Source organism: Necator americanus, chromosome IV, assembly GCF_031761385.1.
Source record: "Necator americanus strain Aroian chromosome IV, whole genome shotgun sequence".
NCBI classification, from domain to species: Eukaryota; Metazoa; Nematoda; class Chromadorea; order Rhabditida; family Ancylostomatidae; genus Necator; species Necator americanus.
Window position 1 is genome coordinate 22724357 of NC_087374.1, and position 142826 is coordinate 22867182.

Genomic DNA, 142826 nt, shown 5'->3' on the forward strand with positions numbered 1-142826 from the left:
AACCCCGTGTACGAATACTCCACCCGAAACCCGTACCACTCCAGATTCGTGGGGTGATGCCTTTAAGGGGCCGCAGAAAGAGGTGGAGAAAGAGATTGGAACCGAGGTGGGACCATTGCGAACCGCAGAGTTGGGTGGCGGTAGCGAGGATCCCTGCACGACCCTAATCGCTACGCCCCACCGCGTAAGCAGCCGCTTGCGCAGCTGTCCGCGTTCCTTCATGTCGTTTTAGCACGACTGTAAGTACCCTTTCTCTGCATACTTTGCATGCGCGGTCCGAATCTGAGTTGTCATTTACTGCCATGACCACTCTCACTGATAATCTATGGACTAAGTCAACCAATCCAGATCAGATCCAATCTTATTTGATTGAAGTCCTTGTATGCACGTGACAGGAGGCGGATTCCTTGCACTTCGTTTCCTAAATCGGATGAATAGGCTGTGATTTCCGCATCAAACAAATCGAGAAAGCCATGCCCATGTAAGTGTTTCTGTGAAAAAAATGTCGATTGCTAGCGATTGTTTGTGTGACTTGTGTGAAATATTACGATTTTGTTCGATCATCGTTTCGATGCAGATGTTTGATGATTCATCGGATTCTTCGGTCGCTCCACCCACGTGTTTTCCCCTTATCTACAGCACCTATTCCTTCATTCGTTTTTCAATCCCAGAAAAAAGTCTGCCATTGTGTCTTCTAGAGTTTGAGTCTTTTTCTCAATCTCAATCAGGTATTTGTAATGTTTGTTTGATAAATGACGTTATCACTCTGTTGTACTTTCGTCAAATCAGTGTTATTGATCTGAATTGTTATTTTTTGGTTCTTGTGAGGAATGTTTGTTCTGCTATTGTAAAGAAAAGTACAGTGAGAAAGTGAGAGAAAAGGATATCAGTACAATAAGAGGCAAGAATGAAATAAACGATTCTTTTGCGTCATTCGGAGCTGAAAAATATTGTAGAATAGCTTTCGCGAGAATGACCTGAACAACAGTGCGGAAGACGGCAACATGCCCCGCCCACTTGGGTTGCGGTATCCCATTTGGTACGCAGATAGGGTTCGTGAACGTGATTTCTTGGTTCTGACTTTTCATTTCTGGTTCTCGAGTAGTAAGGAGTAGTGACTCGAAAAATACCTTTATCATCCCCTTCTTGGAACGATATTTTCCCACTGTTCATTTTTGTATTCGTAGGAATGGCGTGATCGGAATGTTCGCTCATTTTTTCCCAAAATTTTTTGCTTGGTATAAGCTATAGTAGGGAGATTTCTTCAGTGAGACTGTTCGGATGCATGAAGTCAGCCGAGAATTTTTCACCGTTTCCAATCAATCGGATTGATCGGTGCCAACGTGGTAACGCAATTTGTTATGGATACACAAATAGATGCAGCATGCAACGAATCAATAAATCGGCGACCATTTTATTCAGTCGGAGAAGTCTGTACAAAGAAATAAATTTGCCGTTAAACTAGTTTCCCGTGCTTCTTGGGAAGTCATCTTTAGGGATTTTTTTGAATTTCTAAAGTGATCACTTGGTTTTTGTAGGCACATTTTTCAGAGATTAGCGAGAAGTTCGATAAAGTACGATAATGATTAGCTGTTCCTTCTGAGCTACTCATTATCATTTCATTTCGTTCCTCTACTTTGTTAAAAACTAGTGCACATCTCTTTTTATTAAGCGTATCTCCTCTATATTGCTCGAACTCTCCTTGTTATTCTTTTCCTTTGAACCGAAACATCTGTGCCCTTTTTTTCCTACTTACATAAGAAAAGTTCTACGTGCCTTACAATTTTTGCTCACTGTTTTCTCCTCAAACGGAAGATAATTATCTGAAAAAAAAAACACTCCTGTCGCAAACTAGTTTTAATCGTGCAAGATATCCCGTAGAAAAAGTAGCATTCTCAATAGAAGACGAAATAGGCGGGACCATTTAGCGTGAAATAACCCAATTATCTCATATTTAAGATTGTTTTTCAAACTCATTTAGTGCCACTCAACACATCAAAATCAAGAAATCTACCAGATCTCCGGATGAAAATCCACTACTGTCTTTATTTTGCAGTTGAAGAAAAACGTTGTGCAATCACTTGCTGCTTTGGAATTGGAAGAAAAAAGCAACGTGCTTTGGAAGCGGAGCTCCATTTCCTAGAAAGGATCATGCAGGGATTACAATTCATCAAATATTTTTTCAGCCGCCATTGATGTTTTCGTCGATAAGGGTTAGGTTAGATCCCCTCCACTTCTGAATTACGTGAGGTTTCTTTCTTTTAATGGAGCAGGACTTGTCGTCAGGAGAAGCAAGCAGCAAATTAGCACGAAGTGCAATCAAACCAAATTGATGTCGGTTGTTTTGAACACATGTTTGATCTTTGGAAATTTCATTGCTTTTTACGTGCAAAGTGTTTCTACGTAGTCTCGTCATCTCCTTTCTCCTCTTTCTTCCGGTGGTGCGGGTTTTGGGTGGCTATTGCCTATGCGGGGTCGGGAGGAGGATGATTCCGTCTACTTCTTCCTAATTGCCGTAAAAAACGGCCCAGAAGATGCGGCGCGTGCACAGGGCTGGTGCGCTCCAATCGAACTAGTTGTGGAAAATAGCGCCCCAGAATGCTCGAAGTCGCGTCTTCCAAAGCCGTTTCTCACGGCAGTTAGGAAGAAATGGACGGAGTCACCCTTCTCTCCAAAATCTACGATCCCGTATAGGCATAACCCACCTGAAACCCACACCACCCCAGATTCATGGGTAATGTCTTTAACTTCAGCCATAACGACAAAAATAGAGGAATTCAAATAATGAAGGTGTTACGAGTCTTTCTTAGAGAGATTTCCGAATTTCCAGAGAAGTCGCTCATTCTGATGTCGTATAAGCATTGATTTACCGTTTTGTTTAGATACTGTAAAACCGTTTGTTGTCTGTGCATTTACCAATGATCCACTCAAACAATGTGTTTCTGCTCTGACGCATCACATCAGGTTTAATCTTCCTGTTGTTAATCCTCGTCGGCTCTATTTGCTGTGGTTGACAGGAATAATGACCCATGCTTAGAAGGATTTCCCACTTTCTTATTTTCTTTTTTCTCGAAGGAAAAAGAACAGAAATTATCTTTTTCCCGACCAGTGAAGGCACATTTATAGTCCGCGAAATTCTCGCTCATACACAGTTTTCATTCCGGGATAGTTAGACACTGATCAACACGTATTTTATGTACGTATTTTGTCATAGTCCTAGTTCCCACGATTGTGAGTACGGGATGCTTTATGCAAAGAAACCAGACTTGTGGATTTCAGTGAAGTGCCGGTATCCACAGGCTAACTGATCGATTATCGAGTAACAATGGAGGTTACTGAGGTTGAAGTGCACCGTCGTCCTCAGCACGTTGATGACGACGGCGATGGGGAATCACCGCCAATTGGAATCGGTAGCGGACAAACCAGCCATAATAGAGGTAAGGATCTTTTCACCCTCAAAAAATTCTGCATAAAGCACAGGTTTTTGGTTGGTTTTTGCTGGAAACCTGAGCAGATTGTTAGTTTTTGGTCATTTTCGTAGAACAACTTCACTTGCCATGCTTTTACAAATGCATACTTGCTTTTTTTCACCAATAGAAGATATGGAGAGGGATAAATATACAGTGCACGGCGTTTGTTAACCCCTATCTGGATGCGCCTACGCGTTCGAATTTAATTCAAAATTATTTGAGGTTTACGAAGCAAGCCTTTGTCTAGCCCAGGCAATAAATAGCGGGGGCCAACCGATGTGTAAAGACAGTATTTTTATTCTACCAGACGCGCTTGGCAATTTATCAACTCCGAGGGATGGAAAGTTTGGTTGGTTTTTTGCTCTACATAACATCGACAGCTCTACATATGCTGCTATGTTCCAGTAACTCCACAAAAGTCGGATGAAATTATCCGGTGAAATATATATTAATTTTCGAAGATCGTCCTTAAATGCTCTTCTTCTCTTCCGGCTCTTCAACCAGAACTTTTCTTGATCTCCTTCCAAAATGTTCAAGCGCGATAACTTGACATCTTTTTTTAAAGTAAGATTTTCTTTCTAAAACGACCCCATCTCGGATGAAAATGCGCTTCCAGTTCGCACGGAAATTTTCAGTAGATCCGAATTGAAGTTCGAGTTACAAACGTTGAGCAAATGTTTACTCTATACATTTTGATCTCTAAGTATTTTGACCACCTTTTCAATGATCTGATCTTCTGCACTACTAGCCATTATTGAAACTATCATTGAAAAAATTTGTTGAATTTATTTATTTATTGAAAAAGAACGACGGATGTTTATTTGGAACTAAATCACGGGTTAATGTTTTCTTTGACATGACTGCAGCCATTCTTCTCAACCCATCTTGTGATAACTGTTATCAGCCGTAGTTATCAATCATATTTTTTCAGTTGATCTATGATCTGGAAAGATAGTCTGAGTGTTAAGATATAGCGCTAAGAGCGAATTATTTCTGTGTAATTGGACGTTGTTTTCACAATTTCAATGGTAGCTATGGAAATATATTTTTTAATCGGTGAGAGGACAGAAAGGATGAAAAAAAAATGACTGGATATCAGTTCCCAGTATCGAAGAGGAAACACGTCGGTGTTTTACATTACACTGGTACATTCAACTATGGATGTGATGAGTATAGAATTTAAGTTGACCAAAAGAAAAAGAAAAAGTAAAAGGAGTATGAACGAATGTGTGTTTTTCGAGGTTTCCGTAGAACTCTCTGAACTCTCTTCAATTTTTGTTACTAGTTTTTCGAAGGAAATATTGTGCTGAAATCGGTGCTGCTAGACGTTGTATTGAGTGGTGAGGCGCAGAAAAAAGAGAGCATTGCTTTGCTTGGATTTTCTCAAATGGAGAAGGCCTATTTTTAGTCGTCAGAGAACTTTTAACCTGTAGAACTGCAAATTCTCAATTTCTTTCTATGTTGACGGGCGGTGGCTAACAATTTTTATTGGAAAACAGTAATATTTTACAAGGATAATAATTTTTGTGATGAAAACTTCTGAGCATTTGTTACACAGTAAATAGTAAGTTTCGCCATAATACTTCCAGTTGAGGCATTTTCTGAAGGGGTGGAACATCGGAATATCAAGAAAAAATTCTGGAGAAGTGTGATTGTTCGCAAAAAAAAATTAGTGGGTAGAGCACACCTTGTTTTCATAGAAATTGAGAGTGGTAGAACTTTTTTTCTTCGTTCTAAAATAATCTCCTGAAATAATCAGTTTGAAATACAGTTTGAACATCGAATGAACACGACACAGATAAACTTATCTCAATGATAAAACACTAAATAACGTTCTCTGGATGCTTGAGCATGGCAGCTCCATATCCATATCGTCTATCGTCTAGCTTCCATATCGTCTCTTCAGCTGTATTTATAGCTGATACGCAGTGTTTTTGATTATTATCTTTTCTATTTGTATGTTTATGGCTTATGTCACTGAAGTAACATTTTGCGGGGAGGTGGAACTCGGAATCAGCGCTGATCACGCCCTCTCAGGTTGTTATGAAATATGAATAAAGACTTGGATAAGGCTAGACGCCGTTCATAGAGCGATCGTAACGTAGGCTTAGAATTTCGTCTTTCTAGCTGTGGAGAGATTTGGTCGCCTAAGTAGTAAATAGGTTCGCTCCTTTCAGACTTGGAAAAAGGTGATCTGCCGAAACATCCTCAGGTAATGTCAGTTATAGTAGAGTCAAAACGAGATGAAGCACGGTGCGCAAGCGGTTGCGCTCGAAGCTGTGCGGTGGGCGTAGCGGTAGGGATCGAGTGAGGACCCCTGCTACAACCGTTCATCACTGCAGTTCGCAGTGGTCCTATCTCGATACCAACCGCATCTCCACCGCTCTGCTTCGAGCGTAACTGCTTATGCAGCTGCAACGTACGACGTGGCATTGACCCTACTATAGCAACCTCGTGTGCAGTTCGTCAAAGATAAGTGCAAAACTTAATTCTTCTCTTCGTGGGGAGGACGAATTCTGAGCTCGATAGAAACCTCACTGGTACTTCAGAACTCACGAACGTCTTTAAAGGCATCACCGCACAAATCTGGGGTAGTGCGAATTTCAAGTGGAGAGTTCCTGTACGGGGTTGTAGATTATGGAGAGGAGGGTGATTCCGTCCGTTTCTTCTCCAGTGGAGCTCGCTGTAGAAAATAGCGCCGGAAAGCTCTAACCCGTATCTTCCGGGCCGTTTTTTACGGCAATCAGGAAGAAATAGACAGAATCACCCTTCTCTCCATAATCTACGGACTCCGTATAGGCATAACCCACCTGAACCCCCATCACTGCAGATTCGTGGGGTGATGTCTTTAAATCTTTTCGATCTTCCGTTCCGGCTTTCTCATTTTCTTGCGTGAGAATTTCATTTTTGCCAATTTACTGCCCATCTTTAGTTGTTTATTCTAGTACAGTTACCGCAGTTAATTTCGTTTCATACGCAAATTCGGTGGAAAAATCCTAGAAAATGAATATCGGTGGCGCCTTGCTTGTCACTGTAATGCGTTTATTCGTGATGTCGTTCAACGAACTTGCATTGGTGCAGATCTTTGACCTAGACTGAAGTTCTCCGAATACGGTTCCATCACCTTCTGTCCAACTATTTGGATTTTAGAAAAGTAGCAGTTTTTATGGAAATGATAGTCGTTAGTTTTCTCCTTTACTAATCACTAATTAAAAATGCTACAGATCCTGTTTTTCTCTCCAGAAACAATGTACAGTATTACTGTGTTTTTCAGGAACTACACTACAAGCACAGTTTTTCTCGCATTTCAGAATCCCGTGTTGTAAATCCACTGGCCCCAAATGCAGCATCAGCAAATCCACCTACAAGAAATGATGATGATATCGGTCTGTTTGCTCATTATTTGTCTTTTAACCTCCACTGCGCATGCGTCCCTCGCAATTTTCAAAGTTTTACATTCATGCGTCTGTAGCGATGATTGTTCGACCTGCAAAGTCACTCTCTTTTTTTCATGAGTTGTTCAGTGTATAGGTTCTCACTAAGGGTCAAAGGTTCTCATCCTATGCTGTTTAGAATGTCCGTCTGGCGAGTAATTCATGGACGTCTTTTTAAAATGTGTCTTAAACAAAAGAACTGCAACGGATTGATCAAAGATGAACTTTTCTTTTTTGCCCATCAGTTTCATCCACATTCAACGAGCTTTTCAACGCCTTGTCGATGCCTCGTTTTCCTTGCGGTGTTCTTTAACGGAATCTCCACTCACACAACATAAATCGCTTAGGCTGCTCTAACAGCTCGATTAAATGGAAGAGGCGAATATTGTCGAAAATGCTCTGTTTTGTTCCATCTTAAGAGAAGAGCAAAACAAAAAAGAGAACTTGAAAATGTCATCCTGTACAAAAAATTGCCAAAAACCCTCTTTCAAATGGCACGCAATAGTTTGTCAACGCTTCTTACAAGCTATTTGTGGACATTTTTAAATTCGAAAGTAAGCTAATAAATTATTTCACTACCCAACACGAGCCGTGAACTTGGACAAGCTTCAGATTGTTTTGCTTAACCTATGTAAAAGATCGGAAACGGAGTATTGCTCGAATCGAGAGCATATTTTATGTTTTCCGTCTATCAAAAATCGAAATTCGAGGATGTAATAGTCTGCGTATCGTCAGTATCAAAATGTAAAGGAAAAATATAGTGTACATGTCTAGAAGAACTGTAAAGACGTGTTTTTTTAAAAGAAATCTTTCATTTAACAACGTATTCTACCATAACTGAAATTATAAATAATTTGTTGATCTAAAAATTGTGGATGATTTCACATTTACTGTCCCCTCCGACACCAAGAACAACAACATCTTTTACGGAAGTTTTCAACTTTATTTGAACGCTTTTTTTCGCCAATGCTCATTTCTGGATCAGAATTTATTGCTGAATTTGATGTACAAGAAGACAGTAATAAAAATCTGCTTGTTTCTAGGTGCAGGTCATGCGAATCCAGTATCCGTAGAAGACGAAGAGACAACAGAGCCGCCGCCGCGTTCGAGTCCTGCAACGCGGCAACGCTGTGAAATTGAAATCGAGCCTGGTACGTTCTTTGTGGTTTTTGAGAAGCAACGACTTGTTTACTCTGGTTATTTACCAATGCGATTGTTTTTCAGCGCATGACCTGAATTTTATTTTGAATAGTGCAAAAAACGTGTATACTCTAGTAGAATGTTCATTCACCCGAATATATGTTTTCACATTGAAAATTTCCTTTAGTATATGAATTAGCTGGTTTTAAATCCGAGATGACCGTTCTTCAGAGCGCAAGCGATCTTTTTAACAACAAAAAGTACTTTAGTGACAAACGCTGCTATAATTTCGGAATTACTGGATTTATTTGAGTGGTTCATATTTTAAATATTTGGCACTTAATCTCTTTCTTTTTGTTGATGCTTGAGACTCAAAATTTGATTGATTAGAGATTTGATCACATCAATTTCCAGCACATTGTACATACAAGATATGAATTTAGATGTGATTTGAGATTGCGTGGTTGTACGAGGGGAAGCAGCAGTCGAAAAATGACACAGTTTTTGGAAAGCTAGGAGTTGTGAGCGGGAGAATATTGGAAGCAACATTTTTTTTAAAAAGAAATAATGCTTTATTGAATGTGAGGTCATTTCATTTCATTGAGAAAACTATGTTGTCCGTTCGCCGAAAACAACAAATCATACGATAAAATCCAAGCCAACTATGATCGCGAACGCAGATATTCTTTTCCGGTGGTGTTTATCCGCGCGCGGACCTATGAGGAAGGCCATTCCTCTGTCTTTCATCCTTCTTCCGCCTGATAATCCAAATTTGCTTGCTGTCCTACGTGCTCTGAGCACTCAAGAATGTTCTGACACTTTTTCTCTCCTCGGAAGGCAGAACATGAGTTTCTGGTTAGCTGAAACGGGCCACATGGCTGGAGATGGATTCTGGCGTCCCACTCCCGGTAGTATCAGCCTCCATGCCTCGCGCATCTCCACCAACGATGTGCTGCTACCCGCCACGGCTGCTTCTTTGCGTCTCTCCGATCGACGTGAATCTCCCAGCGCTTTCGGCGATTTGCCAAGAAATTTGCGTGCCCGTGCTCATTCCACATTCACTCATTGGCCCTCGTTTCAATTTGAGCGCAGGATGACATGCATCAGAATTTTGCCTAATCTTTGGTTTTTCATAGATCGTATTCCACTTATTTATTCTTTGCACTTGTCTCTTGGTTTCGCTGCTTGTTGAACGGAAAACGTACTTTTTGGGAACAGCTTTATCGAGAATATGGACGTGTTAGAGGCTAAATTGCAACCCCAGGTTTCATGAACTGCTGCCTTCTCCTGGTTGTTGATTTTCACACACTCTACAATTTTTTCCGCATTCGAATCCCTGAAATAGTTGATAAAATCGCCCCTTTTTCAAGAATATGTCTAACTGGAAAATCATCATCTTCCCCTTCTTTTGTGCGCTTATTTTATAGTGCTCTTTTTTAACGAAGTTTTTTTCCATTTCTTCTTCCTTCAACCTCCTTCCTTCTTCCTCCTTCCTTCCTTTGATATTCTCCCCATTTGTTTTAGGTTTTTGTCTGAGATCTAGACCCTCAATACCGATACTACCTTCCTTCTATCCTTCAAATATCAACTCTTTTCCCCGCACACCTTCTTTTATTCATTCATGTTTTCGCTTCGCTTTTATGCATGTGCGCAGCCGCTGTCGTCGGAGGGTTTCCTCTGTTCTTGACAGATCTGCTTTTGAGGTGATCGAAAATCTCTTAGAGTTGCTTACGGAACGACGTCTTCGCAAGGAATGATAGTTGGTAAAAATATTTCTTGGTTCTTTCTCCTTATTTCCGGAAAACCAATTGTTTTATAATTGTTTTGAGAGTTTTTCTGCTATTTCATTCCTCTGCTCTTGATTTTTTTGTGGGGAACTTTTGCGGAGATTTTTATTTTATTTTTTTTTCTCTGAAATTGGCGATGCCTTTCTTTATACAAGGATTCTGTCACCAGGTGGTCAAAAAAATTGTGTGCTCTTCAAATTTGCTTTGCCGAACACTTGTTTGAAAATCTTTGACTTTAGTTACGACTTTCATGACAACCATTTACACTAGTATTTGTTATTTCCTCGTTATTATCGATCTCGTTGATTTTGCGCTCTAAAAAACCAATAACTGTTACACATATACACATAAAATAATTATTACACGCATAATAATTGCTTGCAGGTAGTCGGTAGGCGGTGCTGGATGCGATATTTCATGTTTCGTCCCCCTACGGAGAATTTTTGGAGGCATGTATTCTCGAGCATAGGTCCCCAAATGTTGTTCAGATAAGGATAAACCACAAATCACTATGCCATTGTCAGGTTACATATTTCGATTCGGTGACCGTGTGTCTGCTTATGAAAGTGTTTTGTTGGAGCAGAGCTGTAGCCATTAGTAATTAGTAGTACAAGTATTTTAATGAAATGCTGTTCTGGTATAGATTTATTTCTCTTCACTTTGATTGGTCTGAAAATAGTTAAAACCTGAATCTCAAAAAATTCTGCAGATTCCTGGGTTCAGTCGAAATTTAGATTCTCATTCTCTGATCTATAATTGCACTATTTGAGCCTTGTTTACTTTTCAGTTTTTATAGCCAAAATTCTGTGTTTAAGATAAACGAAGGGGTGAGAGCCGTGCTTCTTGCGTTTTCTTGTCTTTTCTTTTAGATTGCTGAGGAAAGGATTTTCTTATTTCAAGTCTTTTTCACTCGCACTTCTACGGACAATCTCCGAAAACTCGTTCAAGTTGTCGATCCCTCGGCAGTGCATGTCGTGTCGTGAGCACTCCGAAATTGCCTTCTTCAATGTTTTCCTCATTGACGTGTCGGGATCGCTTACACTTATTTGCGAATCTCCATTCCGCTTATGCGAAGCGAAAAGTGCACAAGTTTTTCGTCGTTGGTTTAGTTATATTAGTTATGTTATGGACGAGTTCCCACTTGATTAATGCAGTGACGGCGAACGAGAAAAAACGGCCGCGAAGAATCTGCCATGCAAAGTGCAGTGCAATTCAGAAATTAGAGGGAGTTGTTCACACTAGATTGACGCTAGCAAGTATAAACAACACTGAAAGATATGTAGGTGAAGAGATTGTTGGGACTCACTTTCTCCGCACTTTTCAAGAAATTTGTGATTTCCGATAATGTGAGTTTCCAAACCTCTAAAAGGAACTCAGTAGGATTTTTATACTCTAAAAAATTTTTTTCTTTCTTAATGAAATAAGTTTTCTGGGTGCTCTTTTCCATCCAACCTTTTTCTAGAATTTTCTCGTAGAATCTACTAGACGGTGTTAAGCAATCTAAAGCCGAGAAGACTCAGAAAGAGTGCGGAAATTGACTCGCCGCATCAGCAGCAGCACAGCAAAGCAAAATCTACATAGTGGATTTTCTGACGACGATTGCACGACTTCATGAGAAGCCTCTGAGATTCAGCTCGCCAGTTGTCGTACCTTTCCCGGCTGGTAAAATCATGTGGAATCTCAACATGTCCGTTTATTTTATTAATGAATTTTAAATCAAATGTTGAGAGAATCTTCCTTCTGCCTATGCTTTCTTTTCCGTTGTTTTTTCAGTATGAGTTTCACTTTTACAAAGCAAATAAAGGGAGATTCTCGAAAACTAAAAACAAATAAGTATGATAAATGAGAAATATCCTCTTTAAGACTTTGAATATTATTCGGAAAGTTGGAATAAGAAGATGTTGACCAAAATCTTGATAATTCGAGGTCTTCCTGGAAACAACAGTCGTTTGATTATTTCTATTTTAATTCCATCTTTATCTGCTAACCATATTAAAAATTGCAAGTTGTGCCTAACCTTTCCTCCCAAAAAGCGTTGTTCCTCCCGAAAATAGTCCTTAAGTGTGGGCCGACCACTTTTATTGCGTCAGCTACGTTGGATGGTTGCCAAATTTATTTGCAGCGGATTTTCTACTTTTCAGCATAATAAGATGTGATTATTCACTTCATCAGCATATAGCTTCATTGCATAGCTACTTCTTCCTCTCATTTGCTCATGCATGGATTAGTGATGATTTTCATTCACTCATACTTTCAGTGAGTCCTGTATTTCTATAAAATGTGATTGTTTTTTTTTAGATTCCAGCTTCCGCTGTTATATTCTTATTTATTCCGCATATCTTTCGAGAATTTTCTCTCATCTATTTGCTTTCTTCTTCTTTCTAAAAGTTGAGTGGGGAATCTTATCCTCTAAATACCCTCCCTCTTTTCAACTCATTTTCTTAAAAAAAATGAAATGTAGGGATGGTTGTCTTATAGAATAAATTTTATGCGCATATAGTCTTTAACTTGGACAATTTTTATCACTGACGGCCAGTTGGAAATTGCTTCCAGAACCGAAAGGCAATGTTAGCGTATCTATAGAATGGTAAACAAATACAGCGAGTGCCGTTTTCTCAAAACTTCGTGGCAGTTTGCAATTGTTGTGGGTTCTTTTCTTCTATTGTTTGCTAGCAGAGAATCTGGACCTCCGCTACCTCAGTGACCTCAGCTTCGGCCTCATGCAGTGACCGCAGCTTTCTAATAGCGCTTTCAGCAGCTGTCAACGGGCGCTGTCTATGAGTTCTTCATGTAAATCGCGGCCGCAATTGTCCAGTTTTTATCTTGAACTTCTGGATGCGCGACTGTTTGTTGCGTGGACACAGCTTTCATAGATCCGTCAGGATTTGTCAAATTTATGGAAACCTTTCTCTGGATTTCTGTTTCTTGAAGATTTCCTATACTGGAATTTCTCTCTATTCTTTTATTCTTCTTTTGCGGCACTGGTTTATTTTCTTCTAGAGTGAGCATTGAATTTACCTTTTCGGTTTATTCATTATTTGTATTTATTCGTTATTATTTGTTATTAAGAGAGCTTCGTAACTTTTTTCGTGAAGAAAAAACGCTTTTCTTGTAACCTTGATGAAATTCAGAATTTCAACTATATTCTACGAATCCGACATCAGTAGGTTGAACAGCGATTCTCTTGAATTTTCCAAGCGCGCATAATTTTTAACAAAGTGGCAATGTGAAAAGAATCAGCAGCACAGACTTTCTTCTGTTTATTGAAACCAAATATTAGTTTACCGAATTTCCATTTATTTCTACTTCCTTGGAGTTCTTCCTTTGCACGAATTCAGTGCCTAAGATGAAGAACGGCGACTTCTCGTTAAATTTTTATGTAATTACTGCAAAACAGTAATCTTTTTTTTATAACCTTGTATTTTTCACAACTTTTTCACAACTTTTTTACACCTCTAACGATTTGATCAATCATCGATAGGCCAAATTTCGACTGATCGTCTTCTTCCACGTTCAATCCCACACACTCAACGAGGCCTTTTCACCCCCTCGACCTTGGCACCATACCTCTTTTTTCTCTGGCATTTTGGGCGCTTCTCTACTTTTCCTGATTTTTTTCCTTTCTCTACACCTTCTTTTTAAGTGAAGTAGTAATAGTAACTTGAATAGTTTTCAAATGGTTGTGTTCTAGCATTTGTATTTGTATGACAACATCAAAATGACTGCACTGGCAATCGATCCGTTGAAGCAAAACTGGATAAAATCAGGTTATCGCTAGTTTTTTTTTCAAATATTGACGTCACAATATTTTATTTCCTTCGATTTTTAATCTTCTCTCTGCATAATATTAATGTTTCAAGTGCATATCATTTTGCTTGGCATTCTTCGAAGCAACTCACTCAGTACAAATTCTCAATAGATCGTCTTGCATTCAGTTTCTTCCTAGAATTTTCTGATATGATAACTTCCAACCTGTGTTCGAATAAATGCTTACATAAAGTCTAGTACGTCATCCAGGGGTGTATCGCGCATCATTGGAAGCAAGAGACCTTGTGGATCACGTTGACAAAATGAAAATCTGGTTTTTCTCCACAAATATGTAGGATATTGTCTATTTTTTCATTCCCACTCTGAAAGACGCCACAACGGTGCAGATTAGCAAGGAACCCCTTCCTTCATCTCTAATATCCTTGTCATCTTTAATCGGTTGTTTTTGACCACCAAAAATATGGCGGGCTGGAAAAAACACCAAAAAACACCAAAAATATGGCTTCCGCTAGCTGGAAGCGTTAAAATCTACTTTTTCGTCAACGCGTTCGCTGAAACCACACGTCAACGGATTCCCCTGAATCCAATTACGTATCGTAATCCTCAGTTGGACAGGGAACGGCGCGTGTTTCCTTTTCGTGTTCTCCGTTTTTCTGCGCCCGTGGCTCAATTACCTAATCGCTTCGCCATTCACGACAACGGCGATCGTTTTCGTTTTCAACGCGATCTCTCCTCACTCACAATCGTGCGTCCCCAGAGGAGCGATGATACGATCGCTGCAGCATGGTATCATGCGTATCAGAAATCGTTACGTATACGACCAATGTTGTTACAATCCCAACTACTGCTTTGCTTTAATTCTTTATTTACTTGTCGTCGCAAACTACGCATTCCATAGGTACACGAGCTATCCTTCGATTGCTAAAACACTTAAATGAACAGATAAACAATTGTACTAATAGTAGCACTAATCGTGTTATTCTAGTATGTGGACCGTGAAGCATTTACTTATTTGATTTTTATTCATTTCATCTTATTTATTCATTTTATTCACTTCCCTCGTTTGAAAAGTGAAACTTTGGGATTAGAAATACAAAATTTATAGAAAAAAGAGTGTGCGAAATAAGAAAGTGAAACCGCGTAACCGTAAAAAGAGGAGGATAAACTTTCTATTGAGGGTTAAAAGTAGGATATAAGATGAGAACTGAATGAGTAATGATTTTAAATGCTGGCTTTTTTTCCTCAGATTTCCTGGAAATTAATTACATTTCTCCGCTGTTTCTAAGAACCTATTCCTTGATCAATTTTTGAAGTTAGGGTTAGGTCTAGAATTATTAGTGAGTATATATTTGCTTTAAAAATCAGAATAGTTTTACGTAAGGTAAGTGTTTCACTTTAGCTTATTCTTTATTCAGAATTTATCTGCACAATTGATTTACTATTATTTCACTGCTTTTCTCATTTTTAATCATTTTAATGTAAGTTTTCTACTTCTTTAATTTGTGAAGGAACTATGGGATGAATTGGAGTTGGCTGTTTTCTGATTCCTCTTAAACAACAAAAACGCATATGTCACCTTCCACGCGAATCTGATCCTACTCTTTCTATTGTGATTAAACTGTTAGTTTCTAACTCTTTGTTCATCCCTGGCTGGGCTATTCTACTTCTACTAACTCTTTGTTCTTTTTATTGAAAATTAATGAAACGGGACATATGAAATACAAAGCACAACATATTTAGTTACTTCATTCCCAGTTCGGAAAACGGAACTGATAACAGCCGTTGAAGTGAAATTCCTGAATAAAATCGGATGAATTAGTCCCCCTGAACGTTCGTCGGAATTCACTAGAAATGATCAACTTGCAAGGTCTCATGTTTGTGGTTTTTCGTGGTTTTTCTGGCTCCGAGGATTACGACCATCATCCCACTTCCGATTCTCAGCATTACGAGCATGTGACAATTTCATGAACGGGCCTCCTTAGAGGCTTCTCTGCACCTTGCGAATAATTCCGACGGTGATCTGCTCAGTTGGTGGCTTCTGATAAGTTATCCGTATCAGTTTATGTCAAATTTTTGTAGTTCTATCTCAGTTTCTTTTTTTGTTCAGTAGAAATTTTCGCGTAGCAAAAATAAGTGGATTAGTAAGCAAGTGAATTATTAAGAGATAAGTAGAAATGCCTCATTTGGAAGCCAATGTAAGTGATGCTGTGGCCAGAATGTGTCACTTCTGTCTTACTGTAGGAAAGTGGAATGGTATGATACCATTGTTTAGTCTTCGTGTATCCTCACGAAGCGAAATCAACACAAACACTATTTCTGAACTTCCACTGATTCTATGGCTTCTAACCTTTATCCAATTTGTAGTGCAGTTTATTTTTTTATTAACTAGCCAAAACACTTTTTATATTTAGTCACTTTTTATATTAACTGTTGTTTCCAGTATGTTTATGAATGTTTTGAGATTTGCGGAGAACTATCACATTGTTCACATCCTGTATACATGGTCTATCAATGTTGTTCATTGAATTCCATCGAGCACCTGACAAGCTTTCGTTGTTCACGCGGACTTTCTAATGTTTCACATCCCTCGTTGTTACAATTTTTTTCGAAGAAGAAAAAACTCCAACTCCATGGGATCTTGCGGTTCCTGCATGTAGCTCTAATCAGAAAAGACACGAAATTCAAACCAAGGATTTTGGGATTTTTCGTGGAGTGCAAATGAGATTGTGTGCAAACCGGAAATTGTCGTATGCGGGTGCTTGTTCTTTGAGTTCATCTATGCCGGAGATTCTTTCGCTGAAAGCACGACCTTTTATCTCCATGAATCTGTTCGAATTCTCGATCCTCACGTAGCTGGAGGAACATTCCTAGCTTGTTTCCGATTTTATGCGGGCAATGGCGTTTTGTTCTGTCATGCTCTGTTACGTGAGCAGAACCTAGTTGTTTATTTGGAGTGGTCGTCACATCTGTCCTTGGTGCATTGTGGAGTGATTGATGAAACTGTGGACAATGAAGAATGAGTCATCCGGTTATTACTCGCTGGAAAATAAAAGACTGCTCTTGCTAGGAAAAAAATTAGAAGGGGATGTTTGCTATTAGTGTTCCTACGAGGTTTTTCAGATGCAGCCTTTATTTGCCTGACGTTTCCGCTTTTTTACCGTCTTCAGAGACGTAAATAGATGTTTATCAGAACAATCTCAAGTTTATTCCGTTTATTCCGTGAAACGCTGTGTAAGACTAAACTTATTGTCAATGTATCTGCGTTCCATTTTCACTACCTTGAACGATTATCGAAACACTGAGCCACGGAAACGGGGATTGATCCAGTCAACCTCTATTCTGAAGACAGCAAAAAGCGGAAACGCCAGGCAAATAAAAGTTCCATCTAAAACCGTCGTAGACAAACTAATAAATAACATGGACAGAAGCATCCTGAGACTCCAAGACACGAGAACATTTAAGAAAAGCAAATACTGGAAATGAAAAAAGTAGCTCAGAAGCGAGTGCTTCACTTTAGTCCTCTTTAGGAGATATTTTGCAGATGCGGTACAGTTGATATGAGCCACAGCCACAACTACAATATCGATCGTTCAAAGCAGCCCCATGCCATCAAAATCCTTCATCCCTCTGAAGTTCATAAGTCGGTGCTGTCTGGAAGCACAAAAACACCGATCTGATAGTTGTAGGTATTGAGGTTGAACACTATGGCGCTCCAAGTGAATTGATTAACGTCAGAACGTCGTTGTCCTTTTTTCCTCTCCAAGAAATGTACCATCTTTTCTGTTTGATTTGTGGGCAGTAGGCGACCAAGCACCTTTAAAATTTAGTACCAACTGCTGTGATTTTTTCTTCCATGAAAAACGCTACGCTAGCTGTATTTTCCTGGTTGTAGTTTTTCTTCCAAAGCACCTCATTCCAATCGATGTTAATTCTACATACAAGTGACATCCAATACTTTTTTAGGCGTATGTCAAATGTCGATTTCTTGAGGTAATCTGTAGCACTTTGAACACTAACCTTAAGCTTTTCACCAGTGGCCGTGGTGATTTCTACGTGTTGATCATTTGTTGCTCATTTACCCATTGTGACTCTTAAATCCGGGCATTGAGAATGGGTAAATCAGCGGATATTATCAGCCTGATTTACGATTAATTTAGTGATGGCCACAGATTCTACGCGAGCTAGCTGAATTACTATTTTGAACGAATCGGGATGAACAAAAGAATCTTTTAAATACAGTACTCCTCTCGGTTTCATTCTTCAGTCGATCTCCTAAAAAAGACGTTACTTTTTTCTCTGATCTACGCGTTCTCACTTATTTAGCAATTCTCATTCGCATGCATGTGACCTGTCGCCTTGATATTGAGTCTAAAACAGAACTCTAACTTCTATCCTTAATGCCCTGCCACGTGTAGATGTTCCCAATAAACCCCTGCAGCTGTTTCCAGCATCAAATAGGGGTGAAAATCTTACTTCTATTCCAACTGTATAACTGAGATCGCTGAGATTCAGGGAGATAGAATCTAAACGTAAGGCTTTTGACGTATCAATCCTCCTGGAATGTGCTGACGCGTTTGTCTTCAAGCCAGAATCGTTTGAGGTTTGAGAACGCGCGTTGGCCTAAACGATGACCAACTTTATGCTTGTATCCTCTCTGACAAATCTGCTATCAATCCATCAGCTCTGCGGGGATGAAAGGCTTGGTTGGTCTGGAGCGGTTTCGAACCATCAACCGTGCTGTCCTCGCACGCTACATTTACCCAATGCAGGACATAAATAATATTACAAATCTCTTGCTATACTACTATGAACGTGACACTTTGCTTCTTCACCAGTTGTGAGGTTGTACTCGTTGTTTTCATGTCCTCTCTATAGAACTACAGTAACTTCTTTTATTTCTCGTATTTTCGATATTCCGGTGTCCTTTTCTGGATACATTATAGTATATGTCTATTTGCTTTGGTTCCATCAGTGTTTTCGCGTATCCAACCATCACGTAACCTTCCCTGTCATCCGTAGTTTTCATCACGTCAACCATCAAAACAACGCCCTTTATTTCATTCTAGAATCGGCTTGCCTGTCTTCTCTCCAAACCTTATGTAGGTGTTATGTTGGGCCAGCAGCTGCAATTTGCATTTCATGATGGGGCCATGTAATTTGAATAGATTGATCAGAGTTATTCCTTTTTCCAGCATTCGTATTTCAGAAGAATGGTCAGCATCACCGTTATATATTTTTTTTTGTAGGAAGCAATCGTGCGACTTGGTGTATGTTTATGCATTTTGGTCCATTTTAATTTTGGTGAGGTATAAATATTATGAAGATTTCAGAAAAGTACCTGTAAATTATTGTAGGCAGAAAGTGTACTACACTACAGTGGATACGGAGCCAATGAGTTCCGTTCACTTAAAGGCATCACCCCACGAATCTGGTGTGGTACGGGCTTCGAGTGGGTCATGTCTATAGAGGGTCGTAGATTGCGTAAAGCCTTGTGCACGGGCCGCATCTTCCGGGTCATTTTTTACGGCAATTAGGAAGAAGTGGACGTCCTCTTCCCCACAATCTACGACCCCATGTAGGCATAACCTACCTGAAACCCGTACCACTCCAGATTCGTGAGAGTAATGCCTTTAAGGGAATTAAGTGTGCGTTATTTATTATGAACCTTCATAGTGAGGAACTAGTGAAGAAAATACTAGTGCTTGTTAGTAAGTGTTAGTGTTAGTTAGTGTTAGTATCGCCTATCGCGTAACTTACTGGTACTCTAAATCTACAGTTTTCAATCCCACTGCACCTATAAATGTCGTTGTTAGTAGATCTGTCCAATGTCCTCGCAATGAGATTGGATGGCTATTATTTGTTTCGGATTGAAATCTTGCGGAATTTTCTCTTCGAAAAAATTTCCTCCCGGATTATCAGAGCGGAATGAGCATTCAACCAGATTTTTTTTCCGGAGAAACTTTCTGGTTTTCTCATGAAATATAGAATAGGAGTTTATGAGGCGGAAAACAATTCCATGCGACTGCAAACGTTCCTCATCTGTCTCTGTTCGCGCTCTGATTCTATTGCGTTTATGCTGCCGTAATCGGATATGGAAACGATTAATTATTGTTCGACCGGGCAAACACCTTCTTACGCTTTAATGATAGCAATGACTTAATCCGGTTATCCAGTGTGAGATACGGATGAGCTATTGTTGATTCTGTGAAGCACACACAATTTGGATGACTCGAACTACGACGTTGGAAATTTCTGCTTCAAGAAAAAGAAGAATTTTGGGAATATTTTTCATCAATTATCATTGTTGTTGTTGCGAAGTCTTCCTAGATCAGGGCACAGTGTTGAAATTTATGAGGGTTTTTTGTTTTTCTTAGTCCAGCTAGAATTCTACCGAACCGGGACCCCTCCTCTATGGAAAATAACTTGTTGAAATGCAGGTTTAATAGTGAGAAATGTATTCTATCCTGTCAGATGGGGTAGAACTGCAACTGCTCTGTGTGATCTCTTGTTCAAGTAATTAAGTAATTAGAGATTTTCTTGAATTCCTCCTTCACAGTCTTTTTTTTTCGTTGATTCTGAGTTTCATCTCCCATTAATTCATCCTTTAAAACTGTGTTTAGTTCCTCTCAGGGAGTAGGGGAATGTACATACACGGAAGTCCAGTAACTTTTCTCACTCACTGATTACCCGGCTGACTGCAGGTGTTTGCTATTAGCACAATGATTAGTTGAGTTCAGAGAACGTGACTCAGAATTGAGTTGTCCCGATCCTTCGACACCTACAACTACTGCTGATACTGCACCTTTTTCCAATGATGAGCTCGAATAACGTTTGCTTACATGGTTACATTTAAACAGCCAATGCAGTACGATAGTCAGAAGTTTCCGTGTATGCAGCTGCACTCGAGTCCGAAACAGCTAAGAAACTGCCACACAAAAACTAACATATTCGGATTTGAGAGTACGAGTTTGGAGAGCTGTACATCCAAAGTTATTGAAGTGGACACTTTTGCGTCGAAGTGGTTTCGGAATGGCGGTGGTGGTTGCAAGAGGACCGACTCTAGTCCTTTTCCTGGATTCTCTGATCTCGGCGTGAAATCTTTTCTTCTAGATGCAATTTGCCAATTTTGGTTTTAATTAGAATTCCTCTTAAAATGCCCTTACTTCTAAGAGTGATATATAACTCCTTGGAGATTTCGACAAAACTGAATTTTAAACAAATTTGTACAACTCATGTTATTATGACGAATCAACTCATATTGTTTATGTAACCAAGAATGAAAAGTATGAATAAGATGTTGCCTTTTGTTACAATCTTTGCTCCTTTGTTTCCAGCTCAACTCACTAACAACTTCTCAAAAAGCTATCATCGAGAGAAAAATTTACAACTCATTTTTCTCCCTTTTGACCCAAATCTGCTTAAAGTCTGTCATATTTCCATTTCCTTTGAAGAGAATGAAGAATTGTCATACAAGCTATGTAGCAGTTACTAATTCTCTCTTCTTGTCATTTTCACTTTCTCTTCCTGTTCCTCATACTTTTTCTTTCCTGCTTTCTTCTTCTTTCTACCTATATAGAGAAATAGCAAGAAGCTCTCGACTGGAATTTAGGATAAAGAACGAAGGTATAGAATTCCTCTTAGGATATGAACTAAGATTTTAATTTATAAATTTTCGAGAACGTTGAAGATTTTTCCATTCGAGGATTCGTTGTGGTCTCATTCGTTCGAATATTCGAAGTTTGAGTCTGTATTCGCTGTATAGGCTCACTTAAACTAACATAACTTAAGAGCGTTGTGCCCGTTCGCACCTTCGTCATTCGAGTCCCGAGTTCCCATAACAACAACGCCAGCATAGTAGCGGTGCTCTTTGCCCGACGTGGGCAGGTGAGAGAATGACGGATCGGCGGTGAAATTCATAGATGAAAGGTTACGGACGTTTTTATTCATGATGTGATCGAATTCACACGAATTAGTGTGCTAATTGTCCCGTGGATCGCATGGAAATAGCAGTTGAATTGTGTTTCGCATGCAAATCCCACCTTTTTCACAAGAATTCGTTTGATTTTATGGATTTGGCGGAAGTTTTGGTTTCGATCTCTTGTCGCTGTGATAGATGGACTTGTAGAGGAGAAAATGTCATAGTCACTGGCAAAAGCTCTTTTGTTTTGAGAGCTGACGCTCTTTTGAAACGAGATGTCAGTCGGTGTGAGATTTTCTGGAATGAGAGGTCTTCTTGCGGATGTGATGTCTTTGTTGTCTTAGCGCTTCAAGTGTGAATGACAGCGTCATAAATGACGTGTCTTCCAGTTCCTGAATATCCTTGAAAATTATTTTTCTCTCGCTCTTTCGCTTTCGTCATCGCTCGTCATTCCACCTGTGAATGGAATCATGCGATTTTGTGAATAACTTGCTCGCTAAATAAAATATTCTGGAAACAAGTGAATGTTGATTTTTTTTTGAAAACTAACTATCATGTTTCGAAAGCTTTCACTTTTTCTATAACTCTCGTTCATTATTAGAATTTTACTGAAGGAGCTCCAGTTCACAGTGAAGAGTTTTCCCTTGTAATTTCGTACAGAAGTGGGTCTTTTTTCTCTTCGTCAAGACCCGAATTGGGCAAAAACGCATTCATTTGAATAACGATTTTACAGCGTCAAAACTGTTGTGCAATCATTTCCAAAACAGATACCTCTGCTAACCACAAAATAGGTTCTAATAAAAATAAAAGCATACGCTTAGTTGAAATTTCCACCAAGATTTTCAGGAAAATACCAGGAGTTCAATAGGAGTGGTAAAATATTATCTACCATATTATTACATTATCTTATAATTTTGAAAGAATACAATAATTAATAACCTCAAAAATAACAAAAACTTAACATAATAAATCCACCAAATCCAAAAACACAAAACTTAAAAACGAGGGTAATAACACTGAAATTTCAACATATTAACTGAGTAAAAAAAAGGGTGGGTCAGATATTTGTAACTGTTTAGGAATTCCAATATTTTAGAAATTAATAATTCTACGTTCTTTTGGAATCAAAATCAGTATATGTATTTAGAGTATGTAGAAGGCTGTTGAAAAGTTCCGAAAATTCCCATTTTTCTTTAGTTAGTGGGAAATTCCAGAAATATTTTGTCTTCTGTCCTTAGAACGCACGCTGAATGATTACCCATTCCTGTGAATTCCATTACTATACCGTTCAGCACCTCAGGGAGTAAAATGGGACTATTTATCACATGTGGGTTTAGTAGCCCTGCCATAGGCTGAGGTGAAAAAGCATGCTACAAAATTGCGTTTACATTAATCTTTGGACTTTTCTTTTCACGAAATGAAATCGTTTTGACACTTCAACGATACGAACGCACAGCATGTCGGCGTCGGCGCGTAGCGCGATTTGTTCCGACGAGCGCGAGAGTTTTTGTTTACGGTGTAAAACTCCCATGGCTCATTGTTGCACTACGTATTAGTGGCTTTTCTCTCGCATTCTTCTTAGTTGTTTTTGGAAAAATGTGCTTTTACTAATAAAGGAAATTCTTTATTAGTAAAAGCTCTTTTCTTCTTTTATTTCTTTTTTTATTCCGACTGCGATACAGTTTCGACAGGGGTTTTTGCAATCTTTTATGGAAAGCTCATAGTGTTTCGTTGTGATCACATATCCCACACATGTGGGGCTACCCACACATATCCATTCACCTGAACGCACTGAAATGTCCCAATCCCACGCTATGACTAATTCTCAGTAGTATAAATAATTACTTATTAGCCGTATTAGCACTTTTCTGATTAACTTGTTTTTTCTTGCCCTGAAACATTCATGCTATTTATATTCATCGCCTGTTAAAAACGTTTAAGTAGAAAAAAACTATGTTAGGGTATCGTTTAAATTTGTTTCACCGAAAAGATTGCATTTTTCCTCTATACCCTTTGCATAAATATTTTGATCTTTCTTGCTTTCTTTTTCGGCATTTTGGAATTTTCTAGATCCTTAGCCTTTTCTATCATCCTCAAACATATTTTATCTAGAATAACGAATAAGTAAAGTTAACATGTACCTAATTAGCAGTGAGGCTAACCAGTAGAATAATTGTTAAAAGGGTGAATATTAAGATAAACTGTAAGCTTTTTCCTACCTGTTGAATTTTAATGAACTTTGAGAAAAAAACAAGTGAGAATTCTTTCTCACATCAAGATTTTTGGCGCTTCTACACGCTCACTCGTTTGGCTTATTTACCTCTTTCTCGCCTATTTTTCTCGAAATGCTCATATCTCCTCCCTGCTAGCCAAGAAGCATTTTTTTCCATGTCCTAGTAGCGCTTTCAGAAACGGGATTATTTATTGTTTTTGTCGGAAGAAGGAATAATTTACATATTTTCATCTTTGCGTGGATACAATATCCTACAAGATATTTATGCCATGGTCTGCCATTGAGATGTCGCGGCACATAATTCACTGAAATTCTCTTTGTCTGGTTAATTCCTGTGCATTCCAATGTGTGATTTCTCTCTGGATCTGGGGCTTTTCAGTCGTTTCTGACACCGCCTTTTCGTTTCCTCCGTCATATTCCGTTATTCTGTTGCGCTTGTAACGTTCGACTACTTCTCATACCTTAAAATTCCAAGGATCGACGTGATTTCTACAGTCTCACTTGTAATGCGCTGCCTTTTTTCGTTCTCGTTACTTTTTCGTGAACACTTCTTTATTTTTCCTTTCGAATCTTCGTAAATTGATAAAATTAGCTCGACTTTTCTTTTTCTCTAGAACAAGAGAACATAAATCAAATACACCTTAGTAGTAATTCCTTCTTTTTTATCCTCGTCTAGCGACACGAAATGTATTTTCGTAGTTTCATAATAATCATAGGTAATAATTGCATGCTCTTTCTTAAATTTCCAGGGGATGTCCAATTTCCTATCGATGCACTTTATTTCGGGATTTTTTTTCAGGAACTCAAGAGTAACGCGTGTTCTATCCCGCTTCTGGCTTACTGCTCTGCATCTCCTAACACATCATCCACTTTCTGTCGGATAAATACCACTTCTGATCAGAAGTGTTCGTGATGACGTAGGAAATGCGTGGCGCCGTGTGATGAAGAATCAGAGTTCTTATGAGGAAATCAAATTCGTGACGAACCTCTTTAGTCGCTCCCAGAATTCAACCGAGCGGAGATGTCTTCATGAGGTGTGTGTAGCTATCCGGCACAAGCTCACTCTCTTGCCGATAAGCTCCCTCTAAGTCCCTTGGGAGCCTCATTTCCACGTCTCATAATGTCACCAGTCACGTTTTCTTCTGCTGTTGTCTTGGTACTTCGTTTTTCGCAACATAACCGAAACCACTTTTTTTCGGAATTGAGCAATAATTCGCGACAATGACATTCTGTGAAAATTCTGCGCTTATTTCTGGAAAAACTCGGTGAAAAAGTAGCCTATTTCGTTCGCCGTAAAGTTCCCAGGTGAGAAGGATTATAGGTGTAGGTTTTATGGTCCACGAGAGAAAATGGCTCCCAACCAACTGGGTAGAATTGCTCTCGCACCATTTGACATAATCATAGCTGTTGGTGTGCGCTAAGTGTTGAGGTAGTGTTTTTGCTGTTACTAAGGCATAATCACCGTTTCCTTTAAAGAATAGACTCAGTTGTTTTTCTTCTTATTCTTTTCATTCCAAGAAACTCTTGGAATTTTCTAAAATGTAGACCATTGTCAGTTGTATTGTGCTCCTGCAGTCTGGTCTTCGGTTTTTTTTTCCAAACTTATTCCACAAAAAGAAAAAGGACTAAGCTGATAGCTTATCCTAGTAACAAAGCTAGGATAATTGCTTACGTAGATCCGTAGATGACGTCTTCGCGCGCATCCATGATCATCCTAATTCGAATTTTTCCCCTGCAATCATGATTCAAGAAGCGCAAAATCCTAAACTTAATTTCGTTTAGAAAAATGGCTGCTATGTTGCACTGCTAGCAGATGCTCGGAACTCCTGACGTAGTTCCCGAAATCTAACTGATAACCTCGAAGTGGATGGATTTATGGTAGAATTTCTGAAAGAATTATCGTCTCCATGACAAATTGGACTGTTTCAGAACTACGTATCCATAGTATGTGATTTGTGGTACTTTCAACCTCTATTTCTATGAGTTCTTCTGGAAATTTCTCTGGCTTTCTTATGCGTAGCGCACTTCCTTCATTCTATAATTGTTTACTACTGGACATTAATAACTCATAGGACTACAATATTAACTTCCATGTGACCATGATAATCCTGAATCAAACTGCGATCACGGCATTCCCTTCTGCTACGTAATGCTTCATCGCGTTCTCTTTGCCCAGGAATCTTGGCCCAATTTTACGGTCCCGCGCACAGCTAACGACCAGTCTCCCGCCGCCTTGTTGTGGAGCTATGCAACCAGCTTTTCTTCAGCGTTGAAGGTTTTTTTAGGTGTCCGAGTTTTTGCACATTCTGCATTTACACGAATAAGTGTATAAATTCGGGAGGGCATCAAATTTCGGTCTTATTGGACCATCAGTGTTGAGCCAAAGAATACGAGCTACCGAACCCACTTGAGCGCATGGCAGTCTCGAGTTTGATAAAACACATCGGAATTCTATTTCGCAAAATCTAGGAGTTCTTGGATGTAGAATAATTGAAGAAAAAGAATTTTCACCAGTCTATTACCTTCTTTCTATCTACTTCCTAAAAACAAAGAACCTTCTGGAAGTGTCATCTCAGCGAAAACGCTTCTCCACAGTTCGTTTTTAGCTGTTCAGCTGAACTTGACATCTTTTACCCTGTCCCTCTGCCCAAAAGCAAAACTTAATCAGAACGTTTGTGTCAGCGCTACGAAATTAGTTTCTCTGGTTGTGGCTCGTCGAGCACTACAAAGTACTCGTGCACTTTTTGAGAATTTTTGCTCGATTGCACAAGGGCCATGGCCATACTGCTGAAATTTCCGTCGCACTATATCAATCCTAGCGATTTTCACCAATCTTTTCGTTCGCCAGGAACTCGAGAAACCTAGTATCAGCTGCAGTATCCACAAATTTCATTCTACACCGTTGGATTCCACTATTCATGTATTCAAGGGACCCGCAACAATTTTATGAGTATTTCTTGGCTGAAAAGCTGCTGTGAATATCCTTATGTTCGGCAAATATCTCAGTGCAGGAGATCCCAATTAGGTACCCCCAATCGCCATTCTATTCTATGAAGCTGCTCCTTTTATGCGTGAACATTACCTGCAGCAAATTCAATGATATCTACTGGCGCCCTTGATTTCAGATTGAGAAATTTGATTGAGAAATTTCTCCCGCAAAATATTACTTTTCAAGGTTGGAGAAATACATTCGTATTCCGTTATTGTTCACATTCCACAGTCTGGAACAGATACCAGATTTTGAAGCATCCTTAGAATAGGAACTTCAACTTTTTGCTTCATCTGTTCTTCTGAACGCTGTTGCAACGTTTGAAACGTTTCTTGTACAAGAAGGAAGAGCGAATTCATAATTTTGTTTTTTTTGTAGTTTTCAAAGAAATTGAAAAGACTTGAAAAAATAAAAAAAGACATTTGAGGAGTAAAAATAGGGCAAAATAAAAGCTACATCTAGCATTTATGAGTTGATGTGTCGGAATATGGGAGCAAATAAAACTTTAGGAGAATCGAAATTTTTCGAAATTTCCATGCTCTTGAAGCATTCATCATCATCATACATTCACCTTCGTAGTGATTTCTTTGACTCTTTTCTATGCACTTTTTTTGAAATGCATGACACCGAAGAAGGACATTTAACTCTTGCCACTCCTTGAAAGCAACATAATTACTCAAAAACACCATTGTCTGTTGAGAGCAGGGGACATTCACGTTAGAAATGCTTTTTAAACGAAGAATTTCGCTTTGATTGGTGAAAGTGAATTCCTTTGCGGAGTTTTTATTTTTTTTTCGTCCACAGTCCAGTTCTCTTGACGTGCATGCACCTTTTAATCATCGTTGGAAATCTCTGCAAATCTATCCATTAATTTGTTGCCGTAAATGTTTTCGAAAAGTGAAAGGATGAAGAGAGTACAACACGACGTGTCAACTTGAAGGTGCATATTTTCACAAATCCGGGAGCCTTTCGTCTGCAACTCTGCAGATGACAAAAAACGTTCAATAAGTAATGGATAATATTTGGTAAACAACCTTTTGAAACTAATCTTCCAAACTTATTTCTGGTAAATATGATCAACTTGTTGTGCGTCGTATGGTTGTTTCAGTTTAGTTTTCCGGTACGTCTCCTTTGTGACCATTTGTTTTGTCAGCATTGGAGATCATTTATTTTTTGAAAACAACTTGCAGATCAGTTATTGTTGCGAGTGGTTTAACGTTTTTCGTGTTTTTCCCGAGCTGTGGAAAACTCCCCACTATGTGCGCGAAAAAGAAAGATCCTCATATTTCATTTCAGGCCGTGGCATCAGCTTCTCCATACATAAACGGTTGTGTTGTGCCGAAATATAATTTTCTGATATCATTCATGAATCAGCCATCTCCTTCTCTCTTTAAACTCCAAATAATGCACCGTCATTTGTTAGAAATTCAATAAAATCGCTGCCAGAGGAAGGAATTTCGCTCTTCCCACTGAGTCACGGGACGTGGTGGCGAAAATTAGCATGTCATGTTGGGAACATTCCGCCTTGCTGATTAGTCTACGAAGAAAATTCATCCAAGGAAATTAAAATAAAAAAATAACGGGAGTTTAGATTCTTCTTTTGCTAATAATTAATTAATTAGTGCTTGTAGATTTACAAATAATTCCTTCTCATCTCGTTATTTTCTGGTGTCGTTGAACTTTCTTCAAGAACTTTTCAGTTCATAATTTTTGCACAAGAAATCTCGAACGACATCCTGAGACACGTTCTTTTTGAGTTTATTGATGACGCTTTTTGTTGTTGGAAATTTCCATAAAGTGTGGAGACTCGTTCCAATTAATTGCTAATGCAATCGTAAAATATTATCAAAAAATCCCTCATTTCTTCGGAGAGCTGAACTGAAGTCTGATCAGAAGTAAATCCTCGCCGCCAACATTCAAGATGACACGTTTCATTTCCCCTAATAATTAGATTAATTCTAAATAATCGACCTCGACTGAATTCGCATAGTCTTGCTCTTAGTCTTCACGACACGTGTTCAACACCGAGGAGTGAGGAAGGTTTGGTGGTGAGGTGGAGCTTTTGTAGCGCTACAACGAAAAGAATATTCGCTATTCTGTCCATCCAAGGGAAATAAAAATCAAACTTGTTATTGTTCCTTTTGAAATCTCTCATGAAGTCAATGCGTGCGCGAAATCGTAGTCTCTTCTCACCCTCTCGTCGACCTTGATTGTTTTTCGAGCCGCCTGGACCAGTTTTACGACATTTGGCCTTCAACCCAGCTTCCCCAACCACCATGTGATCTAATCAAAACGTTACGTTCTCCGAAAGAACCACTGCTACTGATCACTCCTGCGCGATCGCTTATTGACCTACCTAGCCTGCTCACGACTGCCGATCAAGAGATTTCTGCCTGGAACATTCTCAGGTGCGCTCAGGCGACCTTGCAGCCTTGGTGATGTCCAGTTTTCACATATGATCGTTGGTGTGTTTCACGTTTCTGTAGGCCACAGTATAGTGGTGTGTATAATCACAACGTTGTCGTCGTAACCCGCAGACCTACATACACTTTCCACTTTAAATTATGGATTTCCTACAAAACAGGATCTTCTAAATTGGAAATTCAAAAAAAAGTAATTGTTTAGTATTTTAAAGTTGCTGTATTTCACAGTTTAATGATATTCTATTCAATCTTTTAATGCTTAATTGGACTTTCACTACACTGTAAACTGTGCGCCCAGCAATTTTCCCTGACTGACTTCTTTCTAAAAATATTTTTGAGCTATTCTTTCGAGCAAGGATTGTCCTTCAGGCTGTCAATTCATGTGATATGGTTCATACTTTTTGTATTCATGCAGAAATCATGCATATTTATTTATATCATATTATTTGTTCGCAGCATTACTTTTTTCACTTCATTTCCCGTCGTTTTTTACAATTACTTGTGTTGAAACACTTTCTGGCGTTTTTCCTTGACTTTCTTCCTTTTTACAAACTGCTTCTTCCACGCCTCTGTTCTTGGCTGGATTACCTTCGGTATCCTAATTTGTTTTTGTTTTGGCAAAAAAAGGAGCTTCTCAAAAGGATTGTCAGCGCTTTTACCCATTTTGAAGTTAATCAGAATTCCATTGTGAGATGGCAGTAATTTACGCAAGAAAGAATTTCAAAAAGGCAATGGATGAATCGGATAGATATAAAAATTTGGCAAAAAATTTTAAATTTGTTCAAAAATGGGTAGAACTGCTTTCAGCATTTACCACTGACTTCTCCGCCTATTTGAGGTAGATTTCACGTAGAAAATTCTTTTTTTTTTTCTCGTGTCTTATTTTTCCCTTTTCCTTCGTCATTATATAGCAGAAATATAAGATACGAATTTTCCTTGTAATAATATCTGGTTGTCGCACAACTACCTCAAATCCCCGGTATCCGACCCACATTTTGAGTCCTCAAATGGCGTAAAAACTTAGCGACGGGACATCGTTGTGGTGGCTGTAAGATGCTGACGTTTTTCTCCACATCCATGTCACTCATTTAATTCCTCCTTTGCCGCCGCATTATGAAAAGAGAAAAAAACGCGTTCTCTACTGGATACGCGATGTTTTCTGCGAATATGGCCATATGTTATCGGCTTAGTCTTCATTTTTGCTCATTTCCGGCTATGGTCAAATAAGAGTAACATTTTGTTGTAATATAGAGATATTTTTATGCATGTTTGTTGTTTTATAGAACCTGCAACAAGCATTAGTGCTGTTCGATTTCATTTCGTATCGATGAATCTCAAGTTGTCACGGTTTGTGCTATAGAAATACGACGTCAGCTGTTCTCTCTGCTTTTTTAAATAGGGTAGTCGGAGTCTGGTTTTGTCGCTGACACCTTTTCGTATTTGTAAACCACGGTTTTGTGCTAATAAGCCTTTTACAGAGAAAAAAACACGATTGAGCGTTATTGAAAGAGAATTCTCCCTGAGTACAACTGAATCCAGTTTTCAGGCGAAAAAATGGGCTTAATGACTACCGAAGAGTAATCGTAGAAGACCTATGTGGACTGACATTTTCACTCTATTTTTAATTTATGACTTAAATCTCTGGACGGATATCTATTTCAACTCCACGCCCGTTAAACTCCTCATACAAAGAACCAAAACCACGTTTTTATTTTTAATAAGGAGTTGAAAACTTTGTTTTCTACTGTTCATTCCTCTTTCTTTTCCTTCTTCCTTCTATGACTTGAATTCTCTTTAGAAGGGCAGCTCTTTGAAGTTAAAATTTGAGTTAAAGATGGCATGCAGAAGATTGTGAGAATGGTGGTACTCGTCTGTATTTTGTTCGTATACCATCCCTCTTGTATTTTAACTTCTGTAAATATTCATGCTTCCTTTGATATCATTCGTAATAAACTCCTGCTAGGCGCAAATGTGAATGTAATCTGATCCCTGTGTTGCTCGTATGTCTTATAAATAATAAACTGATCCACGTCTCGACAAATGCGTCACCATACGTTGACGTCACAGCCAACAACTCCTTTGTATTGTTCGAAGAACTCTGAGTGCAACCCATTACTTGCCCCTTTATGCCCTTAAGTTCATGTAATAATAACTTCCTGGCCGGGGAGGGCCGGGCACGAAGGTTGAGCACATGTGCGAGTTCTCGGGTTGTTTGTGTAACGATGTGGTCGCCAACTGGACGTTACTGCTGCCTCAGGTAATGCGAGGCGATGCGGTCACTGAAAGAGCACTTCCCGGTTCACTTCCACTGCGTTCATCCGCTACCACGAGGTTCGCTAAGTGTCTGAACGGAAAGCTTTTCTCACGTGGTTAACCTAATTCTAGCTGAAATCTACTGGACCAGTAAACTAAATTCACGATGTCTATCCTTCTCCTTTCTGTCGGTGGACCTGTTTTATAGTTTTCTGAATTTATTTTTAGTTCTTTCCTTCTTGCCTTAAATAATCGTCACTTTTCGTTCTGCACTGAGTCCTTGAAATTCCCCACGTTACATCTATTTACTACGATATCAACTCAATTTTGTGGATATAAGTGAGTCAATTGGGGTAGATTTCCTCCTTACAGGCACTATGTATATCACGATAGAACCACTATTTATCATTGTTTGTTAGGATCCACTTTTAATGTTTGAAAATCTTTGATGTTCTAGAACTCCTCGGGTTTTACCACTTTTCTTCCGTTCATATTTTCCTTTCTCTTGTACTATCTTTTTTATCTTTTTGTTTTAACTTTAAAAAAACCCAAACTAATTCATCACTGCAGAACACTTTATTTCGTCCTTGTTTTACTAGAATTTCCAGCAAAACTTATCTGAGTTAGCTGTAATTGAGCTTAATCCTAAAGAATCTTTTTTGATTGGTCTGGATTTATTTGCTAGCAATTCTTTGTTTTCAATTCATCTCTTGTTGTTCATCGTCTCAGCTTTTCGGAGAAAATTGATTGAATTCGATTCAATTAGAATCATGCCATTTACTTATTTGTTTATTCATTTTTTCACATGCACCAGTGGTACATCAAAAAGTAAACAATATTTTCCCCGAGTCAAAACCAAAAGGGAATATTTATGGGTGAATTGGGAATCCTGGAGTAAAGAGCAGCGGTTGGATTATCGCTGATTTTCCCTGACACATCATTCCTCGAAGTGATATTTCTGAACGTTTTCACTAATAAAGTGCTTATTGTGCGTGTCTGATGCACTTAGGCCCGTGATGATCGATGCGTTACGACATAATCGTCTTTTTCGCATTTGCTTGTGCTTAGGAATGTTTTTCCATAAATTTGCGTTCGTAAAAACTTTAGATACACTCTTTTCGAATCTTGCGTGGTGTTTTGGAGCATACGCCTTCCTACCCCGCGATTATTTTTACGAAATCCGGAACATTTTAAAATTTTCTTTTCAAGTTACTGTTATTCAACTTCCAAAAGACTTTGTCTTATAACTTTTTCTACGTAGCTAATCTGTTAATGCATTTCCACTCGGTGAAACAATTGTTTTCGTCGTTTACCTCCAATCCGAAGGCGTTCATGGTTTTCTGTCAATGTAGACACCTGACGTACATGTGTTTCTGAGGTACCGATAAAACTGGCCTCGATTGTTGCAAGAAATTGTAGGACATCTCGAGAAATGCCTAATTTTTATATTTTTTACCTTTTCTCTTGACAGCGCACCTAACTCTATTTTCCTTTCATTCGCCAACTATGATTACTATGGAGATGTTTTTTTTTTAATAAGAAAGGTATTTTGCTTCCAGATGTGGTTATTTTAAATTTCATGGTTACGACATTTTGTTGACTATTCTTAATTATTTTGAGATGACGTTAGATACTTTTTCGGACGAAAAAATGATTTAGCATGTTCATGTTGTCCGAAATTTATAGGTCCTGTTCTGAGAATATTTTTTAAACTATTATTTTAACGTGGAACAACTAGAGGTTCAATTTGATTCTGGTCAAATTGACCAAGTATGTAGAGAGGTGAAGTTAAAAAAAGTCACTGAAGAAATCATTCCATTAACGTTTTTTAAGTAATGATTGAGTGTTTTTAATAATAATTCAGATCAATGATGTCTGAACTTAAGTCAGGAGAAAGTCAGGAGAGCTGCTTCGTGTAATGGAGTAATGGTACGCGGGAACTGTTTGTTTCTAGACGTTTGATGCAAGTTTCAATCTGTGGTTCATTATTTCCACCACTTTGAAGTATTAGTTTCTGGGAAAACGACTATCCTTTGATATAATAATTGTGTTCTTTGGTCTATATCTATCTTATTCGTAAAGATTCCCACCTAGGAAAGGAATCGTCATTTAGTGGGCACTTGGCGCGTGCCGCTGTCGATTAAAACATCTGCTTCGAGGTGTTTTCTGGAACTCACTCTGTCGGTCTGATCGGCATGGCTGTGAATGAGTGTGTAATATAAGCACTCGGAGACAGTGGTAGTCATCTGATGATTGCCGGTTCTTAGCTAATATTGGCTCCATCACTTGATCTGGATGATCTGAGATCTGAGGCGGAATTAATTCTTTCCATGACATCCTTAGAGATCAACGATTTTTTCCAGGTACTTGTCTAGAAATGATTTGTTTGGAAATCTTGTAAATATTGCTTCACTGCTTGTTTTCGCTGACCCAGCTCGCGTCCATACTTTGACACCAGGAAGCTACATAAATCTTTTTGCAAAAAAAAAAAATGAAGGAATATGCCGAAATCAATGTTTCTTAGCTTCAACACTTACGAAGATGCCTGCGCATGAAAACAAATAAAAATTCTTCTTTATAACCGGTTTTTTTTTTCATTTTGAAGTAGTGGAACTAGTAACTCTGCAATTACACGTTTACTAATGGCTAGATTAACATTTTAATTCTTTTTTGCTTTCCGCGTACATTTCGTTGCATTTCTGAATTCCAATACGTGACGCTGAAGTTTTCCGCAATGGTGGGAATATGAAATAGCATGTGAAATGTGCTATTTGCTAAATGGTTAATAAGGAAATCATGGTGATTAGGAATGGGAAACACCAGACCAGGTGTATCTAGGGTGCGTTCCAATACTTTAGAATTTTTCTCAATTTCAGTTCAATTTTTTCCTGTTTCCTTTCGGAGCAGAGATTCTTAGCTTCTATTTGTTGAATTGTAGAAACCGCCTTGAAAATGAGGAAATTCCTAATCCTTTCTTGACTGTTCTTCTGGAAAAGCGCCTTTTCTCAAGTATCACGCGTGTTACGCATGCTTTAAAAGTACTGTGGTACGGAAAATTGCAATTCGAGTCTATGGAATGCCCCTCTCTCCTAGTTCCTTTGGAAATCTTCCTCAGGAACATTTTCCGCGTCTTTTCCAATGACATCAGTTTCAGCAAGAAATATGTGCGTATTTTCTCTTGTCATCACTTCGGTCGTGTTTTGTGACGTCAAGGCTTTCCGTAGTGCATCCATCCAAATTACCTCATTTATTATTTTCTTTTTTTTTGTTATTATGCGTAATTTATTTATAGGCGAAACCAACGAACCTTACGTATGCTTACAAATTTCTGCTCGTTTTTTTCTACCGTTTCCAGGAATTTTTGTGTTTGATGGTTTACACAATTTTTCTGAAATGATCTTTTTGCTGAAGTTCCACGAACGCAGAGGGTACCAACGAGTTCCGATTATGTGCACATTTTATGTCTTTTCAACGGACGATTAGTCAGAACATTCGAATTCTCGGGAAATTTTTATGAGCTATTGCAAGCATTGGTTATTGTGTTGGCCTGCAATTACACAAAAAGCTTTTGGGTTTTTTTTTCCTCTTTTTTCCTTTTGACATCTCACAGGGAATCTGTCAAAAAAAAAGCTAGCAGAGCTTCTATTGGTCTTTGATTTCATTCTTCATCCTATCGTTTTTCCTTCATTTTCCCCTTTAGCATCCCCTCTTCGTGATGAATTTTTTGCGCTGATCTGGTACAGAAGTTATTTGTTATGATTTCTCAGCAGTTTCCCAATTTTTACTTTTCTATTTTTTTTTTTGAGGGTTCTGCATTTCCGAAGAACTTATCGACCTTTGACGCCCTCTCTCCCTTTCTATGGAGGTATTCTCCCTCTTCCTGTCTCTTCTTCTTATCAGACGGATCAATGCGAGATCGTAGGAATCCGTCCGTCATAGGAACTAATTCACTTCTTAGAACTTTTATGCTATTATAATCTAGTATAACGCTGCATAACTCAATTTCTGGAATTCCTGCTTAATCTTTCAAAGAAATGTTGGATTTGCTGCAATTTCTATACTGTGAATGGTGCATTCGCGAAGCACCAGCGAAATTTGCGTGATGCTAATCGGTGGTGTCATTGGCGATCAGTAAAATCCTCCCAGTTTCACCGGTTCCTTTCTTCGACCCTCTGGATCGTTTCATATCCAGATACGTCACAAACTGGTCGCAGTTTTGCATCTTACTCAATGTATTCAGCTCGTCTTAAAAATGCATACACACATACACGCATCCCGTTGTTGCGATCTTCACGTGTTTTTCTGGATGGGTGGTGGAGAAGTGGGTGGGTATGTAGATGAACGAATCTATCGTCGAAGCGACCACCATCGCACAGCTATGACCGGTTTCGCTTGAGCGATCACATAGTTGTCGTCAAGTCTGTCGCTCACATGAATGATCTGCTCATTGATTGCTTAAGTAGTTTCTGGAAGTAGTCGCCGACGTAAAACTGGCTGTCCCATCGATTTTCCCCATTTTCTCCAATACCTCGAGCGGGTCCCATGGGTCACATTCATAATATTGCGCGTCTGCGCTTTGATTATAGTTCGGCTCGACCTAAATATGATCAAGCCCACTCGATTTCTAACGTCAGCATGGTTTGGTGTCCCATAAAATTTTGCAGTGCACATTTATCTTTTTTACTTTTTTTTACTACCTATTACCAACTTCGTTTTGAACCTTCGGGTAACGAAATTGCATATTTTTTTATCTCGCCTTATCACTCCCTTTGTTCTTCTTTTCGTCTCCGTTCGTCAGATAACAGTGCGTTTGATGCGAGTACTCTTCACATTGCCCCTAGATGTTTCTTCCTTAATTTCCTTGAACTGCTTCCATTATGTCTGTCGATGTTCCCACAGCTCTACTGAATTCTTCTTCTACAGTCCACTGTTTGTAAAATGTTATACATTTTCTTCATTCTGCGTCAAAATTTAGTCTTCTCTTTTGTTTTCTTCACTTTCCGGTCTCTAATTTACTTCAACTCATCTCCTACTCTTTCCCTCTCCTATCTCTTCCTCCATCCACATTTTTTTCTTTCAACATATTTTTTTCGTGCATTTATTGCACCATTTCCGCTATAGTCTTCCTGTCTTTTCCTCTCTTTTCATCTTCATTTATCTTTGTTTGCATGTTTTTTCCTGCTTTTCAATATCCGTTCTCATGAATTTACATAGGCATTTCCTTGTTCATCGCGTCAGAAGACGAAAATTTGCTTTCGACCATTTGAGGTTCATTTCCGGGATGAGAGCGATTGCCCACACCTCTTTCAGCCATCCATATTTGTCAGAGCTTCGCTTACCCATGCCAGTCCTATTCGTGCTGTCGTTGATTTATGGCTTTACACACAGAGCCAAACGGCTGATTTTTCTCCATTTTTTCAACATCCTTCGAAATGTCTCCAGAACCACACCCAGGAGTCTCTCTTGGGACTGTATAGCGGCATTGCCAGTTTTCTTTTCTTCAATTTTGACAAGTGGTAGATGCCGCGCTAGGGCTCAGTTTTCTCCTGGCTACTATTGCAAGACATCGGCGGTTTTTAAGAGGAGCACAGCAGTAGATTTGAGTTGTTAGCATTATTATAGTTGGGAATATACTTGCGAATTCCAGCTCTGGGTTGTGGAATGAATCCAGATTTCCGAGAAAAAATTGATGCTCTGTTTTCCTGAGACTTTTTTTGGAAAGAAAGTTATCGCAAATGTATGACCTCCCCCAGACTTTGGTCAGGCTAATTTGATTAGTCAATTAATTTGTGTATACATTTAAACGTGGAAATGAATCCTTTTTCTTGGAGATTGGTTAATTTAATTAATTATTTGATTTATGTCTTAGACTCGCCAGAGGAAAAATCCCGAGAAACTTCTACATACTTTATTGTCTTTTCATTTTCTTCCTAACTCTCAAAAATCCGCTAAATTAGTCTTTCCAAAATTTCTACTGCTTCAAAATAAATGAGCGAATGAAATCGGAGCAATATAAGCGACGCACTGCCAGCGAAACCTCCGATATGCACCTGAAAACTCCTTTCTAACAAGTTTTCAACGTCTTATACTTATACGTCGACGCTCCAAAACGAAGTCATTTGCAGCTGATTGCATTTTAAAACTCGATCTCTTTTTTAAACGATGTTTTGTGAACCATTCCACTTCTTCGTTTATCGATCTGCGTCGGCCAGGGCCACTTGAATTATGTCGTCCATTTCAACATTTTCCTCTCTGTTTACATATTTATTTGATTAAAAGACGCAGTGATGTCAACCCACTGTCAACAAGAACACATTCGTTTTTCTTCCGTCTGTACATACAGTTGGCGAGTTTTCGTAGTTTGGGTCGAAGATCGCTTTCTCAAATTCAAAGAATCCAGATCCATGAAGGAATCTTGGCTTGATCAACGTGATTTACAGTGGATTTTAGCTGAAATGTAACCAAGGTTGGGCATCAATCTATCTGAACACGACAAAACTGACATATTTCATTTTTAATTCCTGCCCAGCTAACGCCTGGAAAATGTACGAGACAATTTCAAATAATAATCTTCTTTGGGTGTATTTCTAATGTGTAGCGTCCCGATGTTGTTCTCCTGTGCGTTACAACTCATTGTGCGCATATTTTTTATAATAATAAAATGTGTAAGTAGATCTCAAGGTCTCATTATCGAAGATTGGTATAGTAGTTGACTCGTGCAATACTTTCTGAGCAAATGATCAAGATTATTATTGATTTTTTGATTTATTGAGAATTGTACCGTTCAACAACATTACACCACAAGTAGGTATGCCATAAACGAAATCATTAGCGATTCAAGAGGAAATTAAGAAATGAAAAGCGCTCCCCAAAACTGGAATTTCATATTTCTTCAAGCGTGTATTTCCACACTTACAGGCGTAACATTGATGTGCTCTCACGGACACGGACGCAGTTTGTTTTGCAACGATAGCATGTTATTTGTTGTTGCTTGTTGTTCCTTTGCTCAATGAAAAATACGAATGAGACTTGTTTTCAGATGCGGTTATTTCCTTCTGGAAGCAACTTTTCATTTCGTTAGCGCTTATGTTTAGAATATGCACGTTAATGTTATCTTCAACCTGTTCTCCTTCGAATCTGGCAGTGGTTACAGTTCCACCACAGCCGACCACGACTCTTTGTAAGAAAAAGTCCAGCAATAATTTATTCTCACTCTATTCCTTTTCGTTTCCTGTTTTCTCGTCACTGCACGATTTTTGGTCATAATTCAATACTACTAAAAGTTCAATTCGATTACAAGATGTTTTTCATCGATAGCCACCAATTTAGTCGAAATTTTTGTGATGTGAACCGACACCGGAGATTTATTGCTACACATTTTGCAGACATTTTATTAGGAGGAAGGTATAGCATTAATTTGTTTATAAAATACAAATAATTATAACTCAAAATTATATAAGTACCATGGATGTACATTTCTGACTTCTGACTTCACAATACTACTAAGTGAAGTATGAAAAACTATCTTTAGCAGCAAATCTAACCCAATTTAGTTTACATTTGATTGTGAAGGTAGCCCTAAAAATGGCCCTCACCTTGCTTATAGTTTTGTTTGTTTTCCTCCTGATACAGGGATCTAACTTCCCCGTTCGTTTTTAGCATTCGGCAATAGGGGATTCAATAAGAGTTAGAACAATGAATATCGTGTTTTGAGTACTCCTAGCCAATTGCGGTACGATGTTGTGGCTCCTAGCCAATCGCGACTTTTGGAAAGATGGGTGTTGAAGGCATCTGGCCATAATCTGCTATCCAGTGCACGAATACACCACCTGAAATCCGTACCTCCTCAGATCCGTGGGGGGATGCCTTTAACTGGCGGAAGGGAGGCCATTTTGCTACTTTGCGCGTAGTTGTTGCGTGCACTTATGTCTGCAGGCGATCGTGATTGAACGAGGACAATTTTTGGACCTTTTCCACTGCCTTCAATCCGGTAGTTTTCTCTCCTTAATTTCACCGTCATGCTCAAATTTCATTCCGGAGCGAGAAATTCCTTCTAGTCCCTATCATCAGTAGCGTAACTAAGTAAATTAAGTACGAGAGCAAGTATTCCATTTCTGAGAGATTACCCATTTGTCAGTTTCCAAGCTTTATCATCATTTTTGATTAGTTAGTTGTTAACCCATCATAACTTTTGTAATTTCTCGCAGTATTTCTCTTCTTTCCTTTTTTCAGCAAAGTTACAGCATATTCGAACACATCAAACACCTTGACACCAGTTCTTACGACAAGAGAAAAGTTTCTTAAAATACCGTCCAGTTACCATTTCTGTGTTCCTGTTCGGAGAATTATTTCGGAGCTCTGGCCAAGGAGCATAGCTTGGCGGAATTTCTGCCGGCTCTTCTCTCCATCTGAGGAACTTCTTTCGTTCCAAAAAGTGAATTTCACGTTACTTTGGGACTTTGTCTCGTGTTTTTCTAGGTCGCTTCACTCCTCTGGTCTTAAGAACTATTAATTAATGAATTATATGGATGTTGGAAGTATCTTTTACATTGTTTCCGACCGCTCCTCGCTATTTCTTTTCCCTCCCCGTTCTCTCTCCCTCTCCCACTCATCCGGTCCCTCATAATCCTTCCGCCTCTTTATGAGGTGACCTCACCGCACCATTGCCGTTGTTTGTGGGGGCATAGTTGTTAGTCATCGGTACTCCCCCACTACGCCGTATCACTAGCACTGAGAGATCAGTGTCACCGGCGCAGATTGCGATCAATTAGAACGGCTACTAACAACTATCAATGCAGAGTAATCCGAAGAATTACGGCGCATGTGGTGGGTCCTTTAGTGATTCTTTTCAGCTGCGGTTAACTGCTTCCTGGAAACACCTGCGTTCATTTCTCTTATCTGACTCTGTCTTTTTTCTGTTACTTATAGCAAAAAGAGACATGATGTTTCTTAGTCACGGAATTTTTTTTTCCAGATTTTCATATCATTGCTACCCTCTCCACTCTCAGTCTACTTCGGCAAATCTCGGTGAAACGACAGGGAGCTGCTGCTTCCAGCGCTCCCTGCCGTTTCACCGAGATTTGCTTTAATTTTTTCGAGCTCCCTATCGTTTCTGTTTTCCCTGTTCTTTTTCTGATTATCACTGACTACATCAGCTGAGATTCCCGCGAACATATTTCATTTCGATTTTCGATCCATTGTTGCAATGGATATTACGTTGACGCCAACTAGCTTCTGTGAACCTTGTTCACGTTATTTTTTTTTTCGCGTTTCCAGCCTTTCATCCCTCCGGGTCCAGACGTGTCTAGTCTAGTTTCCATGTGTTTTCCTTGTGAGAATGATCGAATAATATCATTGGAGTTAGTCAAACATAGGAAATACACAATATTTTTTTGTTTTCTTCTTTTTGGATGGGAGGAGGCAATAAGGGAGGTTAAGGTTTATTTTCTTAGCAGACTTCTTCAAAGCCTTTATATTGTGTGAGGTGAATAGATGAGTATGCACGATACTATCCTACTACTAATAAGTAGTATCTCTGTTTAGTACTATCCTGAGCGCGGCTAGCCATTAGCTGGGTCTCGCGGAACTGCTAACATTCCTTTTCCCTTTAGATTCCTTATCAATCGCAGTTCTCTCTATTTTGCTGTTCGCCAGGAGCGATAAACCATTGAAGGGCTGGTGTTGTATACTGATTATCGTAGAGGTGAACTTTCAGAAATCGCAGATTTTTTAAAGTGCTATCTGGTACCTGTCAATGTTCTGCCTAGGCATCGTCAACAAGCCGTACCGAAAAATTTTGAAGTTGTTCAGCACAACGCTGACCGCTTCCTGTGAAAAAAAAAACTTTCCTGGGGTGCTAGCGGCCTCTCTTGGTCTTTCGTAAGATCATTTGTAGTTTATTGGTTACATACTTATCTCTAGAACATCTTCTATGCTACGCTTCTAGATGTTTCCTTTTTTCTATTGGAATCCTCACATGTTTTATGTTCTAGACATTTTTCTCCTTACATTTTCTTCCGCAAAAAATATTAGTCGACGAATCATAGCGTGCAACTTTACGAGTCTCTGCTTGTTCTAACCGCATTTAACTGCTCCATTTCAAGAACCCTCAATCATTCAGCCCAGTCCACATTTTCTGCGATTCCGATTTAGACGGGGTTTGTTTTCTTGTCATCATTCGAAGAAAAATTACAGCTATAGATTAGAGGAGCATGAGTGATTGTGCACCTGATAAGGCGAGTAGTGGGCGAACATGATGATCAATATCGATTATCTGTTGTCGCTCTTTTGTTTTCCTTTCTCGTATTCTAGGGCGACGGTAAAAGGGGTAGTCAATTTTCTGGCTAAGTGACTAAGTGGACTGCGTGGGAGGCAGCACTTACCTGAAAGTATATTATTATATTATATTATAATTATTATATATTATATAATGTATATATAATATATATTATATTATATATTGTTATATTATTATATTATTACTATATTATTTTATTTTTCACGCTTGTACTTATTTATTCATTTTTTTTACTTATCTGAAGTTATTCAACATATTCAACGAGTCGTCGTGTCACAATGACCTTCTCTAAAGGATAAAGGATAAAGTTTCAGGCGTTAATCAATCCGCTTAGGATGCGCCCCCACTTTCACTTCAATTCAGAATCGTTTGAGGTGTACGAACGTTTAGCTGGCCCATACAATGACTTGCGGGGGCTAGCCGAAGTGTAAAGTCAGTGTTTTTATCCTCCCAGACAATTCTGGTACCAATTTATCGACCCCGGAGGGATGAAAGGCTTCGTGAGCACTAGGGCGAATTCGAATCTCCGACCAATGCACTACCCCCGCCCTTTTACTGCTGAGCATATACTAAAATTGGAACAATGACCTTTTTGAGGAAATTAAAACACACTTTGTCGACAGCATACCTATTTCGGGAAATTTCGCATCTCCTAATTAATTTTTTTTTTACGAGCAACCGCGAAAAAGGAGAAATGAGAACGGTTCTGTAATAAACTGATCCTAGGTCAACAGATCAATGAAGTTACGTTACTACTTTTTAACAAAATAATAGGATCACCGATTGCATTGTCTAGAAGGAACCAACACATCCACTACAACTTATCGTGAAACCATACGACCATAAATCATAGGACACAACTCCTCTGAAATGTTTTTCTATCAACTCCGTAGCAGTAATTTTGTAGCTTATTCCTTTTTATACTATCTTAAATCTAAACTTTTCTGTTTCTTTTTTATTTTACCTTTCTTCCATGTGATCGAAGCATTTGGTATGCTTTGAAAGCTCCATTTCATTCCCCGTCCGTAACCTCGTAAGTCACCAATCCGATCTTAATACTTTTATGAATGTCGCACCACATCATTTACGGTGTTTTATGTCCGCCGTTCTAGTAAACGCTCGAAACGGCCATCTAAAAGGTCACCAAGACATGACTCAAGGTGAACATCGTTGTCCTTCAATTTTGAGCATGGTTGAGGCAAAATGAGCAAGCTGTTTCACTGATTTTGTTGTGTTAGTCACCTGAGCAAATGGTGAATTGCTTCGTTTCGGCAGCAGTTGGCGTTTGCGTTTCGTACACTGTTGTTCTTATCGTTGGTAAGGAACCCCCTTTCCACCATGGAGGTTTTCACGCGAATGCGAAGTGCTTCCTTTTAAATCCTTTTCAAGTTTTGTTGCGTTGTTCTCGAGATTTTAGATGTTTGGTTGAATGATTTTGGAATGTTTTTCGAAACTTAGTTTTTTCCCTCTAGATCTTGTAAGTAAATGGTTTTCGTGATTAGTTGGTGCCATCGATGCTGTGCTGAAATAGAAGTCGATTTGCTTTGTGATTCGACTCAGTCGCACTTCCCAGGTCCCAGAATCTTCCTTGTCTTCGTTCCTTGTTGATGAAATACCCGGTTGCACTTTTCCAGTTCTCATAAATTACGTGTCCAGATAGTAAAAAGACACTTTCTCGGCAAGTGTTCCCAGAACTTTGCAATGAGCTATACTTATCTGCGCGATGTGCTGATTTACCAGGCCGGTAATGGACTGACGGCATTAACTCCCTGCTTGGATGTTCGTTCTCGTTCTCTAGACGTTTTCGACGAACATCACCTACCTGTTCCTCCAGGAAAAGATTTAAAGGATAAAATGCTCAACGTTCATCAATCCTTTGGGAATGAACATACGTGTTCGACTTTAATTCAGAATCGTTTGGTGTTCACGAACGCATCTGGCCCAAACAATGTCTTGAGCGAGCCGGATCAAGTTATGTTTTTATCCTCCCAAACGGGATGGTGTCAAATTATAGACCACGGAGTGATTGAAAACCTAGATGGGCTAGAAGAGTTTTGAACCACCGACCATCCAGCCGCCGAACGTCTTACCGACTGTGCTACACCCACTCATACTCCTTCGGAATATCCATGTAGCTAATTCGGAATATACTTGAGGTTTAAGCAACGGATCTCCGATCAACTCACACCTTACCTTACTTTCTTATCAAACAAGTGCCCTTTCTAACCATCGATCACTAAGTCCGGCACTGTTCAAGTTTCTCCTTGAACTTTACCTCGATTTAGCTCTCACTTTACTTTGCTTAACCCATCTTTGTATTCCGCACTATTTCTCCACCCACTTTTTGCCTTTTAATACTTCAACAGTAGGTTTCTGAAACAGCCCCATTCACCTTTTTTGAACTGACCAAAGTAATTTTCTTGGCTTTTCAAGATAATTGCAGTGTGCGAAGGGTGTGCCAGTGAAAGTACAAGTAACTTCAGTAAAACGTGGAGGTGGAGCAACTTTGAACACTTATTTGTTCTTCAAGAGCATCGTTTCAAATCAGGCAGTCTTCAACTCGTATTCGTCTCCATCGCTGGTTGCACCTGAAGTGCTCAAGTATTGTCCACTTAAGAGAATTTCTGTGGAAATGCACTTTTTGCTTCCATAATAACATCCATTATTATGATCTGCGACTTGAAATTTTCTTCAAGACTTACACCCTTATTTTTCAAATAAATGTGCCCAATTTTCATAGATAATCCTGAAAATTTTTTAATTGCAAAGATGTATACTGGCATCGCGACGAATATCTCTGGTCATGAGAGCTCGAATTAGAGTGCGTAAAAAACTCGAGGCGGACGAGTCCTGGATAGAAGAATAGAAATCAGCGCCAAGGTGGAATTTCAATTAGAAGAACAAAGAAAAGACTTTCCGGATTTAAGGCTGGCGTTAGCTCGGAGTCCTTCATTCGTTTCCTACAGATTAAACCGTCGTATTCCACGAAACCTACAGCCGCTAGGAAATACTTTTGTTTGTTAGTACTGGTACCAGGAGGATCTGATTTTTGGATGCAAATCTATAGTTTTAGAACTAATTGGCTCTGGATTGACTGAAATTACTGCGTTTTATGGCTACAACATCCGCAACATTTGCAATTAGCAGGGCTACGTGGATGTGTAAACAATCACTGGGGGACGGAACGGATTCATTTAGTATTTGCGAGTATTCTATGAACGCATTTTGTAATTATTTTATTTTTCAACTCAACGGTATTGCTCACGGAGGATTGGTGCTCTCAATGTTTCGCTGGGAGAATTTGCGAACATTCCAGCTGTTTTCTAAGATATCAATTCAATTTCCTCATATTTTTCTGAGAATAAAACAATATAAGTGTAGCAAAGATTGTAGAAGCAGAACCACACCAACAGAGTTACATCTGCATATGTATTCAAGACACGTTTTCGCGAATTTCTTCTGAGTACACCAATACACCCTTTTTGAGCGATAAAAAATCTGCGTTTTCATTATCGCATCCTATCAAACTAGCGAAAACACTAGAAGTAATATTCTGTGGAATTCTCGTTACTTTCACTCAGTAATTGCTCGTTCATTCAAAGAACACAGTATTTTCAATGAGAGTAATTATGGCTGGACAGCGGAACTTCATTTCTGCTTCCTCTTTAGATAAAGTGCTTGAATTAGACAATTCTTAGTGAAATCTTTGTCCAGTTTGTTTGAGTAACATCTGCACATCATTTGATAGCGACATACATTGTTTCTCTGCTATAAATCCAAAATGATGGTCCTTTATTTACTTATCTGCTCACTTCAAACGCTATTTTCTCATCGTTTATCACCTCAATAGCTACATTTGCAGCTTTTAAATCCAAAATAAACCTGAATATACGTCTCTCTTTTTATACTTGGTAATCTATTTGATAAAGGTAAAATGATTGCCATAGATAGAGGAAAATTGAATTAAAATAAGAGAAAGACGGAAAAGAAAGTGTGGATAAATAAAAATTGTTTGAATTTCACTAAATCTCAGCGGTACTGCCCGAAACTAAACTTTTCTTTTTTCTAACAAAAATCCGAGTGTTACTGGTTGTTTTTTGGAAAGAATAATACCACTTCGTTCACTTTCACTCTTCATTTTAGTTTTTCTGTGTTGTACTTGCTAAAATAAGCATCCCATGGTTTTCCACTAGAGCTATAAGCTACGTACTCTTCTCAGGATTCGTCTCTATCAAAAATTCCAAAACCGCCACCGTAAGGTTGTGGAAAGCGGTAGCAGTAGGGAATAAACAGGCGTTTTCATTTATTATTTATTTGTTTTTTTTTTACTAAATTCTTCTCTCCAATCGCTCTTGTTTTGTTAAAATCACTGCTATTTTTTCTTGCTTTTTCTAGCTTTATCTTACATTCTGCAGGTGTTCTCTGATAAGGAAGCAAAAACAACCCTGGGCACATTTTTTTTGTGGAGAAAAAGCCTTAATACGTTTCTTGTCTGCATAAATAATTTCTTCTCGATTCTACTTGCGAGAAATGATGAACTGGGGCTGCTTCGAAGAGTAACCTTATTGTTTTCCAGCTGTGTCCGTCAATTTACGCAAACGCTAAGTAAAATTGTTGAATTGGACTACTTGGTTGAAGATTAATGTGTAGCTTAGATAAAGGCTTCAAGTAGAAAATTACAGAATCGAAAGATCTAAAATCCTCCTATTATTAAAATTGATTGAATTGATAAAACATTTTTATATCACTAGAATTTACCGGGAATCCTTCATTAATGACAAAAACAGAAGATTTGAGAAAAATCATCTAGCTTCTTTTAACTTACAGTATTTTTGCGCCTACGTTCTTCTTTGCGGAAGTAATCAAATTCTTATTCATACTTCATACTCTTAGTCACATGATATGATTCATTTCTATTCTCGCTGATGATCCATGGTCAATTCGTCGTGATCACCACTGACTTGATGACGTAGAATTTGATTTCCGATAATCGACGTTAAAGGCATCACTCCACGAATCTGAGGTGGTATGGATTTCAGGTGGAGTATTCTTATAAGGGATAGTAGATTATGGAGAGGAGGGTAATTCCGTCCATTTTTTCCTGATTGCCGGAAAAAAAACGGCCCAGAAGATATGGCTTCAGGCGTTCTGGCGCATTATTTTCTACAGGGAATTCGACTGGAGCGCGCCAGCCTTGTACGGCGCCGCATCTTCCGGGCCGTTTTTTTACGGCAATTAGGAAGAAATGGACGGAATCACTCTCCTTTCCATAGTCCCTATAAGAGTCCAGTATAAGTCCATTCCCTATAAGAGTACTCCACCTGAAATCTGCATCACCTCAGATTCGTGGGGTGATGCCTTTAAAGTATGGGTATCTTCTAGGACTTCAGTTAATCTTAACACTTGTTCGCGTTTTTGCTTTTATTTTAAAGTAATCTGACAAGCTGGTAACTAATACTTGTTCTGATTGCCACTAGGCGGGTGTGGTGCAGTTGGTTGGAGTTCCTTTGTAGTCTCACTGGTTCGAAACCGCCTTGTGCAAACCAAGCCTTTCATCCCCTCGGGGTCGAAAAATTGGTACCAGACTTGTCTGGGTGGATAAAAACACTGAATTGATCATTGGCTGGGCCAGAAGTCATTGTATAGGCCAATACGCGTCCCAAAACCTCAATGATTACGAATTGCAGTAAAACGCGTTGGCGCATTCCAAACGGATTGATCCGCCAGTGGCTTTATGATTTTATCTACTTTATCTGACTGCCACTGACAATCACTACCAAAAAACCACTCACTACTCAGAAAGGCAGCATAGAAGTGCAAAGAAATTTTTTTTTCGAGTTCTTTTTCTTCTTGGAATAACTTTTCGTGATGTTGTCGTGTCTACATTCAAAGTAAGCGCTTTCTATATGTCGGCAATTTTTCACAATTTCCCAGAATAGATTTCTGGAAAATGTCGCGGTTTAGTAAGCCGACAGATTTGCTTATTCGCCACTTGATTTATGGCCTTGTCATTGATCTTATGACATCATCCTGCCGCAACCTTTGCGAATAGACAGTCTAGCTCCTTCGTATGTTTTTTTTCCTTTTTCGTTTTCTTCCTACATCACATGATTTTCATGACACAATGCCAAAGATTCTTCTTCGACCTATGCTTCTCTTTGATAACGGATTTTTTTTGCAACTTCTTCAACATTCGCTATCTTTCAGCCGCATTTCTGCGCTTCTGCCATTGTCTATGATGGTACGGATTGATTTTCTTTCTCAAAACATCTATTTTTTTAGTACTTTTTTTAGTTCTGTAAAATAGGGCATCAATGTATAGAAAGTTTCTAGTGATTCATCGGAGAAATAGCTCAGCAGACGAAATACAGCGCTCATAATCGAGCCCTGAATGACTTTGACAAATTGCGTTTGAGGCTGTTTCTCATATCAATGGGCTTTTTGATTGATGTTTGCTCGGATTAGGAGATATCGATGTTGAAAGTTCTATTTCAGACCTCAAGGAGAGGCTTTCACTATTCATTTTTGCTCGTCTCTGCTCTGATAATCGTCACACTTCGGAAATAATGAAGTTCTCGATTTCAGTAATGGATGACGAGCCAACGTCGTCATCACGTCGCGGCGGCAGATCGTCGACGACATCGCGACGGATGTGCGGCTCGGCTGACTCGACGGCGAGCGACAGCGACACGGCTGACGATGCGCCATTGCTGCACGATGGCGGTAACGGCGCCGGTGGTAGTGGTGGTGATGTCAGCATGAGCCAACCGGTCCGGATCGAAATGCCACCCGGTGAGAAACCCGCCTCACCGCATGACCGATTCCCGAAGGAACGAGCGAAAGCAGTGGTTTGTGGTTCTTTCTTTTCTGATGGTTTTAAAGTTTTCAACCCTTCCGCCAATTGAAATGAATTGTGCTGACGCGGTATCGAGTTGGAGGCTGTCAAACGTAGGGAGGTTTTCTGCTTCGCCGTAATAATTTGTGCGAAATGCTGAATACTTCCCGTTGATATCCGAATACTGTTGAAATCTTGTCCTGATCTTTTTATATACAATATCATAAGTAGTATATAAATATGAATATTAAATAAAAGTATAACTAATATGAAAACAACATACATATAAAATTATGAAGATATAAAAATATGACTAATGAGTGGTTATTTCTTGTCAGTCCACCTATTTAGTATTCACAGTTTCTTTTTTCAACCTACAACCAAAGGTTTGTGCATCAAAACTTCTGTAGCAAAAAAAGCTATCATTTGGCCTCTTTATTAGCGGCACAAAAATCTGATCACAGATGCGCATTTCTGCAACGTTTGGTTTCATGGTAGTAACTCTAAATTAAAGGCATCACCTCACGAATCTGAAGTGGTGCAGATTTCAGGTGGAGTATTCGTATACGGGATGGGAGACTACGGAGAGGGAGGTGATTCCGTCCATTTCTTCTTAACTGCCGTAAAAAACGGCCCGGAAGATGCGGCGCCGCACAAGACTGGCGCGCTCCAATCGAACCTCTACAAAATAGTGCGCCAAAACGAATGAAGCCGTATCTTCCGGGCCGTTTTTTAGGGCAATTAGGAAGAAATGAACAGAATAACCCCCTCGCCATAGTCTCCCATCCCGTATACGAATAATCCACCTGAAATCTGCACCACCTCAGATTCGTGGGGTGATGCCTTTAACACAATCTTCAAACGTTGTAGCTTTAACTTTCATCGCCGATTTCGTTGTACCAAAGTCGTTGCGAAGAAATCCAGTTTATTTCGGAACGTTAGAAGGAAATCAAAGTGTGTCGCCATAAAAAGAAGCGGAGGATTAAAGCGGTTTTTGCGTACCATTACTCAGTAATACCAACAGGTCACCTTCAGTTCACATGAGAGAATTACAGAGGTTTCGGATGAACGATCCTCTGGTTTTTGGTGATTAATTATCGATAAACCACGCTAAGCGTGTGCCTGAAACCTGACTGCCGACACGACAGCTGGATCCTTTTTTGCCACCGTCGCCGCTGAGTTTCTGGCTAATTTTTGCTGGTTTCAACTAGGAAGTGATTTGTGATTTCGAAGCACTCATCATTGGTGAACTGCAAAACAGCATCTAAATGGTTTACTCTTCAATTGGGTCGTTTGAGAATTGAAGTAAAGCTCACCTTGATCACCTGCACCCCAGGCGTTCTTCGCATTGATGGAGCATTCACCAGTAAATGTACCTAATTTATGCCGATCGCGTGCTTGAGTTACCCAGGAGCTTCCTCTTTCTTTTTCAAGGACACGAAAAACGTCAAACGTTTCTTTGAAGCACTTCGTTTAAGGAATTTCTTTAAACAGTGGTGATTTCGTGTGATTGAAAATATTTAATGAAAACACATAAAACCCATGAGTCGACACAGAATATGAATATGAATTGCAGAGAAACGTTCAGTAAGTAAGTCGTAAGTTTTATGCGGGGATAAACGAAAAATTATTGTATTCAACAATCTTACACAGTATGAGGACGTTTTGATGATGACGTTCTAACATTCTAAACTACTGTTAGTATTTCTTAATGACTGCAAATTATGCTCCTTTTTGGTCACAGGAATTCGTAACGGAAAGATTCTTTTTGGAGATTTATTGTGGCTTAATTGTTCAGACCTTGTTATTTGTTCCTTTTCCAAAGTTTCTTTGTTATTAATGTATTTTTGCGTTCAATTCCACACAAACCAGACAACATCATCGTTTATTTGCTATGGACATATCCTGTGTCAATTCATGGGCTGTGTTTTTGATTGAATATTTTCGGTTAAAAGGAAGAATCCCTACTTCTGAAATCTGCTTCTTTCTGCATACATAGTTAGTGTTAGAGATCCTCAGGACCTGGATTACCAGCACCAAAATCCGGAAGCATAAGAATTTTTTATCTGGTAAAACAAATATGAGAAGACCTACGTTGAGGGAGATGCCCAGATATCAGCTGGATCCTCCCATAAATAATGCGCTTTTTCGGCTGCACTGGAGGAGTTTTTTCTTTGTTGATATTTCAGAAACGGCTAATGAAACTTTGTCAAAAAGATGAGAGAGGATTGTAAAAAATGAGTAGGGTATATTTTGGTGTGAAAGAGTTTATTTACGTTAATTTTGAAAAGTAAGCGAAATATGTATCCAATACCCCATTATTTACGGAATGACTCCATATAATAATTGTTAACTACTATGTATTTTATGTTGCATCAAAATAATGAAGTTACAAATTATGGGAAAAAATCTTGCAGGCTTTTCCGAGGAGTTTGTCTTCATCCAGTATATTTTCTGGAATCCTGAAAAAGTACGGTAGCGCTAGACAATGGATAAGATTGGGGAGTTTCTAAACGCGTTTCAAAAAGGGCTGCAGCCTTTTGCAGGTTCTTCCGGAAAGCTTATCCTCACCCAGCATACTTTTTGGAATCCTGAATGAATCCCAGAAGGTTTTTTCCTGTTCAGCTAATAACAGTTCTCAATAATTCGACCCCATCCATTTACCTGTTTGAGTTTACGCGCTTTCTCTGGACTCGGGTACTTCTCTTTTTCAATGTGAAGTCTGCCTACTGTAAGCTCCCTATGCATTGCCTGAAGAAACTGGAAAAGTGCAGATAAGCACTGATTTCCACTATCCGTTACTTTGCTTAGACCTTTTAACGGCGTTAGAGGAAGCGTTTCCAAAGATGCGCCCACATTTTTATGGAATAGATGATGGCCCCACTAACTGGCAACTGTAACGGATTGTGGAAATCCACTTTTGCGCTATTCACAACTTTTGTTGATAGTGTTGGATTTTTTTTCTTTCACGTTTGTGAAGTGCCTTAATGAACTCTATAGCGAGTTTTATGTTTGAAATTTGATTAATTGGGTTAGTGAAAAATTGGGCTAGTTTCTTAGCTTGAGAATGTTTCGAGAGAACGAGAGAAAAACCTTTGATGATTCCCTTCACAGTTTATTGGAAGTACTTTTTTTTGTTGCTCCAGTAAGCGCCTACTTGGCAGCACCACTTCATCAGATCTGCTGAACAGTTGACCTCTTCAGCTAACATTTCTTGCTCATAGTGAAAGGTAGCGTCTCATTACAGCTGTTTACGGATGCACTACCTCCTGAATGTGGGCACTTATTGGCGATGTGCATCTGATTGTGACTTATTTAGTATCGCAAAGACGTAAATGAGTAGAATGTACGACGAAGGTCATGAATTTTTCATTACACAAAAAGCGACAATCATCAAAGTGTACCAGACGACAGAAATAATTCGTCACTTCGTCATTGCGTTTCAAAACGTATTGCGCCATTATGGTTCTCGAAAAACTCAAAATTCCAAATTACTCATCTAAAAGAGGCACCTGCACGTAAAAATTATCTGTAAATAAAAAATAATATGCATATATTAGTTCTACCGGGAAGTTCTGTCCGGTTTCGGAATGAAACAAAATACAAATTTTTCTTACTGTCAGTAAACTTTATTGAGTAATATAATTGCCATTATTATTAGTGACCTGTTACCTGCGTGAGGACAATTCGTATATCCCATTTTTGAAAAATTTTCATCTTTCGATATGATGAAACCAGGAAATGTGGAAAAAGAAAACCACTGCTTGTTTGACATCTTCCTCATTTTTTTTATTTCTTGCAATTCAAAAAATTTTGTAAGGACAAAAGCAAGTGATAGTCGGAGGTCCGGAAATTATGGTGGGTGCGACGGAATTCCCCGGCCTACTTCTGCAACATTTTGACGAGACCCCAAAGCAGCATTTGGCTCGGCACTACCAGAACGCACTCTCATGTCCTTTCTATTAATCATCGCGGCCTCTTTTCTTGGACTGCTGTCTTTCAATTATCCAGTTGCTGACACTTCTCCAAATTGAGCTTTTCGTTCGGTTTTGAAAGCTCATAATGTATTGATCCTCGAATGTCCCACCATATACACAACATTCTCTTATTCAGGGAGAAATTTCGTTCAGAGGTGGAAGGGCTAGATTCCGGATTCACAATATGCCCTTTTCCTTACGGTGTTTTCGTAGGTAATCCAATTTTCATCCCCAGTTATCATCCGGTTTAGAGGGGTTCGATTTTGTTCCGGGCAAGGAGAGATGTCCACATAACGACTCGATCATGAAAATTCTTCTGACTTGACTGATTTTGTGGCACCCATATTGAACATTTCCACACCAATCCTATTTCCCGAATATGGTCCGAAATGGCTTGCTGAGGTGAAACAAGTCTTTCTGCGATCTCCAACGATGTCAAAAAAAGAATCCTGCTCCAACGTGGTCTTAACTTTATCATCGTCGATCAGAGATGGTCGCCCAGAATGTGGCTGATCAAAAAGGTCGACATCAGCTCTTTCAAATTTTTCGAACCATCTCCTGCTTGTCCTATCAGAAACTTTACCTTCACCAAACACTTTCAATGAACTTCTGCATGCATCTGTAGAATTTCCTCCTTGTTGAAATTGAATTGAAATGAACTTTATCAGTAGCCGTGGGTACACTATCACCTCACACTTAGGACTAGCGTGAATCAGCTGTTTTACTTAATTTGCTACGTCGGTATGTATACATTAAGCGATAACGACGGACAGCCAAACATGCGCCAAATAAACATGTGCTCACGTATCGAAACTTGTTGCAACAGAAGTCTACCGGAAACAACTTTCCGGTAGACCCGATATAAATAAATAAATATATGTGTATCAGGTCTACCGGAAAGTTTTACAAACAATTAAACATATATATATATATATATATATATATATATATGCATTCAATTGTTTGCAAAAATGGTATATGAAATGTTTGAAAATATCTCTAAAAAATCTCAGCTTATACTGTCTTGTTCTCTTAATTAAGTGAAAACTAGCCACAAAAGGATTAAGTCAAAACTTGCAGCAACGAAGTTAACAGCTCCTCAGAAATACATTCACTTGCGCCCACCGAAAGGCAGTCTAGTATAGACGCCATGCGCAACTACTAAATTAATTAAATTATCGGAATTCAGAAACTATTTTCCCCATTTTATTTCCATATATTGGGGTAAACTGCTATTTTTTTTGACCTTGTCGGAATACGTTTTTTTCTTCTCATATCCTTCATTGACTCGTCAGTTAACTTTTTGTAGAGGTATTCGCAGTGTTTTCGCCGGCTTCGCCACTTTTGCACTCGAAAAAGACATAATATCCATACAAATAAGTTCTTATGCCAACAATTATAATATCACTAGATAAAAATGTCAGATACACTGTAAATGTGCCATGATTATAGCAGATCTTTGGCCTATAGGAAGTCTCGTGTACCACTCGTTTTCTGATTGCGGTGTAAAAGTGGGATTAAATCTTCACAATTCTATAATTTTGGATTTCTTGGGAATTACTCCAAAAGATGCTTTAGTACCATGAAAAGTTGATTGTAAAACGTAGGAGTGGCACCAGTGATCAGCTAATCGCCACTGATTTGGCGCTGTCGATAGCTTGGGTTCTTCTTCGTCGCGTCCGCCGTTCTTGACCGCCATTATCGTGTGCTGGAGACTAAAATCGCTTAGGAAATAAGAGAGAAAAAAGAGTTGTTTGCACAGGATCTTTTTAAAATGAATTAGGCAGCTGGCTCCATCACAGTAAGAAATTTTGAGCCGCAACTCACCCTTAATTTTTTTTTCTAACCGGTTGACTCGAAGGAGTGAAGGAACTTTTTCTCAGGAGATCAGTTTTTCCAGATTTCCAGAAAAATTTGCATTCCTGTAGAAGGATTCAGTTATTTAATACCACTGGTACATAGTTGTTTAGATCATCAGATTCTTTCTCATCTGCCGTAACAATCGAATAAAAAATTGTAAAAAATGCTGGTGACTTTTTCAGATCTCGTTCCTTCTGCTAGCAATTGCGGCGGTTCTCAATGAAGTGGTGTTATCATTTGTACACGAACGGGTTCCTGAAACACCACCGCTACCGGATCTCACTTTTTCCATAATACCGTACTATCAAGACGGTCTAAAAATCTGCGAATATATCATGTTGGCGTCATTCGCCTCTGTTTTGCTACTGATGTTGTTCCACCGGTGAGTGATGTCTTCTCGCTTCTTTTTTTTCCGGGCGTTGTCGTCTCTTATCGTTGACTTTTTGCCGAAGTAGCGAATGTCGTCCTGTGATAGCAATGACAAGCTTCCATTGCGTAATTAAATAGAGCCAACTGGGAATCTTCAAAGAAAATTTTCTGACCCATAGTACATCACTCCCGTCGTTACAGACATCGTTGGATAATGTTCCGTCGATTGATGATGGTCGGTTCGTTACTGTATTTAATGCGATGCATCACTATGATCGTTACACAAGTTCCAGTAGCTGATCCAAATTTCTTATGTTCACCAAAACTTGTGAGTTTCTGAAGCATTTTTATACATTATTTAGTGAAATAATGAATGTTCTCTTCTTTTTTATTCATCTTTCTGTAATGATATTGACATACACCGCATAGAGGTTATGATATAAAACGAGAACCTAGTGGCAGTTTCTATTTTTTTATCAGTATCACTTTTAATATGATATTAAAGTAACGATGTCTTCGTGTACCAGCTGCGTCTAATCACTACGCTGAAGGTATTTCACTGGTATTTCCGAACATCTGGACCGTTAAGTTCGTGGAGTTCGAACGTACCAAGACTCTTAGTTTCAAACCCTTTATCAAACTTGAATTCAAACAATCCAATGCCGAGGCTCTTCAATATTCGACCGTTCGAATATAAGAAAAGTGAAATTGTTCTTAATACTCATGTCATTATTGAAGTAACCAGTTCGGGTAAAGGCGGACTTCAGACAGTTTGTGGCGTTCGCTTTGCTTGCCTTCACCAATCAAAAAAATAATAAGTGACATTTTCTGTAAAATTAGAATTGTGTTATTTTCCAGCAACGCTTTCTTCATTTTTCCCTCAAATTTAGGTATTGAAAAACGATTTCATAGTTTTCTTCCTAAACGCGTCAGTTCTACATTTGGAGAACTTTAAAGCTTGATTTTAGATCTATATTTCTTTGAAACATTCACAATTTGGAAACTTAAAAATTATTCAAGGTATGAGTTTATTCTTTTTCTTTTCAAAAATTGGCACAGAATTATGTGCTAACGTGAAATAACATGAACGTCATCATCGTACTGATAAAGATAAGGTGCCACTTCAGATCCTGCAAACTGTTGGCTGCTATTGAAGCAGGCGTTTGTATCAGTATTTCCTGAGGGAAGGATGTTCCCAACCTGATGCAAACGTGCAGGAAAATAGTCACGCGAAGGGGTCGTAGGGGTGAAACGCGTGCAATAGAAATCACTGTTATGAAACGGTTCACAGCGTCACATTTACTCCTTGCCAACTAAACATCAAGTAACTGTGCGAAACTGCACCGCGATGCACCAGTTCAACGCCGTAGAACCATTTCACCCATTTTATAGTTTTCTAGCGCCGGAGCACCATTCGACCCCCTGGGACCCGTCCCCCTCCCTTTCTGGAATTTTGTGAGACACAGACAGACAAACACATGCGGACTAAGCGCGTTATTATATGTCATGATCATGATAATAACAAGCCATAACGACTGTGTGCGCGTAAAGTGCCTTCGATTGGAGGAGGGCAGGAGAAGAGAAAATGTGTGTCAAATAAAAAAAACAACGTGCGTGTGACAAAAGCGAACACACGGTTAAACGCATCCGGTGCCGTCGGTGCGGTACTACATATAACGTAAGTATGGGGTTGGTCCTGGACTTTCTCCATATTTGTTACATTATTTTCTCCTAACTGACATTTCAAAGGAGTTGATTGGAATTGAAAAAAAATTATTCATACGAATCCATAACATTGTAATGTATGAGTTTGCATATGACGCTACCGTGAAAAAAAAACTAAAAAAATGAGAATTGACAAGAACGTATGTGTCACTAGGGTGTGATGTGCGCAGAAACTGATAAGTTCTCCATCCATGATTGTGACAGCCATATGGGGGTTCAAAGTTACAAAATCGCATTATCTATGCTGATACAAATGTTTTTTTCCAGTCCACACTCAGGACTTAAAATATTTTGTTCATATGGGTGTGATTAGCATTCGATGAGTTCACGACAGAGGGAGCGAAGTGTATGTGTCAAGATGAGAATGTCTCTGTGCGACCGACGCTTCGTGACCACTCACCCTTGCATTCGGTGCTCGAACGGTTACTGGGCACTTGGAGAAGACTACCCCATTCGACTGCCCCATTTTTCCAAATGAGTCATACTAGTAGTCACGCACCCATACGAGCTCGTCCTGGTGATACGATCTCTGTTGTGCTCCATGATGACGATTGAACTGTTCTTCAATTTTCACATTGCGCGTTCCCTCTTCTTTAGCTGATTCCATCAGCAGCGTCAACGACGTCCTCGACTGGCGCGCTAGGAACACCTCCGCTGGAGAAAGATGTCCTGGCGTTGACGCGTTCTTTTCTGCAACAGCGAGACTTCGGCTTGCGTGCCATGTTGCCGTCTCGGTCCTATCCACCATCCTGTGCAGAATCACTGCTCCAATTCCATGGTCTGACGCGTCGGCCGCTACAATTATATCCAGACTAGGATCAAAATGCGTCATGAGCAGGTCTGAAGCAAGCACTTCCTTGGCGCGATTGAAGGCTGCCCCACATTCCTTATTCCATTTGTACGGAACGTTCTTCTTCAACAAAGCATCCAGCAGTGCGCGTAACTGGCGCATCTCCGCTACAAACGATCCATAGTAGTTGATCATACCAAGGAACGAGCGAACTTCTGCCACGTTCTTCGGTACTGCCATCTGGCGGATGACCTCAATCTTCTCTGGGTCAGGGTGGCGTCCGTCCTTATCTATGATGCATCCGAGATAACGGAACTGAGGCATCAAAAAGTTGCACTTCTCCAATCGGACGCGGAAGCCGTATTCGTGGATCCTTCCGAATAGCGCTTCCAAGTTATGGCGATGCTCCCGTTGTGTGCGGTCTCTGACTATCACGTCATCTAGATAGGCAGCAATGCCTTCCAGACCAGATGTCATTGAATCCATGATCTGCTGAAATATGCTAGGTGTTGACTTCACGCCGAAGGGTAGACGATTGTAGCGATGCAGTCCTCTGTACGTATTAATCGTCAGCATTTCCTTCGATTCTTCTTCCACTTCCACCTGCAGATATGCCTCTGCGAAGTCGATTTGCGTGAAAAGCTGTCCTCCATTCAGCTACGTAAAAACGTGGACAACGGGTGCTGGTGCAACTGCAGCGCATAGTTCAATCCTGTCGAGAAGTCTCCGTGCAAGCGGATTTGTCCACTTTTCGTCTTGACTACAACGATAAGCTTAGCCCACTCTGAATGCTCTAGTGGGAAAATCACTTGCTCGACAACTAGCCATCAATTTCAGCATCCAAATCCGGCACGGAGGCAATGGGCACTGGTCGCTTCTTCTTAAAAACAGGTACAGCGTTGTCTCTCAACAGCAACTTCGCTTTAGTCTTGACGCATCTGCCGAGTCCGCACTTGAATACTTCTCCCTGTTGCTTTCTCAAGTCTGCGATGATTTCCTCTCGGTTTGCTTCTTCTTTAGTCACCATTCGGCAGTTGTATTTGTTTTTCAACTCCTTGTACACTGGAGGTTGAATATACCACTCCAGTCCTAGCAGATTCAGTGACGTAACAAGTTTCATTACCTTGGGATGTTCCTTCCCGTTATGCGGTCTCTGACAAAGAAGTCTGTGGAGAGTCTTCCATTAATCTTCATCGATGATCCATCTGCCGTCTTGACTGGCATGATACAGGGTTCCAAAGGTGGAGATCCAAGCTTTTTCCATGTTCGACGTGATACCAACGTGATATCTGCGCCTGTGTCGAGCTGGAAGCGTGGACGTCCCTGATATTGAAATCGAGGCAGGTTCGAGCGTTCTCAGCGGTGAAGGTGACAACGTTCTTGCACTGGCTTTTCTTGCGACGGTTGAATCGTCTTGGTTTCTATCGCATCTCCTGTCCAGTGTTGGAGGAGAGAAGCGGACATGTGCTTTTGTAGTGCGGTCCTCCACAATTGAAGCACTTTACATTCTTTTTCTGCACGACATGGACATCATGACACTTCCTTCCATGTCTGTGTTGTCCATCTTCAATGCGGTGAAGTTCTCACATTCAGCAACGAGGTCTTCTATCGTCAACGGCGCATCTTCTGTGTGCGTATCCAGTCGATGGAGCATTCTGAGACGAACATCACAAAGCGACGGACTCTGAAGTCCTGCTACGAACTGTAGCGTCTTCAGTGCTGTGTAGTCCAGCTCCTTCAGTCGAGCATCTAACGGTATTTACCTTATTGCCGAAAGTTTTTCACGAAGACAGCAGAAGTTTGATTTTTTGCGAGCTCATGTTGCAAAAACGTTTATTGAATTTGAATTCTAATGTTTGACTCGTTTTCAATGATGAGTCAAGATGAGAATGTCATGATGGATGAGCAGCAGTACTCGTCCATCATGTCACCACCCATGCAGCTGTTAAATGCTGTATGAGCGACCCATTCCAAACCTTTCCTTCCACTTTGTGACCATTGACTGATTCAACTTACATAGAAGTCGCTGTCTCCTAATTTTGAAATCTTTGAAATATTGTTAGACTTTGTCTACGAAAAATCAATTTAACGGAATTGTCATCAATAATTCCTTGAGGGGTTAACTTCAAGCACGCTTCGGGTTGACAAAGAGGTCTAGGTGGATATTTCCAGACAAAATGAGGTATTGTGCAGTATAATATGTGCTTAAAATGATTAGTTCGGAATATGGGAGTCTGTATCCAGTATGTGCCAAAATCAGCACCGAGTCGGAAATGTAGAATAACGTATAGCCAATAAATCGTAGATAGAGACCCTGTTCATCATCACCACGTTTGCGATTAATGTAGTGCGAAGCAGTAATTATAAGACAAGAAGAAAGAATTAATGAGTACATGGTCATGATAGCGACTGCGAATGGATGATCGTTTAATAATGGAAACACACACAAATGACCGATAAATGCGTTCCACGCAAGAATTGCGATAGCTAGAGGCCAGCAGATAATCAGAGGACGGGACAGGAACTGTGTCATATAGAAGAGATGTCCTATTCCAAATGCGATAGCTCCAGGATTTTACTAAGTTAGACTTTGTTTTGAAAATGTACAGATGGAATTACTGTTATATGTAGTTCCTAACAACTTGCACCGTAAGCTCAGATTGTGGCGAAGTGCGCATTTTTTGAACGAATTTTTAAATCGTAGCAAATTAGTCCGTTATTTTTCAAAGTACGGTTACAGAAGGACTGTCATTTTTATTTGTTTCATTAATGCTAATAAATTTTACTTCTTCACTCAACTCTTCGTTCAATAAAAAGTTATTTATAATTAATTAAAAACAAGTTAAACATTAAACATTAAAAACAACATTAAAAACAAAAATAAGTAAGATATACTCTTTTGTTTTAAAGGCATCACCCAACGAATCTGAGTGGTTCTGCGTATATGCGGGGTTGTAGATTATGGGAAGGAGGATGATTCCGTCCATTTCTTCCTAATTGCCGTAAAAAACGGTTCAGAAGATGCGGCTCTGAGCGATCCGGGGCGCTATTTTCCACAACGAGATCGATTGGAGCGCGCTATTCTTTTGCAAGCGCCAATCTGCCGGACCGTTTTTTTTAGGAAGAAATGGACGGAATCGCCCTCCTCCCCATAATCTACGATCTCGTATAGGCATTACCCACCTGAAACCCGCACCACCCCAGATTCGTGGGGTGATGTCTTCAAAGTTTTATGATCCCAACTACTGTAAATGAAATGAGAAGTACATTTTAGATATGCACCCCATCATCACTCAGTCATTTTAGACCAATTTGACATTGCAGGGCCAGAATGGTACATTCTGGGATATTGTTCTACGAGGTTTGAAGAGTGTAGCCGGTGTAGGCTTAAACATCCAAGGCAAGGATACACTTTGCGGTGACTACATCTACAGCGGTCACACGATTGTACTTGTCGTAAGCGCATTGTTTATGGGAGAATGTGAGTAGGTCTTTTTAGCATCGAAATCTCACCCGTTTTATGACAGCCGATTTCAGATTCTCCTCGACGATGGCGTATTCTGCACGCCTTCTTCTGGTTAGTAGCTTTAGTGGGCGTCATATTTCTAGTGATCTCACGTGGTCATTACACGCTTGACGTCATCCTATCGTATTTTATATGTACTAGGATATTTTGGAGCTATCATACAATGGCTGCACATCCTACCGTTCGAGTAAGTTGCATTAAAAAAAAGTAATGTTCCCGAACACTATCTTCCGATGGTGCCATGCTCAATATTCATTTTCTAAGATGGTTATGTCTTGCGCCCCGTTCCCTTCATAAAAACAAAATCCCGCAAGATTTCTCGGAACCATGGACTCATCAGGGCTGCTCTCTGATTTCCACCAGCACGAAAAAAAAAACGCCTTTCTGCTGTTTCGTGCTTGACTATTTGAAGGATGTCTTACTCGTCGTTCGCGCCAACGACGATTCTCGCTCTCGCGCGTGCGTGTTTTATGGAGCCCTGCGGCAGTTTTTCCGAGCTTTTACAGCATAGGGGAAACATTCAGATACGAATTTCCAAGCACTTCAAACGGAATTTCTGAATTTTTCGTGGAACCAGTGTCGTAGGAGATGAAAGAAGGGTTATTGTATTCTTTCTCTGCTTTGAACGAGGTTGTCATTTTCAAAGTTAAGGAATGTATGGCCTCCTTAACCTTACGGGTTACTAGCACTTATCACAAAATTAACACCTGACATCTTTTCGATCTGATTCCTCTGCTTCAAATTTCGCACAGGAACCACCAGAAAGCTCTGCAATGTCATTCTAAATTTCTAAAATACTAGCCTACCTCACAAACTAACAGGTGTCGATTTTCAGTTATCCACACAGAACCACCATCGAAAGGAATTTTGGTTTCCGTTGTTTCGATACATGGAAGGCAGTGTTCTGAAGCCGGTCCCAAGACGATTCGACTGCCCGTTGCCGATGAATCGGCTGCGATCCGTATTTCGGAGGCGTGTTGCTAACGCACGGATTGAGTAACGTATCGTCGTCGTTCCGCAACGATGGTAACCTCCGGGACTCATCATCTCCTACTGCCACAGTGCTCGAACATTCCCCGACGATACTTCGCTTCTCTTTCCAAAAATTATTTTCTCTTTAAATTTCTACGATATCCATGTGCCATATACGATAACGAGATACAAACCGGTGTTAACGTCGTGCATCATTAGGACGCTATTTCTTTTAAGGCTCCCTAAAGATTCTCTTTTTATATCGTTCAACGGTTGATAGTCTACTTTGTGAAGCTCAATTTTTATTCTAGTGTTCGTCGTGCCGTAGATCACGTAGTGTCAAGCATAGCCATATGTTATTCCCCGCACAGCAAACGCTCACATGCGCGTTCGAATTATATTAAAGAATGATAGGAAGTTGAATTCGTTCTTTCGGTCCATATATTTCGGAGACGACTTCCAAATCTCTAGAAAATCCACCAATTTGAAAGTTGTAAAAACTGGTGTCATCTTTTGAATATATTAAGCAAGCCGCTAACCACTTCTAAACCTCTATATCATCTGCAAAAAAAGTTGCGATTCTCTGGGATGTTAAGTCCGATAGATTTCGTACCCTTTTGATCCTTTTTCCACGTCCAATACGACAAGGTCTCTTAATAATCAATGGGCCACAACACAACTTCCGTCCGATAACAAGCACAAGCCATTTTAAATGTCCTGGGCATCATAGCGATCTCCTTCGAATAAATTTTTTCGGATCCAATAAATTCGAGTGTCATGTGAACTGTTTTCCTCATTACTGACTTTTCCTACCGGATGTCAATGGAGTGGAGAAGAGGGTATTTGCTCACATACCTTCGGCATCAATCTCATCCGCCTAGGAAGGAGAGTGGTAATCGGACATGATATCAACTTTTGACTTCCTCATGTCATTCTACGGGCTTTTTTTGTGTGTATGTGTTGTTGTTAATACGTGCCGCAAACGACTTTGTGTACAGAACTTTTCATTCACTTACTAGTTAGTTCAGTTACAAAATTAGTCATTTTACTTTCACAGTGATCTTTTAATGGGCCCTGTAATTGTATGCTTTGACATGCAGTGTCCAAATTTGAAGGGATTTTTCTGCATTACGAATATGATTCCATGATTCAAGAAATTAAAATGTCGGATTTCGTATCCAGCTATTTAAGTTTTTATGTTTGTATATGTAAGTGGTCCATTTAAAAGTTTCGTTTATCTACGGCTAAAGTATGAGTGCTGTCAAGCATTCTGTTATGCTGAGATATTCTCATTGCCTTATTTCTACTCTTGTCACATTCTAGACGTCGCTTGTGGATTTCTTGCCATTCACCGTCCAGCTATTAAAAAGTTTAGAACAACTGTACTCACAATTCAAGCTATATCGCCATGAAAGAACTTCCTGAGATTCGGAAGTCATCGGAACTAAAGCTTCTTTAGAAATTTCATCTGATGTCACAGCTCTCCTTCGCATAAATGCCATCTTCATTTTCGGATATCGGTAGAACCACGAACTTTGTATGCACAAAATACATATAGGATTAAATTAGGTTGAAGGATCAATAACACTAAGATTGCCTTCGAAATAATGCTCAAGAATTGTTTCAATGAATAAATCAAACTGCTGGCAACGTTTTCACCCAGATTTGAAACACAAATCCCATCTTGTATAGGTTGAAAGATCTAACTGCCCTAAATTTGACGAAAACGTTGGACTGAACTAATCAATAGACACTAGCTATCTAACCTGGGACACGTTGGAATATACGACGTGTACCAAGTATATGCACAATAAGTGAATAGGAACTTATAAGCTGGAATTCGAAACAGTAGGAAAAGTTTATTGACGTTGAATAATACACAAATTTAGGAAGAATTATGAATTTTAAAAGACAAAAGTCTTGCATGATACACGTAGGAAAAAGATATAGGCAGCTCAAAACGACCTGAAAACTCGTGCTGTTGCGCAAGCGGTACGAATTGGCCCGGTGGAGCCAGTTGCGATCGGAGTGGGATCGCTACTCATTTCTGCACTCTGATTCCATCAGGCGAGGGTCCCGCCTCGATCGCAAATGTTGACTCCACTGCGCTCCTTGAAAAAAACGTCTGTATTTCACGAAAACTGTAAAAAACCGTGTTAGGATCTCTTATAAGACAAAAATCATCATGTTAATGTTCCATGTCCTCTAAACGTGATGTACATACATACAGTTACTAGTTACCTCAACATACAGTTACTAAATTAGTAACTACCGCAAATTTGCTGCTAAGGGAATGATCAAATATATACAAACGGAGGCACATTGTATTTAAGTGCATTACTGCAGTAGAAGGAAAACCAGGTAATAGAAAACTAAACGGGAAATCTGAGGGAGAACGAAGTACAAAATCCTCAAATGTCCATATTGTTGTCGAGGTTTTCACAAGCTTCATACATTGCGATTTCATCCTTGAGTTCTTTACATGTTTCCCTCAGATGTTCAAGATAAGCAATCTTAGCGCTGTGATCTACTACATGGTTTTTACGGGCGAGAAGATCTGACAGCGTAAGGTTCTTAGACTTCAGAAAAGAATATAGTTCGTCACGCTTCTTTGTAAGCTCTTCTTTCTGAAAACAGATAGAGGATAGTTGAGCTGCAGCACGATATGAGTGAAAATCCACAAAAAGCAAGCGACATAAGGGATCTATTCAAAAATCTTCAGGCAAGGGGAATCTAAGAGGAGGAGAAACTAACCTTTCTTAAAAGCTCTTTGGCCAATTTCAGCTTCTCAGGATCCATCATAGCTGCAAAAACAAAACGACGAAATAAAAGCTAAAGATACAAAGAAAACTCGTGTAAACACACTAGACGGAGCTGTCATAGAAAATTTTAACGAAGAAAAAGTTCTTTTCGGTTCAACGGAATTTGAAGTGTAACGGAACAACGGAACATAACACCAAGATGGAATGATACAGTTACAGTATTGTTACCCAGCCGTCTAGGGTTCTAGGAGAACAACCTTGCATATTTTGATAACTGGAAAATCAATAACTGAAAAAGACAACTGAAAAATTAATCCACTGGCAACGGCCTAACCCACGAAATTGTTAAGTTTTACAGGATGAATGAAAGTATGGCTAAGCGCTCTCCATCATAAGTTTCATTTTATTTTTACACCTTTACAATTTTAAGACATTTAATAGGTTAGAAACCTTGAAACAAGATTACATAAGCAATAGTCTAATAGAGTTATATTAATTCTTCCTTCAACAAGAAAATGATGAAATGCGTGTGCTTGTTAATGAATCATCGATAGTAAATAAATAGTAAAATAATAATAATGATAATAACAATAATAATAAATAATAAGAGTAGTAGTAATAATAATCAATACCTGACAGTTCTCTGATTTCGTTCAATTGCTGTTGGCGGTCTGCTAACAGATCTTCACATTTTTGCTCTTCCTTCAGCGCAGTGGAGATTGCTTCTCTATGGAGGTTTTCTTAAAAGTGCATGACTACATCGTACTTAGGAGAGTAATTTTCAAATTCAATTCAATCTCATTTCATTTGAGTCGAATTTGAGGTGGGAATTCTCGGCAGTTCTCCACAACTACGTTACCAAAAAAACATTATTTCTTCCAATTTGCTGAGAAGAGATGTACAGTCGAGTCAAAATGACGTGAATCACGAGTGTAGTTACGGTAAATTTGCGTACGCGCTCGAAACAGCGTGGTGGAGGCAGCAGCTGGAACCGAGGTGGGACCGTCGCAAACTGCAGTGATGGGCGGTGCCAGCAAAGGTTTCAACACGCTCCCAGTTGCTACGCTCAACCGAAGCGTCACGAAAGAACTCGCGTACGCAATTGCGTACGTGTTTCATGTCGTTTTGACCCTACTATAAACGTGTGGTACAAGGTAAAGTTGTGGTATTAAACATGCTGCATGAATAAAAAACAAAGAATTTGAAACCAGTACCTTTTCTGAGGAGACAAGAAGAAAAAGAAAAATAGACATGTAACCTAGAAAAGGTGCAGAAGTACAACTTTAAAAGACAGAGAAACAAGGCAAAATAATCATAACAAACAAGATAAGAGAATAAGAGAAAACGGGTAAAATGTAGTGGGGGCACTCAGTGTCACCCTTATTTTCCGCAGTAAATAATCACAATCGGAGCCTTGAGGTCTAAGCATTAGCCTAAGAGGATCTATTACATGTGAACCAAAGTTACTAGAAGAAAAACGTAACTTAGAGCGTCGGAGAATAAGAGAGCAACTGAATGCCCCCCACGCCTGCGATTCGTCGGAATGGGTTTTCGCCACTAAGTGTCGAAAACCCATTTCGACGAATCGCAGGCGGAAAGGCGCAAGGGTACAATAGAGGACGTCGTAAAATACAGAGTTCCGGGATCGTCCGTTTTCAGGGGGAGGTGAGCGGAACCACCCTCCCCACAATCTACGACCCGTCCGAAACCCGTACCATCCCAGATACGTGAGGTGACGATGATTTAATTCCGCTCATCTCTCATCTCATGATCGTTTGAGGTTTACGAACGTGTAACTGTGGAGGGGGGCGCTCGGGAGGTACCCGAGCTAACTGTGTGCAGCCGACAAGACAAGAGAAGTCAAGACAAATTAACACAAACTGATTGAAACACATATGTCAAAATTCATAATATAAATATAAATACATATTAATATATGAGTGCTATAAAAGAGTGGGTTTCAAAGAAAAATTTGAATTCAGTAGTTATGTCACCACAATCACTATCAACGAGTACTGCAGTGAAATATCCCGCTTTGTTACGGAGAAGAATATGAGATATATTCGTAGTATACGTATACGATATATTTCTTTCCTTACATGCGAGTAAAAGTATGGCTTCAAGCTGTCCTCTGGTTACTCGCTTACTGCATTTTGGAGTTCCTTGTTCAATGATCAAGCTTTGTGTCATAACTTGTCTTAAAGGCATCACCCCACAAATCTGAGGTGGTACGGATCTCAGGTGGAGTATTCTTATACGGGATCGTAGATTATGGAGAGAAGGATGATTCCGTCCATTTCTTCCTAATCGCCGTAAAAAACGGCCCGGACGATATGGCTTCGAGCGATCCGGCTCGCTATTTTCTACAACGATTTTCTACAACGAGTTTGGAGCGTGCCAGCCTTATGCACGCGCCGCATCTTCCGGCCCGTTTTTTACGGCAATCAAGAAGAAATGGACAGAATCACCCCTCTCCATAACCTACTATCCCGTATAAGAACACTCCACCTGAAATCCGTATTCTCAGATTCGTGGGTGATGCCTTTAACTAGTTTTGTCTTCCTGTCTATAACTAACTGGCCTATAGAATGATTTGCGGTGGCTAGCCGATTTGTCAAATGTGTGATTTTATCCTATTAGGCAAGTCTGACACCAATTTATCAACCACGGAGTGATGAAAGGCTTGGTGAGCACTAGGCCGGATTCGAATCTGCGATCGATCGTGTAGACAGCGGAACTTCTTACTGACTGCACTACAACTGCACCAAAGAAGGCAATAGAAGAGCAAATGGAAAAACGAGAAGAAAGCTGGACAAAGGAGTAGGAAAAGATGTTAGCTAGGCAGTTACCTGAACTAATGGACGCTAGCTGTATAATAAGGATCAGACACCCTAAATTCCAATTTCATCCTTTGTTCAGTTTCGAATTCATACTTTCTTTCTTGGATCAAAGTTTATTGTGAGATTTTATATTGAGGTAAGAGTTCGTGAAGCGCCATAAACATTCGTTTTCTAGGTTTTTCTAAAGTTAATCTTCTAATACAGCAGAAATAGTTACTCACAATGCCATATTGAATTTCGCAGCGCGTTAGCATTGGTCAAAGGGGGAGCCTCGCGCAGCAGGGTGTAAGTTTAGACACGAGTGCCTTTCCTATGTAGTTATGTATTAAGGTCCGATAATCAAGAAAGCAAACTCGCTTTATATGAGTGAATACATCCGCCACTGGACATATTACTACGTGGCGCTAACGTTCACTACAACGAGCATCCGCAATTAGCAACTTGCTTGATTACTGTGCTCAAAGGAAAGGCACAAAAACAAGTATTGGTGCTTATAAGAACAAAACTTCAAAGAACCTAACCATGAATGCGATAATCCAAAAGAAACCACGTGCAGTTGCTCTTAGAAACCAGAGAAGATAAGTAACAAAAGGCGCCTGGATGAACAAGAAAACAATTTCATAAACAATGTACCAAACACAGCATAATTCATAACATTGGCAAATGTTTTAAAGGACCTGGTGCATTAAACAACGGTTATTCTTTGTCCCGACACCTCCGGATATTGACTTGAAAGTGCCGAAAAATAAAATGAATGTACGACTGTTGAGTGGATCTCACCGTAATCGTCGACAGACACGGGAGAATCAGCCACACCAGAAAGAAGTCGCTGCATCGTGATTACTTGGGCTCGTGTACGCAATGCATCACTAATCAGATCAGGATCCATCTTCAGCTTACTCAAAAGACACTGCTCTGAAAAACAACCGAAAACTTCCAGAATCGAACCAATCGCAGTTCGCGCCACCACACTGTCGGTGCAATTGATTTGCACTGGAGCGCGGGATAGACGATATGGTCACCCTGACGTTGCCGGGTAGTCACACACAAAGACAACCCTCATGTTATAAACTTCATCAAATATACTTACTGCATCCTCGAAATTGCATGCAACTAAAGGATGTGTTGGAGTAAAAAAGAGAGGAAATGGAGCGTGTAAACCTTGACGCTGCAGAATGACTTCAAAAAGCCTTAAAGCCCTTACTTTACTACACTCACTTGACCGATACGTGGAAGTTTCTTAAACGGAGGGATTTATACACAAAACAGCTACAGACACGTGAAGAAGCTACAGACCAGCTGTGCTTGAGCGCAGCGTTCCTTTGGATGTTTACCACGCGTCGCGTTGACTCGATGCAACACGTTTTGCGCCGACTGTAACGACTCACTATACATCATCTTAGTACTACACATTTGGAAGGAATGTTAGGAACGGTCAAGACCATTTCTGTTCAATTCTATACTTCTATCTTCTTCGTGCTTTCCCTCTAATTGAACACAATACCACCAATCTATGCGTTAGATCAGATGAAGATGGAATCCTAAACATTGTAATTCATCGGACCAAACTGTGAGTGTAACTCCACTATCAGTTTTGTAGCGTATCACTGACATGATACAATGAGGGAACATATTCCATCATTTCTTTGCTTCCTGGTTCCTGGAGAGTGGTTTCATCTTCCCTCTGAAGAAATTTGCTATGATAACTGTGCCAGTTCAGGAGAGATCCTCCGTTATTTCGAGCAAGCTGGGGTGCTCTCAGAGTAATGAGAAAGAACAAGAACAAAGCGAACTCGTCGAAGTGAGTTGTCATGAGTCTACGACTCTTACGAACCAGTGAACACACACCACGGGGAACACGCTCAACTCGGCCCCGGAGCTGGGCCCAGCCACTAGCTGTTCTGCACTGTTGGATTCCCAGCACATCATAACTCCGCAACTGCCCACTCTCACATAAATCGAGTGAAATCAATTGATTGGAATAGATCAACTGATTACTTTCGCCCTAATTGAAGCTGTTTGTGTGAGATGCCATGCAGTTTCTGTCCTCGCGGACTTTGTTGTTTCGATTCTTTCACTACCAGATCGTCATTTACCTTTTTCCCTTTAGAACATGACTTTTGCATAGTTTATTACATTGTAGTAGTTTGATTGTTGCATTGCTATAATAGTTTAAATGTTTCGTTTGAAAATAAATTTCGGTTGGCTGTAATGTTGCCTCATGTAGGAGTTAGGGAAAAACAATTTAGTGTACATATTTGTATTTCTTGAATTTCAGATGGGAAGATATATCAAAAATCCCTACGTAGGTAAGGAAGCCACTGCTTCACAAGAAGTAACTGAAGAGTGGTTAGAAAGAGCCGTGAAAACAGTTGCTGATCAAATTATCAACAGACAAATTGACGATGAGGAGATGCAGGATGGTGAGTGCTCATGATATGACCTGGGTTCATTTCGGAACTTCTGCGCAACGATGCTGGTCCTTTTTTTACGTTTTGTTAGACTACACAGGGCTAAGTTATGGCGAAAAGAGTGGAGGGCACTCAAGACTGCTTCAGTCGAACTGCACTGCTCTTATTTTTCGACGCTCTAACCTACCTTTTCTCTTAGTAAATTTAGTTTACATGTCATAGATCCTCTAACACTGATGCTTAGGCCTTCGTGCCCCGATTGATTCGATTATTTACTTCGAGAAATAAGGGCGCCACTGAGTGTTCCCCTGCCCCCAACTACATTTTACCCCTAAAGTCGTTCCTAACTGTTGGACAGGTTGCACAGATTTCCGACAATTAGACCCTTCTCCGTGAGTTCTGCTTTATTATTAGAGAGGAGATACTTAATGAGTTTCCATTCCACACAAACGCTACCTACGTTCTCCTTCAGACGTTTATGTTCGCCTTTGTTGCTTTGCTGAGAAAAAAGGAATTTAGAGCTGGAACTGCTAAGGCTTTAACTTTTCAAAACTCCTCTAAACTGTCTTACTGGATGTGAATAGCTTACTGGATGAGCCATACTATGTAGTACTTTCAAAGAAGAAAAGGAACCCTAAAGTGGCGTGCGAGATGCATTCTGCACAATCGCGATTTGGCAATTGAGAACGATTTTTGTGCTCTAATGAGCAGTTCGACAAAAGCAGTCTTGAGTGCTCCCCTCAAACTAAGTTTCGCTTTTACGTTACACTTTGCGTTACACTTACGCCACAAACATAATCACTGGCGATCGCAGTTTCATTTTTGAGAAGTATCTGTTGTAACGAGAAAATGAAATCGGCATTGTTGTGCTGAAGGTAGTGTGGATCCGATGACGAAGTATAGCACGGGCTGCCATATTTTTTCTGGTTATCCGGTTGGAGACGGCCTTCATAACTCTCGTTTTCTTCTAGAATAATTCTAATTTTGTACATTTCAGTTGGTCCTTACACCGGACTATCTGGAGTTGCATTTGCTCTGAACAAAGCGTCACCAATAGTGGGTTCGACTGCAAGATCCACTGCTGAAGAGTGTTGGCGCTATTGCGAGCGAGGGTCGAGGAGTGCGTGTTTGTCTTTCTTCCTATGCAGTTTCGTGTTTTCCTACTGTTGCTATTTCCAACCAGAGAAATATAATTAGTTGATCGAAATAACATCTTTTCGTAGCAGCTGACTTTCTTTTTAACATCATCTTCCTTTTTGCACCACCCTATTCTAGAAAAGTATTGTTCTTCACCTCCAAGCTTAAGTGTTTTACGTCAACTTTAATAATCAGTGGCAGTTGGTTTGCTGCAGGTGTCGGAGTTGTCCACCTTGTGAAGATTACCCTTATCGATTACATTTCATGACAGATACGGACGATGAGCACAGAGCAACCTCAACAGATTCTTTGAGAACTAAGTAGCGAAGTTAACAGAATACGCCTTATACGGCTTATGCCGTGCGTCGGTATTGATGAGTCTGCTTCCTCTCTTCATATTATCAATATAAGGTGTTATCTCAGTAGAGCAGTCTCACACGAACACTTTTTACATAATATAGTGATGTTTTCTTCTTATTTTCCAGCTTTGTTATAGGATCATCATCAAGACAGGCACGTTTCCTGTGTGGCGATCTTGGACTCTATGTTACTCAGATGGGCGAACCAGATCAACGGCAAGCTCTTGTCTCGAAGATTGAAAAGCTTGCTGATGTTCTTGCAAAGGTTTGTGATTCTGTCGTTCAGTTGATTTCTGCTACCAGTGCTGCCGCGAAATTGATTCCGTTTTCTCCTAATTTTTTTTCTCTTCAAGATACTTTTCAACACCAAGACAAATTTGCCCCGCTGAAATTGTCATTCTGCTAACGTCATGTAACTCGACAATTCTAGCTAATTTGACTAACTTTTTATTTTGATGACCAAAATAAAAAGATAGTCAAATAAGTTTGGTGATTTTCCTTCTGTAAGTGACTGTGGACGATGACGAATGGAGAAAAACTTCGCAATACTTTTCGTACACTTTATTACATTACAGATATTTTGTAAAAGTGCCGAGAAACAAAATTATTTCGTTGTTGCCCTTTGAGGAGTTTCTTCGGACTTTGAAGTGTGAAATCTTATCCGTATAATCAGAATTTCCCTATAACACCCTTTGGGGTTGAAGGTTTCAGGAGGATTATCCGAGTGATGAGATCTTGGTTGGACGTGCTGGCTTCCTCAGCGGTGTTTTATGGATTAGGTGAGTGTATATTAAATCTAGAAACGGTGTCTGCTTTACCGGCTAAATGAAGATAATCTGTGAGCTACAGTCGGGTCAAAACGACATGAAGCACGGTGTAGTTGTACAAGCGGTCGGGATGGAGCAACACGGTTTTCGACCGCTCGCAGGCCGTCTGCTAACGGTCTGGTTGGCAATTCGCCAAATGTCGCCAACTGACGTCAGCGGGGTCGGTATTAGCCACAATTTTCTGTTTGTTTTTGGTCTTTTTACTTTTCTATCCGATTTTTCCTCTTTTATTCTTCTTTTTTTCTGCTTTCTTTTTTTTTTCGTATTCTTGCTATGCTCGTTGGAATTGCTTTTACTTCTGCTTTGCTTTGTTGTTCTTAAATTATTACATTGCTTTTGCTCGCGTTTCGCTTTTGAAATTTGGTTCAAAATTGTATTTATTTTTATTTTAATGTTCTTTTTTTGTAAGGAAGAAAGGGTAGGCGAAGAAACAAAAAAGAACATTAACATAGAAATTGAAACAAGAAACAAGAAACAAATTGAAAAAGAAATATAGAAAAAAAGAAAGAGAAGAAATACAGTTTTGAATCAAATTTCAAACAAGAAACATGAACAAAAGCAGTGCAATAATTTAAGAACAATACTGATACAATATAGATCTCTATAGCAATAGCAATTCCAACGAACATAGCAAGAATACGAAAGAAGAAAAAAAAAGCAAAAGACGAAAACGTCAGAAAAAAAAAGCAAGGAGAATGAAAACAAACAACATTTGCGGCCAATACCGATCCGGGTAAAGTCATTTGACAAAATTAGGCACACTGCCAACCAAACCACTCGCAGAAGGCCTGCGAGCGATCAAAAACCGTGTTGCTTCAGCGCGACGGCTCGTGCAACTACGCGGAACTTCATGTCGTTTTGACCCGACTATACCTGTTTTGCACTTTTGCTTTCCTTTTTTCTCACCAAGGCTTATTTTTTAAATGAAAATTCACAGTTATCACAGGACCGGTTTTAGATATTATCCATAACATTATCATTTGCTTTCAAAAAATTAAATGTATCTTTTTTCCAGGAAAACTATCGGACCTTCTCTTATATCTAACAGTTGCATCCAAAAAGTATTGTCGGCCATGACGCTTTCTGGTAGAAGGTGATTTTTGTATAGTTTTTTGTATTTTAAGCCTGTGAGTCGTTTTTTTTTAGGTATTCTTTACAACGGAAATCTCCATGTCCACTAATGTATGAATATCATGGTACTGAGTACCTCGGAGCTGCCCATGGGCTTGCTGGGATTTTGCAGATGGCATTGGGGTAATTCTGTTTTTATCTCCAAGTGTCATCCATAACATTAGAAAGTCTTCAGTTTTTATGATCTTCTGTCGGATTCCGAAGAGCGTGCAGTTCATGAGAGCGCTGACTGGTTGATTTCTACGCAAGATGACGAGGGGAACTTCGCGAGCAGCGTTAAATGGATTGGGAGGTACTGCAGTTCTCCTAGAATCTAACTTTCCAATTCTTCTAGAATCTAGTTTTGAAACGAAAAGTCGTCCTTTTTGTTTTTTTACCCTAGCCACCAATCTTTTTAGAGTACCGCATTTTGTTGAGCCTACAAGAATGCCACATGTTACCTATTAGTTTTTGCCTGGAAGGGGCACACTGCTCTATTCGAATTCCAGTTTGTGCGCAAAGGTCGTTCTTAACTGTCAAACGGCGATAACTCAATCGACAGTTCATCACTGGAAAAGAATAGCTGAGTTATACGGGACCAAAGCCTAAGCATTAGTCTTCGAGTATCCATGACTTGTAGGTTAAACTTACTAAGAGAAAAAGGAAGATGGACCTGGTACTACCAATGCTTTAATTTTCCAAACTCTTCTAGCATACTTACTGAAAGCGAATAACTTAGTCTTGGTCACATGGTTTAGTACTTTCAAAGAAGAAGAGAAACCGAAAATGGCATGAGGAATGGTTCCTCCACAATCTGCATTCGACAGTTAAGACTGATTTTTCTGCTCCAATAGCGATTTTCTGTGGTCCAAGTGCAGTTCGATTATAGCACTGTTGTGTACCTCCCTCAAAATACCTTAGCACCCATTTCTAATTCATTGCAACAGTACTATTCATGTTTTATTCTTTGATTGGTTATGCACTCGTCGTTCAATTCCTAAAAATTTAAGAGAAAGAGGTGACGACCAGTTAGTTCATTGGTGTCATGGAGCACCTGGCGTCATACTTTTATGCTTGACGATGTGGAAACGTTATGGAGATCAGAAATACTTTAAGGTATATATATATATATTTGCTTACCTCGGTGTGTATTATATATATATATATATATATATATATATATATATATATGCATGCATTTTATTTTGAATTATTTTCAAAATTGAATTGATATCTTCTGATCTCGTGTGTCTGGTTTAGGCTGCGCTACATGCCGGCGAACTCATCTGGAACAAAGGTGTGCTAAAGAAGGGACCCGGAATATGTCATGGTGTTGGAGGGAACGGTACGTTAATGCTAATACCACGCAAATTGTGTTTTTTATTACTTTACGCAAATCATAAAATCCCTTGTCAACAAGAGTGATTTACTGCGGTGGTGCAGTGTTCTAATGCCATGGTCAACTCATACCAATTCCGATATCATAGAAGCATATTGGTGGCAGTTGGAGGAAAGTTCCCACGACTGATAAACCATTCCTATTCTTATCTATTATCTTTCTGATGTAATTTTATAGGATTTAAGCTCTTTGTATAGTTGTTTCTTCTTTTAGTTCGGCCCAGTCTTGAGGATTGCTAAATACGCGTAACCCATCAGATATACATGATCCCCCCGGAGATCGAGAACTTAGCAAAAATGCGCAGAACAGAGGTTACTTATAGCTTAATTCTGGACGCAAGAATATTTGGAACTACTATCTAACCTTAGAGCTTATCCATAAGGCAATGACTCAACAAACAAACAAACAAAATCTTTTAAAGGAAACTTTTGTTTCATTTCCTTATGATTGCATTTGTTTCCTATGTCGAGTATTTTAAAGTCGGTCCTGGTATTTAAAGGTATTTGAAGCTTACTTCACTCTATACCTCTCTCATTTGACAATGAAAGGGGGTTGTGCAGCAAACACACCCTTGTCTAAACATGAGAATGTTAATTTTACAAGCTTTGCAAACTGAGTAATCTAGTCTGGTCGGTTCTGAATATTACCAGTGCTGAATGAAACATCGTGATAGCCTATGAAAAATTACTCTTTCTTTAATTTATTGCAGGTTATGCACTTCTCATGTTGTATCGTGCATCCGGTGATGAGGAATGGTTGCAACGAGCACGATGTTTTGCACTGATGCTACTGGACAGGAATATTCGAGCTTTGCAAAGAACTCCAGACTCACCTTTCAGCTTATTTGAAGGTTTATCAGGGGCACTTTGTTTCCTTGTCGATCTCATGCCTGAAAACATCGACAAAGCCCAGTTTCCACTATATCCAGTTCCATTTTAATCAGTTCACATTATTTCTTAAGCCGATTTGCTTTCTATGCATCCAAACGTGCATGTTTTTCTTTTGCACGTGTTTTTACAAGATGATATTCTTTGCTCGCGTTCTCGGTTCTTTTTTAACCTAGTTCATCCGGTTTCTTTCAACAGGTTTTTTTTTTTATTGTGGGCCTATATCCAAAAGCTTGTTGTAATGCTATAGCATTAGTGGCCGTATATCACAGATGCATCATTTGGAACTCTACGACATGACGTCATTTTTTATGGCTATTTATTTTATTGATGTTTGATATAAATCTATGTATATTTAGTGTTTCCTTGTAGATGCGGAACACTTCAGAGTGCAAAAATAGTAGCTCGGTTACATAAGTTCTTTCTAATGTAATTACTATTTTTAGTTCGTAGATAATCACTCTAAATTTATGTTCTGCCTAGTCACCTTTTTTCGCGTTCGACTTGCTGAACGGTTAGGATGTTGTCTCTGAAAGAGGAGGAATTCAGCAAACAGGCAAGGTGCAGTGTACAAATCGCAGTTCCTTGAAAACTGTTGTGTAGTTTTTGCTACTAATGCTTACGAACTCTTCTTACCCTTTGAGTATCATTTGTCAGTTACAAAGAAAAGACTCGCAAGTGAGTATTTTTAAGTTTCATAGCGCCATTGTTGATCCGGCGATCTACAGCAACGAGCGTTCACTTTGAGCACTCTAACAAACGACCCTAATATAGACTCGAACTCTCTTCAGTTGAGGGAACGTTTTGAGCGCTGGTGATTTTGCTGGCACGCGTGAGTGTCAAATCGCGAACAATTCTGCTTGTACCGTGAAATTATTGATTAAAAACGACGAAAATGATGTAACGTGAGCTCGGGGAACTAGGATGTTTTTAGAGAGGGGAGAGCTATGCTAATCTTCTACTGTCAATGCAGATTGAGTTAGTAGTAGTGAAAGCTGATAGAAACTTCGGGATCCCTGGAATGAAAATTCCATAACGTCTTGTTTTTGACTGGAAACGTCGACTCCGGCTTCGATCTAGTTTTTTTGCTCAGTTTGCTTTTCCGAAAAATTCAGGTAAAATGTTGGTAAATACAGGAAAATCGAGGAGATGTTCTATTGAATCCCGATATAACAGAATTATTTGGTTTTACAATGCTTAGAATGGAGATTTTTAGCTGGGGAGATCAACTGCTGGCTATCTTTTGAACTGCCCAGGCTTTTTTCTCAAACGCTATTGTTATCGCAACAAAGAGGACTTGGGCAGAAAATACCAAACTGGTTTCCTCTAATCTTCAATTCGCTCTAGTGATCCCTGGTTACTGGTCTTAACTGAAAAACAGATTTTTTGAACCAATATTACGAGTTTTACGTAGTTCCTCAAATTATTGCTGTGTTACGTGTTATCCGATATAAGTCTGTTATGATTGCATCACGGAGACGGCATCTTTTGTTTTCATACATTTATCTATCTATTTGAATGTAGAATTCAGACAGATTAGTTTATATAGGTTAAGTAATGGCAATGAACGAAAAATACATACGTTAATAAAATTATATGTTTATATTGGTAGTGAACTATCTGAAATCCGAAATGATTGTGAGCAGCCCAAAATCCGCACTGAGCTATTTCAAGACAGTCAGGCATAGTTTCTTATTTTTTTAAATTAATTATTTATTTGTGACGAGTATACCTAGGCATTTTATGTAAATAATCCAAAGAACCATGATTTTATACTGCAGAATGGTCGTCTCTAAGGGGTCTAATTTTTCGAGCTTGCCAAGCTTCGAGAGTGAGACATATTTCTACAGTGTGGATTTAATTTGCAATCTTAGGAAGTCAAGGACGAGATTGAGTTCTCGTTTTTATTGCTGTTTAATGCAGTGCACTGCCGACCTTGAAGAAAAAACTTTGCATTTTCAGCTGTCACAGATGACCTTCTGAGAAAAAGAGCTCGCCAATCTGTTTGAGTTTGCCTACCGTTTGGATGCTTTCTGTAGGGTGATGAGGCGCTTGAGCGGATAAATCACTAATGGCTTTGAATTTTCCAGGCTCTGACGAAGGCGATAACGCCGAAACGTTAGCCGTTGTTTAATAAAGACGACCAATACCAATCTTGGCTACAGCTCAAGGAAATCAATTTAAAACTCGCCAATCATTGAAGAAGTGGACGTTCAATTTGCCAGAAATTTATTTTGTTGAACTCGATGTCTTTAACCATATTTTTATCGTCCAGTTCGCCCATGACGTTCGTAGAAAACTAGTTTCCGTTTACTCTTTGCTCATATTGTGGTGGAGAACATATTGTTGAACAATGTTTTCCAGTAGGATTCGGATTATGCAAATGGGGCATAGTTTTGGTTTAGAATAGGCACAAGTTTTTCAGCTTATAATATCCTGACTGTATTTTACATGGTCACTCCGTATGAGACTTCTCGATTTGTTCTCGCATTTTCTCCCTCGCATAGTCTACCGCAACCATCTGCGCTTACGTCAGGAAACTTTCTTCTTTCCAAAATTCGTAAGAAAAAAAACACATGTACAATTTTCGAAAACTACGGCTACCATTCGTAACTAACCATAACGTCGAAGTTACTCATCAATGGAATAAGAAAACACATTGGTTGTTGAAAAAGATCCAAAAAGGGGGTTTCCAGAAAAGTGTTTATTGTAGTCACTACAGTATCCCTAACATTCCTTCCGATTCCATCAGAAAGACCAGCTTTCTTCAAATGTGATTCCCCGAGTCAGATAGTAATCTCTGCCGCATGCGAAACAGTGCTGCTTCTAAAATATTTGCGGACTGCAATGGGACGTAGGAAGAAAAGACATTAATGACGTGGAACAAGCGAATTATTCAAAGCAAATTAAAATTATAGTACGTCTTGTTAGGGAAATATTTCGTGTAAGGGATAAAGGGAAACGTGAACTGCGTTGATCAATCCCTATGGGATACGCCTCGACTTAATTCAGGAGCGTTTGAGGTTTATGAACGTGAGCGTTCAGCCTTGCAATGATTTGTGAGGGCGAGGCAAAGTGTCAGGTGAGTGGTTTTATCTCCCCAGGCAAGTCTGGAACCAACTTATCGACCTCCGAGGTATGGAGGGGTGGTTAGCACCATCACGGTTTCGAACCATCGATCGATCGTGCAGTCACAGCTGAACCTCAGCTGACTGCGGTACACTTGGGTTTTTGGGGAGCGTGTAGCGCAGTCTACGTTTTCATCCTGTTTCACGAACTACGGTGATTTTACACCAAACAGTATGGCTCTATGAAATTTCTCATTTTTAGTAAATTCTGGGTGTAGCGCGATTGATAGGAGGTCCCGTTGTGACTGAACGACCGATTGTTCGGAAAATTGCGTATTCCACAAATGGGGTAACTCCTGCTTTTCCAGTTAATGGGCGATGTAAAAGTTTCGAGTGTCTGTGTTTTTTTTTTGTCATTTCTTCACACAAAAAAACAGACCCTTGATTATATATAAAATTTTACGTAGTTCTCCTTCGTACAATTTCATAAAGGCTATAAAGTGACCGAGGAATTCTTCTGGATCAAATAAAATCTCTCATAAACGAATTTCGACTTCCACACCTCCACTGTATACAAAACATTTTTTGTTTTTTCCTTCTATGTAGTTTATACCTTCATCTCCTTCTCCAAGCACCATTACTCTTCACAGAGCTGCTCATTTCGGTGGCCAATGCATCATTTTTGTGCTTTTCTGAACAACTAAATTCGTTCGGTCGATTCTTGGTATTGATTATAATCCCAGTCATTTTTTTTGTATCGATCAATTATCCCATTGGGTGTAAGATGATACTTTGCCCATATGCAACAGATTCGGTGTGCTTGTTTACTTCCGGACACTTGATCTTCTGGAAATATTTCATGCTGATGTGTCTGTGACTGTTCTTCCCAGAGCTTGTACATATTCACCTTTGAACAGCACTCTGAGAACAGCCCATTAGTAGTCCTTCAAAACTACGCCTTCACACTAAATTTGTTGTTTTCTAATAAATAGGGCAGTATTCTGTGATTTGATTACAAGAGTCCAAAAAAGCTTTTTTTGTTATTCAGTACTAAATGGTTACTTATGGCCACGTTTCTGACACGAAAATCCGTTCTGAATAATAGCTTCGTATTCTGAAAGGTCACTGATCACTCGTGCTATTACGCATCTTCAATGACTCAGTACAACATTTTCATTTGATTTTTACTTATACGGATCTTGCAGATAGATTGTGGAATAGTAGAAAGGAATAACAATACGGATGTTTATTTTGTTTTTTGAATTACATTTACAATTAGTATTGGGTTTTGTATGTTTTGCATATACTGGAATTGCAGTTGTTAGCAGGTTAGAAGAATTTTCTCCCAAATTTAGTCCACATATGCCGTCACCGTAAAAGAACAATAGATCTTTCCAGTTCTAGAACTTGGAAAAATTGCAGAAATAAAATGAAATAAGAAACCATTTTTCAAATCATTTCAATTTTGGAGTCAAAACCATCGTTCACTTGTTAAATCGTATGAGAGTAAGGATAAAAGGCCCTCATACTCTACAATGTGGCCCACGAAGAAGTTCAATAAATAGTCCAACTCTGAAGCAAATAAATCCTGAAATAAGATCTGTAGACATTTCTATTGATCTACTCAGATGCTACAGTTTTGTGCAAAGACCGTGTACATACATTGGGTAACTTTTTGGGTTGGGCTACCTACATTGGGTAACATCACCAAATAAGAATTTGAACTGTTATTTAAGGAAGGATTCGATCGAAGTCGGCTTTTCTCAATTTGATCTACAATTTTCCCTTTTCTTATCATTCAGCTTTTATAGCAAACATCGTTCCGCAGGTGAAATCTGGTGCTTGCGCATTTTGTCGGAATGCTGTTGCTGATTCTTTTCTTTGGATTATTACAACATGGCAGAGGTCAGTTATTTAGCAAAGCATCATTCCTCTAAGGATTTCTCTTTGGATTTTGGTTCCTGCTGCCGTATTTATTCATTTGTTTATTGACATAACGTAACATATACCAGTAGTGGACCTAAAAATACAAACGTATGTGTCCGAGTCCAAAAACTTAAAGTTCTACAAACGGAGAAAAAGACTGCAACTTGTCGATTGTCCAGGTGAAACAAGAGTTAAGATTGCTAACACTCGGCTAATGTTTCGGCGTTGTCGTCTGGCCCTGGAAAGTCGGAACATTTGTAACGTTACCTCTCAAATGTTTCATCCAGAACGAGTCTTCATGCCATAAGACACTACGTCTGAAACCAGGAACCTAAAGAGCACAAGTGGTTGCGCTTACCTAGGCAGCCGCATTGGCCCGATGCTAGCGGACCTCCGCGATAGAATCACTCCTCTAATATTAGCTAGGATGCGAAACACATATGACCCCGTAAATGGAAACCCTCAAAGGTCTTGATGTAGAGCCAGCTCGTCGATCGCGCTTCCGCACTCTTCCTCTCTACTCATTTTTGGACTTTTAGCGAAACGCCTCCGAAGCTCTGCGAACCACAATTTCAGTTATGATAGGAAATATGGGAAATGTTCTGACTTCCAGGCGAAGGCGACGGCAGCTGTGATAAGGAGTGTTAACAGTTCTTGCCCTTGCTCTATATTGATAACTGCAGTCATTATGCAAAAATTAGGGAATTTCTAACTTTTACGCTGAAAGAAAAAGGATTGCTTGAAATGAGTTCGTAGAAAAAGTTGATTTGGTAACTTGCAAAGACTGGAATTGTGTTCGCAGGAAATATAGTTGTTTACTGTTCTCTTTAGATAAACGACAAAACAAATAAGCTTGTACTTCAGCTGATCGTCCATGTGCTCCGAAAACGTACAAGTCTAGTGATCAGAATTTGGTATGCGTATGCAATGCAACATACTGTGATGATGTCGAGGTATGTCGCAGCAGTGATATAAATCACTGGTCACTGGGAATGATCAAAGAACCACGAGTTACTGTGGATTATAAGAAATAGAGGTGAAGAGTACCGAAAGTCAATAATTTGGCTTTGGGCGGAGTCTAATCCGAGCAGGCGTCGCACCACCCCGAGTGAGACTAGTAACGCGGACAGCAAATATCCACATACAGTTTAAGTGCACTCCTGGGCGTTGGTACGTTACGTACGGTAGTTGGTACCTACTACTTCCCTAACGTTGCTGCGCGTGTTTGATTGGAGCGCACAGGCGAAGAAGGAGCGCTTGTGTTGCGCAGGCGCGTCGCAGTCGTCCAGGCAAAAGTAGCGGTCGGTGACTGCAACACACCCCAACTTTTAGTGCGCTGTCGGATCCGTTGAATCTGTTGTTGACGTTCGCTTTGCGCGCGCATGGAAGATCCGCTCACATCCACTGGAATGATATCAAAAGATTTCTTGACTGCAGCTGTAACTTTTATTTCAATTTTGGAGATGTAGATGCTATTCCAGCCGTTAACTGGTATTGAGAGTGGCAAGGCTGTCGTGTACGTATCATCACTGTCTGGAAAGCGTTTTGAGAAATCGACGATTCCGGTCACTAAGAATGCAAAAACAGGTGGATTTTTCTTTCCATTTACTTTCTCCCGTCTTGAGCACTAGCAGAAATGTCTCGATTCAAAAGAACTGTGTTCAGGCAGCGTCGACATAACGGTTGATGCCCGTCAACAGTTTCAGACAATTATTGGTTTTGGTGGTGCGTTCACAGACTCGGCTGGAATCAATCTTGCGTCGCTGAGCGAGCGAACGCGGAGGAAGTTGTTAGAAGCGTATTTTAGTGAAAATGGTATGTATTGGTGTGGGTGTGTTGTTGGTGGGTCATTAACACATGTAGTTTAGTAGTACATTCCTAACGATACGGTGCTCTTAGATATGGTAGATGCAATATTTCTACGCCTTAGCACACTGTCCCCGTAGAACTTCACCTTGCACAATCCACTGGCTGCTCATAACCCAATAGTCACCTGATTAGCGCTGAAAACCGCGTCGCTTCGAACGTAGCCGCTCACGGCATATTGCAGCATAGATCGGACCGCTTTGACTCGACTGTACACTGTTGAAATCATGAGATCTTGTGTGATCTTGGATGCGAGGTTCGTAATTTTCGTTTCGTCAAATAATGTTTTGGAGGTCCTGAGGTTAAACGTATTTGTCGAGGGAGCCATTTTGTTGGTTTTTAAAGCGAAAAAGACTGAAGCAAGCCAACTCTTTAATTCGTCCCACTGTAACAGACACCCCTCTTACCAACTCGAATATTTGACATGGTAGGTCTACGTGTCTTTGTGGCCGAATGAGGGAGGGGTTTGGCTCGAATCCCTGCAGGACTCTCTTTTGGACCATAGGGACAACTAGCACTTGACTGTCAAGAACTATTCAATGGTAATCGCTCTACCAAATAATGAAAAAAAAAACAAATAAAATAAATAATGTTCATCGTCAGCCAACATTTCTTTCACAGTGGATCTCGCCTCATTCATGTACTTGTTATGTGGAAATTTTCGGTGTTTCTTCTGTATGTCAGTCCTGAATTGTCTTTAAGGTATCGAGTACAACCTTGGCAGAGTACCAATTGCTAGCACTGACTTTTCCACGAGAGAGTATAGCTATGCGGATACTGAAGGTGACATGAAAATGCAAGGATTTTCCTTGGCTGAAGAAGACTTCGATTACAAGGTAAACTAATTCTGTGCTTCTAATTGACGAGGACGGAGGAGTATGGCATTCAGTTAACACTGTGTCAAATCACAATAAAAAAGGCTGAACTTTTGGACAAGAATTCTCGACCTCGGTTTTAAGTCTGTATTCATTGTTCCAGGAATTTTCCTGGTGGAAGATCGCGTAGCAAGGGTATTTGAAGCGCTAATCTCGTATACAGGGTCCATTTTGTGCCACTGAACGCCCCAGTGAGGAGATGTTGCTATTCCTTTTCTAATTTTTGGAAATGCAATCAAATGTGCAGTCTTTTCATTCTCAAGACTTCATTATTTCGAATTTCTGTTTAGAAAATCCTTCGTTCTTTTGTGTCTAAGTGACTGTCATTTTTCTCATGCTTGTACACTCCTAAGGATAATGTTCCCTCCTCAACCCACACACTCCTTTGCGCCTCTCGCCAGCTCTACTTCCCTTTTTCACTCGTCTTCTTTGTGTATCTTTCGGATTTGTTAGAAATATCCTTCCCTTCTTGCATCTCTCATATTTAAGTGGTCATCTGAAATTCCTTCTTTTTAATACTTCTAAGGGAGCGATGCTGCATCCGAAGACCTCTCAGACGAACTAATGATTCCAGATTCCGTACATTTTGGCAGCAATGAATCTCACCGGTGGCAAAATAAAGCTGTTTGCATCACCATGGAGTGCACCAGGTTGGATGAAAACAAATGGTCGTATGAAGGTGTGGTGATGTGTTTGAAATATGGAAGGGCTTTGAATTTATCCCATTGTTCTTTGAAATATAAGAAATTTCAATTGTTTGTCTCCCAACGTTTCGCTCCTTTGCTCTGAAAAATTTTACGGTTTCAGGGTGGAGGAAGTTTGAAGGGTGAGGTAAATGGAAAGTATTATCAGTCGTATAGCACCTACCTTGTCAGGTCTGGCGAAACATTGACAATGGGCATTTATTTTGCTGATTCTCCTTCGAACATTCTTTGAATGATCTTCCAGATTTTTCGAAGAATATGCGACGAATGGTGTACCATTCTGGGGCATGACGCTGCAGAATGAGCCCACATCTGGTGCATTTCCATTTTATGGATGGCAAACCATGTTTTTCTCGGCTAGTATGCAACGGTAAGCTTAGACGACTTAATCCTTAGACCGCCACTATTATTTTGAAGTGTTGCAGGGATTTCGTGAAAGGTGTGCTTGGACCCATGTTTAAAAACAATGGAGTGACAAAAAATTTAAAACTGATTGCGCTGGACGACAATCGACTGTCGTTACCTGTGTGGGCGGACATAGTAAGTGGAACTTCGGCTCATGCATTATTTTGCTCACTGCTCGCGATGTCGTTCCTAATCGTTTCATTTCTCTTGATGGGTTTCCATGAGTATGACGGATAGAGAGGTGGTGCCCTACATAGAGTCGGCAGCCCGAGATTTTTTATTTTATTTTTTATTTATTTTTTGATTTTATTTTTTTTTTGAGATTTTTTATTGAGAGAACTTTTGAATGAAAACTCCATTTCAAACACAAATTTTTCTATTTCTCAAAATATTTCCTTGACGTTACCTGTTCGACGCTGACATGGTCTTCTAGTCTGCCAGCATGTGGAGATCATTTTAGTGAAAACTGGTCCTCACAACTTCTTACGATTCCCATGGGACTGGGAGTTGATTTCTTTGATCTAAATCTATCTTGGGAGCTGCACAAGATTGTGCATGTCAATCTGTGGACGAAAAGATGGCAGAAATAACTTATCCTTTCTTCTTTCTGAACACTACAAAGGGAAAAGAGATAAGTACTTTTCTTTTGCCAGCCGTTGTAAGGCTATACTTTTGAACTCCCGCTAGGAGCTGATCAAATTTCAATCAAGCAATCAATCAGAATTCAATAAAATTTCATGAAGACATGATTTTTTCTCCTATTTAAGATCTATGACGATCCAGAAGCAGCAAAGTATGTAGATGGAATTGGGATTCACTGGTACCTGAATTTCCTCATGCCGGCTAAAGTGCTCACAACAACATATACAAGGCATCCAGAGAAATTTTTACTTGCCACGGAAGTAAGCATTGTGTGTGAATAATTCATCTGTGATTTAAATGCGTTTTTATGATCCCTTACCTTGTTAGGCTTGTGCAGGATCCACCATAATTCGTGGTCCAATCATGGGAGATTGGTACAGAGCAGAAGAGTATGCTGATGATATCATTACGGTATTAACGTTGCCTTCTTTCAAATCTCAGAAACAGCGGCATTGCAGTGTCACTGATCACCGTAAGACGATATATCTGCTTGCAGAATATTTTGCATTCTAGGACCTGAACAATTTTGTATCCGGGTGGACGGACTGGAACATTTGCCTCGATGAACAGGGTGGTCCCAATTGGGTTAGCAATTTTGTGGATTCACCTATTATTGTCAACGCCACAGCTGATGAGTTCTACAAACAGCCCATGTTCTATGCTCTGGGACATTTCAGGTGTGGATTTTTCGTAAACTTCAGGAAATTCCTGTCTTGAACAACAAACTAGGAACACTGCTATTGGAGTTAGTGATTCCAAGTGAGTAAGCAGCAGAATAAATAATTAGTATTTTTGAGCATTTCGGCAATATCAGAGTTTATCTTCATCCCTTTCAAAAAATCGTCCCTCTACTCAGCACAGAGATGCATACCTGATGACCCCACCTTTATGAGATGGACAACAAACAGTTCTTGTAGATATTCACAGTGAGCTGTCATCTTTCTATTTCTTTTCCACTCTCCATAGTAGACCTCTATTCTCTTTCTTTTCCTCTTTCCTTTCCACATGCTAATTAATGATCAGCGAACGAATTCCAACCTCCTTCGCTTTATGGCCCGAACTGCAGTAATATTGTTACCAAATAATGTCGAAATATATGAGCTTTTTCGTACTTTCAGTAAATTTATCAAAACGGATTCTGTGCGGATAGCCACGAAAATCGAAGGCAAGCGGGATATTCTTGTGACTGCTTTGGATTTCCAAGGTATAGTTCTCTGACGTCGAAGCAAAATATAACTGTGCTCACTTTCTTTCGCTTTCATAGGTCGAAGAACCTTGGTAATCCTCAACCAACGTAATACTTCACGAGACGTGTCGATCAATGACTTCGCGACAGGACATCACCTTCATCTCACCGTCGACTCACACTCAATCACTACTGTATTGTGGGATAAGCAATGACAAATATTATGTACTTGGTAAAGAGCTCCAACTTAGGAGTCGAGAAACGGTGCTGACTTAATTTTGAATTGCTGATTTGCGGATAAACTGCTTCAAATTGCTGACTTGTGTCTGCTGATTTATAAATTTATGGGAGTTCATTGCGACGGAACGGAACGACGCACGATCCAGTATGTGTGGAAAACTAAATATCGAAACTAATATATATATATATATATATATACATATATATAGGAATAATAACTAATGTATAATGTAAAAACTAAATCATCAGTTAGAGGTCGGGTATTCGTATGATTACCCAATGAGCACTGCTCTTACCCCGTGAGCAGGCGCTGACTCGGAGCGCATTCCGCGCTAGAAAATTACTTGCACTACTATTATTGTCATATTGTGCAGTACTTTCTTGAAAAGTGAGTTTCTGCGGATAACAGTGAATTTTTTGGTAATGTTGTTTTGGAAAAATTCTCTGAAATTCTCGTCAGGGTTGTTTTTATGTTTTTGTGCGCACTTCCTACCTGTGCTTTAGCTTTACAACATAATTTCAGCTTTTTATTTAGTTCGTTCTGGGATGTACTCTACAATGAAATATGTGCAAAAACTCTTGGATTTTAAATTGACCATGTTTCTGGCACAAATGTTCCGTCTAGAAAAAAATAAACTATGCCGGGTCGCACGAACCCTCTTCTCGTTGAGTGTGTTGAAATAAAGAAAACATAGTAATCAGATTCTATTCCTGGACGTTTTGATCTCATGAATCCATGTGCATGTTGAGCTGGAACTGAACGGATAAGCGAAAGCAGATCAACAGTGAATTCCTGAGAATAATTTTTAACTATTTTAGAATAATTTTCACGACTATTTTGACAAAAAAAAATGCAGGATATACATAAAGACACAAATGAAGACACTCAGAAGAAGCTCGTGTGAGGTTAAGATGTTATGTGTTTTTTTTTCTGCTCTACAGAGCGGGAAATATCGTTGATCTCATCGATTTCTTTAAATGCAACGAATTGTTGCCATCTCAACAGCCCTCGCAAACGCTTTAAGCGCTGTGTGCTTTATTTTTGTCTCATTTTTACAGTGACTTCTACTTTCTTGTCTTGTGACATCGATGAGGTCCAGAATACAATTTTCCTTTGTTTCTGGTTATCCTCACAGAAGTTACTATCGCGTTGCTCATATTGACTAGTCAAGTATATAGAAAAACTCATCCTTTGCTCTTAGTACCATCACGTGCATGTCCCAGTGAAGTCCCATCACTCGGAACTATTTCCTGTAATTCGTTTTTCGCAAATTGTTGAGGTTTTTTCGATTGCAGGCGGTTTCCTCTTTGTAAATAACTGAAGAAAACTGAAACACTAATAAGTCTACAGGTGTTTTATGGCTGCAATGGTTATATCGTGGCAAATATGCAAATATTTCAAAATAATTTATTTGGTCATTTTATTTGAGTTTTCTCAAGGTGAATTCTCTTTTTCCGTTTCTCAGTTATATCTACCACATGAATGAAAGCGTTTTTTTCTTCAGGTAATCTATGGTTATAGAAATGCCTTTGTGTTAAATTCACAAATACTTGTTCATTATAGCCGATCGTCCATGTGCTCAAAAAATCTATGGATTCAATAGCAACAATTTAGTATGTGTATGTAACGCAACCTATTGTGATGATATCCAGGTAGCCTTTAAGGTTATTTGCAGGAATAAAATATCTAGGTTTATGCACGCATATCGCCAAATCATTAAAAATTCCACTTCTCTTCCCATTTGTTTGAAAGCATTCGGAGAGTTAGTTGAATTCTGGAAGCGTCAATTCCATGTAAGTTAGTGCTGCCTTTTGTGGGACTATTATTACATCCTAGTTAAACTCTGAACGGAGCCGGTTTAGTCTTACTACGTATGGAATTCTAAGACAGTTCAACAAGAAAGAAGAATATTTTCCACATATTTTATCCACAAAAAACCCGTGACACCAACATGTTTTCACGAGCTTCTGGCGCTAATAGCGCCGCACTCGAAGCAAGTTACCGTTGAATTGAGTTGAGTTTCGAGCTCGAAAATCAAAAAAGTAGAATGTTTTCAAAAACGTTTTTCCTAAATGTTCAATGGTCAACTAAAGGGGGTGTGTAATTGCTACTCAAAAATTACAATTGAAATTATATGAATCATTTCTTCAATTGAGCTCACATCCGCTGGAAAAACTGGTAGTTGCCCTAAGTGACAGAAATAATCCCTGTTTTTGAGACACCAGACTATTTACTACCTGTACAGAACATTCTGTTATTATTCTAGGTTATTTTGTTACTGTTTGTTTTCAGTCGCAGCGCAACTACACGTAGTAGTGTTCCAGTCGAATATGAAAATTCGAACTTATTTTTAAGAAATTCGATTCCTTCATATGACATTTGTATATATGGAACTAGAAATGATTTAATTTGATGGTTTAGGAGAATGTTTTAAGAGATGCTGCATTGAACTAGCACCAACAATATCTATTTTTGTTTCCTTTCTTTCATTTTTTCTTAGACATACTCTAAACGGATCTCTTTAGCCAATTACTTATATCCCAACTAAGAAAGCTGTTATGTACGTTTCTTCGATGGCTGGAAAACGATTTAAAAAATCAATAATTTGCATTGTGAAGAAATCTACCAATGGTGAGTTTCCCTTCAAGTTGTCACATATGTGGCTCTGCTCCGAGAGGTTTTACTTTGAACTTTACAAGGTGCGGTGAGAATTGACGTTGACGCGCGCAAGACCTATCAATCAATAATCGGGTTTGGTGGCTCGTTCACGGATGCTGCTGGAATAAATTTAGCGTCGTTACGGCCAAAAACTCGTCAAAATCTCATGGAGTCATATTTTGGAAAGAATGGTGAGCCATATGCCCTGCTCCATATCCAGATCCAGGAGAAACAACATCTGAGATCTTTCAGTAGGAGAATTTAGGGATTGAATACAACCTGGGAAGAGTGCCAATAGCAAGCACAGACTTTTCGACAAGAGAGTACAGCTATGCTGATATTGATGGAGATTTTGGAATGAGCAGGTTTTCGTTGGCGCCGGAAGATTTCAAGTACAAGGTACTATTTTACAAAATTTCAGACTTAATTAAGTTCAAGTTTTGGTCAAATGGAGGAGATCATTTTGTACAGTAGACGTAGCTTATCCTTTCCTCGGGTGAGGCTCCCATACCATCAAGTTTCTGAGGTGTTTTGCTCCAAAAATTGAAAGGTAGGGAACGTTCATACAGATTTTGTATAATCTTACGGTCCTTCAATTTTAATTCAAGATGAACTCTATAACCTAGGATGATGCATTGGCTTTATCAATATTCTTCCAATAGTAAAAGGACGGATAATTCAACAAAAAAATTTGAAAATTCACAAAGATAATCAAGAGGAAACTTGGAAAACTCCTCTATTTCATCCTTCCATTTTTGGAAATGAAGGCATCTGGTCATTCTGTGGGAGAGGTTTCAGGTCCTGGTGAAGTATTTTAAACTCACTTTTGCAAAGTGAGCGAAGCGATCCTCCAAAGATCGTTTCCGACCTTTTCCAATCGAAAGAATACCACTGAACTTAATGAAAGCCATGGTGCATCCAGCGACTTTTGAACGTCTAACAACATCTAGCGTTTCAGATTTCTTCCAGCGATATCTCTTCCAGGGCACATATATCTTTCCTTTGAAGCTTTGATGACAAAGATCATTTAGATTCCGTACATACTTTCTGCTATAAATCTAACCAATGGAAATATTCGTCTATATGCTTCTCCGTGGAGTGCACCCGGGTGGATGAAGACGAATGGTCGAATGAAGGTTGTTTTTCTACATAAAAACCGTAATCTTAATCGTTACTCGTGTCGAATTGTAGGGCGGAGGTTCACTGAAAGGTACAATGAATGGCGAATATTACCGTGCCTATGCAAAATACTTTGTGAGGTCAGCTCCCTGCTGGTTTGAGATTCAGTGAAGTGCTATCCCATAACCTTTCGACTCTATAGTGCTTTTTTTTAGATTTTTCGAAGAGTACACTAGAAACGGCGTACCATTTTGGGGTTTGACCCTACAAAATGAGCCCATAGTCGGTGGGATACCACTTTTTCCATGGCAATCAATGCACTTCACTGCTGAAATGCAAAGGTCTGTGTGAACGCCACCACTTATGTTCGTGCGGAAGGCCGCGGTGCGTGTTATTTCGGTTTGGACATAGCAGAGAGAGCTTGTTTGGCGTACTAGAGAGAAGTGGATGCGACGCGGCAGACGCACCGCGGTCGCCAGAACAAATATGAATTTATAGCGACTTCTGTAATTGGTAATGCGTTGTCCTCCGGGTGATCAATGATCGTAATAACTCCAGGGATTTCATGAAAGGCACCCTTGGTCCAATGTTGAAGGAGAACGAAGTAACCCGAAATCTGAAGGTGATGGTCTATGACGAGAGTAGGACGTTGTTGCCTCAATGGGCTGATACAGTAAGTGTTGAAGAATTTCTTTAGGTTTCAACTCCAGTGATATTTGATGCCGATTCAAGCAAATCTCATTATAAGATAGGAGTAGATAACTGGTGGTAACTGGGAACTCTTCGTGGGAACGGGTTCCGGGAACCAGCATTTCGTTGGAAAAGGACCATTTCCACATGAATTCCGGGAAATGGAGCTTATCATGGTTAGAAATGAATAAACTGTGGTGAAAAACGGAACAAATGAATAAACTGTACAGAATCAAGAGTGGAGAGGGGGAGGAACCAGCATTTCGTTGGAAAAGGACCATTTCCTCATGAATTCCGGGAGATGGAGCTTATCATGGTTAGAAATGAATAAACTGTGGTGAAAAACGGAACAAATGAAGAAACTGTACAGAATCAAGAGTGGAGAGGGGGAGGAACCAGCATTTCGTTGGAAAAGGACCATTTCCTCATGAATTCCGGGAGATGGAGCTTATCATGGTTAGAAATGAATAAACTGTGGTGAAAAACGGAACAAATGAATAAACTGTACAGAATCAAGAGTGGAGAGGGGGAGGAACCAGCATAAAAAATTAAAATAAAAAGGGAGGGAGACCAGCATTTCGTTGGAAAAGGACCATTTCCTCATGAATTCCGGGAGATGGAGCTTATCATGGTTAGAAATGAATAAACTGTGGTGAAAAACGGAACAAATGAATAAACTGTACAGAATCAAGAGTGGAGAGGGGGAGGAACCAGCATTTCGTTGGAAAAGGACCATTTCCTCATGAATTCCGGGAAATGGAGCTTATCATGGTTAGAAATGAATAAACTGTGGTGAAAAACGGAACAAATGAATAAACTGTACAGAATCAAGAGTGGAGAGGGGGAGGAACCAGCATTTCGTTGGAAAAGGACCATTTCCTCATGAATTCCGGGAAATGGAGCTTATCATGGTTAGAAATGAATAAACTGTGGTGAAAAACGGAACAAATGAATAAACTGTGCAGAATCAAAAATTTCTGGCTGAAAGCACTAAAAAAAGTTTAAAATAAGATGTCTGTTAGCTGGAAATCGACAAATAATCGTATTTTTCTATAGGACACGCATTTTATTTTGAAGCACCTTTGGCAGAGCAGAGTATGTATGAAGTCGCTTTCAATTCAAACTGTTCCAAGCAGGGCTGATGAGTACTGTGGGAAATTCGCACAAGCTCAAAAGCAGATGTAGATCCCCTGCTCTCATTGTGTACGGCATTCCTGAAAATCAGCAGAATGACTTGATTTGATGGATTCCAGCCTAGACAAATCTTACCATTTGGGTTCGACGCGGGTTTTTTGTCCTCTCTTTTTTTCATATTTTGCGCACTTGCATAACTTTTAAAGAAAAACTCATAAAATTCTAGCTAAAATAGTAACTGACTCTCTCTTCATCTCCCATATTCCTGTTTGTCTCTTCAACGGGGACGTCGTGTAATTTATAATAATTTTGGATAGTAAGCGATTTCCCTCATATTCGTAAATCAGTTGGGACGGATTCACTTCCCACCTGCCTATTTTTGATCTCTTTATGTATATTGTATGTATATCAACCAGACGAAATACGCTTTCGATTGCGGCAGAATAAAGAGAAGAGGAAGTGGATCAGAGTAGGAAAAAAAAACTTTGCAGTTACTTAGAAGAAAAATCTACTTTGTAAAAAGACGAAGTATTTCAAAGTACTAGTTTTCAATATGCAGTTTATTCTACTGTTGAGGTTTTCAATGATCCCGAAACATCGAAATACGTTGACGGTATCGGAGTGCATTGGTATCTTGATACTGTTATACCGGCAAGTGTCTTAACGACAGTTCACGAGCGGCATCCGGAGAAGTTCATACTTGCCACAGAGGTGATGTTCAAACTTAGTTGGACTACTCTGCGGAGATACAGTAAACGAAGTCTAGGCTTGTACTGGAGCTTTCGTTCAACGAGGACCACTAATGGGTGATTGGGGTCGAGCGGAGGAATACGCCGTGGACATCATTACGGTAGCGGATGAGGCAAATTGTACTGGGAATTGCAAACTATAATGTCTCATTTCAGGATCTAAACAATTTTGTGGCCGGTTGGACAGATTGGAATCTTTGTCTGGACAAGGAAGGTGGTCCGAATTGGGTTTACAATTTTGTGGACTCCCCCGTCATTGTTAATGGTAAAGTGGACGAGTTCTACAAGCAACCAATGTTTTATGCCTTGGGACACTTCAGGTGAGTGCTTTCATTTTAAAGGCAGCGTACCACGACTTCGATGGGGTGAGGGAACCCGCGGGAAAAGTTAAAGAGAGGTGCAACTTGTTGATAGTCGAATTTAAGCAACAGCCAAGATTGTTAACAAAATTTACTACGGCTAACGTTTCGGCGTTGTCGCCTTCGTCAGAGCCTGGAAAGTAAGAACATTTGCAATATATCCTCTCAAATGCCTCCTCCAGAACAAGTCATCATCCCCTAGGATATTACACCCGGAAACAAAAACCAAAAAAGCCCAAATCGTTGTGCCTACCTTAGTAGCCGCGTTGCCGTGATGTTAGCGGATATCCGCGTGGTGCTATCGCTAAATATAAATATATAAAATAATAATAAATATAAATTTTGTTAACAATCTTGGCTGTTGCTTAAATTCGACTATCAACAACTTGCAATCTCTATGCCAAGATTCAAGGAAAGTCGAACTTTCGCACTTAAAGAGAGGGCTGTGATTTGGGAGATCCGCTCATCTCTCCCTAATCGCCGCAGCACACGGCCTAGAAACTTCTTCATCCCCTACAAGGTATGAAAGAATGCCGCTTTATGTATCCCTATGCTCCGGTCCCCTCAGCAACCTATTCATTGGCATCACTTTCATCGGATTCTGAGAAGCATGACCGATTTTTGACTGCTCCCACTTGCATGCGGCGCGTTAATAATTATTATTAACTTTACCATCTACTCATGCTTACAATAGGAGTGATGTTGCTTGAAGAAATGATCATTCCTAGTATAAGCATGCGCTGAAGAAGCATTTCATTACATTTCCTTTCTACAAAAAAGATGGAAAGAAATTTAATCCCGATCCGAATAAGAGCTTTGCGATTAGGGGAACGTTTTGGAGGAATGTTGAACAATGCTTTTCAAAATAGACTTATACCCAGAGATCGCATCGTCGATCGTAACTTCATCGCCATCTCGTAATCCAAAAGAGGGGTGGTTGTTGAAAATAGAGAGAGGATACGTTTTTCATTTGATTGTTTTCCGAACGCCTTATAAATCGACCTATTCGCATATACTCTCATTCGTGGTATACCGTAGGTTTAATACAGTTATTTATGATGCATGATGAATGATAAGTCATTGAAAAGAATTGGAAGATGCGTTGGCTGTGTCGCGATCTCGGAACGTGACGATTTATTAGTGTTTACGCTACTATCTCCGTTCCTTGCATGGTACATATGGAAGGTTGCCCGCCTGTGTGCCATTCTTGCTTTTGTAAATTTGTAAGTGTGTATAAAACCACTTTGTCATGTCACTTTACGAGCACAAACCGCGTGAGAATTGTTTTCTCTGGGTAATTTTCCTAGACGACTGCTGTAGAATAAAATGAAATAGTTGCGAAACCTGAGGAGTGAATAATAAATAGTGATGTAAAGTATGAAAGTTGTGTAGCGGTAACGTGGGTAGAAAAACCCTCAAGAGCGGAATTATATTGAGCTGCCAGGGACAACTTACTCGCAATGCAGTTATCTTACGACTTAAACACGAGACCTCCTGGACGTCTTAGGGGGACCTCGAACGTGGAAGCGATGCTGAACGTCGCCTCACAGCTTCGAGAGCGGCTGTTTACCGTTTTCTCATCAGCGACTCCACCTCTTCGGAAGTTTTGGTTGGGTAGTATGCGAGAGGTGGTTAGTCCGATCGAGACCGCATTAACTACATGTGGCCCCCAATATGACAAAGTCACCGATTGTTTTTCAGCACAAGAAGGGGGATTGGGATGTCCAGAGCCAGGCTCGCACGTCTTTACGGAAAAAGGGCTAGATGACCTCATTGCGTAAGCGACGGGCGAACTTCAAAACGCTGCAACAGAATAAGTGTTCAAGACAACCCAAACAAATGGTCTTAGAGCTTGATAGTTGTTGTTATCTTGGTGATGTCGTCTCAATATTTGTGCAGAGTGATCTCATTTTCTTTGAGCAAGTTCATCCAAAGGGACGCCGTACGTATAAGCACCACAATTGTAGGCTCAAGGGACATCATCGCTACGGCTGTCACACATAAAGGTATTGTAACCGTGCTATAGATAACGACACTTTGCCCAGTAGTAGTTATTTCGCAGAAAAATCTTTGTTCAGGGAGAAGAACTCTGGTGATGATCAACCAACATGCTTCAATGCATACTCTGACTATCGATGACATTGAGACTGGCCATCAGCTGCGGCTCACAGTTGACGCACGATCGATCGTTACTGTAGTGTGGGACAAACAATGACAGTAGCCACTATATTGATCATATATTGCTTATTGAGTATTTTGTTAGAAATTTACTCTTTGAGAGTATAAAGTGGATTTTAATCTGTTTCCACGCTACCACGCTACCTTCCAGGCTTTTGACGGAGACACTTACAAGGCGCAGGTGTCGCCACCGATCCTTGCTAAGGCGGCCGCGATTTTCAAGCAGGTGCAGGCGGAAGAATTCGCGCAAAAAATGTGTGCTTTGTGACAGACGCATCGCGGTCAGCGTGACCAACAAATTTGCGGCAACTGTACTTATGTTGGAGCAATTAAATTTAATAGAAATTGATTTGAGCCTTTACAACTTTCTCGCAGCAAGTTCTGTGTTCTAGTTTTGCTAGAGCGCTTAGATGTTTTCGGAAAATCGGTGTAGAACTAGATAATTTCTGATGACTTGCCGTGTGAAGGCGTCCTCCGCGCACTTCAAACTGACTGCAATAGAAATCCGCCTTCCAACTAGGAGCTGGAGATGGAAGGAGGTTCAACACACTAATGGATAGTTTTAAGGGGGTCTCAACGCGGAACCAATACCAATTTTTTGCTTTTTAGTAGTTTTCTGTCCTTCCTGGAAGCTACTGCTGTGTGATAATTTTGACACAATCATTATGATTAGCTGCCAATTCTAGAAACAAAGGAAAAATCAACAAAGTTCTCAGACTCGTCCCCGTTCTGGGTAAGAAGTTCTCAAATCGCAAGTTAAAAAAACTAAATATCAGAAATGTTGCGCGTTGTAGTGCTTTTTATTGACTGCTGTTCTGGAACCTGCCTTCACTTCTATCCTGGGAAGAAAAAAGCTCCGCATAACAACCATAAGAAATGTCTGATTCCAAACATTTTCATGAACCCAATAATTGTTGAAAAACAGAATAAGAGTGATTGCGAATTCTGTCAATGATTAGCTAGATTCTTCTTTACGGCACGCGCTCTGGTACCCAAACATTGCAGTGTTCCTTTGGTGAATATCTTGTTTCACGAGGACAGTTGAAAGCTGTTCTGAATGCTGGATAGTTCTGTAATGTACCGAATACTCGGTACATTGCCGGTGCATGAGGGTCAGTCATCAGCTGTTGGTAGAGCTTGTCATCCACACGTCTCTTTTCGCACCATACCTGCAAGAACACAACTAGTAATTTTTGGAAAAATATGAAACTGACCTCTAAGTTGGCAGTTTAATTCGACTCAGTATGCTCTCACAATAATTGAGGTTAGTTTAAGAGGTGAACTCCTCACGCTCATATTATGGGCAGGAAAAGGAATTTTCTGAGAATTTTCAATGTTTCAGGGCACCAGTTATCACAAGGAGATAACGTTCAGGATGAAAAACTTTGTGGATTTCATCACTCGCATGGATGTAAACAATTGCCTTATCGCATGTTTATTTCCACATTACCCGTTGATCCTATGGGTGTAAGGGAGTAAGAGATTAGGGGAATAACTAGTGCTCCCCGTATTTCTGAGTTCTCTTAGCGGTTCCTTCCAGACACAACGCTAAACTTTGTCGCCGACCAATCGGTATGATATTTTTTAACCATCAAATAATCATTAGTTTCTTTCTTCAAGTTGTCACGAGCTGCCCGTTCGCTTACCTGGGTTCTTCCGCTCGGCAACGAGTAAAAAACGAGTATCATATCATACAAAAAAACGAAAGTCGACAAAAATTCCGTAAGATTAGAATGTACCTGTGCGAAACTCAAAAAGAAGAGCTGGTCATGAGTGAACTGGCTGTACAGCCGGTCAGGAAGCAGTGGATCAGGCCCGTTGTGTGCGATATAGTTTCTGTAGGCGCGGAAGGCAGCGCGAATGCCTTAAAACGATACATGAACCGCGAACGCCCAGATTTCTAGGAATGTTCAAAATTTTTCCGCATTCTTGAGCACCTCCATTGTCTGCAATGTTTTCTCCCTGCGTTTGCCTTCCGTTCACACAATTTGGCGTAAAGACCTCACTAAGAGGACAGAATTGATCATATTCTGGAACACTCTCAATAATTAGAACTGATTATTCACGTAACAGATTCTACTCAACTCACCATTAATAACACATTGTGTCATCCAGTTGAAACCGGCCGCTGATTTCTCATCCATCCAACCAAAGCTACCCTGCTTCTGCGGAATAGACAATTCACCTTTGGGACCCCATTGAACTCCATGGTCATCGAATCCGTGGATCAATTCATGACCTATGAGAGGATGAGCTATTTCCTTTGCAAGCATTAAAAGTAGAGCAATCTACATGTAGTCGATTTTTCCACGGAAAAAAGGAAAAATCTCGAAGAAACCTTCCATAAGTAACAGCAAAATCGCTTAAGAAAAAAACTATGAATACTTTGAATAAGCAATAAGAATTTAAAAACACTTTTATTTTAAAATGAAACTGGTTTCATTAGAGTCTTGCTAGGAGGAGCGGAAAAAAGGGTTTTTTATGCGGGAACGATACAGTCCTTCACCCACAGTGAACCAACTTTCATCTTCATGTTTAGAATCGCAGCCACAGCGGAATCTCTTACCGACTGCGCTGCACTGCCGCCGCACATATAACACCTTCCTTACCGAGGTCCTTACCGATGGCATAGTGCCAAATATCTCCAACCAGGTATTCGCGATACACATTCGATTAACAAAGGGCAGAGAGAAGGAGTAGGTCGATGCTGACTTTTTCCAAACAGAATGGAGACTGCTTTCCCGCGTAACAAATTCGCGCATCTCTGACATTCACGCTTTGTTAATGGTCTTAATGAACGGCAACGTGTCATGAAATTGATCTCTTGTGTGTGTGAGATCTTCGCATAAATAGGGATAGAGGTGTATTTCAGGGAACAAAGGCGGAATCAGTAGGGTGGAATCGAACCTCCGATTGATCGTGCAGACAGTGGAACCTCCTTCCGACTGCGCTACACCCGTCCAGTCGCAAATATTTTGAGCAAAAGTGCGCTCGCCTCTATTGCTTTCAGTTCAGATGTGTTAAACTCGTGCTACATATTATATATGATATATTATATGATATATTATATTATTATTATTTCTGGTTCCGCAATTCTAGTTTCGTACATAGAACTCCAACAGTGACATCTGTTTAAATTGTGACTGAAACGGAAATAGGACTCATTTTTCAAGATCTGAATACGAAATCGAAGGGTACGGGTAAGGTGTAAAGTTCTGCTGCATTACTTGATTTGTTATAGAATTATAAAATTTCAAAAGAAGGACTTCACCTTTTCTGCGCATTTTTGACTTCACCTTTTCTGCTCATTTCGTCAAATTCATCGATTGCAAACAAGAGTGGAACGAAAATTTGGAGACGTCAGGGGAAAAGTTGCGGACTTATCTAGGGAAATTTTCCAGCTCATGGGCGGGTGTAGCGTAGTCGGTTAGAGGTCCACTGTAGCCGAAGGTCGAGGATTCGAAACCTCTCTGGTGCCAACCAAGCTCTTCATCCCGCTGGGATAGGTAAATTGACGCCAGACTTCTGCGGGAGTATAAAAACATTGACTTGATTATCGGCTGATCCCCACAAGTCATTGTATAGGCCAACACGCGTCCCGAAAACCTTAATGATTACGAATTGCAGTAAAACGTTGGCGCATTCCAAATGGAATGATACACCAGTGACTTTATCCTTTATCCTTTTAAATTCCCCAGTTTTCGAAAACAGCTCTACTCTTGCCCTGCCTTAAAGGCAGCATACCACGAATCTAAGGTGGGGTGGATTTCAGATGGAGTATAGGGGGTCGTAGATTATGGAGACGTGGGCAGTTCCGCCCATCTATCCCTGCATCACTGCAAGCATCAGCCCCCAGAATGCTGTTTTGTATGACGCCATCTATTGCAGCGCTCCACCCCTTGCGCCGCCTCCGGTCTGCGATTCGTCAAAAATCAGTTCGGACTGCCCTGATAGGCTGTAATATGCTGTACGTGTGCAAGGGTGGCGCGCTGCAATAGAAGGCATCGTACAAAACAGCATTCAGGGTCGGCTGCTTGCAGTGATTCAAGGAGAGATGAGCGGAACCACCTTGGTCTCCATAATCTACGACCCCCGGATACGGATACTCCACCTAAAGTCCGTACCATCCCAGAATCGTGGTATACTGCCTTTAACACAGTATTGATGGTTACAACTAACCAACAAAATTCAAGATAAAATGGATTCATTCTCTTTTTAATTTTTGTGCTTTTTTGAGTTGCACCAGTCAATACCCAGCACTTCCGATATAGCGACTTATGTACCTGCTACTACACCAATTCCACCGTATTTGACAGACGCCGGCCAATCAGGATGGAAATACGGTGGACGAAGAATTCCAGCAGGGAATGTGATCGAGTTCAATTCCGGCTGAAAAACCAAGTATTTTCTAACGAGATCTTATAACAGAGGATCATCTAGGACTCACTATGTACCAGGCATTAACAATGCCAGGAGGTAGAATGAAATCTTTTCGATCAGCTGCAGCTGCGGTAAGCTGCTTGTACTGTATATTTACATTGAACCTGTGAATTTTCAAAATGTAAGAATAATTTCACAAGAATATGAAGATGTAAAAAATTGTATTCAACATACAAGATAAGCTTCGTCCACATGTCATAGAAGTTTTCTTTAGATGGATCGAAGACTAAATTTTCGTAGTATTTATCCAGGTCAACGTTGCTCAGAATCCAATCGGGGAATGCTGTATTCCGTACTGAAAACGCAAGAAGAATGAGTTCGATGTGATTTTTTATGAGAAAGAAAAGTCTATAACATAAAGAAAGCGTTGGGGTTGAGTCCTAACGTTGTGTTCAACCACTGCGAGGATCCAAATTCAAATCCAGAATCAGAGGCAACAAGACCATTCAAGCTATGATTTCCGCCCCGATTACATCGTTTTTTTCTTTCTTTCTCAACGATAGAACACTTTACACCCGTACGAATAACGAAATACACGTTACCAGATTTCACTTTGTTAATTCCATGGAATGGATTGGAATAAAAGCTGCTTTTTTCAATAAATTTATGCCTGAGGTGCGTCTGAAGCGTTTACATTCCAGAATTTTTAGACGGTACCAAACTTCTCAGAGCGTAGCAAGAACAAGACAAACAAAGAGAGAGAAAAGAGAACATCATCCTCCGAAAATTTCTGAAATGAGAAGTGGATATTTAAATAGGGATTCAAGAAATTTGTCAGCGATTTTCTCATCATACCAAGTTTCTTTTATAGTTTAGAAATCATGCCAAATTTTTCTTTTGGGTAGCCGGTTGTTCGAAAATTTTTGTTCTGTCGTAACGAAATTTTATAATCCAAATATCCTCAAGTTCTGGAGATTCCTGCATCAAATCTTCAATACATGAGAATGGAAGGATTATATTATATAAAAGGTCTGTTCTTTTTTAGTTTTGAGAAAAGAAAACGAACCGATTCCTTCGCTTTTTTCGATTGCTTTCAGTTTTGTCTCTTTAGTCATCCAGTCCAGTTGGGTGACCATTCCTTGGAATGCATCTATCACATTGTGCATCACAGCATCAATACTTCTGAAATAATATTATTTTCTATTTCACTTGAAGAGTAATTAACTAGTGCTTCAGTTCTTGGCACTTCGACATCTTTTAAAGCAAATTCCTGTGTTTTTTGAAATGAATTTTCAAAAAAAAAACGAAGGTCCCTACTCTCTAATGATCTCTCTGGATCGTTCGTTGGGATACAGATAATCGATGAAAACTCGTCCATTCGCATACATCATTAGTTCGTTAGCCACCTTCACGCAATTCGATTCGACATCCTTAGGAGTTTCAGCTTTCGAGAAACGAATGCTGGGTCTTCTCCTTCCAAGCACAAATGATTCTTCCTGTGCATATTGAAAAGAAATTCATGTCTCAGGTTTCGTGCAAGGGAAAAGTGCAGCTAACCGGCATTTTTGACATGATTTCAGCATAAGACGGCAAGTATTGAGCATTTGAGAGCAGTAGACGCATGAATAGGTAATTCACTAGCTTCTCCTTGTCGAAACGCGCATAATCACGGCTCATCTTCTCGTACTGCTCCGTCTGAATTTCCATATTTCAGTTAAAAAAGCACGAAAGTATAATACATACAAAAGTTCCAATATACTATGCACACGAAAATATTTACCTCCATAACGGAAACTTTGAAGTTTTTATCTTGAACTTTTGCTTGAGCAACGTTGGGCACCTGGAATGGGAATATGGCCATATTAAACGACGATCATATGCTTCGGAACCGTTTCTAATAGCCTAACACTGAAACACAACAATACCATTACGGTTTCCTCAAGAACGCGATTTCTCTGATAGGAAAAGAGGTAATCAAGGGGTAATTACATTCAATACCCTTAGAATCATCACTACAATTATTACACCTGTTCATATAATTATGTTTAGACCTCTAAAGCCTTCAGTTCCTCAGAATCCACATTGAATCAAAGTAGAAGTAACTGTTAAGTAAAAATTGTGCGGTAGGAGGGATGCGGGGACGAAGCTGACAGTTCCAAAGTGAAAATGCAATTCTTTAAAGGTATCACCCCACGAATCTGAGGTGGCACGGATTTCAGGCGGAGTATTCTTATACGGGACAGTAGATTATGGAGAGGGGGGGTGATTCAGTCCATTTCTTCCCAATTGCTGTAAAAAACGGCGGCGCCGCACAAAGCTGGCGCGCTCCAGTCGAACTCCTTGTAGAAAATAGTGCGCCAGAACGCCCGAAGCCGTATCTTCCGGACCATTTTTTACGGAAATTAGGAAGAAATGGACGAGATCACCCCGCTCTCCTTAATCTACTATCCCGTATACGAATACTCCTCCTGAAATCCGTACCACATCAGATTCGTTGAGTGATGCCTTTAATCAACGTGGAATTGGGCTGAGTAGTTAGGAATTGGTGAGAAATGTAGCTTAACTTTATCGCAATAAAAAAAGTTAGACCTTTCTCATGTAGGCATTCCAATCAACGAAATTGTATTTTTGTTGGAGGTCGCTAATGCTCATCTTGTTCCAGGACCGTGCGAAGGTTCGTCGTGTGACATCATCGGTACTAAAACACTTTTAAGACATTTCTATGTACTCAATATTCGTTACTAGATTTTTTTTGGACTGTACTAATCTGGGTATAATAATCCAACATCCGCTTACCTGTAGTCATTCGCTATCATCTGCTCAAATTCCACCAATCCTCTTACTTTATCCTTGAGAAATATATCGGGCAATTGATTCTAGAAATACGCTCTGTCAACATTGCTCAAAATCATACATTTAATACGGTGATAGGATTTGAGTAGAAACCTGAACTAGAACGAACGCTTGAATGACGCTGGTGGCAGTTTCCACATAGTTCTCCTTGACTGTTTTGAAAGCATCCGGATGGTAGAATGTTTTGCTGCAAATGATGAGACGACTGATTGATACTGAAGGAAAATTTTGGAGAACGAGTGTTTTCTGTAATATGACGCCAACTATCACCTCTCACTCTGCAAATTTGTTACCTTGGGGCAAAACGGTTGCTTAAAGGCTGTACTGGTGCTGAGTAGAGAACACGGCCGATACCACCCCAGATTAGTGGGGTGATGCCTTTAACGTCGCGCCTTGAAGGATAGCAAGTCGCGAGCGGGACAGCGTTCCGCAACGCTACTCCGTGCTTTCGCGCACTTCTCGCTCCCCCCTTTGTGCCTACAAAAGACGCGCCTATGGTGCAACTTCTTTCGTAGTCTGTCGCCAGACGGAGCGGACAGCGCGCTATCGTATCCATGCGTAGATCCAACTACGTGCTACGAGGCCACATGCTGAAGCACGGATCCATTACGGTCGAGTCACTTTCAAGTCCAGGGGGCAAGGAGATATTGGACCTAAGGGTACCCTACCCATAGAAGCGAAAGTGATATAATTTGGTGTGATGGCTCTAGTGGTGAGAATGAAATTTCTGCGACCATTACGACCATGAAATAGTTCTAATCATGACAACTACACTAAAGAGGGATGGAAAACTATGGGAAAAAGAAAAAAATCTGCGAGGCTCGATATTATCGATTACACCCCTGGATCGGCGGGACATGTGCGTCTTCCTGAGAAGATAACGTGTCATATGCTCGGCGGCTAACGTAATTCACAGAACGACCATTACCTCAAAAAGATCGCTCGGCGTTTTGAGCTATCAGACAAGCAAGCGATTCCAGTGATAACATTAGGATTTATTATAGGGGAATAATGACCGTTCTGGGTACCATTTTCAGAAACTTGGGAAATTTAGCTTTAGTGATGTTGTGATCTTATACGATTCATCTCTAATGCTTCAAAGCACATAATTCTTGTAGTTGAAGGAGATTTTCGCATTTTCGTCGCGATACTTGCAAACTGTGCCTCGAAATCCCATCTACTTGAAAGAAGTCTTCCACATTGGAACTTTTCTCGGCGCTTCTTTTAATTAAATTGTATTTGGCTAAAGTTTTTTCTTTCAAATTAATTAGATCCTACCTCATGTAGGCGGTATTTTGATCCAAGAACATCATGTATCCCTTTTCTGGTTCCTGCCAATTAGTATCGACTAAGGGCGATACAAGCGTGTGAATGTTCTGTAAAATGCAAAAGAAAACATTCAGATAGGAAGACAGAAACTCAATGACCTCATTATTTTAAAATGATGGTGCCGTCTCGTGTCTCCCCTGCGTCATTGGTGTTCCAGTGAGTGGGTTTTTTTTTTCGTTTTCTCCTCTCCAGAGAAAAACTTTGCCGCCCTTTCGTTGCAAGAAATGTGCGGCCATCAACGTATCGACGAGAACTCTCTCACCTGATCGAAGGACAAGTAGCCAAGAGCGTTGCCGAGCTGTGTTTTATCCGGCAGGTTTTGCACTTCTCCGCCAAGTGCGTACGTGAAATCGGCACCAAGGAGTCGAGCAAGCGCCTCCACCTGGGATGGGTTTGGACTCGTACGTTATTGAAGCTCGTAGACCTCGTTCTAAGGAAGTTCTTACTCGCGGTTTAAGATAATTTGCATCTTCAAGAAGATGTTGGTTGAAATATTTGTCTGACGTTGCATTAACACATGCGTCGAAGAACGCTTTCTCCTTTGTCAACGCAGTAGATTCCTGTGAATTCGAATATTGATAGAACGAAGATTCAAATGTAGTTTTTTGCTTCCAGAGACTAAAAAGTCCAGAGAAAAGGAACCTTTCTGGGGATTACCTTGATTGTATTCTGGTATTTCGGATCTTTTAATTGGTCCGCCATAGTAACGAGATTTTTAGCATTGGCAGAGTGGAACGACACCTAAACTCAGAGCGGTTTTTTTTTTGACATTTTTCCGCCATTCGCGCTACGAACCAAAATAGAGGGATAACTGACCGGTTTGTCATATTTTCCACAAGCGTATTTGTAGAAATCGTCACATGGATCAGCTGAGGTGTTGACAGATTTCTTAATTAATCAATTTATTAATTTGTTTATGAATTTTGCGTGAGCCACTGTGATGGTTGAGTGAGTAGTTGTTAGACTACTGAAAAGGTTAGGACGAAAAAAGAGGAGTAAGTGCAGTGAAAGCAGGAGAGGCCAGAAAAGCTAGGAAATAATGAAAACTCACTGCCCACTGCCGTATGAAAATGCAAGAAAACTGATTATACTGGTTATTAGTAAATAGAGGAGTGGCCTGCATACGAAAATAAAACCTACGCACTACCACCGTTCTACTAGGATTTGAAAAAAAAAACGCAGTTGTAGAGTAGATCATCTCAATGTTCGTGAATAGTTTTTATTTCAGCATTATGGTGGCTTGCACCAGATTTTTTTCATTTTTTATACACATATTTTCAATTCTTTTTAATTCGTTCAGATGTTTTTCTTCTTGATCCCTCTTCTTTTCGTTTAGAATAGTAGTAGCAGTAGCAGTAATATGTGTGTTAGTGATTTATAATTGCAACACAACTGCGTTTTTTTTGTTTTTGCGGTATACAACGCCGAATGATGAATTCCAGACACATTCCACTATTCTTCAGCCCTAATTAAACCTGTTAACACGTTTGTCCAGTAGAAAATGGGGTAAGGATACTCGGAATCAATAATCGATATCGTTCGACTCAGCTGAAGTTCGACGATCGAAATAAAGGACGAAACCGGGTCAAACATAGCTCCTTCGCCAGATAGAAACGCCAATTGTCGTATCAGACATTTTTCCTTGCATTCTGGTATGTTGAAACTACAGATATTTATGTTTTTCTACTATTTACTTTATGTATACATCGTCAACAGCCGCTTCTCCGACAGAAACGGACAGATGTTCCATAAAAATAAAGGATTTCGCTGCTACTAGGGTACACATTCAAGTGGGGGAAAAGGTAAAGTCTCCAGCTCAAATATTATTCCCAGATCAGGATCGATAATTGGAATTTTCTAAATCACTAACTAGGACGTAATCCTTCATACCTCGAAGAAATCGATTGCCAGCTTATACGCATTGTACTTCTCTTTTTCAGTCGGCGTGACACTGTAGTGCTTCGGTATGTTCAACTCCGGCTTGACAGCGGGGATACCATGTGCTGAAATTGACTTATCCATCAAATTATCGTATTCTCATGTATATGCCATGTCTCTAGCTTTACAGACTGCAAAAAAGTCTAATAAGGTTATTTTATCAGTTCTTTATCCCTTTACTTTCTCTGCTGAGAAAGATGACAGAAATGTTTGTTTATATAAATTTTTACTACTATTTCAAAGAGATGTAATTTCTCGTTCCTATACCTAATTTTTGATTAATTTAAATCAAATCTGAGGAAAAATCTCACTTTGCTCTGGTTCTAAATATATGTCTCATACTATTAGGTTCGCCTTTGTGGCAATCCTTTTTTTTGAAATTTACCTTCGAATGCCACTAAAAAATCTAGGAAGCACACCTTCGCATATGAATACTTATAATATAAAAATACGCATATAAGAAGACAGAAAAATAAAAATAACATATACCGGAGAGGTAGGATTTCAAAAGAACTTTCATAAACTTATCACGATTACAATTTTTAGCAAAACTTACTTATATCGTGTTCTGAAACCCAAACATTGCATCGTTTCTCCGGAGCGTATGTCGAAGAAGGACAATTGAATGCATCTTTGAAGGCAGGGAAGTTCTGTTATTAAACGGTATAAGCGTTCCATTACTAACAAATCAAGTACTTGTATCCTGAAAACCTGCAATGTTCCTAGAACACGGTACGGAGCCGGTGAATGTGGATCAGTCAGAAGTCTGTTTAATTGGACTTGAGTGGGTGCAGGTTTGCGACACCATAGCTAAATATTTTGATGCATAAACAAATGGTTGGTGAATAATGCACAGTCATTCATAATACTCGAGAAAATTGAAGATTGTAAGGAAAGAGAAAAAAGCTTCTGTAGTCCAACCAAAGTGGGTAGGGCATAACCGCCGCTCTACTACGACTGCATGGATTTGTTTTCTTGAGGAACGTATTCTCAACTAGAGATCTATGAAGATAATGAGCCCTAGGTCGTGTTTGCCTTAAATCCGAGGATACATACATACATTGGCTTGGGTACCGTATTTGTCGTCCGATTGGGATTTATTGGTACCGCTATTGTTACCTTAGTCTTTTTGTAACTGCTGGACGCTTCTACGGTGACCTGATGAATTAGGCGTCATTATTTGCAATTCTACGAGGGTGTAAGAAGGGTTTTGTTGTTTTGTTTTACACCATTGTTTTACACTCTACGCATAGTATGAAATATTCGTCGTACCCTGGCAAAACTTAAGAAGAAGAGTTGGTCATGTGTAAATCCATGGAACAGATCATCTGGTAGGCGTGGATCCGGCCCCTTGAGATTTATGCTGTTGCGATACGCACGGAATGCAGCGCGTATACCTAAATATAACAAAAAATGTTGTGAGTGCACAATTTGGTCAGTTTTGGGAAAAATCTTGTCGATTAGTGCCTGCATTGAGTATTACTAGCTACACATATGCTATGCGGAAAATCCTCGCCTCCATTGTCCGCGATGTTCTCTCCCTGAGTTAAAATTCCATTCACACAGCCTGCTTTTCCGTATTTGGATATGTCAAGCGGGCAAAAATCGTTGTACTCATCCACTACACATTTAGCCATCTTGCCGAATCCCGCCATTGACTGATTGTCCATCCAACTGAAAAAACGAACATTAGTGCATGTGGACAGCGAAATCCGGATCTGAACATACCCGCTTAGGGCACCCATACCGTCCCACTGAACTCCTCGGTCATCAAATCCGTGCGACAATTCATGACATGAAAAAAGTTGATTCAGCTTTATTTTGAGCATAAGCTGTAAAAATGGAATACTAACCAAGAATTAGTCCTAACGCTCCGTAATTCATCGATCTCGGCCATGATGGATCGAAAAATGGTTGGTGCAGTATTCCACCAGGTATTGTGATCGAGTTAAGGTTAAACTGCAAATAAGCGTGGTGCTCTTATTTTCTTTCGATGCACTCAGATAAAGATTTAGTCTTAGTGTCACGATGAATGCAACATGTGTAGCTATGTATATACTCCTCTAGTGGGTAACAGTCTTGAGCAAAGTAAATATTTCTGCAAGTTCATTCTAACCACAAAGTATTGCTCTTAAAAATACGGAAATAAAAAAATATAACTTACTGAGTAGTTATTAGTTTAAAACGCTTTGCGAAATGTATGCAATAGATTAGTTTGTTTTTGTTTGCTGAAATGTTTTGTTTAGTTGAGTGCTGCGAACGGAACTCCATGACGACCGCTAAGCGGGATCGGGCGATGCGAAGCAGAGCGCGGAGGAGCATCTGTCCGAGGCTTTAAGTTCGTGAGTTGCTGAGGAGACGTGACGGTCGATTGGACGAGCAAAAACGGCAATGACTATGGATTGGGTGACTCAAACAATATGTTGCATTCCTGGTAAATACATAATAGATCCATAAATTGCGACACCATGCAACTTTCGTCTTGCTTTGAGGGGAATTTCTTGGAAACGGGAACGCTGATAAGCCGCGCTTGTTGCTTGTTTTGAACATCTACTTCACAGTTATCTATGTCATCAAAGCAGAATCAATCAGACAGTTACATTTCGGTATTTTCTCCTAGTATTTCGGAGTAACATAGCACTTATCTTCACTTAAACTTCTGTATCACCACTTGTACTCTTTTTTTACGCTTACGTACTTAGTAAAAGGAAAGAAAGCTTATGTATTTAGGAAACGGAAAGAAAGTCATAGAGATGAAAACTCTTGAACGATACCTGATACCATGCATTGATTGTCGATGCAGATCCGCTGAATTGAGCCCGATCAACTGGATCCAGTAAAATGTCCACTCCTTTAGTCCCCTCGAATATTTTAATCTTCATAATCATGGGTAGGTATTGGTCTCCATCCATATTAATGTTTAAATCCTAAAAAAATACAATTTAAAAGACGGATAAGAATAGAAAATCTGCTCAGATGATCAAGAACTGGATTGGAATTCATTTCTAGGGCTTGGTAGGAGTTAAGCAATTTTGGATGAAGCTTTTTAGATTTTGCATCGAGTTAGGGATAGAAGGAGACGTAAGCACCTTGTAGTAGTTGTTTAGCTTTTCATCGTCTGTGACCCAATCCGGAAAAGCAATATTTTTCACGAGGTTGTCGATTTTGCTGTAAGCAGCCTGTTTTGATGCCGGTGACATCCAATTCAATTGGTCGATCATTGATCGGAATCCTATGGTGCGTCAGTTTTATAACTTTCATTTTCAAGGCGAACAAACTTGTGAGAAATTTCCAGTAAAAGGAGAGGAAGTGGATGAGGAGTGAGGAACAAGCAACCCAGCACATGCACTCACCGACTAGAACACCACTCGCCATATCCCCTACTTCTTTCCGTACTAGGTCCCGCGACTCTTGTGTTGGATAAGCCTTGTCAACGTAGGCTCTAGTACCGGCATGCTGTAAAACAAAAATTCAGACGGGACGATCTGTGACGAGCCGCTCGAACTTAGAAAAAAGTAAAATAAAACGAAAAACGAAATAAGAAAAAGAAAATATATAGGAATAGAAAATATGCATATAGGGAAAGAAAAATGAATTTGCTGACGGCTCTGCACGTGTGGAGTGAATACAGGAGAACATTGGCCAATGGAAGATAGAGACGCTGGACCTTGTTCCACATAGTATAATTAATTACTTACAAATACAACAACTGATGGAGTAAGGAGTCTGTTTTAAGCCATCTGTTGCACTGGGAAACGTGTTTAGCCCCATCCTCCTTTCCATCCTTAGGGGAATTTTGCTCCAGTTAAAACTGCTATGTTTATTATCTGCAGTAAATTTTACGTGAGAGCCAGACACATTCACAAATATGAGTGTGCAGTTCTCAGAAGCCTGAATTTCTTTGATGTTTGAAAATCCCCGTTTTTAGGCAAAGACTTGTGAAAACTGCGTACCTCTCCTGACACTATTTGCTGAATAATTTCACAAAAAGAAATTTGAACATTTACGATAGGATCACTGAAATGTGAACTTCGCAACAGAAGATACAGTCGCTATTTGAAATTGGCGTACATAAAGCGCACATGCTTTTATTTTCTGGCCACATAAATCTCCTCGGTGTAGACAGCGCCCCTTTCTACATCGAGAAACTCTGGAATTTTGATGACAATCAACTGTTCACTGATTCTGCCCTTATCACTACCTCTTATCTACGTTCACATTCACATTTCGTTAGAAATTACGGTAGTTTTAAGTTCGGCGACCAATCAACATGTACAGTAACAATGGGATTTTGAGCAGACTTCAGGATGAAATGCTCCAGCAGAACATGAACACTGTGACCACGCATCGAAAATCCCTACAAATACGGGATTTCCAAACAATTCTTCTGTTAGAGTGAAAGGAAATTTTGGAGCGTTATTTGAAGTTTGGGACACTATTTACAGGCATTATTGTATGTTCGGAATTTTCACTGAAACCTATGATTTAAGCGAGAGAAGCGGGGTTTTTGTGCATTCCTTTCTTGTTTGCAGAGTTCCTCTCATCATTCAGTGAATTCTTTAATGTCGTACACTTCTTCCAAATTTTTTTAGAGCGCTTTTTGCTCTTTTTTAAGGTTTTCATACTTCATTCAATGTCTCCTCGCGTCACACCAAGCTCACGAACTGTTTCGGCGAATTTAACACCTCGATAAAAGCAGAAAAAAAACAGATAGTTTCAAAAGTGCTCTATTTTGTTCACTCGGGATTCCATTTTAGTAAAATCAAATTTAGAAAACCAGGATTCGTGTTCGAAAAGCAAGGTCATGAATCGTTCCTTAACTCATCGTTTTCGCATTCTCATGCTGATATAGCCTTTCTTTCTACTAACTTAGCCGAACAAGAACGCTTTTCGTAGGCTCTTAGCCGAAGATTTGCGGATTTACTAGGTTTTCACACCACACACTTTTTTTTTTTAGTTTTCGAGAGTAAAAAAAGAGCCCTCACCGAGAAAAAGGAATATGCTTCTTCGACGCAACTTCTTTCCGCCTCACCTCTGTCTGCAAATTGCCTGCGTTCAAATCCTTTTGAGTCTGAAAAACTGTGGATATTAGGAAATAACCTGGATCAAAAGATATAATATTACGTGTAGTATTTGAGCCATTTGCGGCAACTTTTGTGTATCGGAAGCAAAACGCTCATGCTTGTTTGAATGAGGAGAAGGCGCATAAGATTAAGTAAGAAGATGGAAATGTCTCTCAGTTGACGCGGATATGTTGCAGCCAATCGAGCAGACAACAGACGGAGTGTTACCGTGAATTATTTCTAAAATGTCTATAAAGTAAGTGTATTGGGGGTGAAAACCATGCAACGAGGCTTTTTCGCAAATGTTTGTTTGGAGTGCAAAGTTTCTAACACTTCTTATTGTTTTCTTAACAACATTTACCTTGCCATATGGGAAGCTGACGAGGTTTTCGGCTGAGTGGAAGCTGAGCTAGGAGTCGGTTTTCGTTAGTTTTCCCCGCCTAAATGACGATTTTTTAAATGCTTTCCCCGTCAAAAAGAATGCCTAAACGTCCATTTAGCTTGCAGTCAATAAATTGAACAAATGCCTAAGCGCAATTTCTTGAAAAAAAATCTTTTTAGTGCATATCTAATGCAATTTCATTTGCATACTTTTATTTAAAAATAACCATAACACTACATTTGTTTTTCTTCTAATTTTTTTTATCTTGTCCTCTCTAAAATTTTGTAAACTTACTAGCTCCCAAGGCAAGAAGTCTGAGTATATGTGCACCAGTTGGAAATAAATGTAGTTGACGAGAGTTCGTGCACTGACAACTGCAAGAATAAAGTTAGCGCTATCAAATCGAGGAAAAACGTGAGGAGGAGAGCAAATATTTCCTTCTCTTGGATGCTTCATAATGCGAAGGAAAAGGATCGGGCTGAAATGATTCTGAAATCGTACATGAAGGATCCTTGAGTGCATTGAGGAGCTTCCTTAAAATTGCCGGTTGTGATACGATGTAATTAAATTCACTTGTGCTATGTATGTACTGAATTGCAAGTCGTGACACTTCACATGCCTGAAAAGAGTCCAAGGAGTAAGCGAGAGATCAAAATGAAATTTTTCGAGAATTCATCACCTTAGCTGTATACATAAACCAATGGATTTCTGGATATTCCTTATACAGTTCATTCATTGTCATTGGATTAAATGTACTTTCGTATTCGCGATCAGATTCCTCGTCAGGTCTGCAATTTGCAAATTTGTTCATTCTCAAGACGGACATTCAAATTATTTGAGCATTCGAACTGCTGAATAGGTCTCAAAGAGGTTCTCGCCGCGAATTTTCAATCATCGAAGTTTCAGAGCATTGTGTATCAGCATTATCAGCAAAGAATTATGTTTCAAACAATCTCTGCAGAGTTTTTCAGTAGCAGATCCAGAAATTTCAGGGAGCAAATTCTTTTTTTCTCAAATACTACGGATTACCGTAGAAATTTCCTCTTCGCACTCATTTTTATTGCTGTCAAGTTGTTTCCTCTGACGACTCTTGTGGTATTTTAGCAACAATATTTTTCACATAACTTTAAAAAGGTTCGAATCAGTTCGGGGAGGAGAATGTGAATGTAAGGGGTCAAATGAATTCGTTCTCTCACTTGGAGTGAAACAGATTGGATTTTAGCTAAGAAATGTTGATCGGTTTAGCAGTGGTTAGCGTCGTCTGGGTTATGCTCTTAGCGGTTATCAAAATTTTCGAAAATATTCGTCAGACCACAAGTTTTCTTGCGAAGAATGTAGAACTTATCGCCAGAAAACTAAGCGAAAATGGTGGGGAGCACGTGCTTATTAGTGAAAGTACTAAAAAAAATTGTGTATTTACTGGAATTCTAAGGCGAGCCGGTGGTCGAATCTGACAATGTCCTTTGCGTCCTCCAACAACTGCTTCTTATCGAGATCTATATTCTGAGTGCGTGCCAGTAATGTCATGAAATCCACAACTTCTTTGATAAATCTGAAAAACACGGAGTAGGTCACATGCTTCGTGAAACGTCGATGCTATGTTTTATCGCCGCGTACTGTCCCTCCACACTGTCCCACATCTTGGTATGGAACGATACTGGTAACATTGTGTGAGGTTCAGTGAAATATAGCAGGTAACCACGTTTTCCAAGAGGATCCTTCCAATTTGTGTCCACGTAAGGAGGCAGCAGAGTCCCAACGAAGTCAACAGAAGCAGGTTTTCCTAAGAATTAGTGCTCACTTAGGTGTCACATTTCTAAAATCACTTTCTTTTGTCCTCACCTAGTAAATACGCTAAGCCAATGTCGTTTGGAAATCCTTTGTCCTGTTCATTTTGATAGAGCATGTAAAATGGGAACTGTGTTTCCTTCTGGAACTTTTCCTCTCCTACAACGATAGTCATTAACTCCGCTCCTACTGTTAGGTTGTTTATTTATTTGCTCAAAACTTGGGTAGGTTTTAGTTGTAGCATGAAGTATAGATCCAGAGCGCATCATACAGAGATATCTACCAGCTTCTAGACTTATACACTCCTCAGCACACAATCCCCTGACGATGAGCGTGGTGCGCCTCAGCATCGTTCACTACCGATCACCAATCTTCAAAAAAATTCTCAATTTTCCATTTAATTGGCTTCATTGGGAGGGAGATATGTTAGGGAAGTAAGGGTTAGGGATATGTTAGGGAGGCTCCTAGTCGGAGACGAGGGAGGGTCCCGCCACCACTTCACTTTACGTTCCGAAAACGCGCTGCAACCAAAGCTTTGCAAATTTTAGCGATTGCGAGAAATATGTGGCAATGTAGTAGCGTTGCTGCCGTTTAACTTCATTATACGCAGGTGTACTAATCATGCGGATATGATAATAATATACTAAATAGGGTGGCCGTAGCGCAGTCGGTTAGAGGTCCGCTATGGGCACACAGTCGATGGTTCAAAACCGCTCTACTGCCAACCAAACTCTTATTCGAATGGAAACCCTCAGAGCAATTCGAAGCTTTAGTTATTCGATTAGTTCCGAATAATTTGAACATAAGCCATCTTTATAATTGGTAGGATAATGGTCCTTTTGAATAAACAATACGCAATACGAAAGAAAATATACGAAATATTTAGTATTTCTCTGTCGTGTATTTGATTGATTTGAAGAATTAGAAAATTTTGTCAGATTATTCGGGAAAAGAAATAGGTTTCAGAGAGTAAAGGAGGACCACAAAACATCATTTGAACCAATACGTACAATAAAATTCGACCAAAACTGAAAAAAACGACGAGAGAGGGTCCTTTCTGAGAGAAGAAAGGAAGTGTTCTTATTTTCCGGAGTCGATAAACTGGTACCAGACTTGTCTGGGAGGGTAAAAATACTGACTGGACTCATCGGCTGGCCCCCGCAAGTCATTGTATAGGCCAACACGCGTTCCAAAACCTCAACGATTACGAATTCCAGTAAAACGCATCGGCGCTTTCCCCCGCGTGGACTGATACGCCATTGACTTTGTACATTTACTTTTAGTACAATAAATAACAAAGAATCATGGAGTGAACTCCGAAAATTTTGTCACTTTGAGACGCACGAGAATGAGTCATATTTTCACATTTCGCAATATCAAATTTTGAAAAGTCGGGCAAATTCGAAAAATCACCTCTATGAAGACGACGTATTGCGTGCATAATAACAAATGCATCTTTCACCGTATCCGTCCATTTCATTCTTGCATCAACGCACTTGTTGTAGAAATATGCCATTTGTTGCACGGGTTTTGGCTGAAATTCTTTAGATTTATGCTGACAATGGCTAAGAACTAAAGACGTGTTTCCAAAAGCCTCAAAGAACAATGAACGTTCTCGCATTCTGTAAAGACTTTTCCTTTTTTCCTTACAAATGTAGTGAATTTAATTCTTTCCTAGTTTTGAACAAACGTAAACGATACGCAGTAGATTTCTATTGATTAATCGACCTTGGAAATGCCCAGTGATCATTAGGAGGTACAAAAACGTTAGCTTACCGCTTTCTCTATGTATTTCTTGTCCTTGATCTGTTCGAGCTTTGCGTTCAAACTTTCTTTGGCAGCCATTGCAAAAGCCGACTCGTAATTGAAGTTTCCGCACGAATACATATAGAAATCGTCACATGGATTAACCGAGGTGTTCAGCGAAGCACTGTAGAACGAATGAAATGAGCCGTGCGAGAATATGCGGCTGGATCCGGATGTACTCAGCCTAGCACCGCTTCTGCCGTGATCTACATTCTTTCTCTGCCAAAATCTTCTCTTCCTACTGCGCCACTCATCCGATTGAATACGTTAAACGTTTAGTGTGCTTGAGGAATGATCACTTACTAGATGTAGTCCACAACTTTTCTGTAACCGGAATGGTGTTGATGACCACCATGTATTACCTTCGGATGCGGAATATTCAGCTTGTTTGCTGATTCTGAAAAATTCTTTTCGTTTATTCTGTTATCATCTTAGTTCTACAGTATATTTAAAATAGTCCCAATTTTTCATGGAGATGTTTTTAGTTTCAATACATATTAGTGCTGTCAATAAGTGTTTGGAAAGTGATAATTCATAAATAGTCTGTTCTTCTGTGACAGCAAAGGTTCTCTTAGTCAAACAATTTTTGGATCGCTTGAAAAAGGAAGCTTTTAGGATATATTCTACCAACAGTCGAAGGCTAGAGACGCTCCGGCGTTTGTTAAGGAGAGAGGAATAATTTAGGCCGGACACGTGATTCCTTTCAACGACAACTGTTGGACAAGCGCCTCGACCGACCGGGTTTCGTGCGGTAAGACGTAGAACCAGAAGTCGTGAAAGTTCATACTTCCGCACGATGTCAAAAGAAGAATACGATGCTTTTTGTTGTCCTTGCAAAACGAGAAGCCAGAGAGGAGCTCTTGTGCGGGATAGAAAAAGATGGAAATGTTGGAAATGGAAAGGTGGAAATTTGAAAACGACTCCTTATTAAGATATTACCACATAGGCCTTGCACCGACACTTCTCACCACTGTTTCCACACTGGTGAAGCGTCCAATTGGTGGTGACAAGGGTGATCAACAAAGTGAGGGTCAGTGTATATAACCGCACTCACCATGGTGCACACTGCGGTCTCTTCAGTCAAATATGATCGCGCCACTTTGGTGTTTCCGGCTTTTGATGCGATACTGGGCAACAGTCTCCCGTTTTGTAAGCTTTCCCTTCATGCACAAACGCCTACCACTACTGGGCCACTTGCAACTGACTGAACTCGTGAACTGGTTATATTATTAGGGCAGCATTACAAAAAAAAACAGCTGCAGCTACGAGGAACATATTTAGCGGATAGGCGCTAAGCCCAGCTCTGCATTCAACTCTTTAGGAGTGTCCGACTCTCACCGAAAACCAGGTAATAACTAGAAACTTATTATCCTGGGTGCCCAGCTGCTCGAATCTCACAGCTGGGCATCTAGGACAATAAGTTTCGATTTTAGCTCGCCAAGAAAGACTACACCACGCACAGGATGCTTTAAGAGCAGGTTTTCTATTCAGATTAAAATGCTAGACGTTTTCCTGTTCTCAACTTTCTCTGATCCGAAATATGCCGACACGACTGTTGTTCAGGAAATCGGCGTTGGCATCCGTCAGTCCTACCTCTATTTCCTGTATATTTCCAGAAGACGCCGAACACATTGATAATAATCGCGTCTTCTCAGTCGATGTTTCGATGCCTCTCGAGCCCAACTAAACCGACCATTGCCTGTTCTTCTTAGAGGATAGAGACACTGACTGGATACATCTCGCAAGCTATTGAATATGTTGCAAAATAAATCAAGAAGTTCCAGGGAATTACGATGGCCAATCCTTATGCTTATATTCGTAATTTTAGCCCGCAAAATATACTCATTTAGTTCCAAGGCAACGGTATTGCGCCGGTCATTCGGAAGTGTAGATCTGGAATTATCTGCAGGGATGTGTTTATTTTCCCAACTAGCAGTTTCAGAACTAATTTTTGACAGTTTGGTAATTCAACCTTCAGTTTAACTTGGAGCTATCTCTAATCCTGAATTGGGATACTGCACAACTTTCACTGCGTGCTCTGGTTTTTTTCTACAGAATTTTCGGGAGATTTCCTATTATCCTAGGAAAACCTTTCACACAGAAACATCTTGTTGCCTTGCATGGTACCTATTCGCACATAGATCGTTTCCTGCTTAAAATGTATCTTATTTGATGGAGAAGAAAAATTATCAGCAAAAGTCACACATTTATAAGACAAATTGAGTTTGCATTTTATTTACTTTAAGAACAGAAACCAGAGAATACGCCTAAGAACATCGAAAGCACACCTTCCTTCACAGGGGGAACAATCGGCGGTCGGGGTGGTTGGGTTGGTTCCACTTCCACCGGTTTCACCTCCGCATTTTTATCATGGTTTAGAAGTTCCACGAGAGTGGCTATATTTATTCCTAATGAAGCCAACACTACCACGAACAGCACTACCTAAAAAATAAATGTTGCTCCGGCTTTCTCACCGAACCAGTTCATGACCTCAGCCGCTCCTTCTCTTAGTGATATCAACTGTTTTGCGGCCGCAGGCCCGAAGTATGTATTTTTATTTAATGATCAATGAATATCAACGGTTCAGCTAATTGTTGGTTTGAAAGAATTATAAATATAGAGATAATAAAAATTACAAGGTGGTATTTTCGAACATTACCAACTTTCATTTAGTAGCAAATAAACAAGTGCTTAATGAGACTAGACATATGTAGTCTTCCTAGGGCACCAATTTCTTTGCAGCGGTACCCAAAGAACGTCAAGAGAGCGTTAAAAAAGTAGAGCACAAATGATAAAAAATACCTAGTACTTATTTCCTATACGTTACGTATTGTTGAATCTACCTTTAACTTTTCGTTGAGATAACTAGCAATAAAAACAAGTTTTTGGTGGAGAGCGTATATGACATTGAAAGTCTCCTTACGGAGAAAAATTAAGAAAACAAACGTTTCTACTGAATAAAAGAAGGAACGAGCTGTCGTCATACGCGTGAGAAGAAAATTCAACTAACCCCAGCGGCGAGTTGAAAGTGTTCTAGCTTAACCATTCTTGTCGTATTTGGCGAAGCGCTGCCCTTGCTGCGACGTCCGCCTAATAGCGACAAGGAGACGAAGACAAGCACAAATCTTCATCAATCAGTTCACTTCGTTATATCAATCAGCTGTCATATGATGCCTAGATAAGTGTTGTCACTGAGGATTATTTCATTTAAAAAAAACCAGAAAACTGCGGTCTGGAATTCATTTCACTCACGTAAACACGGTCCTTATCGGTGCGATAACGCATGCTTTCAGGAGCTGTAAGCAAAATTGGGAGGACGACTTTGTAACATTCTGCTAGTTCTCTTCGGCAACGTTATCTACGAAAAAAAATCAAATATTGGAAAAATTTCTGGGAGCCAACATGTTTGCCCTCATCAATATAATTTTGCATTTTTGGAAGATTTAACGGCATTTTATCACGAAATTGTCAATATTGCAGTGTCTCCGCGAATAGATGGACAAAGGAATCTAGTTGACGAGCATGGGTAATAACGTCTCTTCCGGGTTATTAGGGAGAAATAGGAGTAATCACGCCAATAATCCATAAGAGACGTGTCCAATAGCCATGTTTGATTTTATCTTCCCAACGATGCAACTTATTACACGATAGAATTCGGGCAACTCTGTCCGCCATTCAGCTAATATAACTCAGATAACCAGCAGAAGCTCGCCCTCGTACAGCTGGCAACATGTTGCGAATCGCCTTCATTTTACTATCTGTAATAAGTTGCATCGTTGGGGAGACGCAATCACACAAAGCTATTCAGCACATTTTTTCTGGAACTTTAAAGGAACAGTTTTGAACGCGCTCATATTTTGAAGTGCACTTATATCCTTATCTGTTTGTGGGAAGAACTCTCGGACAGGAGATCAATTCTGTGACCCATCGCCGTTCATTAAGACCATTAAGAAAACGTCAATGTCAGGGATGCGCGTATTTGTTACACGGAAAACCTGGTTGAAGGTATTTGGGCGATATACCTCCGAATATGGACCTCGTATTAATTATGTTATACGTGAGGTGGTTACCCCACTGTAGTATGTCATGTCATCAATGAGGATGTGATTGGGACGTGTGACGCCAAATTATCAACGTCATAGCATTCTTATTCGTATGAGTTCAGGAAAACTAACCACTTTCTGATCGTGAGTACGCACTTTTAGGTTGATACAGGTAGAAACGACTCTTGGTACCTTCGGCTTAGGGTGCTGAAAGGTTGAACTGCCACAAAACAGGATTCCTGCTGACTGCCGTCTCAACAAAACGGTGTTTACGCCAACTGATACCTCATGAGTAGGGCTGCGACGGGTGCAGCCATTGGGGCTCGAGGAATTCAGTTAAAAAAAGGTGTATGACAGTCAGTCGTAAGGTTCCAATCTTGTTCACATCAGCCACTTGCTATTCTCCGACAATTTCTTTCTTTTTTACTGGTTTTTTTTTTGTTGCCGAAGGTAAATGAAACGTTTGCATTTAAATTTCAAGCTCACAGGCGAGTAACTGCTAGCAAAACATGCGACTTTATTTGACTTCTCACATGTCATCAGATGGGGTGGGAGGGGGGGGGGGGCGAAGTGTGCTTCGAAATTTTAGAAGTAGCGCCTTCAGAAACCGAAAAAACTGGAATACCATAAATAGCAGCTGGTAGTTGGAACCTGAAGAAGAAGGACCTATTCCTCATGGGAAAATGACGTGTTACTACCTTACTTCCTTGGATACATGAAAGTGAGGATCTGCATTCCGCAAGCATTAGGTAAGATAATACACGACTAAGAGTTCTTCAGAACCGAATGAAGTGGATCAAATAGAAAACCATCTTTCCATAGTTCATATATTTAATTTAAAAAAAAAAGTCAGAAAACAAAGAAGAACTAGGTTGCATCAACAGCCGGAGAATGCGCGCGAGGGAACAACTGAAAAACGAAGGAAACCGAATGGAATGTTAGAGTAAATGCAAAAAAAACAATCGAAAACAAAGTAGGATACAGGGAGTGAGAGCTGAAAAAGTTCGATTCATTGCTTAATTTAGGACGGAATGTGTCCGCGCCATGGAAGGAAAACACGCCGAACAGAAAATATTCACAAGTGACGTAAACTCGTACATCACTCTCTAAGAAAAAACTGATAGAATTTGGAAAAAAATTAAGAGGATCTTCTAAATTCTTACAAATGCCCAATTCAGCGTAACTTTTTCCGAAGTTGGAAAGCTTGGAAAGGCCGGAACTTTCGAAATTTCGGAATCGGAAGCCCCTATTGTTGCTATATTTACCAAACAACGATGATATGCGACAAATCGATTTGGGTTTCACAGAAACAGATATCAACGCGTATCAGCACTGTATTAATGAAGGTTCCAGTACACAGTATCCAGCACCGATTTCTGGATGCTACGGTGCCGGCACTTTCGCGCACACTGGTGACTCAATGTGGACCATCCGTCCCATGCTATCGCTTTAAAGGCATCACTCCACGAATCTGAGGTGGTACGGATTTCAGGTGGAGTATTTGTACACGGGATGGGAGACTATGGAGAGGGGGTGACTCCGTCCATCTCGTATACGAATACTCCACTTGGAATCTGCACCACCTCAGATTCGTGGGGTGATGCCTTTAAGGTCAATTAGGACTTTGGTCACGTATACGACGTACAGTTTCAGCATTTTTATTGTGCATAAGACGGTTTATTCCATTGCCCATTTCATCAGAATCATTATAGTGCCCGAAATATCACGTGTGATGGTGTGAGAAACACGGAACGCTCTCAATACTGATTGTTGCTGTGGAGTTGTCACAGACAGATTTTCTGATGGGTTTTTACATCGGGTAAGGAAAAGGAAAAGGATAGGCAGGAGGTATTTCACAAGAGCTGCAGCAGAAAAACAAGAACGACGACGGTCGAGTCAATTGTCGAGTTCCTCCAATGGGTGAAGCATCACTTCACCCACTGGAGCAACCATTCACTCCCCTACATAGAACTGCTACTACGAGTGTAAAAAGCTGATTTACTGTAAGAAGTCGATTATATTTCACCAGCAGTGGACCTTACGCGGTTTCTTTTGGCCAATTTCGTGGATGAGGAGCTCTGTTGTTGGGTCATAAGGGTTCCTCAGATGCTGGCGATGTCTTTTATTCCTAGATTATTTATTTATTGCAGACGTTTTTTCGCGTTTTGCTATGACGCTCGTGAACTACATCCGATGAGAGAAAAAACCGAACATCGGAAATCCATTAGATTCCTTCGAGAGCTGTTTTCATCTTCATGGTTTGGAATTTAGCTAGACAATCCATAATTAGCTAACCACTGATCGAAGTATTTCTAAGTTTTGGAACTGGAGGGGACCAATTGCACTTTCTTTGTTTCCATCAGTGCCAGGAACATCTGTTCTGTTGGCGTTCACTTTTACTGCACTAAACGCTGTCAATGAAAGTTGTTTTTGAAAAAAAAATATAGAAGTTCTGACTACGTAATTATCACACTATTTCTTTTTAAAAACACGCGCCATTGCAAACACTTATCAATTTTGATTCAAAGGCAATCTGACAGTTTTGTTATCAGTAAGTTCTGTGCATCTGTAAGCGAATGGGCTGCTTAGGAGAGCACGATAATAAGCTGGAGGAAACGAAATGTCGAAGCGATATATTTCAAAATATTACTTCAGAAACATTTTCTATTTGGATTTTTTTGCACCTCAGGCTGTGCTCTCCTACTCCACCCATTGGCAATCGCTGCAGAGCTGGAAGAACATTTTTTTGTGGAAATCTCATATTTTAGTTTGGAACAAGCCATGAATTAATCTTTTACAATTATTAAACAGTCGAAAGATTAGAGGCAACTGAATTCTAACGAAGACGAAATGATGAGTGTTGTTATTTTCATATGACCACTCCATTCCAGCTGTCAGGTAATACGATGAGATTTGGACTCTCTTGTATTTTGTGTTATATATGCAGTTTTAACAATAATCAGCACTTCTCTTTCCTTTATCATTCAGTAGCGCTGTTATTTAAGAGTCCTTGCTACACAGCTATCATGCTATATAATAACGCGCTTAGTCTGTGTGTGTGTCACGAAAATACTCCATAATGATGTAAAACTCTGCACCGGTGAGGTGCCGAACCATAGCCATGCGCCTGATAGGCGAGTGCTCTACCTTTCCACCATTGTCCGAAGCTGTGTAGTGACGCGTGTTATCTTTGATAAGGCAAGTTAGTTTCTGTCATATGTTAGAGGGGGTAAATATACTTTTATGTGAATGTATACTTCCAAGTTTGCAAACCATCATGCTGTATAATAACGGCTTACGACGAATACTATGGCGTCGGTTTGGTGCGCTGGATTCTCAACGCGGTAAAATTGGGTGAGACGAGTACTACGACGTCGAATTCGTGCCCCGAAGTCAGATAGCATTAAAATGGGGTGGGACGTGTCCCAAAGGGTTGAAATTGTGCGCCGGTGCCAGAAAGCTGTAGAGTAGGGAGAGACGGGTTCCACTACGTCGGAGTACGCGGGAGCCCCAACGCAGTAGAATGGGTTTCTATGGTTCCTTCACATATCTAATTCCCAGTATGTTTCCTTAACGCTGTTAACATCCTTTCTTCGAAAAAAAGAAACGCACGTGCGAATGGCAGCTTAGATGCAATACATAGTAGCCAACAGTTTAAGCGATCTGACGTAGAACGTTATTTTTATCACTACAATAGTGATATTAACGTTATTAACATTCCATGATAGCATATCATTCTCGCTAATAGTTGAGAACGGAGCAGACTCATACTTCGAACAATGTTTCCAAGTTGTGGAGGTTTGAGAGAAACATAGATGTAAAATTGAGCTGGATTGCTCTCAAAATATAGAACTGAGCGTTTAAGGAAAAACCATAAAATCTTTCATCTATGCTCAAATGTTCGGGTAGAAAACATTGAAGAATGCGTTGATAGAAAAAAGCAATTATAATTTTCCAAAAAATGTCGGTACTGTTATTTCTGTTATTTCTTATTGATCGGTGAAGGCGAGCGAAGCGAACACCAAAATAAGCCTGAAGTCCGGCTTTAGCCGGACGTTCAGGCTGGTCAGTTATAAATCCTAAAATGAACTGGAGGATGAACACTGACCATATTGATGGTAAACTTGACGGTGAAGTGATTGGTTCAATTTCTTTTCTATTCAATCGACATATCTCCACTAATGGAAACAAAATGTGGATATGACAACCACAAAATTATCGGTCTGCAGCAGTGACTACCAGCGAGTGGACCAAGTCACTCCTCGCTGGCGAAGCTGGACAAATACGTAAACCGCAGAGTCCGAACGAAAAGAAAGAATTTCGTATCGTTCTCAGGACGACACCATTCGACTTCAAATAAAATGAAATCTTTCTTTTCAAATTAATCAGTGCAGTGTTGTAATACTGGCACGAGGATCTAGCCGAAATTCCCATCTCTTCCTAGTTATGTAAAGCTACGAAAAATCATCAAGGGGATGCTTTTAGCTGCTTGAAAAGTTTTGGTCTTGCAGGAAAGTAACTAAGTGAATATCCACAGATTTTTGCACAGTAATCAAAATAGCCACGAATCTCCCTCATTCGAAGGATCATCACTGGTTAGTCGCGAGGCTACGTGGCGTGTCCCCAGGTGGTGGATAAGAGGCTAATCGCGGACCAACACCGACCTTGTGCCTGCCTAGAGACACGGGTGGATTCAGGGGATGGACTCGCTGTTTCTGCTGAGCAGCGGCTGACTCATGACTTCTTGTATCACGCACGTCGATCCGGCCAAAGGCTTCCAATCAAGTGACTGAAAGGTGCAAGGGAGACGGTTTGGGGTCGGCTCCAACAAATAAGCTTCACTTGTCCACTCTTGGAGGACAAGCGTTCTGCTACAAACCCGTGGGACTAGACGCTTGCAACCAGCCCATCGGTTTTAAAATTTAACGCGTGTCACAGTAGTAGAAAAGAGTCTCATGAACCCTGAAGAAAGCGTGGTACGGTAGCGCCAGGAAAGACGAGGTTGCACGAATTATATAGGCTACCGAAACGGAAAAGGACTAGGATGAGGATCTGTATTTATAACGCACGTATGCTTCCACCGGAAGCGGTCATTGAAGATCTGATGATGCAAGCCAGGAAGATTAAGTACGACGTCATCGGACTGACCGAGACGAGACAACGCCCCCCTCTCAACGCCGTATATGGAACTGGAGAAGAACTGTTCACAGGAAGGAACAGTAGAGGAGCTGGTGGAGTTTGCGTTCTCGGCAACACGAGTATGGAGAAGAACATCGACACTTTCGAACAACTAACGATCCGAATCGGACGTCTGCGGATAAGAAGACATAGTGCAACGTCAGCTTTGACTATCTTTGTCTTCAGTCCTCTCTACGCTGGAAGTGGGAGTCACTCGGTGGAGGGCACCGTAATGAAATTGACCACGTCATCGTCAGTAAAAGGTTTTGCTTGAAGGATGTCGCTGTTATGCCAAAGTTCTATACGGGATTGCACCACCGCCTCCACGGGGAAGATTTCGTTTACCCGGAGAAAGGACAAAGCCGCCAATTTCAGATAACGAAGTCCCAGAACTGCAGTGAACTAGGATCTCTTCGCTACGCTACCCGCCCTTCGGGAAGATTCCGCAATGGACAACATCGACGAGGAATACGACCGGCGCGTTGAACACCTTCACGACTGCAAGGCGAAGACTGTTAGTTTTAAGACCACCAAGAGACGCCTGTCTTTCAAAACTCTTGAGCTGATACGCCAGCGTGGAGCAGCAGGAGCCGCAGGCAACCAAGAACGCACGTCCGAGCTCGCAAGGATTTGCAGAGAGGTGATAAAGGAAGACCCTTAGAGAGAAGAGCAGAAGTGCTGGCTAAAGTTGCAGAAGCGGGAAAAGACATCCGCTATGCCCGTAGAGAATTCGCCAATCGCAAGACGAGGAGACTGCTCTTCGAAACCCAAAGGGAAGAACCATTGCACCGAGAAGTGGAGAAAATCATCTCTGACCTTTGCTCTGGTCTCTTGGATCATCATGTCCACTTGCCTTCTTGTTTCATTACCATCTAAGGGAAGACGGAGATGTCATTCTAGAAGTTCTCCCGTCCGAAGTACGACATGCTATCATGTCAGTAAGAAATCGCATCGTAAAAATCGGCACCCTATCCCGACAGAGTAGCACCAGAACACCTGAAGTACCTTCCGTCAGTACTCATCAACACCCTAGCGAGGCTCTTAATAGGTTACCCGTCGGAATGCAGTTCCTTCCAAGTTCCTAAATAGTGGAAGACCAGGACGACTGTTTCGTTGTATAAGAAGGGAGATCCACATGACATCGGCAATTATCGCTCAATCTGCTTACTGCCCTTCATCGACAAGACTTCACAAGAGTGATCCTTAATAGGATTGAAAAGTCTTGGATAAAAGACAGTCATGCGAGCAAAGAGGATTTCAAAAGGCAGCAGCACGATTGACCACATTCACAGTGTTTCGAAAGTATCGCGAGAGTACAAGATGCCTCCCTGTCTCACCTTCATCAACTTGAAGAAGGCCTTCGACTCAGTTGAGACGGAAGCGGTCATGGAAGTCTTGGACAACCGAGGCGTCCCTATTCAGTACATAAAGGTACTTCGAAAGTTGTGCAGTAACTTCACGACCAGAATTTCGCCATTCCACTAGAATCATTGACGTGAAGAGAGAGGTGGGACACGGTGATCCAACCTCACCTAGAATATTCGCAGCCTCGAGAAAGCTGGAATGGAACGACATGGTAGTCCATGTTGATGGTCGGCAGCTACACTATTCTGTTCACTATTCACTGTTCATGCGCTGCAGATGGGTATTGTATGCCTCATTCACGCTCAACGGAACGAGCATATCCGAGTGCACCAGCTACGTTTGTCTGTGTCGGGAAATAAACATGAAGAACGACCTGACCCCCGAGCTGGACAGGAGGAAACTAGTGACTTGGAGCGTAAGAGCATTGAGGATGTAATGAAGAAAAACATCCTGCTCCGTGCTCACCTCCTTAACACAGCACTTTCTGCTTTGACCTATGCTCCAGAAACGTGGGCACTTCGCAACCAGGAAGAAAATGCGGTGAGCGTCATCGAACGCTCAATCGAAAGAGTGATGCCAGGTGTATCCCTCTTCGCGTAAGTGAGAGACGGAATTCTAAGTTCCCACGATATTAAGCTCACTACAGGAATACCGGAAGGAAGATCCACTGGGCGGCTCTGGCACGGAAAAATGGAAGAATTACTGGCGCTCTCTCGACCAGTTCGAAGATCAACGGGAATCAAGGTAGTCAAGGTAGTCAATAAAAATAGCACAATTGCTGAAAATTAATGAATGGACAATTCTACAAGGTTCCCTTCAATTTTTTGACATTTTGATGAAATGTTGAGTAGGAATGCTTGAATCGTTTTCTAAGCGTAACTTCAAGTTATGTTGAAGGTGTAGGTTGTCATTGTTGTCTTATTTGCGAATATCTGACGAACTTTCACTTCTTTATCAATGGTATGCCTATTTTTTGGTACTTCTCGAAGATGGGAAATCAATGGCATATCAATTGTTCCGAAATTTCCATCTCAAGACAAATTAACCGTGAGTGAAGGTGTAACTCACAGTCGTTTTTTTCACTGTTCATTTATAGCATTGTAACTATGTCGCGAGGAATTTAGTAAAGTCCCTCTGTGGTACGTTATTCTATAGACATATCTTAATGCCTGGACAACGACGGCGCATTTACAATTAACGTCGTTAATTATGTCTATGTATGTCTTAGGGCGCGGCCAGCTCTTTCTACTTTTCCGTTTGTTTTCATGAGAGGATGGAGAGATTCGCAACATTCGAAATGAGGAGGTAAAGATAATATGAAAGTGTTACGTATGAAGAGTCACCATGCTGATTTCAGAGAAACAATTCTGGAGTTTTCGGGTATAGTTGCTACAGTGATGCTCTTCTGTGCCCGCTCTTTCCGCCCAGTCCTGCTACCACACACGGTTAGACCAAGTACAACCCCTGTGGTCGAAGAGGTGGGGGAGGAGGGGAAGCCACCTCCATTTCCGATATATCAAGAGACTTCCTTAAGAGTTGCACTTGTCTCGTGCTTCCTGAGCGTCCGGCAACTGAAAGGGAACAAACTTGTAATGGGTTCATAAAGTATTGGAGATAGTTTTCCAACGTCTTCTACATAGAACGAGTGTGAATAGAGAGAATACCACAGAAAAGCAATGTCACAATCAGTTAATACAAGAAAGTTAGTCTTCGTTGCTTTGGAAATAACGTGATAATCATTTCTACGCTATATTCGCTAACATTGAAGTGGCTAACACTGAAGGTCTAAGACATTGCTGCTAATTACTACACCCACGAGTTGCTTTTTTTCTTTCATTCTTTTACAATGTTATTCAAACCAGTTCATGTCGCAAAACAATTTTCTCACACGAATAAAAGAAGTGCTGTTTCATGTTACGGAAAATTTTCACTCACTTCTCCAGTCCTTCTGATCTTTGAAATTTTTGTCTCCTGTCAAAGCTTCCTAATAGCTCGAAAATCATAACTTAACAAATACAAATGTTCTGCAAATGATCATCTCTGGATCCAGTTGCTTTGCGCTACCGCACCATCTAAGCTGAGCCGGCCTCACAACTCACGTTTAGCTGTTATGGGTTCCTTTTTGCAAATATCCATCCTTCATTTTCTTTGATAGCCCTTTGCGAGCAGACGAACTTCATCACTGCAAACAACCACAATCAACAACTTACGTGTCAAGGGACAACCCCTTTTAACGACAGAAGAGCAGCGAAAGCAGATAACGACAATTAAGCTTCAGCTCGATTACATTTTGACAATAACATCCCTTTGACGGATATCCGAAAATCTGGAGTTGTCTGGAAATTCGCATCAGATTCCGACCATATCTAGTTGTTTTCAGTTTGACGGCACGGTTCCAGAAAAGGAGGCATGGAATTCACCATCAACCGAAGCCCGAATTAGCAGGTCTAAAAGACGACGAATGTAGAAAGAAGTTCCACCAACGGAAAAGGAAGAGAGAGGGTGACGCCGACTCTTTCACCAAATGTATTGGATGCTGCAAAGGAAACGCTTCAGGTTTTAGCACTGAGGAAGTTCGCCTTTGCATCTTCGAGCACCATATCCACGTAAAATTCTGCAGGTGTTACCCGCACTACTGGTGATTTCTGCCCGCAGAAGCGTCTTAGAAAGAAGTCGCTCCCCGAATGGCGTTTCAAGTGGGAGGACAAGAAGTGAGAGGACAACAACCCGAGAAAATCAACACTTCTACAAAAAGGTTATTGTGAGTAGAGTGATCGAAATATCGCGGTGGTATTCGAAACTCTTGCACTTCGCTTTTCCAAAGTTCGAAGCCGCTTTCGACTCTTCTCCGGCCACGCTCTCAGCGTGCTTTTCGCCGACGGAACTCCAGGAAAACTTACACGCTTGATTAACATGAATAGGAGAACAATAGGTCGATGCGGTTCGAACACCAGCCGGATATGGTACCACTGAAATTAGGGTAAGGGCTTACAGGCGGAACATCATGTACAACTTCGCCATCAATGACATCATACGAAACACAGTTGACCATTGTTCCGCCGATGTCGTTTTAACACGGTCTGCACGTTCTTGGGTAAACCTCGAGTACGCTGGCGATGTAGTATTATTCCCCTCTATTATAGCAATGCAATTTTGAAACATGTTGTGAACCTGAAATTAGCGGCAGCATGTGGACCGATCAATCAGATGTTAGGTCGAGACCCTCAAGGGGAATTTCAGAGTGGGTGGACAACCAATTAAACTTGTGGTTGAGTTCGCAGCTCAATAGAGGTTCATAGCAAAAATGCGCTAAAGCCATTTCGGTATACAACTCACTGACCAAATGCCTGGGTCAATGAGTGGAATGCCCATCTCCAACGAAGTCAAGCTGCAAGTCTTCAATTCGCCCGATCGTGATGTTCGACTCGGGGACTTGGACTGCACCATCTACAGTGATGAAAAAGCTTGACTGCGTTGAGAGAAAGCTGCTTAAACGTCTCTTAGGCTACTCTTGCCCGATGACTTGTCACAGCAAAGAACTTTACTCAGAAGTGGATATGGTATACAGGAGGATAACGCATGGAGAACAACATCATGTAGGTGGCCCCAAGTAGTCCCAGTAAACCGTCTTCACTTCTCCTGAGGAACGCGCGCAAACTGAAAAAGGGCTCTTGGTCGTAAAACAAAGTTCAAGACAGTGATGGCAAAAGAGGACTTGGGGACATTTGGCGTTAACAGGCAATTCAGTCAAGACGTATAGTTGCGCAGACTAAGAAATAGCGATGGGTAATACATTCTACGCGAGCTATGAAGGAAGATCGAACAGGATGGGCTTGGATATGTCTAAAGGCAAAAAGAAAACAAACGTTGTTTAAACACGATTCTGACGTGGCATGGATTTCGCATGAGAAACTTCTATACAGTTTCGTAGATTGCGAAGAATTACGTGGTCCTGCTCTCCGTAGCTCCGTAAAAAACGACCCGGAAGTCGCCGTTTTTCACTTGCCTTGCAACGCGCCACCCTTGTCCACGCGCCTCATCAACAAGGAGGATTAATAGGGTCTCTTCACCAGCCTATTCAACTTAAACTAATGATTAGACTGCTGAGGGCAACGCATCGTGTACATAGAGGCGCGTTCTAGCGCACCTCGCAATAATGCAATTTCCATCTCCTTTATTTCGACGATTACAGAGAGACGAACGAAACAACGTGATTTTCGGCAATCTATGAACCCTTACAGAACTTTTCCATGAGAAATCTAAGCTATGTCAGACGGCAAATCCCGATGAAGATGCGGATAGCCGTGTTAGACTGCAGCATCTTCTCGCCGTTTAAGTCAAAGTCATCCATTCTTTCATACCGAACAACTAGCCATGCAATCCCATGCATTTGACTCTACAATACTCTACTAATTGTTCCTGTACTTAATTGGTGATATACTGATTAGTAAGATGGATGTTTAATACAAACGGAAGTTGTCTCACGTACGCTATTTCTTTTGGTACAGCTCCAGCGTTGTGAGATACAGGTTACTAGTTACAAGGTTTCAGATCAAAAGGACCACCCAATAGGGACATTTTTTTAGTCAGTGGATCATCTCCTCAAAAGTGAATTTATAGAAAAAAAACAACAGTGGACAGAATTAGAAAAGCCGGAAATGAAAGAGATTCAGAGCACAAGTAATTTAGATAGTCATAACATACATAAAATACAATCATTCTATATAGCTTTTTTTCAAAACAAAAAAACGCTGATCCTGAAAGAAGACGTCTAGGGAGTTTAGGCATGGTTCTACAATGTGCTAAACAAACCAAACTGCACTATGTCAGAGTTCGTAGCCCAGAAGAAAAAACAAGTAAAAAGAAGTTGAAGGAGCTCAGGAAAAAGCTGCTATTAATGGTAGAAAGAAATTTCTGTCATTCAAAACTCTAATCATTGCAAATAAACAATACCAACAGTGTGGAAAATTCCGAGGAAATCGAGTGACGACACTCAGCTAGACAGCTCATCATTGCACATTTATAAATTGTCGCAGTTTGATGTCAAATAAATGCAACCGGTTTCAACGTCGAAACATTCTCCAAGTCATTAGTATTTCACGATTTTTTTTGAAGATCTCAAAATTTTGTTCGAAAAACCAACTTCGTTCTTCCTCTAAAGTCCGCAAAAGGAATGGTTTTTGATTTTCCATTCTTTAGAAATCCATCTTCTACGTGCGACACATCTTTTGAGCGTTATTGCATAAATTCGTCCGTACACTTTCAACAGCCGCAGCGTTGACACTGTTTGAGTACGCATGGATCGCTTTGAACACAAAAAATTGTGCCCTGCACTAGTTTGTTTGTGTTTATACTTGTTCAAACTATCCGACCGAGTATAAATGAGGCTCTAAAAACGTGGCGACACTTTTTCCTTGTCTACTAGTCGATTTTGTGCAGATCAGTTATCGACGGTCTGGTCATTCAGTCGGATGGTTGATCTACCTCGCGATGAGCCCTTGATAGCGTGCCGCAGTTCACTGGGTGGCAGCCACCGGGCGTGTCCGATGACCTCACACATCGACGGCGGCACCGGCCGATGGCGTCGCCGCGTATCGATCGCCCGCCACTGCCCCCACATACCAACACGGCGAGTCTAGCCGCCCAGACGTGTCGCTGCGGCGCGATACGTAACGTCCCCGTTCGGTGCACGTATCGATCGGCAAGAACCTTATCACATGGAATCCTTCTTATTATGAACATCCATAGATATATTCTAAGTCTTACCACCTCGTCTCCTACTTTGTTCTCCTTGTTCTTTTAGAAATTTCCAGGAATTCTTTCATTTGAATTCTAATATTCGCACAATATTTGCGTTCGTTAACTCCTAACATTGTGGATTATTCAACATTTAAACTTTTTTTTTTGTTTTCTTTCTGGTTTTTTTTGTGATTATGACTATGGCTGTTACATTTGCACTTCTTATGTCCTCTTTCCGAGCATCAAAGAGCAGCTCTCCTTTGTCAGTTTTTTTTCTCTTTTTGATTGGATAGAGTACAACTCAGCAAAGACGATGAGAGCATTAAAAGCAAAAATTCAAGGCAAGATTTAATCCTACCCATTTTTCATAGAATGCGTTGTTAGATCGAGATGAAATGTGATTTTCTGAATAAGAAAATGACCCTGGGACGACAATAATACCGATTTTCCCCCAAAGTCTTTAAAAATGCTGTTCTTGTTGTACAACAAAAACTACTTCTCCTTTTATGACCTTCTCTTGGGATTCTTTCTCACGTTCTCTCTTTGCCTCCTCTTCAGATGCGGTCGCAAGAAAAGAAGAAAGAAATGACATTTGCACACTACTTTCTACATTTCACACTTTTTACGTGTTTGGGGAAGTGGAAGTTAGAGAAAAAGCTGATTGCGGTAAAATCTCAGAGCGAATATTACAATTTGTCGCTTTTTCTGCATCCGAAAGCATCCTAGCAGACTTATTCCTCCGAGCTCATTCTACATTTTCTTATCTTTCACACGCTTCCTTTCCCCCGTTTTCCATAAATTATCTTTCGCTCAATTTTCTTGACCAATCAATAGCTTTTTTTGAACTCCCGAAAATGCTTGCTCTCAGGTTCAGGCAATATTTTAATTTTTTCGGAGAAGTTATTAACTATTTGTGTTAAGGACAACAGACAATCGACGCTCACTTTCTGTTATCCTCCTCAAGATTTCCTGAGGTTTTCATGAGTTTCTCCTTGGGAAAATATTACAAAAACATATAGGAGATTTCAAGAATATTTCGATACTAGGGTGGGAGACAGGTGGGCATTTATTTAAATCCAGCGTATTACGAAATTGGCGATGTTGAGGACTCTGTGAGTATATATGGAGTTCGGGATGTAAATTACGAGTACGAGCGCGGCACGGCTCAATTCCCCTTAATCATCCAGTCCCTTAAGGAAAGAAATGGTGTGGGATCAGCATAATTTCTACTAAGTACGTTAGAACACGTCACCGTTGTGCAGGGTGCGGCAGCTCTCTGAGTAATGTATTCAATGGTTTACTCGAAAGGGCTGGCGAGGAGATCTTATCGATTTTCGACCGCTCGCTTTCGGATGTGGCGCGTGCACGAGAAGAGTGCATTAATTTAGCTCGTAGAAACAAACGCCTTTTTCTGGATGATTAAGGGTATTGAACGTAGCCAGTCTCGCACTCGTATTCTATGCCCCGAACTCTATATTTTCTCACTTAGACTCAGTATTGTCAGCTTCGTAGCTTCGAGCTTTAAGCATTGTCCTAAGGTTTCATGCCATGATTGTCTTGAACTGCCATCAATTAGATATTTATCTTCCTAGATATTGTTGACTTCATCTCTCAGACTCCCCAAGCCTGATCTTTGCAGAGCTCGTTTTTGAGCAAGAACTGAAAAAGTATTTTCCAATGTATTTCGCGGATCTTTTCGATTAAATTGTCTAGCCCATTGTTGTTAGTCGAAGTTCTGTCGATTTCCTACGGTTTCTCTTAAGGGTTGAGGAACTCAAGGTCTCAGCAAAAATTCCTTTCGTCCTTCTCTGTTTCTTCTTCCACTGATTTTCTTCAACGATCAATTTGTTGTCTGATCTACATATCTGTACCGACATATCTTTTTATTTTATCTTCTTACCTTTTTTTAAAGCAAAACATTCCTCCACTTTTTTCAGTATGGCTGTTGTAAACAACCCGAGAGAGGTGGTTGCTATGTTGGACTGCATAGATTCCATGGTGGATGTGCTCGAATATCTACACGAATCGGGACGAAAACGTCGAACATACGTGCGACCGGAGCACGTCCCATTTCTAGAGACAAGATTCCGTGATTTCGACGAATATCTCTCGTCACAAACTCCGGAATCTTTTCTCCAGTACACGCGGTTATATCCAGAAGAATTTGAGCAGTTATTTGAGCATCTTGGAGGTCGACTTCACCACGCCTCCACTCATGCTGCTCCTATTGGCGCCAGGCAGCGGTTATGTATTTATCTAAGGTCAGTGTTGTACAAAAAGTGGGGTTTCTTCTCTTTCAGTAACTTTGGCTCTTTTCTTATTAGTATCTTTCAGTAGTAAAATCTTTTCCTTTCGTGTCCATTTCCATGTAGCCATCCTCAAGGATCCAGAATCCAGTTTCACTTGAAATGTGTTGCAAGGGATAATATTCACTCAACAATATGAGATTAAACATCTTTTAGCGCAATAATTCATGGAAGAAAATTTATGACTTCTGCAAAAGAAGAGAAAAAGAAGAAAATGATGAAGTATAGTTGGATCAGAACGACATGAATCTAGAGTGTAGCTGCGGTGCATTTGCGTACGCGCTCGAAACGGCGCGGTGGAAGGAGCAGTTCGAACCAAGGTGGGACCGTCGCAAACTGCAGCGATGGGCGGTGCCAGCAAGGGCCTCACCAGCATCTCCTAGCCGGTACGCTTCACAGGAGCGCCTCGAGAGAAGCCGGTCAAAACGACATGAAATATAGTAAGCTCAAAGCGACATGAAACACGTGCGCAATTGCGTACGCGGCTTGACTCGAGGCACTTTGGCGGAGCGTAGTGGCTGGGAGCGTGGTGAAACCCAAGCTGGCACCACCCACCGCTGCAGTTTGCGACGGTCCCAACTCTGTTCCGAGTGGTGCATCCACCGCGCCGTTTCGAGCGCGTACGCAAATGCACCGTACTGCTGCGACTCACTGCATTCGTGATACATGTCGTATTGACCCGACTATAAATGCTAGCTACTGCAGTTATTAGAATGCTATTTATTTGTTGTGAACACCATCACTAACTAGTTTTAATTTATAAAACAGTAACAAAATAAATTGTTTATATTTTGAAATTCCTTAAGGTATAATATTTTTGTGAGCCGTCACCCTTATGAATTCGAGGCTTCCCAGGACAGGTATCAAGAAATTCGCTAGTTTCGCGTAGTTTTCCCTTTTGGTATCTGCCCGAACATACGACACAGTCTCTCTTCCTTCCTTTCCGTAATATGTGAAGTCAAAAAAAAAGAAGCAAAAAAGTGAGAGTGCAGTGCAGAAAACAGAAAAGGAAAGAACAAGTTTTATTTTTCTTGTCTAGAAGTGCTGAAATAAGCTGAACAAGTGTGTCGCCGCTACGGCGACAGTGGATTTAAAGTAAATATTTTCAATGTCGCACGTACGGCGACAATGGAGTGCAAAGGATTGGACAAATTTGCCTTTTTTTGTAAGCTGAAATTGAGTGAGCGTTCTGAGTCGTAAAGTCATCGGAAAAGGTTTTTGCATTGATTTCAGTGCAAATTTTACGTGGTTCACCGCAATTCTTGACTTAATTTTAGAGCCGTTATTTCTTTAATATCAGATAAAGGCATCACCCCACGAATCTGAGGTGGTGCAGATTTCAGGTGGAGTATTCGTATACGGGATGGGAGAGTATGGAGAGGAGGGTGATTCCGTCCATTTCTTCCTAATTGTCGTAAAAAACGGCCCGGAAGATGCGGCGCCGCACAAGGCTGGCGCGCTCCAGTCGAACTCCTTGTAGAAAATAGTGCGCCAAAACGCCTGAAGCCGTATCTTCCGGGCCGTTTTTACGACAATTAGGAAGAAATGGACGGAGTCACCCCCCTCTCCATAGTCTCCCATCCCGTACAAATACTACACCTGAACTCCGTACCACCTCAGATTCGTGGGGATGATGCCTATAACCGAAGTTTTTTCTGCAATGATTTTTTATGCACCACATGAATTCACTTAAATGCATGTTTAAAATTACTTTTGTTCAATAAGAAGAATTCAGCACTGAAAAAGGAAACTATGGTTAGATACTAAAAATTAGTGAATTTCTTAAATTTACGTATTTTATTATTTAGCGCGTAATGCCGGTCATCAACAGTGTGATGGTCCTGTGTGGATCCCCTACGAATCTATTACCCCCCCTACAGGACCAAGTCGAAGGAACTTTCACTGTATATAGGTCATAATCGGAATGGCAGAAAAATATTGACCAGCAAAGAATTGCACGTTCTCTTCGCTGCAAGTGGTAAACATTGGTTGTACAGCAGATAGCATAAATAACCTAATAGTAGTAATAAAAAGGAGCTACTCAAAACCAACAGCGAGAAGAAAGATGCTATAAAATTTAGTTTACAAAATTCCAACTTCTTTATGCGTTTTGCAGATTTGTTGGAAATGGTTTCAATTTTACGAATTTGTCCGAGGAGTTCAGTTGTGGAAAAGCCACCGTTTCTGCGATAGTTTCCGAGGTTATGGAAGCAATTATAGAGAGTTAGTTTCCTATCTTCTCCTCTAATGCGATGTTCCTCCTCCAGTGAGATGTTGTGATTTCAAGGTGAAACACACAATGCCTTTCCACCCATCACAAGGCAGTATCTGGAAAAGGTCGCTGAAAAGACCCAAGAACTCTACGACTACCCTCGAGCTGTTGGGTTTCTAGATGGACGACATGTTGCAATTAAGGTTTGGCCACCTGGTGGATTGATCAAGGAATTCTACAGTTCATTTCCTACTTTAGAAACCTAACGGAGGAATCGAGGAGTACCTGAACTATAAAAACTTCCAGTCTATAGTTCTGCTAGCGATTTGTGACGCTGATTACCGTTTCCTTCTTTTCGATGTCGGATTACCAGGAAATCTCGGCGACGCCTCAGTATTCAGGAGCTCAAGCATTTTTGTAAGTGATTTCCACACAAGCTCAGGTTATCCCTATCCAGAAAAATGGGATGTTTTTAGACGTTCTTTAACGAATGTGATGACCTCTTTCCGGAAACTGCTGACCTCGGGAGTGTTGGCCCAGTACAATATCATATCCTCACAGATGATGGTCTAGGACAGGGTGTACGGTATATTGAACCGTTTCCGGGACGTTCAGCAGATACTGGAAGTAAGCAGAGGTTCAACAAGAAGCATGGATGGTAAGTTCTTAGAGGTTATTTACTAGTACTTTTGGTGGGAAAAGTTTGGTTTTGAGATTTTAAACTGTCCCCATAGAATATTTCGAGTTAAGCGCTCGTCGAGTGATTGACATAGCTTTTGAAATGTTGCAAAGACGATTCGCTGTCCTTCAGAAGCCACTGCAACTGGAACCAAACAGAGGTGGAAGATTAGTGACGTCCCTACTGGTGGGTGCACATTATTTTGACTTTAGTTTCTTTGTTCGTGTTTTTGTTTGCCATGGATGATGAAAGAATATTTGCACACCATCTGTCTTGCCTTCGATCCTTCTATCATTTCTTTTACATCAGTAACTGTTGTACTGGAATCAGAACACTACTTTTCCAAGTTTAAAGCAGCAAAGCAATTATAGGATGAGAAAGCCTGTAAAGAGCTTTTTTTCTGTTTCCCTAGTAATTTCTTTTGGATTCAAAATTCTATGCATGATTTTTGAGTATTCGAAAGATTTTTTAAAACATTAAGCTCTCCTAGTGGAATTGTTTCCGAACAGTTCTTCCCTCTGTAGTCACAGCCTTATTAAGCTGCAGTTTAAAACGCAATCTTTTGCAAAAATCACCATCTTCACATCAATTTCCATTGCTTTAGATCCTACACAATCTCGTGGCATACAAACAAGACGTAGCTGCTTACGTAGAACGGTATCCAGCACCGACCGAGACTCTCGTTGGACTTCAACCGATTCCTCAAGCCAGAGGGCCCGAACGGGCGCGGTTGGCAAGGGAGCGAATTGTGCAGCATTATGATAATCTATACGGTGTACTCATGTAGACGTGCCTTTGTATTCCGAACGGAAAGAAAGTTCTGTGACACCGCAGTACGGGATAACTATAATCGCTTTTTTAAACTTAGCATGTACATACAACTCCATCATTGTTTGTTGTTATTTTTGTTGAACAATATTTTCGATTGTTATTTATTTATTTGATCGTGGGTGCGTTTTATATACAAATCTTGATTTTGCTAATCTTAGTCCTGGAAATCAGCGAAAGTATGTCAATTCTTTCTTCGTTTTTTCCTTCCATGAAGGTATGAGGGTCATTCGACCATCTTTTAAAAATCTATTTCCATGGCCTACGACCATACAGTTAATACTGCTGACAGTAGGTCACAGTGAGATACAGAGGTGAACTATGTAGAAGATACGGTACTTTTCTTTAGTGGGGATTGGTACAACCATTGAAACCAATGACAAAAGAGCGAAATTCGCAATTTATCATCCCCTTGCTTTCTTAAGTTTTATTTCAGCAGATTAATTCTTACTCAGATCATTTCGTTGTCACCTCTTTTGCACGCTTTGATAATTGGTGAGTTTAATGTTACAACTTTAAGTTCGAATTATCAGAGAAATGTAAGAAGAGGATCAGTAAAAGTAAACTGCCGAAGACAGGAATCGAACCTGTGTCGCACGGCAGCCACGTGAAGAACTGACCACTATGCTACTTGAGCCAAAAACCATCCCTTAATTGTTTCAGAAAAGATTAATACGGATCTTTTCCTTTCCAGTAAGAGGATCGCCTCAGGATATTCTGATTCTTTTCAGGACTTTTCAAGAGAACTTTATTTGTGCTAGCAAAACAATACCTAGCTGTTCGATTATAAAACAGTATTGATAAGCAGATGTGTTACTATCAATCGAACCATACTGCGTAAACGGAATGAAAAAGTGTGTGCGTTCCTAGGTTCGACCCATATATTTATAATACATATTTACTTTTGTTTCAGCGAGGAGAAAAGGCTTTCATAAACTTCTGGAGTGTTGTTGGTCCTCACTGCATCCCTCCACTCTCCTCACCAACATACTACAAAAAACCGCATGTTAATAACTGCTCATTGTTGATTAATCTTTTTGAGCCGCAAGATGACTTGCTCGGGCCAACCTCTAGGCTCTTTGATCTGTGTCTTTATTCTCTTGAACAAATCTGACGTCATTTCCTCGTCACCGGAAGGAGGGCGGGGTCGGTGTGGAATCATCGGGTGTGCGTACGTTGTGAAACTTCTTATAGGTCCATTACGTTTGCGTATTAATATCTCAATCCGTGATTGTTTGATGACTTGATGAAAGCTATACAATGTGTGTAGACTCCTTCTGACGGGACAAGGGTGTCCTGCCACTGTTGTCGTGAAGACAATATGTCCATTCACCTATGAGCATTTATTTCAAAGCGATTTCATTTCTCCTTCAGAGTTCACGAACGTTAAAATGACGGTGGAATCGTGCAGCTTATGCGCTTGGGTTTTTTTTTCTGGATTTCGAATTATCGATCCCACACCAAGCGTCGTCAGCCATTCCGCTATCGGCCGTCTCAATGTCAACAAAGACAGTTAGCGGTGGTGGGTGCACCTGACTGGCTCGTCATTGCCGAAAAATTGGCGCGAACCGCAGCTGATCCCTCTTTCCAGCCGTGTTCGTTGTTACTTTGCGGAACTACCCTCAATTCTATTTTCTACTTGTTCCGCATCCATCTATTCACCAACTGTCCCATACATCAATAAACGTCCAGAAAACAAGTCTGTTATCAAATTAAATGACTGATGTTTACGAGTTTCTGCGAAATCGAGCTATTCTTCTCTTCATTTCTTCCGATTTCTTAGCGTCTCGTTCCTATGGGAACCTATTTTCATCTTTTTCTGATTCTAACTTTCGATGGATCTATGTAAAACGCCGATCGCTTCACAGGACGCCCTTCCCTACCTTTTAGAGTACATTCCATCCGTTTCTCAACGAACATTGACCTTCTAATTGACTTCCATCAATTTTAAGGCTTCTAAAAAATCACTACATGTCTCTGTATCTATGTTTTTCTCAAATTTTTATCATTCTTCTTCCTCTTCGTGCAATCCATTTCGCCAATTACCTTTGAATTCTACAACCGTTTCTTTTTCATGTTTCGTTCATCGTCCTAGTGGCAAATTACATAAACGTATTGGACTGAAAATGGGGAAACATTTCGAGTATTCCTACCACAGTTGTGTGCAGTACTGTCGTTAATGTTGTTTCGGTCTACAGCATTCGTCTGTAGCGGTTAATTCTTATATTTTAATGTTTTTTTTTACGGAACACAGAACTTCATGCAGCAGAATCGCTAATTCTTCGACAGAAGACGAAAAAGACGCTGATCCGCGTCTTTTTCGTCTTTTCTTTATAACACACCTCAATTTGATCTTTATTATAGAAGCTATACAACAATAGATCCTTGTGTGCGAGCTCTATCGATTAGATATAATTAGAACTCCTAATACCTACCACTAAAATACTTCTTGAGAAAAATTATTACGCCCACGCAGTAGTAGGGCTGATTCCGAGATAATTGCCCCCCAAGGATTCATGGTTTCTGAGGTGAATATTTATTTATTTATATATTTTTCGAAAAGTAAAATGATAGTTAAGTATTCCTTATCTACACACTGTTGGGAACAATTTGATAGTTCTCACAGCTGTAATATCATAACTTTGAAAAACGTAAAAAATTGACTAATGTAACATGTTCCGACTCTAGCAACGATCGACATCTGCAAGAAACTATTTGTTGTATGGATGCCCTTGTCTCTCGACTTTCTACCTCAACAAATTTTTCGTTTTTTTTTTTCTCTGCGGCTAAGGTTATTCCTTCAGTGTGTTACAATACTTATTTTCATATTTGGAAGTTCAGAAATTGCTAATAATAGAGGTAGAAACAACAATAGAGGTGTCTTCTATCGGCACAACACAATGGAGAACATTACTTGTCCTACAAATTGCTCCAATTTATTCTATAATATGTCTCGGCTGCGGCCAGTTTTGAACCTGCGAAAATGAAAAATTTCCTTCTGTTTTTACAAAAAAGTATATTTTTTTTGCGATTTATCAAAAACTTCTTCAAATATCAAGTGGATATGTTTTTCAGGAAGAAGAGATCTATTCAAAGGTGTTGACTTCAAAAAATTCTGTCTCATCCAAAATTTCATCACAAACTCTTACTGCCTCTATGGAGGATCATTGTCATCTAGGGACGCCGACCCTCCAGATTCCTTGGGACACACATCGAGCTACGGCTGTGTTACCGCACTGATTACTAAATTTGAATAGAATAGGATAACCACAGAGAAGAATGTTGTACCTGCAGAGCGGTATTCTTCAGAATTGTCTGTTTTTATTTCTTTCTTTGTCCCGTTTATTTTTTTAGTTGTACTTGCATTCTTCGGTTATCGAAATTGAAGTGAAGTCATCAAATCAGAGAAATAATTATGATTACACAATTTTTCTCCGATCTCTGGAATGGGGCAAACAAATGACGCAACAAAATGAAGCACCGTTGACGTACAAATATGAATAGAACTATCAAAATGTGAATTCAGAATTAAGTGAAGAATCCGAAGCTTAGTAAGACAGAGCCCCAATTTCATTATCGGAACCTGCAATTTGAAGAATAAAGCAGACTATCTTAAAGAATTTCGTTCCGTAAAAGAAACATTCTTCTCTGCTGTTGTTCTGTTCTTTTCAAATCTGGTAACTAATCCGATAACACAGTTGTCTGATGTGTCGCATAAGGAATTTGGTGCGCCAGCGTCCCTAGTTGAATCTTCCATAGAGCCTGTAAGAATTTGTGATGAAAATTTTGATTATTCAGAACTCTTCGAAATCAAAGCCATTCAATAGATTCCTTCCTCCTGAAAAACATATCCACTTGATATTTGAAGAAGTTCTTGATAAATCGCAAAAAAAAAATAAGCTTTTTGTAAAAACAGAAGAAAAGTCTTCATCTTTGCACGTTCAAAACTGACCGCACCCGAGACATATTATGGAAAAAATTGAAGCAATTCATAGAACAAATACTGTTCTCTATTGTGTTGTGCCAGTAAAAGGCAACCCTAGTTTATTAGCGGTTTCTGAACTTCCAAAAAGGACAATAGGTATTGTAAAACATCGGAGTTGTAAGTTTGGCTGCAAAAAAAAAAAACAAAAAATTCTGTTGAGCTGGAGAATCGAAAGTTGTAGGTTTCAAAAGTTTTAATTATATCAATCAACAGAGCTTGCATACACGAATCTTTTGATGTATAGATTTTATGTTAGAGATCATATTGAGGTGTGTTATGAAAAAAAAGACGCGGATCCGCCTCTTTTTCGTCTTCTGTCGAAGAATTAGCGATTCTGCTGCATCTTGTGCTACTCTTTTTTATTTGAGTTTGACTTCGTAGTACAGTTTTTATTTCTGACTTTTTTAGTAGCTTCCACATGACCGATAAGTCATTATTCTACTACACACAACAATGTTTGATTTGAAATTTTCTCGAAGTACGATGAAAAATGGTCTAGAAGGTAATTGTATGCGTCGAACTTTACATTTCCACGATATCAGATCATATACACTTCATCTTAATCATTCACTTCATTATCTAGTTCTTTCTTTTTTCTTCCTAATATTTCTTCGGTTTCCTTGCAGTAGAACTGTATTTGTGGATTTAAAAATGCGCAAATATATAGTCCACTGACTCCGCCGTTCCGTCGTGAGGTGGCATTTAACCAAAGCTAACCTCATCACATTTTGCTTCATTTAAGTTCGTCTGAAAGAAATTTTTGTGTAATTTTGATCGAATATATTCAGAACTATAGTTATCATTCCGAATATATTCCATCAAAATTACACAAGGATTCCTTTTCCTTGATTGTTTACATTCATGGAAAAAATTTCTCCAAAAGAAACTCTCCAAAAAACTCCCAGAAAAAGTGATCTGGTGAGATGCATTAGTCAATAATTACAGGAGTTGTTTCTCCGCGACATCATACGTTCCATTTTCTTCACTTCGTTTCAAATCGTTCTCTTTGTTGGATTTACTTATGAATTGTTATATTTTCCCGAAAGTTTGGAATTTTTGCTTTGAATGGTATTTCTATCAAACGAAGAGAGTTTTGCGATATGGTCCCTTCGATAGGTTCTCTGTTCTCTCTCTTTATTCTAAAGCTCTTCTTCTCCTTTTCTCTTCTTTACGACCTAAGAGCAGAAGTGCCCGTCATTTCTCTCTCCGATAATGGAGGAAGCAGGAAAGGGATCCACCATATCCAATAATTATGAATTCAGAACGTGTAACACAGATTCAGCGAATGATTACTTGAAGTCAAATATCGCACCCCGATGATCACGATTTCCTTGCTGTATTTATGCGCACTTTTTCAATATTCTCTTGGTCAAGTCGACTCATCCGATCTATCGATTCCCGAGGAAGCTGTCGGACGCCCCGAACAACCCCAACATATCCGGTTTGTGTTTGTTTCTTATCAGCTGTTTGCACTTTTCTCGCGATAATATCATGTTTGCTCCAAAGTAATGGTTCTGTCTTCACTAAAACCGATTCATAGGTTGGAAGTTTCTTCCAGATATTTTTTCGCCGTGCAAAAGTTTACTTCTTTCACTTCAACTCAATTTTTTATTCTAATGATTTTTTTAAAAGAGATTTCCTGCCGCTCTTATTT

The 142826-nt window shown here is 40.1% G+C and overlaps 14 protein-coding genes across 21 annotated transcripts in view; 10 read left to right on the forward strand and 4 right to left on the reverse strand.

The window, feature by feature from the left end:
- Positions 1 to 3325: 3325 nt before the first annotated feature.
- On the forward strand, positions 3326 to 17160 carry RB195_002391 (uncharacterized protein; the record flags this gene model as incomplete). 2 transcript variants are annotated; one of them, XM_064199634.1, is made up of 4 exons in its annotated part: positions 3326 to 3437; positions 6782 to 6856; positions 7948 to 8055; positions 17141 to 17160. In XM_064199634.1, the coding sequence occupies 4 exons, from the start codon at positions 3326 to 3328 to the stop codon at positions 17158 to 17160; spliced, it is 315 nt and encodes a 104-aa protein (XP_064055515.1). The 2 variants fall into 2 exon arrangements, with proteins under 2 accessions (XP_064055515.1, XP_013299744.2); XM_013444290.2 differs by lacking the exon at positions 17141 to 17160 and having other exon boundaries at positions 7948 to 8135.
- Positions 17161 to 25657: 8497 nt separating this feature from the next.
- On the forward strand, positions 25658 to 55715 carry RB195_002392 (uncharacterized protein; the record flags this gene model as incomplete). 2 transcript variants are annotated; one of them, XM_064199635.1, is made up of 5 exons in its annotated part: positions 25658 to 25694; positions 48298 to 48560; positions 54567 to 54766; positions 54955 to 55081; positions 55644 to 55715. In XM_064199635.1, the coding sequence occupies 5 exons, from the start codon at positions 25658 to 25660 to the stop codon at positions 55713 to 55715; spliced, it is 699 nt and encodes a 232-aa protein (XP_064055516.1). The 2 variants fall into 2 exon arrangements, with proteins under 2 accessions (XP_064055516.1, XP_013299747.2); XM_013444293.2 differs by lacking the exons at positions 25658 to 25694; positions 55644 to 55715 and having other exon boundaries at positions 48300 to 48560; positions 54955 to 55093.
- Positions 55716 to 56962: 1247 nt separating this feature from the next.
- On the reverse strand, positions 56963 to 57844 carry RB195_002393 (uncharacterized protein; the record flags this gene model as incomplete). 2 transcript variants are annotated; one of them, XM_064199637.1, is made up of 1 exon in its annotated part: positions 56963 to 57844. In XM_064199637.1, the coding sequence occupies one exon, from the start codon at positions 57842 to 57844 to the stop codon at positions 56963 to 56965; it is 882 nt and encodes a 293-aa protein (XP_064055517.1). The 2 variants fall into 2 exon arrangements, with proteins under 2 accessions (XP_064055517.1, XP_064055518.1); XM_064199636.1 differs by having other exon boundaries at positions 56963 to 57754.
- Positions 57845 to 58088: 244 nt separating this feature from the next.
- Positions 58089 to 58388, reverse strand: RB195_002394 (uncharacterized protein; the record flags this gene model as incomplete). Its single annotated transcript, XM_064199638.1, has 1 exon — positions 58089 to 58388. The coding sequence occupies one exon, from the start codon at positions 58386 to 58388 to the stop codon at positions 58089 to 58091; it is 300 nt and encodes a 99-aa protein (XP_064055519.1).
- Positions 58389 to 59138: 750 nt separating this feature from the next.
- On the forward strand, positions 59139 to 61794 carry RB195_002395 (uncharacterized protein; the record flags this gene model as incomplete). Its single annotated transcript, XM_064199639.1, has 4 exons — positions 59139 to 59222; positions 60593 to 60749; positions 60806 to 60981; positions 61630 to 61794. The coding sequence occupies 4 exons, from the start codon at positions 59139 to 59141 to the stop codon at positions 61792 to 61794; spliced, it is 582 nt and encodes a 193-aa protein (XP_064055520.1).
- A 2383-nt stretch (positions 61795 to 64177) lies between these two features.
- Positions 64178 to 68781, reverse strand: RB195_002396 (uncharacterized protein; the record flags this gene model as incomplete). Of its 2 annotated transcripts, XM_064199641.1 has the most annotated exons (6): positions 64178 to 64393; positions 64521 to 64570; positions 65161 to 65268; positions 68149 to 68283; positions 68587 to 68607; positions 68757 to 68781. In XM_064199641.1, the coding sequence occupies 6 exons, from the start codon at positions 68779 to 68781 to the stop codon at positions 64178 to 64180; spliced, it is 555 nt and encodes a 184-aa protein (XP_064055521.1). The 2 variants fall into 2 exon arrangements, with proteins under 2 accessions (XP_064055521.1, XP_064055522.1); XM_064199640.1 differs by lacking the exons at positions 68587 to 68607; positions 68757 to 68781 and adding an exon at positions 68459 to 68477.
- A 286-nt stretch (positions 68782 to 69067) lies between these two features.
- On the forward strand, positions 69068 to 75550 carry RB195_002397 (uncharacterized protein; the record flags this gene model as incomplete). The annotated part of the gene is made up of 11 exons (XM_064199642.1): positions 69068 to 69169; positions 69647 to 69791; positions 70777 to 70899; positions 71413 to 71540; positions 71987 to 72054; positions 73118 to 73195; positions 73249 to 73356; positions 73409 to 73525; positions 74223 to 74328; positions 74473 to 74557; positions 75321 to 75550. The coding sequence occupies 11 exons, from the start codon at positions 69068 to 69070 to the stop codon at positions 75548 to 75550; spliced, it is 1290 nt and encodes a 429-aa protein (XP_064055523.1).
- A 4875-nt stretch (positions 75551 to 80425) lies between these two features.
- On the forward strand, positions 80426 to 86385 carry RB195_002398 (uncharacterized protein; the record flags this gene model as incomplete). The annotated part of the gene is made up of 14 exons (XM_013444296.2): positions 80426 to 80471; positions 81357 to 81445; positions 81974 to 82079; positions 82158 to 82307; positions 83061 to 83194; positions 83808 to 83912; positions 84041 to 84108; positions 84182 to 84307; positions 84363 to 84477; positions 85110 to 85244; positions 85312 to 85395; positions 85498 to 85661; positions 86103 to 86188; positions 86249 to 86385. 14 exons carry the CDS (start codon positions 80426 to 80428, stop codon positions 86383 to 86385), a joined length of 1545 nt encoding a protein of 514 aa, XP_013299750.2.
- A 1383-nt stretch (positions 86386 to 87768) lies between these two features.
- Positions 87769 to 95335, forward strand: RB195_002399 (uncharacterized protein; the record flags this gene model as incomplete). The annotated part of the gene is made up of 14 exons (XM_064199643.1): positions 87769 to 87850; positions 87975 to 88063; positions 88937 to 89042; positions 89111 to 89260; positions 89335 to 89468; positions 90101 to 90205; positions 90261 to 90328; positions 90404 to 90529; positions 90747 to 90861; positions 92589 to 92723; positions 92779 to 92862; positions 92918 to 93081; positions 95041 to 95126; positions 95199 to 95335. The coding sequence occupies 14 exons, from the start codon at positions 87769 to 87771 to the stop codon at positions 95333 to 95335; spliced, it is 1581 nt and encodes a 526-aa protein (XP_064055524.1).
- Positions 95336 to 96269: 934 nt separating this feature from the next.
- RB195_002400 (uncharacterized protein) lies at positions 96270 to 118122 on the reverse strand (the record flags this gene model as incomplete). Of its 3 annotated transcripts, XM_064199644.1 has the most annotated exons (39): positions 96270 to 96467; positions 97038 to 97162; positions 97236 to 97328; positions 97388 to 97537; positions 99582 to 99687; positions 99746 to 99842; positions 99913 to 100033; positions 100745 to 100860; positions 100996 to 101174; positions 101236 to 101373; positions 101459 to 101518; positions 102268 to 102376; positions 102475 to 102554; positions 102625 to 102718; positions 103810 to 103907; positions 104123 to 104242; positions 104307 to 104420; positions 104518 to 104601; positions 104677 to 104748; positions 105751 to 105863; positions 106355 to 106448; positions 106510 to 106608; positions 107071 to 107195; positions 107315 to 107472; positions 107527 to 107630; positions 108573 to 108725; positions 108888 to 109030; positions 109152 to 109254; positions 110784 to 110869; positions 111745 to 111862; positions 111923 to 112031; positions 112664 to 112795; positions 112861 to 113026; positions 113086 to 113190; positions 114445 to 114565; positions 114808 to 114961; positions 115141 to 115234; positions 117126 to 117279; positions 118090 to 118122. In XM_064199644.1, the coding sequence occupies 39 exons, from the start codon at positions 118120 to 118122 to the stop codon at positions 96270 to 96272; spliced, it is 4518 nt and encodes a 1505-aa protein (XP_064055525.1). The 3 variants fall into 3 exon arrangements, with proteins under 3 accessions (XP_064055525.1, XP_064055526.1, XP_064055527.1); XM_064199645.1 differs by lacking the exons at positions 108573 to 108725; positions 108888 to 109030; positions 109152 to 109254; ... (9 more) ...; positions 117126 to 117279; positions 118090 to 118122 and having other exon boundaries at positions 107527 to 107627; XM_064199646.1 differs by lacking the exons at positions 96270 to 96467; positions 97038 to 97162; positions 97236 to 97328; ... (21 more) ...; positions 107527 to 107630; positions 118090 to 118122 and adding exons at positions 107647 to 107757; positions 111223 to 111301; positions 111538 to 111617; positions 117848 to 117883.
- A 5829-nt stretch (positions 118123 to 123951) lies between these two features.
- On the forward strand, positions 123952 to 124332 carry RB195_002401 (uncharacterized protein; the record flags this gene model as incomplete). Its single annotated transcript, XM_064199647.1, has 1 exon — positions 123952 to 124332. One exon carries the CDS (start codon positions 123952 to 123954, stop codon positions 124330 to 124332), a length of 381 nt encoding a protein of 126 aa, XP_064055528.1.
- Positions 124333 to 124506: 174 nt separating this feature from the next.
- On the forward strand, positions 124507 to 124719 carry RB195_002402 (uncharacterized protein; the record flags this gene model as incomplete). Its single annotated transcript, XM_064199648.1, has 1 exon — positions 124507 to 124719. One exon carries the CDS (start codon positions 124507 to 124509, stop codon positions 124717 to 124719), a length of 213 nt encoding a protein of 70 aa, XP_064055529.1.
- Positions 124720 to 125297: 578 nt separating this feature from the next.
- On the forward strand, positions 125298 to 137146 carry RB195_002403 (uncharacterized protein; the record flags this gene model as incomplete). Of its 2 annotated transcripts, XM_064199650.1 has the most annotated exons (18): positions 125298 to 125489; positions 125560 to 125634; positions 125700 to 125963; positions 126060 to 126167; positions 126652 to 126728; positions 126781 to 126901; positions 127823 to 127979; positions 128044 to 128134; positions 128418 to 128501; positions 128567 to 128664; positions 132193 to 132220; positions 133100 to 133423; positions 135585 to 135691; positions 135756 to 135883; positions 135939 to 136097; positions 136157 to 136338; positions 136431 to 136545; positions 136964 to 137146. In XM_064199650.1, 18 exons carry the CDS (start codon positions 125298 to 125300, stop codon positions 137144 to 137146), a joined length of 2493 nt encoding a protein of 830 aa, XP_064055530.1. The 2 variants fall into 2 exon arrangements, with proteins under 2 accessions (XP_064055530.1, XP_064055531.1); XM_064199649.1 differs by lacking the exons at positions 125560 to 125634; positions 126652 to 126728; positions 126781 to 126901; ... (1 more) ...; positions 128567 to 128664; positions 132193 to 132220 and having other exon boundaries at positions 125379 to 125489; positions 126070 to 126167; positions 127804 to 127979.
- A 5342-nt stretch (positions 137147 to 142488) lies between these two features.
- Positions 142489 to 142826, forward strand: part of RB195_002404 (uncharacterized protein) — a gene marked incomplete at both ends in the record, with an annotated part of 6172 nt that continues 5834 nt past the window's right edge. The window contains one exon of the mRNA XM_013444301.2: positions 142489 to 142613. Coding sequence (XP_013299755.2) covers positions 142489 to 142613 — 125 coding nt within the window. The remainder of the gene's footprint in view (positions 142614 to 142826) is intronic.